At 41.8% G+C, this 120,402-nt stretch overlaps 2 protein-coding genes across 4 annotated transcripts; one reads left to right on the forward strand and one right to left on the reverse strand.

The window, feature by feature from the left end:
• The first annotated feature begins 874 nt into the window (after positions 1-874).
• LOC129177128 (kelch-like protein 10) lies at positions 875-7,147 on the forward strand. The gene is made up of 5 exons (XM_054767917.1): positions 875-1,041; positions 1,136-1,619; positions 3,583-4,194; positions 6,499-6,648; positions 6,739-7,147. The coding sequence occupies exons 1-5, from the start codon at positions 899-901 to the stop codon at positions 7,111-7,113; spliced, it is 1,764 nt and encodes a 587-aa protein (XP_054623892.1). The 5' UTR covers positions 875-898; the 3' UTR covers positions 7,114-7,147.
• A 2,243-nt stretch (positions 7,148-9,390) lies between these two features.
• Positions 9,391-116,591, reverse strand: kirrel1b (kirre like nephrin family adhesion molecule 1b). 3 transcript variants are annotated; one of them, XM_054760560.1, is made up of 15 exons: positions 116,378-116,591; positions 50,980-51,129; positions 42,713-42,862; positions 39,021-39,178; positions 34,385-34,535; positions 34,025-34,130; positions 33,246-33,394; positions 31,688-31,815; positions 31,176-31,302; positions 28,755-28,855; positions 25,560-25,776; positions 23,161-23,265; positions 22,024-22,151; positions 20,977-21,087; positions 9,391-18,187 (listed from the first exon to the last, which is right to left on the reverse strand). In XM_054760560.1, the coding sequence occupies exons 1-15, from the start codon at positions 116,421-116,423 to the stop codon at positions 17,576-17,578; spliced, it is 2,439 nt and encodes an 812-aa protein (XP_054616535.1). In that variant the 5' UTR covers positions 116,424-116,591; the 3' UTR covers positions 9,391-17,575. The 3 variants fall into 3 exon arrangements, with proteins under 3 accessions (XP_054616535.1, XP_054616545.1, XP_054616526.1); XM_054760570.1 differs by having other exon boundaries at positions 20,977-21,051; positions 23,158-23,265; XM_054760551.1 differs by having other exon boundaries at positions 23,158-23,265.
• Between the last annotated feature and the right edge of the window lie 3,811 nt (positions 116,592-120,402).

Raw genomic sequence — 120,402 nt, forward strand, 5'->3', positions numbered from 1 at the left:
GTTTCTTATATCAGTGCTTAAAACCAATTTGACAAACTTGACATCAAAATTTTAATTTGAATACAGGAATGAGAAACTTTGGTAACCAGAGTCACCTTGAGTTTTGAGGCTTTGTCTATTCATTTGGCTTGTGTTCCCATTACAAGACTACTAAAAGATTTGCCTCACAGGTCCCAATATCTCAATTACTTGAATATATGAATGATATGAGGAAACATTCAAATAGCAGCAGTGTCACTAGTTACTGAAGCAAAAACTATAGCAGTGGAGAAAACTTTTAGAAAGTTTCCTGTAAATGAATATATTCTATATAATTATCTACAAACATCTTCCTACATTGAGGATACAGAGTTGGGCGTCTAAGGGATCACTGGTGGATGTCTCTAGAACTCCCCAGTGGCAAGTCCTATTTTTTTGAAAGACCGGATGGTGTGTTCCGACTAAGAACACATCACACTGCTCAGCCTTCCAGGGAAAGCCTATGCCAACACGTTGTGGAATAAAAGGCTTCACCGATTGTAGGTGTTCTGGAAGAATAATGTGGATTCCATCCGGTATGAAATAGTAGACTTGTAGCTCTTCACCCAGGAGTTAGGCTAAGAAACGTACCCCGAGAAGTGGCATTTTCTTTCATTTGTCCGTCCTGCTGGTTCGTGTGGTGCTCCTGAAATGTGCAATATGCGTTTTGGTTTTTGAGTGGAAAGACTGAACAGAGTGATGATTTTTTTCGATTTAAAGTAGGGTTGCTTTGATGATGCCAATGATGTGGTAGCTGATGATGAAGATGGCTTTTGACATAGAATGCTCCTATGATGTAATTTTAGACTCCTGCTCAATGTTCCTCCTGCAGAGGACCGTCAGAAAACAAAAAGTATTGCGAGATGGCAAAAAAATCACGATGAGCTACAATGGAAAATCTTCATACACTGTCTACGATGAACTACATCTTACCAGAAAACTTAGCGATGCAGTCATCAGGGTTGACAGTGTCGAATTTTGTATCCATAAGATCATCCTTTGCAAGTGCAGCCAGTACTTCAGGTCAGTTGAAAAAAACTATGATTAGGGATTTATTCTTTTTTACAAGCACTTTTACAAGCATCATATTCTATCTCTCTTTGTTCCTGATGTTCAGAGCTCTCTTTCTGCGTTGGTCAACCCCAGACCAGACGGTCTACGTCATACAAGGTCTTACCCCTCACTTAATGCAGCTCTTTGTGGAGTTTGCATATGCAGGCTCTGTCTCAGTGACGGAGGACAATGTGAAGGACTTGTTGCTAGCAGCTGACAGGTTTAATGTGATAGGCATTGTTGAAACCTGCTGCACATTTCTAACAAGGCAGCTCTGCCCAGAGAACTGCATCGGCATCTGGCAGTTCACAAAGAACTGTTACACCCCAGAGCTGCAGCTCAAGGCTTATCAATATATCCTTTACCACTTTGAGGAAGTTGCAACCTCTCATGAGCTGCGACAACTCTCTATGCAGGACTTCGGTGACATCCTTGACAGAGATGACCTTATAGTGAAAAAGGAAAACACTGTTTTTGAGGCCATCCTCCACTGGATTGCACACGCGCCAGGGGAGCGTAGCGGAAACTTTGCAGTGCTCCTGGCCAAAGTAAGTCACCATCCCATCAGCTTTGCTCTTCTCAGGTTAACGCCCTGTCACACCTTGACGATTTAGCCAGCTTATGCCAACGTATGAAAAATTTGGCCAATACGCTGGCGTACGTCGAATAAGTTATAGGTAAGTTTTGTATATGTTAACAGCACGCGGAAGCACGCCGGCATACGTCTAAGTCATCAAAAAATTTTGTGCCTGCATAAAACTTCGACGTATGTCAACGTATGATTCATATGTCCTGCATCCGCAGGCAATAAGTTATGCCATCGTTGACACCCGTTCACACACGTTATTTGTAAGTTATGCACAAGTCACGTCAACATACCTTGAGACAAAACTATCTTAGCTTGACCAGTAGAGGGCACTGTGACACTGGGAATGGAACTAACATTTATTTTTTATTTTTTTGCGCTTTGTCTGAGAGAAACAATGCACGTTTTAATCAAGCATTATTGATCACGTCAACATAAAGTGCATAGGAGTATTTACATTCAAAAAGAATGGAGAGATACAGCATGTTACTGTCCAAGTTAGCGTTAGGTTTGATGCACTGTCTTTAGTGGTCAAGTATGGGATCACAGGAGTGCCAAAATTAAAAGGGAATACGTGTGCAAATACAAAGAGAAGCAATAATAAAAAAAATATATACAAATGTAGTCATATTCTTTTTCCATTTTGTCATTGTTTTTTCTGTATTGTCTTTGTTTTTTCCAATTCACATTTGTTTTTCCTGTTTTGTAGTTGTCTTTTCCACTTGCATTTTGTCATTGCATGTAGTAATGACAAAGACAAAAGAATGATTTCTGCATTGTCTTTGTTTTTTCCATTTTGGCGTCGCTTTTCCTGTTTTGTCTTTGGCAGTACTAAATGCAATGACAAAATGCAAGTGGAAAAGACAAATACAAAACAGGAAAAACAACGGCAAATTGTAAAAAACAAAGACAATACAGAAAAAAGAATGACAAAATGGAAAAAGAATATGACTACGTTTGTATTTTTTTTGTTATTGATTCTCATTGTATTTCCACATTTGTATATTTTTGTATTAATTCTCTTTGTATTTTCACACGTATTTCCGTTTAATTTTGGCACTCCTGTGATTCCATAGTCAAGCTGCTAACTTATCTGCTAATGCAAACACGACAGTCTCCATCTCCTCTCAGCCAAAGCTTGCCAAGAAGACAGTACTGTCTCAAGGTATGTTGACCTATTACGACTTGTGTGTAAATTACAAATAACGTGTGTGAACGGGTGGTAACGATCGCATAACTTATTGCCCGTGGATGCGGGACGTATGAATCATACGTTGACATACGTCGAAAAGTTATGTGCATGCACAAAATTTTTGTATGACTTAGACGTACTATGACGTATGCCGGCGTGCTTCCGCGTGCTCTTAACTTATACAAACGTATACAAAACTTACCCATAACTTATTCCACGTACGCCAGCGTATTGGCCAAATTTTTCATACGTTGGCGTAAGCTGGCTAAATCGTCAAGGTGTGAGAGGCATTGGGCGTTGGGCATAAATTGTGAACACCGGCAACACGCTACGCATTCGTTGATATAAGTTGTCTATAAGTTAGAGAAACGTTCTATATAAGTTACTAATACGTCATGTTTACTACGACCTCGTTATGAATACGCTATGTATACGCCCAAAATTGAAAAAAAAACTGTCGGCAGTTCAACGTATGCCATCAAAATGATCATGTCAGGCATGCGCTGCCTAAATCGTCAAGGTGTGACAGGGCCCTTAGTGACAGAATTCGGGTCTGTCAAATTTGGTAACCCTAGTAACCCTGTGATTGGCTCATATTAGCCACCATACTCATCTCTAAGGGACAACCCAGATTCTAATAACATGTAAAACCTACTGCTGACCACAATGCGAGGTAACTACAGTACATCGCCGACACAACTTTGACAAAATATCTTGTCTTGCTGCTGTGTAGGTGCGTCTCGCACTGACAAGTGTAGAATTCATCGCCATCAATGTGTTGACCAACCATCTGGTGCAGAACAGCAGCAAGTGCCTGGACATGGTTGCTTTTGCGACCCGGGTGATGTGTCACATGGCAACAAACTCTGTGTGCGGATACCGCAACCCTGTGGCCCGTCCTCGCCTACCTTCTGCCATCTTACTGGCGATTGGTGGCTTTAGTGGGCCCAATCCAACACACCGCATTGAGGCCTATGACGTGCATGCCAACTGTTGGGACTACCTGGTAGACAGTATGGAGCAGCCCCATGCTTACTTTGGTACCGCCTTTCTCAACGACTCCATCTACTGTGTGGGTGGCTTTGATGGCAGGAAGCATTACAACACTGTCAGCCGCTTTGACGTCAGATCACGCACCTGGCATGAAGTGGCGCCTATGCACTATCGTCGCTGCTCTGTGAGCGTGACTGTGCTAAACGGATCCATCTACGCAATAGGGGGTGTTGACGGACGTGTGAGGTTAAAGACTGCAGAATGCTACACACCTGAGACCAACCAGTGGAGTCTTACTGCCAGCATGCATGAGCAGAGAAGTGATGCAAGCTGCACAGCTCTCAACAACAAGGTGGGTGAGGCTTCGGTAGATGCATTTTTTAATTGTAATCTTCAACAAGCGGCCACCCATCTTGCAGAAATTTTTTTACGTAAACTTCTAAAATATCTTATTCATTTAATAAATGACATGTATTTATTTAAATTTTAAAAGACTGTTTGCAACGGTTACATGGCTGCCTCGAGGGCGCTAACTTTTAAACGTGTTGCAAGCATTATATCACGTCCTACTCCTGCTCCGAGCATGTAGGCTGCACGCATGTGCGGGAGCCTTTGCTAAGCGCCGGCGATGTCATTTTGAGCCAGTTGCAAACATTTCTTTTAATGAAAAGACTAAAAACTAAAGTGCTATTTGCATTTGAAGTAGTAACACGGTGGGCCAGCACAAAACAAGTTTCATGATCAATTCAGCAACAAAATGTTTTTATCCACAAATTCTAAAATTATTCGGAAAAAAAAGTGTGTAAAGGCTTTCAGTACATGTTATATCCGGGGAGATGAATCAGAGCATTTGCACATGGACCTGGAGGAGAAGTGAAACAAAAAGTGAAAAATCAAGCGAGTCCAGTTGCTTTGATTCAACACTCAGTAGATAAGTTTAATAAAAATAGGAGGACCGTTTCATCTGTTGACCACCCCTCTGCCTGGGCCAATAGATTAAATTGGACATTAAAGGAAAACCGCACTTTTTTTGGAATTTCCACAGTCCTTATGTGAGACATGAACACGCATGTCTTTCTCTTTTCTGTGCCTTCTAAAGATATAAAAATGCACGCAATGGAACGTAACTATTCAGGCGCGGATTTAGAGGGGGGTGTGAGGGGTGTACACCCCCCTGTTTTGAGGCACCCACGATTTTTTTTGCCACCATAAAAGCTAAGAAAATGATAAACCATCCTGGATTCCAGTCACCCAGTCCCAGTGAAGGTACATGTTCTGAATTACGGGTGCGTGGTGGACGCAGATGCCAGAATGCAACCAAGACGCATGCTATTCCTGAACCCACTGTCAGGCTGATCATTTACATTGGACATTGAACGTGTGCTGTACATGGCTATTCAGGTGGAGGTGCAAAATAAAGGTTCTGGCATCATGACTACAAGGAAAACTGTTGTCTATTCTCAATGAAAAGGTTACTAGGTTTCTCCTAGTACCGGTAATTTTATAAATAGAATGTTTTGGCTTAAACGATATATTCCAAGGATAATAATAACAACAAACACTTGAAATTAAGGACATAAAATAGGCCTCAGATATCATTAGATTGCAGGAAATGAGGTCTAATTTTAAACATTTTTCGGGGTGAGGGCCCCCAGACCTCCCGTTCCTTTTCCAGCACCTTGGCCTACGACCTCGGCCACACCCCCACTTTTCAAAAAAGCTAGATCCACCCCTGCTATTCCGCCTACAAAGCCTTCTGAAAAAACCTCAGTAGTCTTCATTGTGTATGGAACACAATGTGGGCTTTTTCTTTATGATCGCTTTTGGACAGACGGTACATTAAGCCCATACTCCATGTCCTTCCCCACCTGCTCAAGCTGACCAAGTCGCCCACAAACATGGCATGCAGCTCATGGTGGTGTAGCAAGCGAATAGCACAGACACAAGGTGCGTTCACGGACATCGGGTCATTACACTTTTTTTTTTGTTCCAGTGGGTCACGAGTTGAAAATTACTGATTTAGAGCATATGATGATTATTTGTGCATATTTTCAGACTCCCAAGTTGTACAAAATTGAATGCTTATTGGACGTAAGCATATCTGATGATGTCTACCGTATTTGTGTAATGATGCATGGTGTGTCCTAAGGAGATCAACACCCATATCGAGGTGTGCACAATTATTATGTAACTTCTTTTTCACACACAACATGCGACAAGAAAGACTAACTGAAAATTCAAACATTGGAACAAGTATTTCAAAGTGATTTAGAGCCCAATTAAATTGACAAGATATTGGCAAGTCACAGAACCATGAAAATACTCAACAGGGCAACAAGAAACCTGCTGAGAAGAGAAGAGGCAAATGAAGTGTCAAAGATTAGAGAAGACTCAAAGGTGAACCTGGGATGTCCAGACGGACGAGGTGTCCACTGCTCAGAGACTTGGTCAAGGTTAAGGCTGAAAGACAACAACCCCTCAACAAAACACACTTGTACCATCAAGAATGATCTGCAGACAGATCTTTCAAAGCTCGTATAGACTGATAAGAACATTTATTCTTGACGGGTCAGATGAACTATACAATGTGCCTAATAATTGTGGACACAGTGTGTACCTGTTCGATGTCACCTTTAATGACTCCTTTTGGTTCCAGGTTTACATTTGTGGTGGTTTTAATGGAAACGAGCCCTTGCGAACAGCAGAGTACTACAGCCCAGAGACCAACGAGTGGACCATGATTGTCCCCATGAACAGCTGTCGCAGTGGCATTGGAGTCATCGCGTATGCTAACCGCGTTTATGCAGTATGTGCAATGCTATTATTGTATCGTAGATTTGCCTATGGCTGTTTTTTGAGCTGATCTTTGATGCGTAATTATGCTTGTCTTATGAAGGTTGGAGGCTTTGATGGCGACATACATTTGTGCAGCGCTGAGGCCTATAATCCGCAGACGGACACATGGATTGTATTACCTTCTATGCAATGCCCCAGAAGTAACTTTGGCATTGAAGTCGTTGAGGATCGCGTCTTTGTTGCAGGGGGTTATACTGGTGTCTCGGCAACCAAACTTGTCGAGTACTATGATGCTTCAGCCGATATGTGGTTTCCGGCCTGTGACATGGGGATCTCTCGCGGCGCTTTGAGCTGCTGTGTGATGTCTGGACTACCCAATATAGCCCATTATGTGACGCTCCGCAGTGAGCTACCTTTGCTACACTTGGAAGAAGTTACACTGGAAATGGAGGACGAGTTCTTGAACCTGGACTAATGCCTTCATTCGCCAACTGCAATGAAAAAACTGACACCGCAGAAAGAAGGAAAATAAATAAAGACACAAAATAAAAGGTAAATACAGTATTTGTAATCGTGCTTCTTTTTTCAAAGCACTTCACCAGATAAAACAAAGCAAAACATCCCGATACGATTAAAAAGTTTCATTCTCAGTGTTGAAGGCTGGTCTTGTTGAAATGGAGCAATTAAAAAAAAAGGATTTTTTACCTTCACGCTGCATGGAGCCAGCCATGGCATGTCCAAAACGATAGAGTGAAAAAAAGTTCTTCTCCCATTCTGTGTGGAAGTGGTAAGTTTTTGGCTTCTCACTTTGTCCTTCTTCCCAACTCCATTTGAAACACTTTCTTAAATTTAGAATACGTAAATTGGAGAGGCTAAATAGTGAGCTTGGTAGCTTGCGATGCTATCGGCGGCTGTCTGTTATGTCCCTGTAGTAATCCCGTAACCTGCGAATAATAGGATATTACTGGGAAGTTCTAGTATAATAGGAGTGTAAAGGTGACTCTGGGGTGGTATTTCATGTCTACAGGGCTCTATTCATGTTAAAAGCCATATTTAGAAAAAAAATCAAACAGGTTTTCTATGCTCTATGAAAATATGTCATTTATTAATATCGAATCTTACTTCACGGAAATTCACATATCACATGCAGTCAGTCGGGTCTGGAACCAATTAACCGTGATAAACTAGGGACGACTCTACTTTGTTAGCGTTATATGAAAATATACCATTCTTAAGTACCTATTGTGACAGAGCGACTGCCACTTTTATTGCAAATGTTGATCTGAAATCTGAGGAAATGACAAGCTCGCAGCAGGGTTGTGTGTGTGTGTGTGTGTGGGGGGGGGGAGCTGGCGTAGCGTACTGTGGCACCTCGATGAAGCAGCATAATCCAGGCTTTAATAAAGTGTCAAAAATATATGTTTTTATGGGTGCCTCAATTACTCGCGTTTTTTTGCTATTGCAGGTGGTCTTGAAAGGTGACCCCTAGCGAGGATCTACTGCACGACTCCCCCCCCCCCCCCCCCCCCCCCCCCCCCCCCTTTTTTTGGGCCTCATTCTACATATATTTGTAAATACTTTCTTATTTAATGATTTAGGATTGTATTTTTCGCAACATCTCCGGTTGGGAAGCACAATATAATTCGAATTAAAAGAGAACCCGCTCCTAAATGTCAACGTGGATCAAACCTGAATGACAGATCACACTCTTGCCACAAGAGGGCGACAGCCTCCACGCCAAATCCTAGAACACCCGGCCACAAAGACTGACATCACCAGCAGGGTGGGGGTTGCAATTCAGAGGGTGTGCGAAGGACAAACGTCTTGAATTGCATGACATCATTTTGCACTAATATGATAATATATCTTGGCCAGTGAGCACGGTGTCCAGCATGAGGGGGGCCATAATCCATGGAACGACCGCTCCAAATGTGAAGGATGGAATAAAATGAAAGTGGTGCTGGAGAAGGAAGGGGAGGGCGTCCAATCCATTGGAGCTGTGAAGGTTATTTCAGACATTACTCCTCAGTGAGGAGACCATCACTGACATCATACTAAGTAAAGATGGGACAGCCAGGATCGTTTTCTGTCATTTTTCATCACGACCGCCTTCCTGTTGCGAAAAGGTGAGATGAGGAGAAGAGTGGCGCAAAGGCTAATGATTGTGAACGGAGAAGTGGAATAAAATAATGAAACCACAAAGTACTTTTAAAAAAACTTGGTTGATGGGATGTATCATGATCATTATAGAACCGGGAAGTGAACTCCCATCAGATATGTATAAATTCACAAAGTTAAAAAAAGTGTTTCTTGCTAGTCTCTACCTCTCGCTGATACAATACACACTAATTCAGGAACCTCTTCTGATGGTGACAGTACGGAGCCCCGGAGGGGACATGGAGAGGAAAAAAAATGGGTAAATTTTTTTTTTTCGAGATAACGCAAAACTGTTTTGCAAGGGGCCCTGCGATTGGCTGGCGACCAGTCCAGGGTATACCCCGCCTGTCGCCCGAAGTCAGCTGGGATAGGCTCCAGCATGCCCCCGCGACCCTAATGAGGATGAAGCGGTATAGAAAATGGATGGATGGATGGATGTTTTGCAAGGGAACGCAAAAGAGACTGTGGTAAAGCTGGAAACATATTCACGTATTCAAACTTCCGGGATCAATAACTCCCAAGTGAATGGTTCCAACACAGCAAACCATACCTGTTTCCAACCGTGGCAACACAGACAAACAGCTACAACCCAGTTTTTATCACAACGAGCCATGTTCTGTGCAGTCTGACTTGATTGATCTCTATTGATCTCCGTGAGAAGGCGGCAGCTAGACCGGAGCGCAGGGACCGTCTACAAATGTCTTCTTTTTCTTCTGTATTATGGCGGTTGACATCAATGGGCCTCATTCACGAACATCTTCTTAAAAGTCTTCTTAAGAAGTGTACTTAAGAAGGCGCGGGTTGGAAACTGCGCCACATTCACGACACGTTCTTAAGTAGGGATAATCGTTCTCACCGGTGTTCTTAGGTTGATGAATGCCAGCTGCGATGCACGTGCATGTAAGGCCTAATTTGCATAGGTCACCGCCTATTATTTCCTATATAAGGTCAAAAATGTGCCGTGCGCAACAGGCAGCTGGAGGCGGAGATGGCAACGCGCAAGGGCAAGACTGAGGAGCAGCTGGACAACAAACGAAAGAAAAAGTTAAATTCTACTGAAATAGAGGTGCTTTGACAAGGAGTGAGCGAACACAAGACCACCTTATTTTCACGTGTATCCACCGGTCATCAGGCCATCCAAAAAGAGTCGGCATGGAGCACCATTGCAGGAAACATAAATGCCGTTTCCACGGAGAAACGCACCACCGCAGACGTTAAAAAGAACTGTTTTGACTTAAAATAGACTCAAAAAAAAGATTGGACTGCACCGGAGGGATCTGGAGGAAACGGGAGGTGGGCCATCAATCAGAAACCAAACCATTTTGGAAACTCTAGAAAATATTTACACAATCATGATGGGAAAATAAAATACATAGTTTGTGTGTGACAATTTATTTTTTCTGTGGTTACATTTGATTAGACGCTGCCTAATTAATACAGCAGCCCCGTGCTCTGGCTCAAGACGTGGCTGGGGGCGCATGTCGTTATCTGGGGGTGCTACGTGCGCAATAGACACACCACGTTTCATTGCGATGTTATTCTGATGATCCTGCACACCTGCAACAACAGAGAATCAATTATTTATCCAGTTGACCACATAAAACATATTTGCAATGGAGAATTCCTGGATTAATGAGAGCCTTCACAAAGAATCAGAATCTTTGCCTCTTATTTTTTTGCCATTCCAAAGCATAAATAAACTAAAACCTAATATTAAATACTACAAAACCTACCTTTTCTGGTTTGTAGAGCCGCCTTCCACCTGCAGTGTCCAAACACATCCAGCGTCCCTTGATGGTGCGCTCCACGGAGGAGCGTGTAAGTGTGTGCTTTTGGTTGTACATTTGTTCTTATGCGGTCTGCGTATTATTCAATGGTGTCATGAGCCAAGGTGCCAGGGTGCCTCGATCACCTGTAAAATAAGTTAATGGCCACATAACAACATGCAAAAGGCAAGAAATTAACATTTTACGCACCGATTAACCATCCGTCGCATGCTGCGCCATGACTCAGGCGCATTCCAACGGAGGAATTTCGGAAAATGTAGGAGTAGTGTGTACCTCCAGGGAAACTGGCAACAACATTCACAATCTTGTTGCGAATCTGAGATTATTTGGATATTAATTGAGTGATACCGTTTGCGATTGAGGTAGGGAAATGGATGAATGAATTGGGATTTGAATATATATTTATCCATGCAGTATATTTTAGTTGTTTTGATGATAAATAATTGTTGGGATATTTTATTTGCACTACATTTTTTGGGATCAGGTTGCAAAATCCATCATGAGGGCGATTGCGCATTGAAAGTGCAAGCTTTGCTTGTGCGTAAGAGTCCTCCTGAGCGTTCGTGGAATTTGTTCTTAGATCTAAGAACTGTGAGTTAAGAACACGTTTCGTGAATGCCAAAAATCTTCGTAAGAAGGCTTTAAGAACACATTTGTGCGTAAGAACGTTTCGTAAATGAGGCCCAATGTTGCCAACTCTTCAGTAAGACAAGTATCTAAATACAACAAACTTTTGCGTTCCCTCGCAAAAGCAAAAGTTCGTTCTTCTTTTTTTTTTTTTTTTTTACCCATCATATTTTTTTTCCTCCATGTCCCCTCTGGGGCTCCGTATGACAGAGTCAAAACATTACACTGGTCATTAAAATTTGTCCATAGGTATGAATTTGAGTGTTTATGGTTGTTTGTCTATATGTGCCCTGTGATTGGCTGGTGACCAGTCCAGGGTGTACCCCGCCTCTTGCCCAAAGTCAGCTGGGATAGCTGATACTAATGAACAGAAAATTAATGAATGAAAAAACTTTTTAGCCAAAGAGTAAGTGCAGAAGTGTGTGAACACATTGAAATAAAAAGTGTGTTGCTGTGTTACTCTAAAAAAAAAAAAGGCAAGTCTCATTGTTTGTTGAATGTTCCAAAATGTAAATGCAGACCTTCCCACCATTGAGACGTACCTCTTGTATATGCGCGCAACATAACTTGTGTGGGGGTTCTTTGCATGCCGTGCCCAAAATCAGTCACAGCAAAAACAAAAAAATTCTACTAATCATACATAAAGAATAAGTATGAGGAATAACATGATGGCCCGCATTTCTTTGAAAGAGCAGCACATAATGCTGTAAAGCAGCAATAGACTTTACTGTTTCTCCCCAGGCCGGCCCATAATAACTTGGATTCATAGAGCAACTTTCAAAGGACACACAATGTTCTCATATTTCTATAAATGACATTACATTTTTTTTAAACGTTTTTTTTTTTAATCAATAAAATTGAGAGAAGACTTTTTAATTTTTATTTTATGAAACTTTAATTTTCTGGAATTGTGTGAAAAAATAATAACATACAATTTGAAACAATAACATCGCATCGAATAGTGTTTCTTGCGTGAGCAGAACTTATATAAAAAAAACAGAAAAAGGAAAGGAAAAAACGACATACTCAGACCTAACATGGGCATACTGGAATAGCACACGTGTACATTAAATAGCACTTCAAATTAAATGCGGACCATGGAGGTTATATGTATATATATTTATCGAACTGTTTAAACAAACACTTGCTCAGGCACACACATGCACACACATACGCACGCACAGTGCTATACACGTTAGCCATTGACTTCTTCCAGCTGTCCTACTTTAAACCAAATCTTGACTGCTATCTCACTTTCTCTGCCTTTTATGAAGAACGGAGTTGTGTGTGAACCACAAGCAAAGGGGCAGAGCAAGACCTCCATGGAAAACAACCTGATCAAGTTGAAAAGTTATCAACTGTCTAATGCTAATGTGGTGAGGGGGGTTCATCATCATTGTGATTAGTGGACAGTGGTCAGGTCAAACTTCTTCCACTAAAAGATTTCAAACCAAGCCAAGCACACACACGCGCACATACACACGCACACGCACACCAACTCAGACAGCGTACTGTACATACACGCATAATTAACACTTAACTGGCACTCAACAAAAGTGTGACGTAAGCCACTGGAATCACTGGTGGCCCAGCATGAGAGCATATCCTGCTTGTCATGTGGGTCGGCCCAGTTTGTGGCCAGGTTGTTCCACAAAGTCCATACCAAATAGTCCAAAAACAATTTAACACATATTTGACCTTTTTTCCCCCAAATAATACCACAAAAATGTATTTGACACTTTCCTAGAGAAGGTGGAAGTTGTCATTCCAAAAATATGCACGTTAGGTTCATTGGCAACTCTCCATTGTCCATAGGTGTGAGTGTGAATGGTTGTTTGTCTACATGTGCCCTGCGATTGGATGGCGATCAGTCCAGGGTGTACCCTGCCTCTCGCCCAAAAGTCATCTGGGATAGGCTCCAGCATAGCCCCGCGACCCTGGTGAGGACAAGCGGCATAGAAAAGGGGTGGATGGAGGGTGGAAGTTGTGACAGAATATTCTCCAAATGGCAAAACGTTGTGGGGATCATTTCTACCTTTTTCTACATCTGGATGTTGCTGGATTGGTCGCCTAAATAAGATTTCGTACCACAGACAGTGCATGATATGCTGCTCGCTGCTTTGGAGGACGATTGAAACCATTGCACCTAAAATGTGCACCATTTTATGGACAAATAGATTCGATCACATCATTGACGACATATGTTGATGTAATATGTCACATAGTGCCTTAGGTTTTGATTTGGCCTAATCGGGTAATGGCTAGCTAGGCATAGGGCTGGGCGATATGGACCAAAACTCACATCCCGATATATTTAGGTTGAATATCGATATATGATATATATCCTGATATTTTTTCCACAAAGTGAGTTTAGACAAAATCAATATATGCCAAGTCAAGTTGTTTTATTAAAATAAACACTTAACATGAGGATGTTTTTTTTGAAGTTTTAAAGCTTTCAAGCTTTATGCGAGATGCACATAAAAAAAATTGTATCTAAAAATAATGTCTAAAATAAAGTAGGCCATTTTGTTTTTGAAATAAATATAGAAAAAGTCAAATATAATCTTTTTTTATAATTAAACCTTTAGCTATGCTCAAATACTCAGCTAAGAACAAAAGCACAAAAGAGCAAAATATGAAGGAGTGCCCCGTTTTATTGGAAATTTTAAAATGTCAGTAGGTAAATATTTTTAGAAGACACAAGCATGTTCTTATTTTGTGCCAGGAACACCAACCTGTCAACTGCATCAGGCTTAACAACTGTCTGACTTCCTTGTACATTTGTGGTAGCGCTCGTCGTGCTAAATAATTGCGACTGCGAAGCTCGCTGGACATCGCAAGTTCATTGTTTTCAGCAGGTTTTTAAAGTCTTGACCATACCTTCCGCAATGTGATATGACACCGCTTTGTGTTGTGGCAGTTGTGAGACAGCGCGCAGCTTCACACACACTTCATACTGGAGTTTGGTGGTGAAAAATATTTTTTTATGCTCTGAATTTGAAGTACCTCCAAATTACCGAGCCACGACGGAGTATTAGGGCCACATTCTCACTAATTCTTCCACCGCAGACGCTGCTTCACCCCTCCTCCCTCCGCTTGCATGCACGGAGGGGATATATTACAAATATCTATATATCGCCCAGCCCTAGTTAGGCAGGTTCATAAGCTGGAAGAACCATAAGAAGTGTGGTTTCAGATACATACAGGTGGTCCTCCATTTACGGTGTTCCTTGTTATATCATTTCGTGGTTACGTAAATACTCTCATCAAAAAACGTAATTTTGGTCCGTAAACACCAGACTCACTCGAGAACTAGTTACAGCGCAGTGCGCAGCGGAAGACTACATTATGTGCTCAGTATTGGCCGCACTTGTCTCACTCGCCCGACTTTTGCCACCATCATTAAAGATAACAATGCTATTGTACCGTCTACCCGGACATTGTAAGGATAACGAGGAGGTGGTCGATCAACAATCTCTTGCAGAAACCAAACTGGCTGCTGTCTGCCGAACCACACCAAAACAGCAGCAAATTCAACTGTCCTCTCGGAAATAACAAAACTCTTTAAGACAACATTACACATAACCGCCATGTCTCTGATCCTCTGAAAAGGACAGTAATAATAGTGGTGTTAATACTGAGACGGAAAGGTTGCTCGTGCTTGGCTTTTTTAAAAATGACTCTTTTAAGTATTTCTTTAGTGTTTTATTATTGTATTTTATATGTACTTCATGTGTTCTGTTGTACAGTGTGAGTTCATTTAGGTATAATAACTTACATCACAGTCTAGGAACGGAACTTGGACGTAACCTGAGGACCACCTGGATTGTGTTTTTGTATCATAGCTAGTTGACCGGATTGCAACAAGATCAAAATACGTGAATTTAATCTCACTTGTACCGATGGAGTTTTTCCAAATAATACCTTTTCTCCTGGTGAACATGAAAGATGTGACCAAATGTTCTCCAAACAACAAAATGTTCCGATGGTCCTGATGGGGCTAATTTGCGGACCTGACCACAGCTCGGTTGTTCCTACGATGAACATTCTTTGTACATGTGGATAGTTGTACTTTGATGTTGCTGATTGGTCACAGAAATAGATTCATTAGATGACATGACTGACAACATATGTCGATGTCATTTGAACGCTATCCTGCCTTATGTACAGGTATTTGCTTGGACCACTGCATATGCAATGTCTTATCAGGTATTGGCTATTGGGGGGATCATAAGCTGTAACAATCGTAAGAAGCGTAATTTAGGATGCTGTTGTTGTATGGTACCTAGTTGAAGCTTTCTTGTGCAACATACCAATGGAGGTCAAATTAGCAGCAGTGATTTAAAAGCTGTTTTCACCGTGCAATTGTCAAAGATAAACACCATCAAGTGTAACGAATCACATGACACACAAGCGTTTGTTTTGCTGCAGTGAGGAAGCCAGCATGTCTGTGTTTGCAGGAACAACTGAGCTCAATAGCTTCCTTGATATGTTGAGACTCCACTTGAACACCTTTTCTCATCTGAATGTCGTTTCAAAAAAGCATTCCAGTTACAAAACTGCCTGTCAGCAGTTTCTACGAGGGCTGACGGGGGCAAACGCCCAGCAACGTCCAAACGCTCCCAACACAGGAATGACCCAAAACGAAAAACACACAAACACCATAAAACACAACGGGGAGCTCTGCAAATGAAAAATGCTGCAATGACATAAACGCTGCAAGATAAAAAAAAACAAATGCAACACACACAAACCCACAACACAACTGCATGAAGAGATATGCTGTAAGTTCACGGAACAAAACGAAAGTAAGCTAGGCTACCACAAGGTTTTGTTCCATGAACTTGCAGCTTTTCTCTTTATGCAGTTGTGGGACCACAAGGCTGGCGAAAAGCTTTTACCCACAGGCCATCAGGCTTCTCAACGAAGCACTCACACGCGGCGCACGCAACACACGTACACACTCATAACACTTTATTTATTTATTTATTGGTATTGATGTCTCTTCTGTTGTTGTTGTTTAATTTATTGGTATTAATGTCTCTTATGTTCTTATTCATTTTCTTTTGTTTTCTTTTTTTGGGAGAATGAACAGAACAACAATTTCATTGCATAGCAGAAGTACCTGTTTTACTGTGCTTATGACAATAAAACTCTTGAATCTTGAATTGAATCTTGAATCTTGGGCTTTGTTTGTGTTTTTGGCATTTGTAGCATTTTTCTTTTGCATTTGTTTTTGATCCTGCAACATTTATATGATGGCAGCCTTTTTCATTTGCAGCATTTTCCCGTTGCATTTGTTTTACTGTGCTCGTGGGTTTTTGTTTTTTGATCATTTCTGTGTTTTGAGCGCTTGCCCCTGACGCCCACCGTAGGTTTCGCTTCAAAAGACATTCCCCTTTGCTCTGTATTGTTAATCTTTTTGAAGTAAAACTCTTTAAATCGTCTACAAGCTCTTCCATTTCCAGTGATCGATGATCACGTCATAGCACGCATTAAAAAGTGTGAGTGTCACCCAAAATTCTGAACCTTTGGTCCACAACTCCTTACAAAAATACTATAAAACGTTTTTGAATGCTGTTTTTTTTCATTTGTTTCAGTATAAATATGAAAAAACTATTCTACTGTGCAAGTGAGAGAAACAAACATGTTTTGACACTTGAGGACAGGGGAGGTATTCTTTGTACAAACTGAAAGTCATCAAATAAAAAAGCAAAACCCACCGAACAAGCATTCATCTCCACTTACAAATGGATGATGATGATATAAAATTTGATCGATGGCGCTTGCTACCGCTCTTTTTGGACAAAGTACAAAAGGGTCTTGTGGTCCAGTTGTTACAAAAGAGGACTCGTCTCGCTAATTTGAGTGCACATTCGTCCACTGTCTCTTGGGTCCAAAAGTGCCACAAATGTTTCTAGTCCATGCTGCCTTAACGCTGCATGAAGGTTTGTTTTGTTTGTCACAAGCTGTCCAAATAAAAGCAGAGCATGTGAGTTGCTGAACCTCATCGCACACGAGGACATCACTTTCAAAAGGATCCCACAAGATCGAGCTTTGCGGAGGCAACCTGGGGCTGCTCTTCATCAAGGTGCTCTTCGTCTTCATGATTGTGGCTCTCGCTGCTTTTCTCGGAGCGTCGTCGCCACATGCAGCGCACGGCCTGTGCAAATATGCGTGAGCGCCGCCTCACATGTGTGATTCATATTGCTAACTACAGCATATCGGATGTTTTCAAATACACAGCGCTGGTTGCAATGGAAATAGAAAGCTAAATCTGGGAAGTTGATGTATGGAGATGTGTTTTTTTTCTACTTTTCATGTATTTTTGTGTTTTATGGGTAGTGCTGTCGAATGTGTATTTCAAACATGAGTCTGCATCCGCTGTGTGTGTCTGCTGGAATGATCAGATGGCGGCGATGAGTACGAAAAGCGAGTGGCTGTTCCGTACTTCCCGAGTCCCGCTTCGGGACTTTGCTGTCCCGGCCCAGGCCCCTGCCCGGTCCCTTGTCCTGTCGGATACATCTCATAGGCTGGCCCCTCTTCTATGGGTGGTGCAAAGGCCATGCGGTAGCTGGGATACTGGGAGGGGTATCCGTAGTTGTCATAGGCCAACTGGGTCGTACTGTCCAGCAGCCCGCAGTCTCCTGGGTAGTCTCCGGGTGACTGAAGCACCGAACTGGGAGCAGCTTGCTGGCTCTGCGCCGCCCGGGAGAAAGTGTTGAACTGGGCGTATGTGGCATGAGAGATCCGAGAAGGAGGACGGGGGTCGTAGCAGCCGGCCCTAGAACCTGGAACCGCACTGGGGGGGACTGCACCGCTGGCAGCGACTGGAGGTCCACCAGACACGCCACTGGACGCTCCACTGTTTGGGTTAGAGGAGCGGAACTCACCCTGGTAGTGGACGGTACGAGACTGGGGGCGAGCCTCATCGTGTGTGGTGGCTCTGACGTTATAGTAGCCGTTAGTCGGATCCTGAAACCACAGGGAAGTGTGAGAGAATAAATATTAGCTGCATAATACTGATCCCCCTAGCTGTTGTCAGGGAACTGATGTCAGACTGTTGGTAGATGAGCACTGTTTCCTCTCAACATAATAAAATAGTGAAGTGTAACAGCTGCAAGAAGATGATACAGGGTAACAACAGAACAAAGAATAGCGACAGAATGTAACAGGGTGGCCAAACGTCCTGTTTTCCCAGGTCACGCCCTGTGCTGGTCGTCATGTTTTTTTGTTTTTTTTTTTAGAAAGTGATGAAAATGTTCTGGTGTTCATCAATTTTCACTGGGCCATTAATTGAGCAAAATTATTGGTTACATTCCAGAATTTTAACCTCTGCTTCCTGTGCCGTTTTCTTTTTTTTGAATCATTTGCATACTGGTTTTTGTACATTCTTCCTTTGGACTTTGTGTCTTTGGTTATACAGTACATAGTCTTATGTAATACAGTCTTCCCCTCACTCTATCGTGGTTCACCCTTTGCGGATTCGCTGTTTCGCTGAATTTTTTTTAGTGCTTCTTATTTTTTATTAAAAGCGTATGAATGCTGTTACACGTCAAGCCTGGCCCTTTAAGAAGAATTCCCTTGTGGGAAGTTGAGTGTCTCTCTCTTCCCTCTCTCGTCCGTCTGCACCGCCCATTGTTTTCTCTGTCCTGATTGACTGTAGATCATTGTCAATCAATCTCCTTCATGCCGCCCTTCTGTGTCTCCTGTGTCATCGTGACCTTCTGGGCTTTTAAATGACTCTTCGGCTTGAATGAGGAGGACTGTAACAGGAGGAGTACTGCAGCAATATATTTTAACAAGGATACAAAAACTCTACAGTACAGCGGTCACAGGGGTGAAATATGTGTGAGTGACTTAATAATTTCTTGCGTCCGACCTGTAGGTTGACTATTCAAATTTAAACGAAGGTTTGAACTTTTTTGAGAGTGTTTAAACTAGAGAGAAATGTGAGAAAATGTTATTGCCAGTCTGAGAAAAGTGTGTAAAGTGTAAGGTGAGGGGTTTAACAGCCTTAAAACATAATAATTGTAAAAAAAGTTGGCTACTTTGCGGATTTCACTTTTTGCGGGCTATTTTGGGAACTTATGCCCCATGATAAACGAGGGAGCACTGTAGAACAAGTTTACTTTTAACTGACTCTAAGTTTTTTTGACTCTAAGTTAGTGTACAATGTAATAAAAATTAATGCCAAAACGTTACCCCACAGAATGTAATGACAATGTAGTAACAGAGGACATAACGACAGAATGTAACAGCAGAGCGCCACGGCCGACAACAATGACTGAAGGCAACGGTAAACAGTCACCACTGTAACGACTCGGGATGCTCCAATCGATCGGCCAACGCATTCAATGCCAATCACAAAAAAAAAACAATCACCTGTGGCTCGTACTATTGCAGCCTGTAGAGACCCTTGTGTGAAGTGTAGTGTCCTGGTCTAATGTCTTGGGTAGTGTCCCCCTTGACTTCACACCGCACAGGCATACGGTGACAAACCCCAAACAAATATGTCTACCATGTGGAATTTATATGCTATTTGTGAGACTGATGTAAAGTTGCATCCTGCAACACATGGTATGAAAAATATCTCAGAGGGGCACGTAAAAAAACATAAATTTAATATGGTATTAGAAGAACAAACACTTCCAGAGGGGTCCGAAAACCAGTCAGTATCTGTTGTGACCACCATTTGCCTCAAAAACCGTATACACCGATCCAGTGCATCCATGGGTGACATGTTGGGTGAGTATGCTGGCCATGCCAGTACTGGGATGATTGTGTACAGAGCCTTGCAATATGCTGCAACATGAGGTGATGCTTGTGGATGAATGACAACAATGGGCCTCAGGCTCTCGTCACAGTATATCTGCGCATTCAAAATACCATCAATACAGTAAAATGCACCTGTGTTGTGGATGGAGTGGCCCATGGTGGCAGTGGGGTTATGGAATGGGCAGGTGTGTATGTTATGGACAACAAACACAGGTGCATTTTACTGATGGCATTTTGAAGATAGTGAGCATGTTGCAAGCATGGGATGCTCTGGATCGGTGAATACGGAATTTGAGGCAAATGGTGGTCACAGCAGATCCTGACTGGTTTTCGGACCCGTCCTCCCGACCACCCCCAAAAGAGTTAAATGTACAATTTGTAGTGGAATTTTATTGTGGCCAACCTAAGGCACACCTGTGCAATAATCATGCAATAACCATGCTGTCTCAGCATCTTGATATGCCACACCTGTGAGGTGGCTAGATTATGAATCATTAATGATGAATGGTCACTACACAGATTTAGACACATTTCTGAACAATATTTGATAGCGATAGGCCTTTTGCCTCGTACATACAACGCTTTAGATCTTTGAGTTCAGCTCATGAAAACTGGGAGCAAAAACCAAAGTGTTGCGTTCTTATTTTTGTTGAGTGTATGTATGTAGAAAACCACAGGATGAAACCACGAAACGTAACAACAAAATTAAATGTCAAGCGTTAACGACAATATAGATCAATAATAGTGTAATGACAGACTGTAACAACAGAGTAACAACATGAAATGACATTGGAGCAACAAAATGTAAATGCAGAAATGAACAAATAATATAACAGACAACAAAATCAGTAACAGAATCAATAATCTAATGTCAAAGTGTATCAATCAAGTGTTCAACTAGAGTGTATGGTATGGTTGTGTCGGACCACATACAGTATACGTGGATAAGATGAGGAAAGACAATGTTAAGATAATGAGATGCTCACCTTGAGCTCATACTCCTCACGCGTATCGCTCTCGCTGCGGACATCCTGCTTGAGGTCCATGTCGTCTTTGAAGGGCTGAGTGGAGGGAGAGAGGGAGACAGAGGGCAGAAACTAAACCATCAAACAACAAAACACACAAGACGGAGAGAGGGAGGGTGAGAAAGGAACAGAGGTGGACAGAGAGGAGAGGAGAACAGAGTTTCAGGTTTGTCATGGCAAGAGAGTCCAAGATGAGAAATGACTAGGGGTGTCACGAGACACTCAGTTCATGAGACCAGATGATACACGAGATTGGGTCTACAAGAACGAGACGAGACAAGACGAGTTTCTACTAATTTAATTTCTACTACTACTCTTCTGCACTGTGTGTATGCTACAGGCCCCGCCTTCACCCACCGAGACGAAGAGACTGTATGACTGACAAAAGGGTTCACTCCGTTCATGCCGTTGTTCTATGGAACAAACACGCCAAGGACCTGAAACCAATGAAGAGAGTGAAGCCTCTTCCTGTCTGTTTCGAGTCGTGAGACGAGGAAAACAGACGCGCATGCACATGGCAATTTATTGAAGCCAGCACAATTATGAAGTTCATTTTCATTTATTGTGTGATTAATCATTATTATTATTATTTTCTGAACAAGAAATATTGCCGCGTTTTAATCTCGCAAGATCTTGTGTCACGAGATCTTGCAACACGCCTAGAAACGACTAGTGGCGGCAGAGAGCCTTGTCGCTTTGTTTCTCGGGACATCCTTGACCAAACACTGTGTGTATGTGATGATCTTATCAGGATGCAGCAAAATTCCATTGCATATAATTTTTTTTCAATACCAAAGTCACACTACAGGTTACTGTGTGATTGTCATACATCAGTTTGTGTTGGTTTGGATTTATTTGCACTTACTTTACTGAGTGTGTGTTTGTGTGTGTGTTTGTATGCGTCTTCCCGTGACCTTGTCACCCTTGGTCACAGTAGTCCTGCACTTATCAGGCCACTGACCCGTACGCTTCGTCTCCATCCGCTGACTCAAACGGATGTCTACTTACGGAGTACATGGCTTTGACCATCCGGGTTGCCGTGGATACGTTGGCCGCCTCCTCCTCCAGACTGTGGGTCTCCTTGTTGACTGTCTCGACTTTGATGTCTGGTTTACCGAGGGTGACCCCTCTGCGACCTGGAAGACAAGGGTACAGTCATAAAGGGGTCTGTTTTCGAGGTTTTTAAAAAAAATCCAATCTCAGCCTACATGAGGGCTCATCAACTTGTATAAAATCAACTTTATTGACCATCAAGCAGGCATGTGTTCTCTGTTTATCGTTACTTTATTTACAGTAAATGTCTAAACTAAACCAAGCTAATCGCTGGACACTAATGTTACCGCTTATGTCTTTTCCAAAAGCAATAATGTCTTGTGTTGATTTCTTCTGTCCTTCCTGGACTTCCAGAATTTCATTTAGAAAATTCTGTGAGTGAACATGTCCAAACAAACAAATGCACCAAGCCTGCAAGGATTTAAACTCCCAACCCGAGAAGTCTTGTTTTCTATCTTGCAACACTGCTCACTTTCAAAGGGAACAGTCGATATTTGTCAGCGTCAACAAGGATTTTCCTAAACAAAAGACAAAGTCTCTGGCTGTACCTTAAAACCAGAGACAGCCTATCCAGAGCAGCAAGGACAATTTCTCTTGTGTACCTCCAAATATCGAATTATCAGCACTAAAGCAGAAAATATTCTCATATATGCCGCAAATCCTCCTAGAGGATCCTGTCAGTCACCTTCATTGTCTTTCATTTTTCTTTAGCCACCGTGTTCCGCGCATAGCAGGGCGCATAAATGCTAATTGGATTGCCGTGGGCTGTGTGCATAACGTGGAAATTCATCATTTAAACAACATTCACCTTTAAATGCTCTTTTTTATGGACTTAATGCAATGTATGAGCGGCATATCAATACCATTATTTGAGGAAGGAATCACACAGCATCGTGTAGGGAGAATGAACTGGGTAACGTTCAGTGGGCGTTTTGAGGCATGTTGCCATGTTGTATGAATATTCATTAATCTCATTTGAATAAAATGCTGTGCGGCTGGCATATGTTGTTCCCTTCAAACTGCCGAGCAGCTGAATGACAGATAGGAAGACTGCATGCAGCATGTGTGTTTTTTTGTGTGCGCGCTCACTGCCTTTGCGTTGGCGGTAGAGGAAGAAGGCGAGTGCCAGCAGCAACATGAGCAGCAGGATGGATGAGCCCACCGTACCGCCGGCGATGACTCCCACTGGAACAATATCTGAAACGCACACAAGCAAAGGAGGGGCGGGCATGAGGGGTGGGATCACTGTCAACGCCGTTCAATGGGTAAATCTTGTTGTCTCTGCGCTGTCTCTCGGCCATGTTGTTGGCTCAGACAGGGGATGAGCATACTCAAAATTACGGGGAAAATCCCGGCTTTTGAAGTTGTTTGTGGCGAGTCAGCTGGAAGAATATGAAGTCGGGAGGACTGACAGAGCGTGAAGGCATCATCTTAGCAATGAAACATGACATGCCATGCTGGGAAAATCGACCATCAAGAATGGACTTTGAACAGTTTATCAGGACTCCCTCTGAGGCGGATCCCTTTTCTTGCCTCAGGCAATTTCTTGAGCTCATTGAGATACTTTTGGTACTTTTCACAGCAACAATATTGGTTAACGCCTCTGTTCAATTCAGTGGTCTACAAAAGCAAATAACGTCTGGGTGGGTTTTTTTTAAGTTAATTGTCATGAACAGCTGTGGCTTTGGGCAACCCACTGGTGGAGTTTTTAACTCCACAAGGTGGCAGTAGGTGCTTTTGAAGGTTCATGAGCAGCGCACTTTAAAATGTTGTCAAAGCGATGTTGTGCCTGTTAGTGTTACACTTGCCGCACTGTTTTGTACAATGAGCTTACCAGCGCTATTTATGCCAGCTGAGCAGTTTGCTCCTTACTGCTATTTACAACATTGGCTCTGTTGCTGCTGTGTTGTTGCAATGTACAGTGGAACCTGGGTTTTTGTTATTAATTCATTCCGAAAGGTCAGACAAAACCAAAAGGTACAAAAACCAAGGCAATTTTTCCTATTGGACATAATGTAAATCCAATGAATCGGTCCCAGACACCCAAAAAAAATGTAAAATAAAATTTTTGAGAATAATTGTAGCTTCACATGCAGAAAACAATTCAAAATAATTATAAATGATGAATGGATGGAACTTATTGTTGATGTGGACTTCCCGTACATCCTGGCAAAGTCGAATTCAATAATGTTTGTCACTCGTTGGTTCCATGGTGGGTTATTTAGCAATTGCACTCAATAAAAAAATGCACGGACAGTGAGTCAGCAACGCGTAGGGTGCTTTGTACAGGCACTTGATTTCGTAGAAGGACACAGTACAGGGCAAATGGACTAGTTTGTTACGTGCAATATTGTACAAAACTCGAGACAGTGTACAAAAACTGAGGCACAATTTTGGTGAATTTCCACTAAAAATAAAGGAGCGTACGAAAACTGAGGCGTTTAGTTTTTTAGTTTAGTTTGATTTATTTCAAACATGCATACAATGTTGCTTTGAAATACATCACATATTCACAATTCACTGCTCAACATGTCTAAGAAGGAGCAGGAAGAAACAGAGCTTATTAAATCCTACCCTCTCTCCATATCACAGCAGTTACTCATTCAGTTATAGATTTGTGACCAAACTTGTTAATAAATGACAAAGGCAAAGATTTTCCTTTCCACTTTCTCATACACTCCAAATTGTTAAATGAAAAAAATAACAGTATATAATACAGCTTTACAATTTTAGAATTAACAGCCTCAAATTATGCTTTTAATGAAAGGGACTGTTTGCAACTTGCTCCAAATTACATTTTTTAAAAACAAAAAATATAAGTCGAACACCCACCGGCTAGCATGTGTTACCATTAGGTGTTTAAAAGAACTGATTTATAAAAAAGTGCATATTTTACACAATTAGAAATTTAGTTGCATTCAAATTGTCCTTCAGCCTGAATAAGATGATTGGCGTTTATGGCTGTCACTCACAGCTGTCCTGTACACACACATGCCCGTAGCGCATGCACACACACAAAAGCAGTCCCAGAGAAGCCATCAACAATTTGCAGTCATGCTGTTGTTACGATAGGCTATACAGTAAATTCAATGATAGCTAATGTTAGTAGCTAAACTTTGCCAAATTGCTTGTGTGTGTGCGCGTGTGTTTGTGTGTTATGTGGGGCGTACCTAACATGCTGGGGTGGGATATAATGCCTGCAGTAAGTTAGCGCCACAAGGTACAGTACAGTACAACTGTTGCAAACAGACTAGATAAACGCCCCGGCTATAATTAAAGCATTTATGGTACTTATTTTGTTTTATTATGCAGTGGTTAATTTGTTTTTACACTTGTATGAAAGGCAGCAATGTTGAAATGTGACTTGAAACATTCCCTGTGCAGTTCATAAAGACTTAGATGAATTTGCTTTATTACTGTTTTGAAATGAGAACAACTTTGAAGTCAACCAGCTTGTGTTCCACTTTGGAGATGATTCGCCTCTTCCCTACCTGTCTCCTCCAGCGTGATGATCATGGTGCGGGGGCCAAAGGAGTTCCAGGCGGTGCAGTTGTACGGCGAGTGGAAGTCTGACTCCATGACGTTGTTGATGGTGAGGGTGGAGAGGACGGCCCCGCCCTGCGATGGTGGCTTACTCTGCTCCACCGTGTACCTCTCCATCAGGGTGCCTTTCTCCTTCTCCCATACGTTCTCCTTCCACGCCCACACCTGGAAAAACACGTCACAGTGGGTTTCATGCGCCTTGTCACGACATGAACAATCACTGTGCTTAAAAAACAACAACACTGTAAATAAATTCTTGGCATAAAACAATGTTCTGTCATGATACAAGCTCACTTAAGTCGGAAAGGTCTTTTTACACTTGTGGTTCTTCCTGACTGCGACAGCATTTCCACCGCCTGTGTACCTGCTTCAAACACAACGGCTGCTGCTTCATGTCAAACTTGGCTCGGCGTTTGTGGTGAACAAACGGCGTCGTGACTGTGATTGTGTTTGCTTCATCCGAACAGGATGTTCGCAGCAGTTGACTGCTGATGGAAGTTAAAGTGAGCACTGAGAGGATGAAATTGAATATGAAATTTGTTCTTACAAATGTCTGCAGTGCCACCAACCACTTCAACAACAATTCCATTTCTAAGACACAATTTCATGGTCATTTTACCATCATTTGCAAGTATTGTATTTCACATTTTTATGTTGCTTTAGCACAAATATGTCTGCAATTGGCTGGCGACCAGTCAAGGGTGTATGCCGCCTCTTGCCCAAAGTCAGCTGGGATAGACTCCAGCATACCCCCACGACCCTAATGGGGATAAGTGGCATAGAAAATGGATGGATGGATGGATGGAGGGATGGATAGCACAAATACATTTCCCCTTGAGTTAAGATCATCATCTCATGCTTAAGAACATCTAATTTACAATTACTTCAACACATCTCTCAATATGTCTCTACCTAACTTAACAACAACCATAAACAGCAAGTGAAGGATTCTGCATGAGCATAATAAAGATTCAGTTTCCACTGTGTTTAATTTGGCTGATTTTTTTTAATCTAAATTCCACTCTTTACAGCAACAATCATGGAATCCCCCTTCAGGGGTCAATAATGCAAATTTCCACTGATCTTATCGGAAGCAGTACAACACAAGCAAATATTCGGCAAGAAGACTGCTGGCGTGAGAAGGACAAAAATTAAAACTTCACTATTACACATCCTTATCCTTTGCTTTTACTATTAGAAAAATGGTAACCTGGTACATGTTAAACACAGGAAGTGAAGAAGCTATCAGTAATAGCTTTAGGTAAGTTAAATGAGCTGTGCTTCTTCCTTCTGTTTTTCAGACATGTTGAATTGTGATGTACTTCAGTTAGTGACGTGCAATCAGGAGAGGCAGGTGATGCAGAGCCTCACCAGTCATAATGAAAAATGAAAAAAAACAAGTAACGATAACATAACATAAATATTAATATTTCACCATTGAACTGTATTCTAAAGTTATTTTCTGGCATATGTCAAATCATTTTTAACATTTTCTGAAATACAAATCACTGAATTTGCTCATTTATCCTGAGTTTGTGTTTGTCAGCATGTGGCCTATGTATAATGTTGCAGAAACATTTACTATACACTATGACTTTCTACAGTTCGTGTAATGTCTGCGACGAAGACCGGCCATCCAGTCCGACGAATCCAACCACTTTTCAGCACTCTCACAAATTACCGGTAAGCCTCACACGCAGACATGATTGTTTTGCGCGGTGTGGGGGAAAGTGGGCGGGAGAGGCTCGCTACAAGCTGCAATACCATAAGCCACAGGTGATAGGCTTTTGTGATCGCCGTTGGAAGGCATTTATCGGCATATGTCGACTATATGCTCTTTCACGGAAATTGGCCGATTTTGATCGGTGATCGATCGATCGGAGCACGCCTAGAAAAAAAGCATAAACAAAAAATCAGCTTTTTTTCTTTTTAAACCGTGACTGAGCTAGGAGCAAGAAGAATTTGGAGGTATTAAATATAGATGGTGGTGATATCAAATATACATAGACCCATACATGGGCTGCAAGGGGCTAATGCACCTTTTAACCTCTTGAAAAATAAAAGTGTGTGCAAATGATCCACAACCGTGGTTACTAGGTCTGTCTCATACCATCTGTCTTTTGTAGTTCTTGTGCCACTTGCAGCACTTTTTGGTTCCCGAGAGACATATGTCTATGGGCCACATAAGTCCAGAGAAACCAGCACACACACACACACACACACACAAGCACAAACCTCATAAATTCCTGGAGATTTAAACTCTCGATTTACTTTATGGCGACTTGTGTCTTGTCTCCAAAAGAGAGGCGAGTCCACAATGTGCACAGAGACAGATTTATTAGGAATATCCATTGCGCGCACGTTTGCACACACACGCACACATGCACGCACGCACACACACACTCTCCATATTTTATGAGCCCTTGTGTCTGTGCATTAAGCCACGACTATAATGTCGTATCACATTATACGCTCTGAGCTCTTTGCCAGTGCAGCAGGGGGCTGAAGCCTCCTAAAAGCTCTGATTTCTGTCATGTTGGCACGGCAAAATTGGATAATTGACGCTGAAAGGTACAGAGTCTTGTCCTCCCTCACACTCACACGTGCACGCACACAAACACACACACACACAGTCCTCCTAACTGAAACGTTTTACTGTGTTTTTTTTTTTTCAAATGCACTCATGCAAGTGCACCTTATGAAAAAGGTTTGAAATGAGGCCGTCTCTTTGTATTAAACTGCAGTTCCATCAAGCATCTCACTCGGCCGCAAAAATAAGCGCGCGCCGCACACAATTGTGCAGCGGTGGCACGCGGACAGATATTACATTAAAGCGCTCTGCAGCAGAAACGCTGCTTTGAAGAAAAAGGCTCTCCTTCAAGGAGTAACTGCATCGCTCACACTGCATCGGAGAGGTTTGAGGGCTTGAAAGACTTGAAATATAAAGCGCAATAAAAACATGATGCAAGCAGTCAACTGTGGTCTTTCGTCATCTGCTGCAATCTAACATCTCGATGGGTATCACACACAAAAAAGGATTTCTGGAGGAAAAAAAAAACAAAGCAGCTGTTTTCAGTGAGTCATCTCTCATTGTTGCACTTCGCCAATTTTTCATACCACTCCAAAAGACGGAATAGACTTACAATCTTATCAGGTGGGGGGGTGCTGGCGATGTAGCACTTGATCTCTCCTTTCTCCCCCCTGACGGCATACTGGACTGGGTCACTGGAGATGATGGGGGGGCCTTGCCGGGGCAGATGGTACAGGTCAGGAGAAGACACACAATGACAATGTATATGTAAGTACAGGCGATCCTTGCCCACATTTCGTGTTACGACGTTTCAGGCTATGGTGTTTTGGGTTATGGGTTGTTTTGTTCTTTTTTAGTTTTAGTGAAATGTTCCCTTCAATATGTCTCTCAAGCGTGAGGCAAAAGCTTCTGTAAGAAAAAGAAAGTGAAAGGGAAAGGGAAGTGAAATTAGACATCGTGGGGGTGGGACCCGCTCTGTGCACGTACTGGAAGTGCATGGACTTGCCCTTTCACAAACTTTCCTCTGTACGTCCACAAACTGTTCCCCGTGTTCAGACACTCTGTCCCCCATGTGTGGACATTCGAGGGTGCACACTCGATGTCTACACACCACACAACACTTGCACGCGACACATCACGACACACACATCATCCCGCGCTCTGGCGCACACCGAACGAGGCACTTCCGGAAGTACACATTATGAAGCGCAAACAGGTGACCATGGACTAAACCAAGTTGCCTAGTTTAAACTAATATGTGTTTGTTTACCCATTTTGGATGCCATAGAGGGGCATCATGTTTATTATGTTTATCATGATGGTATTTGTGCATTGATTAATTCCACCTTTGCCTAAAAGAACAGTTATGGTACTATACCCCTGTTAATATTTATTGGTATGCCCGAGGGAGGGGCTGGGGGTATTTACATAAGTTGTTGTTAGGAGTAGGTTGGAAGCTGAAGAGTTGTAACAGTGCTAGTTACATGCTTTTGGCTTTTTTTTGCCTGTAAATATCTTTTGGATTTATCCTTACTCCTTGTTTTGTCCTGTGAATATTTTGCACGATTTTTTCACTGTAAATATTTTGTGCATTTTTTTCCCCTTTTTTGCACTGCTCTTTTTTTTTTACGACTGCGCCATTATTTCGTCCACATTTTTTTTTGAGTGAACCCACGACAGGGTATAATAGAGCAAAAAGTCAAATTGTACACAGAAGAAGCTGAAATGCTGATACTAATAAGAAATGACAACACAAAGCTTTGTCTTTAAATGTACAGTCGTTGCTCGCTACATCGTGGTTCGAACATTGCTCGCTCACTATGTTTTTCAAAAATGTATTTATTAATAAATGATCACTGTTTCGTAGTTGATTATTGCCCATTATTAGTCAAAAAATATTGAAAGACAAGTTCCATTTAGTATTCTGGTCACTAGACGTCAGTATTGTTACACTGATGAGACATGACATTAGATTACATTACCTTCACACTGCATGTAGTAAATTGGAAAGTCTAACTATAGTTAGCTCGGTAGCTTGCTATGCTAGCGGCGCCCGTCTCTTATGTCCCTGCAGTGATCCCATAGCCCGCGCAATGTGGTGTAAACAAAAAATAATAGTGTTAATATGACTATAGGGGTGTTATTTCATGCCTACAGGGCTTGGATAATGTTAAAAACCGTCATAAACAGGTTTTCTATGTCTAATTACAAAAAGATTCACTTTATTAATATTGAATCCTACTTCGCTGAAATTGTTATCACGGTCGGCCTGGAAACAATCAACCGCGATAAACAAGGGACGACTGTATATACTTTTTCTTAGCCTTTGTACGAAATGTAAAAATACATTAAAATATCTTTTAATTTTCAGATAAAAAGTGAGACTTCCTCTACCAATGAGCCTGTCTCTCCCTCCCTTACAACGCCGTTTCCAGTGTGAAAGACAACCACTGGGATAAAAGTAAGAGGTTGTTCTCTTATTTGTTACTTGGGAGATGGAGGTAGCCCACAACAGATGGAAGAGTCGTTGTAGCGCTAGCCTGACGGCCAGGCTAAAGGCTAGATCTGTTCCATTTGTTCTGTCGATCATCCTTCATTATCATTCATTAGTTGTAAATACCTATACATTTTTCAAATTAAAATGCATTTAATAGTGTGTGAGGAATATTTAGGGCTTAAACCTGGATTGTGTTTCTATGTATTTAGCTTGTTAACTTCCTTCGTCGCAAGCGAATAATAGAAATTAAAGAGAGACAGAGAGGGTTATTCGAGCTAAATCTGATCTAAGAATTACAACAGTGTCTTTTATTGCAAATGTTGATCAGAAATTGGAGAAGAATGTCAATGTCAAGCTAGCAGGAGGGTTTGGAAGGGGAGGAGCGAGCTGATGTAGCGCCTTGGCGCACCAGTATAATCCAGGCTTTATTAGAGTGTCAAAAAGACAGGAAGGTGTGTTGGCAGGCAATCAAAGAAATAGGTAAATAGGTAGGTAGGTCTGTAGCCTTGTTAATGCTGTAAATGGATGGTTACTGACCATTGACAGTGAGCATAACCTCGGTCTCTCCCACGCCAATGCGTGGCACAATGGCCTTGCAGACATACTGCCCAGCGTCGGCTTGGCTCACGGACTTCAAGTAGAGCTGGTTGTTGTTGCTCAACACCTGGGCGCAAACACACAAAGCGCAGCGTTTACACTGGAGTTGTAGTGCAGCCGAAGACGGGCAGGAGGGGGGAAAAAAAGCAGGAGAGCGAGAAACGCATATTTAATTCATAAAACATGTTGATTTACTCGGCAGGCTCCATTAGTTTTTCTCCTGGAGCTTTTCTTAAACGTTTAGGCATGAATTAAAGATTTAAGATATGGAGACAGAGTCTTTCTACAAACTGTCTGCTTTACAACTAAGCAAACATTTATGAAGTCTGGGTTTTAGACCTCAATAAAAGGCTTTCTAGAGGATTCGTACGTTTCCAGTGACACAGGTTTCCCCTCCGTGTCGCTCTCTAACTGTATAATTAAAAAGTCTGTCAAAGGTCACAGAAGCTCACCATGTTGGAGCCTTTCTTGGTCCACGTGAGGGTCAGTGGGGGGTTGCCGGACCACTTGCAGTTCAGGGTGACGTCCGAGTTCACGTCAACTGCGATGGGCCGTGGTTCCACCACCAGAATAGGTCCAACTAAGACAAATGCAGAAAAATGATCATGCCTTTCACAGGATGGACATGCTACGTCTGGGGTGTCTCAAGTACGGCCCACGGCAATTTGTGGCTCGGCTGCTTGTTTACATTCTTAAAAGACAATTAAAGGGGGGAGGCAGAATTCCTGGCTGCATCCGTGCTATTGCCTATATGAAATAAAAAAAAGGAACCATAAAATTACCTTAAGACAAAACCATATTTTACTTTTTTTTCAAGAGAACATATCACTGGTGAAACTTACAGTGGATGAGACAACTTCTTTAAGGAGACTTGAAGCAGAACTTGCAGAAGCACGCAGCGGGGCTCCAAGCGAGAGAGCAGTCGGTAACATGGTGTCTTCCAACGCTAAGGAAGGCTGCCCCCTTCCTGATTTTTTTTTTTTTGCATGTTTGTCACACTAAAATGTTTCAGATCATCTAACAAATTTAAATATTAGTCAGTGACATTAATATATGTCAGTGACATAAATATTAGTCAATATTAGTCACTGTATATACATTAACTGTGTAAACAAAACAACACACACACTACTATACAGTATATATTGTATACTACCAGTCAAAGGTTTGGACACACTTTATTGCGTCAAAACCTAAAAAAACATCCAAATGCCGTGGAGGTCTAAGACATGAGGTCCAGATTGAATGACGTGCTGCACACCGCACACACCGCACATAAAATCAATGAATTGCTCCACTTCACAGGCTTAAAATAGCTTTTACCCACAGGCCATCAGGCTTCTCAACAAAACACTCACACACGCCGCACGCAACACACGCATAGCACTTTATTATTTATTTGTTTATTTGCATTAATGTCTCTTATGTTGTTGTTGCTTAATTTATTGGTATTTATGTTTCTTCTGTTCTTATTCATTTTCTTGTGTTTTTTTTTCTTTATTTGTTTTTTGGGAGAATGAACAGAAAAAGAATTTCATTGCATAGCAGAACCACCAGTTTTACTGTGCATATGACAATAAAACTCTTGAATCTTGAATAATCCAGCATTTACTCAATTTGTTGCAAATCTTAAGACATGCAATGGTACATCCAAAGTGCATCAGATAACTCACAGATATGCTGGTGACGTTGGTGACAGGCAGCAATCAACAAAAAGTTTGTCTTCCTAAACTCACCCCCCATGATCCAAACCACAGGTGTGACCAAACGCCAACATAAGCACCACCCACAGACACCAGTGACATCACTATGTGTCTGCACATGCACAAAAGTGTAGAAAAGAAAAATACAAAAAAAATCAATGTATGGCTCCTACTAACCTAACTAAGAAGCATCTTGATATGCCTCATCTGTGAGGTGAATTAATTACTGTATATTGTGCGGCCCCCGGTGAAAACGTTTGGACACCGCTGTTTTATGCTGTTCAGTGTGTTTTGTGTGTGTGCTTACAGTGGACGTCCACTAGGATGCTGACATTGGTGCTCCCCACAGCGTTGAAGACCTGACAGGACACAGGTTCTGTGAAGAAGGAGTGGTCGGCCGTGGTGGCAAACACGCTCTCTCTGGCGCCCTCTAGCAACACGCCACCTTTAGCCCACCTGACGGAGCCACAGCAAACCACAGCTTGTCAGTAAGATGTCTTTTTTTGTGATGAAGCTTCAATTATGACTTTTATTACCAATTATTGCAATATAGATGTAACATTGGCGTCAAAACCTGAGGGGGGGACTGCAAATTTGAGAACTATATTTCTCTTCTTCCACCCTTTATATGAACTATATATTGTGGTGTATGTGACTCCAAATCCTATTACTATACAACAAATCTGCCACTAGGTGACATTTTAATATTCACTCACTGGGCTTAGTGGAGGAGCATCTGGCAGAGCTCCCACAAAGGGACCCTCCAGTGGAAGTCTCAAGTTTTTGCTGCATAGATTCAGCACTCAGTAGCAAATTCTATCACAATGAAGGCTGCTTGGTGCCGATGGGAATACATGAACAAGAAAACATTTGCATTTAAAAAGATTTGCACTCTTGCTAAGTGCGATATGTGCAGCAACACACCACAGTGTCTCTTTGTTAAGATGAAATGAACTGCAAAGGCACGCGCCTACCACTTATAAGCTATACTTTGGAAAACACAACTAAAGCTTGTTTTCTTCACCGGGATGATCACTTTTCATTGAATCTGTAACCTGGAAAAATGAATTTAAGTTTGCTCCTAACCTGTAGCCCATGATAGGTGGGTTTGCAGTGGCCTGGCAGGTGAAGGTGACTCTCTCGCCTTCTAGCACCGAGCGAGGCTCAATGGACAAAGTTACCGTTGGAGGATCTATACAGACAGACACGCATGGCACAAAATCTCCAGATTCTGGCTAGAATAAAATGAATAAAATGCAGTGTATATATAGTCCTTTAGGGCCAGGGTTAGGGGTTGTGGTGGGTTAGGGTAAAGTCATGCATTGACTCAGAAGCAGGAATTCTGACCTCCAAATGACATTTGATTGTATTTTTTTCTAGTTGGAGGTCTGAAATGTCTGACTTTCCACCTTTGTGGACTGCAGGACAATAATAATGCAAACATACGGTGCACGTTGAGCATGACGGTGGCTCGTTTGCCCATGGGGACAGCTGGGTTGCTGGCCACGCAGGTGAAGTTGCTGCTACTGTCTGTGTCCACCGGCGTGATGGGAAGGTAGCTCCTTGTCGTCACCCTTTTCCTGTCGGGCAGCACTTCCTGGTAGGACGCCCAAGTTAGGGAGAGAGAAGGAAGACAAATGAGAGATGAAATGGAGAAGAGTATTCATGTGTGATGAGGACAGTGAAGAAATGGTCAGATGAGTCAAAGCTGGAGTTACGGGCCTGCTTTGCCTGCACTGATTGGAGTGTTTTTGAAGGTGCAACCTTAGGCCTAGGAGAGCTCGCTGACACTGTGACATCTTACATCATTTTTTGTGAGGACGTGTGCGCAGACCAAGACCTTCCACATATACAATAACTACAAACACCTTCTACACCAGGTTTGAAAATAATTCGTTCACACCCCTCAGTCATTTACCTACACCCCTGGCCTCCCCCCCCCCGCCCTCTCTCTCCTCTAATCCCCTGCCTGCACTGAAGATCTGTGAAGAGGATGCGCATCAGTTCTTTCAGAGACAAAACATAAAAAAGGCTCCAGGACCTGATGGTGTGTCCCCCTCCTGCCTGAGAGTCTGCGTTGACCAGCTGAACCCCATGTCACCCAGATCTTCAACCGTTCACTGGAGCTGTGTGAAGTGCCCTCCTGCTTCAAACGCTCCACCATCCTCCCAGTCCCCAAGAAAGCCTCCACCTCAGGATTAAATAACTATACAGTAGACCTGTGGCCCTGGCATCTTTGGTCATGAAATCCTTTGAGCGACTGGTGTTGAGCCACCTGAAGGACATCACAGTCCCACTGCTGGACCCCCTGCAGTTTAGGGAAAACAGGTCAGTGGATGATGTAGTCAAAATGGGACTGCACTACATCCTGCATCACCTCGACTCCCCAGCGACCTATGCGGGGATTCTGTTTGTGGATTTCAGCTCGGCATTCAACACCATCATCCCTGAGGTCCTCCACCAGAAGCTCTCCCAGCTCACGGCGCCAGCCTCCAACTGTCAGTGGATCACCAGCTTCCTGACTGACAGGATTCAGCAGGTGAGGCTACGGGGCATCACTTCCAGCATCCAAACCACCAGCACCCCAAGGGTGTGTTCTCTCTCTACTGCTCTTCTCCCTGTATACTAACAACTGTACCGCAGGGGACTGTTCTGTGAAACTCCTGAAGTTTGCAGACGACACGACAGTCATGATCTCATCTGGGATGGCGAGGAGTCTGCATACAGATGGAAGGTGGACCAGCTGGTCCTCCTGTGTGGTCAGAACCACCTACAGCTGAACTCGCTCAAGACTGTGGAGATGACAGTGGACTTCAGGAGAAATGCCCCTGCAATTCCCCCCTCACAATCCTTAACAGCACAGTTTCTAATGTGGACACCTTCAGGTTTCTAGGAACCGTAATCTCTTGGGACCTGAAGTGGTCCTCCCACATAGACACGGTAGGAAAAAAGGCCCAGCAGAGGTTGTACTTCCTACGACAACTAAGGAAGTTAAATCTGTTCCAGGAGCTGCTGATCCAGTTCTACAATGCAAACATTCAGTCTGTTTTGTGGACTTCCATCACTGTCTGTTTTGGCTCTGCAACCAAACAGGGCAGGAACAGACTACAAAGGACCATCAAACCTGCAGAAAAAAATTGTTAAATTCCCCACAAAAAGGGGTATAATCACTTCATAAAATCATTCAAAATCAACTCATTCTTCATAAAACAAAAAAAATAAAATAAAGAGTGCCGATAAAATACTTTCAGTTGTCAAATGCACAGTTGACCAGAAGTGTTTTCAGCCTGGATTTGAATGTTGCCAAAGTTGAGGATTGTCTCACATCTTCTGGAAGGCTGTTCCAGATTTTGGCAGCATAAAACTGAAATGCAGCCTCACCGTGTTTAGTCCTGACTTTGGGCACCCGCAGGAGACCCCTCCCTGAGCTTCTCAGAGCCCGAGATGGTTTATGTTGCTGTAACATGTCAGAGATGTACTTTTGGCGCAAGACCATGAAAAGACTTGTACACAAGCAGAGCTGTCTATTGTCTGAGCGACAGGAAGCCAGTGCGGAGACCTGAGTATTGGACTCAGGTCAGGTCAGGTCAGGTCAGGTCACACCCGTAGCATTGATGTCCTTCTCCAGGTTTCCTAATCCTGTGCCATTCTGATGCAGATTTCCACCGGCTTCTCCACCCATATCCTCACATCATCCACCCAATTCCTCCTTGGTCTTCCTTGAGCTTGCTGCCCATCCACCCGACCATGCATTACCATGTGCGCTAGTGTGCCTGGCCGTCGAGTGACATGTCCAAACCACTGCAGCTTCCTTCTCTTCATTGTGTCCAGCAGTGGTTCATAATCCCCGATTTTCCTCCTGATCTCTTCCAGCACCGAGGCCAATAAATTCTGAGTAATCGGCGGCAACATCTCATCTCGAAAGTGGCTATCTTCTTCTCCTCCTAGTATTGGACTAATATGCTCATATTTCCTGGTTCTAGTCAGGACTCGAGCAGCAGCATTCTGGATGTAGTGCAGCTGTTTTACTGCTCGTTTAGAGAGCCCGGTGAGTAGCCCGTTAAAGTAGTCCAGCCTGCTGGAGACACAGGCCAGTTCCAGTACCACAAGGAGGACACAAAGGCGTTCCCAGGCCAGCTGTGAGACATAATCCCTCCAGCGTGTCCCAGGTCTGCCCCGGGGCCTTCTCCCAGCTGGACATGCCTGGAACACCACAACAGGGAGGCATCCGGACTAGATGCCGGAGCCACCTCAATTGGCTCCTCTCAATGTGAAGGAGCAGCGGCTCTACTCTGATGATCGACCTCCTTACCCTATCTCTTAAGGTGAGTCCAGCCACTCTACGGAGGAAACTCATTTCAGCCGCTTGTATCTGCATTCTCGTTCTTTCCATGCCCAGAGCTTTGCCACTGGGGAGCGTTTTGACTATCCCAGATACCTCAGCCACGGTGATGGAACTGTCCCTCCATGGAAGATCAGTGGAATTGAGAAGGGCCTCCAAATATTCCTTACGCCATCCGACTATATCCTCAGTCGAGGTCAGCAGGCTTCCGTGTGGACCGGGTACTGCTTCCCCTTTCTGAGGCGTCGGAAGCTTTGCCATGACCTCACCGAACTCCTCTCACACCCGGGTTTTTACCTCGACTACCACCGAAGCCACTTGGCTTGCCGGTACCTGTCAGCTGCTTCAGGAGTCCCACCTCATCCACCTCATCTTCCCTCAGGATGCAAGCACAGCTCTGCCGGAGGTGAGAGTTGAAGACTCAATGAACAGGAGACTCTGCCAGACCTTCCCAGCACACCCTCACTTGGGTCTCCCAAGTCTGTCTGCCATCCTCCCCCGCCATATAATCCAACTCATCACCAGGTGGTGATCAGTTGACAGCTCAGCCTTTCTCTTCACTCGCGTGTCCAGAACATGCAGACACAGGTCTGATACTACAAAGTCGATCATAGACCTGTGGCCTAGGGTGTCCTGATGCCAAGTGCACTTGTGGACATCCTCATGTTCAAACATGGTGTTATGGACAAACCGTGGTTCGCACAGAAGTCCAAGAACATCACGCAGCACGGGTTCAGATTGGGGAGATCGTTCCTCCCAATCACGCCCCTCCAGGTCACACTGTTATTGCCCACATGGGTGTTCAAGTCTCCCAGTAGAACTACAGAGTCACCAGCATCCCTCTGATGGACTCCAAGGCTGAGTATTTTGAACTGCCGTTTGGTGCGTATGCCCCAAACAAAAGGCAAAATGACCTTCTCGTTCACTGGGTATGATTCCAACATGGAGGCACCGAACCGGGGGGCTATTAAGAACACACATCAGCGCACCGCCTCTCCCCTGCAGCAACTCCAGAGTAGAAAATGGTCCAACCCCTCTCAAGGAGAAAAATACAGTATAGCAGTCTATCTGTGCAGCGTGGGAGAATGTTAGCACACGCACACAACTATGGTGCATTCAAAGACTGTTGAACAAAATGGGATGGGTGGCCGCTTTCCGAAACACAATGAAATAAAATAGCATAAACATGCAATAACTGTGGGAACTGTACATTATTTTTAAAATCAAATAACGGCCCATATGTCCAAAATTGTTATGCATTTTACATACATAAAATTCGATGTCGTTATTCACAAATGCATATTTTTTTCTGTATATATTTTTGCTACCTACTTGCCTGTAGAGAGGAGTTTATTACAACCACATATAAAATCCAAAATAATGATAATAACCTGGTTATGTGCGTTAATAATTTTGTGCTATTCAACTGTGTGAAGGTGTGAAGCCTGTATGTGTGGAGACAGCCATGTTCGTTGATACTTTTGACGTGATTGCACATTAAAGCAAACAGAGCTCTGATATAAGAATTGTATTGGTATCGACAGATATTCAAATTCGGGTATCTGCATCGGAATGTAAATGAAAAAATGTAGATCTGGTGCATCACTTGTGCTATATTTTCTTACCTTGCAACCTTGATTTCTTGTTAGACGCCTTGTTTAAAGTGCATTTGATGTTGCGTGACCATAATGGAGTGTGTTGGCTGCAAGCTACATGTGTGCGAGGATGGTTCTGACTCACCGTGGACTGGTGGGCCCCCTCCACTGGCACTCCATTCTTGGTCCACTGGATGTGTGCTGCAGGCTTGGCGCCGCGGGTCACACAGGTCAGGTTGTGTGGTGTTCCAGCCATGAGCAGGAGCTCTGGGGTTCCCTCCACTACCGGGTCTTCGGGGGGGACTGGAGGACGGCCACAGAGTGTTAGTCAACATGGACGCACTTTTATGCACGTGCGCACAAACACACTAGACCAGAAAAAGCCTGTAGATTCATGCATTTGTCTTTTTGTTGTTGTCGGTTAGCACTTTTACACAGCAAGGTCATAATGAAATGATACTATGCTGCTAACAAATATTAAGCCAATCCGAACGTACCCTCTTACAGGCGTCAGTGTTTCAAACACACCTTCAGAGTCAAATTCAAGCACGGTTCAAGTGCTTTGAAGATAGCTTTGAGTAACTACTATACGTTTTAAAATATTTTCGATAGACACTCAATGTTAAAACTTCCAAGTGATGGTACATTGCAATAGACAAATGAACAGAACCTCACTGTCCAATGAAAAGCATGTACAGTCTCTCCAAATGTGGGGTTTGAGGAATGCAAAAGTACAGTTTATAGTTTTTTCTTTGTCAAAACCTTAACCAGGGTCATGCAGCCTCAAAAACACAAAAACATCAACATCATTATTTTAGTCATAATTAAAGTACACATCCAAAAAGTATGACACTTTTCCTTAATGTTGCGATATAGGAATTGTCCCCTCATTCCTAAGATGTGATTAACTGTGTATTTATGTATACAAACATAATTTGCATAACGAAACAATAAAATAAATCTTTTGGTTTTATCTGGAAAAAAGGTTTTGCATAAAAGGAAAATATACATTTGGAGATACATGCATTTCTCTGCACAACTATTTTTTTGTTTGTAATAGCAGCAAAAATAAATGAAATGAAAGCTGCGAGGAGCGTTTAACAGGCCCTCGCACCCCCACGCAACTCAGGTTCATGTGAGTCGGTGCAGGACGCAGGACTCAACGCCAGCATCCATAGTTTGAAAAAAATTGGGGCGCCTCAAGCAGAATTTGAACCCGCATAATATTTATCCTGTAAGGGGGCGCCATCTAAGTCAATGCATACACACAGTCACAGACTGGAGGGTGACCTAACCCACTATAAGAAACTTCGGGACGATCTGACCATGTGAAAGGCAGTTATGAGTTATGTTATAATTTTCAACCAGGAGGGGGCGAGACTGGTGCCAAGGTGGCCATGTGGTTATGTCCTGTCCGATGCCCTAACCCGCCATAAAAAATATTTAGGAAGATCGGTCTATGTACAAGGTAGTTACAGCAGTTATACATTTCCACCAGTTGGTGGCACCATTGGAGTGAAAATCAAAAGGTAGTCATGATCAGACCCCAACCCTTAATCCGCATATCAGTTTTGAAGGAGTTATGATAATGTTAAGTGAAGTTATGACTGATTACTAATGGCGAGGAGCAGTCTTCACCGCCAGGCTCCACCCACTACGTGTAAGGAAACATCATGCTTCATATCATCAATCTGTTTAATGTGCCCCGTATAAATGTGAAAGCGAATCAATAAATTAACTCAGAGGGGGGGGTTTTCTCTCAAGAATGTGTTTTGTTTTCACTTGCTGTCACCACAAGATGGCACTGTTACTAACTGAGGAAGTGACAAATGGGTCTCTTCAAGGTGTCATCTATGTCATACACAACAATTACTGTAGAAGCCTGACCTTGTGGAGTCGAGTTACAGTCTTCCCTCGCTATATCGTGGTTCACCTTTCACGGACTCACTCTTTCATGGAATTTTTTAAAGTGCAAATTTTTGAATTTCAAATTTTTTAACAGCGTATGAACGCACATTTTGTTCTGTGTCCTTGTAGTGTATTAGAGTGATCTGTCGGTGCTCTGTTGCATGTGTCTGTTATTGTATTTACTACTGCTACCAGTAGAGGGTGTTGTATACTCATGTGAGAGTTGAAGCTGTGTCAACAGTCCTGATTGGCTAAGGGAGAACCCACCCATTGTGTTTTGCATTCTGATTGGCTGCAGACCATTGTCACTCAATCTCCTTCGTGCAGGACTGCCTGTTTCCTGTTGATCATACATGCTGAATGAAGGCAGAAGTTACACAGTTTTCGGGCGCCTGGAATACTATAAATTCATGTCAGGTTCATGGAGGACGAAGAGGAGGAATATGTTTCCACAAGGATACAAAAACTCTACAGCCTAACGGTGCCAGGACAAACCACGAAAGTGAAATATGCGTGACTCACTTAATTTCTTCTTAAAATTCAAACGTAATTTGAACTTTGATAGTGTTAAAAAAAGAGAGAAATGTCTGAGAAAAGTGTATAAAGCGTATGGTGAGGGGTTTTACAGCCTTAAAACATATAATAATTGTACAAAAATAAAGTTAGCTACTTCACGGATTTCACTTATTTTGGGAACCTATCCCCCATGATAAACGAGGGAACACTGTATTTCAGTTTTGTGTTGCTTGGCGAGTCTCCAAGGCTCCGCCCACATTCTATGGCATGCGTTAAATTGGTTCGTACAGGTGCGTCTTAATAAATTACAAAATCATGGAAAAGAGTGAAAAATTTCAAAAATGTGTTTCTTCATAATTTGGATGATTATAAAACCTAAAATTTGGTATCTCAGAACCGTGAGCATGGCTTTTCAGCTTAGTCCACAAGTCCCGCCTAGTATCTGAGCGCACACTGAATTAGATAATGGCGCCGACGAGCTTGCGTTTGTCAGCATGTCGCCAATAATACAATGTTGCAGAAACATTTATTATACAGGTACACCATGACTTTCTACAGCCTGTGCAATGTCTTTAATGTAAGTGTGACGTCATTATTCTTACTATCGGACAATAAAATGCACAGAAATATCCTACGGGAGGCACCTGCACTACCGATGCATCCTGAAGGTATCATGCGTGCGTGAGCTGGAAGGTGCTTGTCATTTGTACAGAGAAAAAGCCAATTTTTTTTTACTTTATTGAAATACACAAACAAGTCAAATGCAAGATATTGTTATGCTCTGCTGAATGAATGCATGAATATGACTGCCAAGATGGAGGATTATATACCTAACTCACCAAGAGCTGATCAGACTTTTACAGCAAATCAGAACTTTTCCTGGAGGATAAAGATAAAAGCTAAAATGTTTTTCAGTTAATAAAAAATAAATAAATAAATGGGACTAAGGAGTATCTGAAAACAATTTGAAACCTTTTTAAACCAAAGTGAATTAGTCTTTCTATTTTTTTGGCCATCCTCTGAGCAACCTGTATTAACATTAAAAAAATCATGGAGTCAGTGCCTCACCGGGCACGAACCTCACTGCACGTCACTGGTTATAATATTGTAAAGTACTGGCACTAAAGGTCTCCTAAGTATTTCAATGGTCTCTCAGTTGCATTTGAATTGCTGAAATAAATTCACTTTTGCACAACATTCAGATTTACAGAGATGTGCCAGTATTTTAGTTCCCTGTTCTACAAGTCAATTATTAAATGAAGTAATTCATCCGCAATTTAGTTAATTCACATCTTGTTAGTTCACATAATTAACATCTTGAAAATAATTTCAAGCACCTGTGTGAAGCAAAAACAAAAGCGTGTGTGCGTACATTTGCATTTGGGACAAACAATCTGGGTGTGATCTACTTACTGAGAACATTCAGTTTGGCCCTTCTGGAGCGCAGTGCAGCCTCAGTGGCTTGACACTCGTACAGTGAATCGTCGGACAGCTCAGCGTTGGAGATCTCCAAGTTGTACTGGCCCGTGTCCACAGCCCGGAGCACCCGGTACCTGGGCCAGGCTGCACGAGGTAAGAGGGGATTGGGGGGGGTGACACAATGAAGAGTTACACCACACCTGATGATTAATGTGCTTGGAGTTGGTGTTTCAGGGGGACTCGTGTTGGAAAAGAAACAAAAATAGTTCAGTGCTTCAATGAAATGATAAAAAAAAATGCCAAAAAAGACACCTGGAAGTATTGCAGTGATGAGTCATCACACTAACACACACAAGACTTCTGTTTATTTTTACACACTCAATGAGTTGGATGATAAAAAAAACATTTGTAATAATTCTGTAACGTGAGACAAGGAAGGCCCAACAGTATGAAAAAGTGTTTGCCCCTTCCCGATTTCTTATTTTTTTTGCATGTTTGTCACACTTAAATGTTTCAGATCATCAAATTTAAATATTAGTAAAAAAAATCCAAACCTACATGGCCCTGTGTGAAAAAGTGATTGCCCCCTAAACCTAATAATTGGTTGGGTCACCCTTAAAAGCAACAACTGCTCTCAAGCGTTTGCGATAACTTGCAATGAGTCTCTTACAGCGCTGTGGAGGAATTTTGGCCCACTCATCTTTGCAAAATTGTTGTAATTCAGCCACACTGGAGTGTTTTTGAGCATGAACTGCCTTTTTAAGGTCATGCCACAGCATCTCAATAGGATTTAGGTCAGGACTTTGACTAGGCCACTTCAAAGTCCTCATTTTGTTTTTCTTCAGCCATTCAGAAGTGGACTTGCTGGTGTGTTTTGGATCATTGTTCTGCTGCAGAACACAGGTTTGTTTGAGCTTGGCTGGACATTCTCCTTCAGGATTTTTTGGTAGACAGCAGAATTCATGGCTCAATTTATCACAGCAGGTCTTCCAGATCCTGAAGCAGCAAAACAGCCCCAGAACATCACACTACCACCACCATATTTTACTGTTGGTATGATGTTCTTTTTCTGAAATGCGTGCACGTGCATCGCAGTTGGCATTCATCAACCTAAGAACACCGGTGCGAACGATTATCCCTACTTAAGAACGTGTCGTGAATGTGGCGCAGTTTCCAACCCGCGCCTTCTTAAGTACACTTCTTAAGAAGACTTTTAAGAAGATGTTCGTGAATGAGGCCCATTGACCTTAACTTGAGGCAAGTGAGGCTTGCAGTTCTTTGGATCTTGTTGTGGAGTCTTTTGTGACCTCTTGGATGAGTCATCGCTGCACTCCAGGGGTAATTTTGGTTGGCCACTCCTGGGAAGGTTCACCACTGTTCCATGTTTTCGCCATTTGTGGATAATGGCTCTCACTATGGTTCGCTGGAGTCCCAAAACTTTAGAAATGGCTTTAGAACCTTCTCCAGACTGATAGTTCTCAGCATCTATAAGTTATGTTTTAACGGGGGGGGGGGGCAATCACTTTTTCACACATGACCATATAGGTTTGGATTTTTTTCTTCCTTCATAATAAAAAGTTTCATTCAAAAACTGCATTTTGTGATCAGTTGTGTTGTCATTGACTAATATTTAAATTTGTTTGATGATCTGTAATATTTAAGTGTGACAAACATGCAGAAAAATAAGAAATCAGGAAGGAGGCATACACTTTTTCACACCACTGTATGTCTGCATTGACATGTGATGAACACTTGCAAACATGCTTCCTCTCACTTATGAGCGACAAAGACGTAATTAAGAGTCACTGCCCACTGGGGGCGCTCACTGTCGCACCCTAGCATGCATGAGATCATGGATGCAGACGGCAAACGCAGGCAGGCAGGTGGTTGCAGCAGCAACGACAACGAGGTAGTGGGGGTTGAGGGTAAAGAGGGGGCTAGTTGGAGAAAAGTATTAGTGGAGATTACATCATCCACTCCAGCGGCTCGCAGCATAGCAACCGGAGAGGTGACAACACCCCGTGGATACAGAGAATGGCAGAATGAACAATAAAAGGCCAACCGCAAGTGGAGAACATGAGAGGAATGTTGTTTTGTTACCAGGAGCAGACGTACAGTATGTATACATACTGCACATGTGGCTGTGAAGGTTGCACAGTTGATTAATTTCCTTATTTTGACACATGATTGCGCTACGCCGGAGACAGCGTAATTTCAACACATGTAGGTTGCTCAGCCAGCATTAATAGCACTGATGAGTTTATTGTAAAAAACAGTACGGCAAGTAACATGCATGACTTTCATACCAACACAGCAACATTTGAAAGCGCATGCGGAGGTAGATAAAGTTGCTGGATGCTGGTTACACACGGTACATGAAAATGCAGCTACTGCCATCTTGTAGAGTTGATTTTTAAAAATACAACAGAATGTAGCTTCAGCCACAATTGTCCATGCCAATGCTTTTTGACCCGGTGCTAATGAAAGACCCTGTTGGTTAAGTGTGGAATTTTGGTGTGTACTTTGTAATACAAATAATGTGATCGTTTTTAGTATCAGCATCAATTGAACTGCTTTCCACACTCAGACAAAAGGCAAATAAGAGTACAAAGGAGCAGAAGAAGAAGAAGAAGAGGCAACACTTTGTCATGGCCAGACACGAGGACGGACTGCACGCTGCATGTAAAGATGAAAAATAGAAAGATGGATGGATAGAGGAAAGGGCGGGAAAAAGAGGACAACGTGTTGATCAAAAGCAGACGCTCTCTTCGCTGGCAGAGAGAAGACTGCAAGGACAAAGACGGCGGAGGAGGAGGAGGCTCAGGCAGACACATAAAGCCAGTGATGACGGAGGCTGCATTTGGAAACATGGAGGTGTTTGTGTGTGTGTGTGTGTGCATGCGTGTGTGCGTGCACGTGTGTGTGTGACAGAAAGGCATGCTGACCTTTACTGAACTTGTGAATCAAATTGAGATGAACATGGAATTCACATCACATGTCAGATTTGCTCTTGTCTGAACTGACAGAATAGTGTGTGAGTGTGTATGAATGTATAGCAAGTTTATGCTTTATATGTATATTTAGAACTGAAATTACCAGAGTACATATCATCTATGGACACTGACACACTCACAGCACGTGTATTTGATTTTCATTAGATTCTGCAGCAGTGCCTAATAAAGTGGCTGGTAAAGTGGCTGGTGAATGTACATCCATCTATCTATCTATCTATCTATCTATCTATCTATCTATCTATCTATCTATCTATCTATCTATCTATCTATCTATCTATCTATCTATCTATCTATCTATCTATCTATCTATCTATCTATCCATCTATCCATCCATCCATCCATCCATCCATCCAACCTTATTAGTGTCACAAATGTGTATGCCTTCTACCTTATCATTAATTTGCTTCATGTTTGTTTGCTTATTATTAAGATAAATAAACATTCCTGCTGTTATCAATCGTTTCTCAATATTGTTTATGATTTCCTCAGTTAATTCAAAAACTGCTGATGAGGCTGATACATTTTTCTGGAAGCAATATTGGCTGGGACATAATATTGAATCTTGTCAAAAATGAATCAAGGCGTGCCAAAAGTATTTTTTCTCAAGTATTTTGAAAAAATGGGTCAGTAATAAAATGGGTCAGTAATTATTATAACTTGCCTTATCTCCACCTTTAAAAATAGGTATTACTTTTGCTGTTTTAGACCATCTGGGAATATACCCTGTTGTAATAACTTATTGCATATGTCTACAAATGGTCTTATTAAGTAAGGCATCATCTGTTTAATAAAATCCATATTGAATCCATCTTTATTAAGTGACTTTTTATTTTGTAAAGTACGGGTTTTATCACACTTGCAAAGTTGGGGCCTTTTTTTGTGAAGAAATCAATGAACCCTTTCAGAGTATTTTGTTAGGTTAGTAAATTTAGAGGACTGTTTCCATTTTTACACGGATTCTTAATCAATTTGTTTATGATATTCCAAGTTCCTTTGTTATCCTTTTGCATTTTTTAGGAATTGTTCATAATAAAGTTTCTCGCTATTCCTGAGTATTGAAGTCAATTTATTTTTGTACACTTTATATCTGATTTTGTCAATGATGATTTCAGTTTTAAGAAATGTCCTATGCATGGTGTTTTTCTTTCTTCATGCTTTTTTTTTTTAGCCATTTGTAAAGCAAGATTTTGTCTCATTTTTCATTTGTACTTTGATCTTTATTTTTATCTCGGGGCATGACTGATCCACATTTTGCAGAAAAATGTTCATAAACTCATTCTAAGGTTGATTTGGGTTAACTATCTCATACACTGATTTCCAAAATTCATTTGTCAGCTTGGCTTTAAGTTTGGAAGACGGGCACCGATGCGATGTTGTTTGTCAAATATGTTCGTAAATATGTTGTCGATTAACGTTTCCGTCGTGCAGGTTATTCTAGTTGGTTTGGAATGAGAGGAATAAGGCCAAAGAGGAACATCAAATCCAAAAATTGTTGTGAATGTTGATGCGAATTGTACTTGAGCACATCAATGTTAAAGTCTCCACAAACGTACATTTTTCTGTTTCTAAGTGGACCTAATAGTTCTAATAATTCATTGAATTTCTTATGCATTAATTTCCTATAAATGGATGAGATTGAACCTGGCTTTGTTGTTGACATTCGATCTAAACAGCTACACTTTTTACAAGATTTTCAAACGGAGTGGGGGGTTAAAATTTTTTAATTAAAACAGTAATTGCTCAAAAATAAAACATATATCGTTATTATTATATTTCCAGGTTGCTTTTGAAAAAACGATTCTATATCTCAATAAGCCTCACCTGGTTAAATAAAGGTTTAATACAAAAAATAAAATTAAAAAATGTATTACATCGCAGACCAAGAGTCTCAAACATGTTATTTCACAACTAAACTGTGAAATACAAAGAAGGGAATTGTGAGCTAGGACCATTTGCGGCATTTGTCCATATAACTCCACAAAAAATGGTCAGAGCACTTGCCTGGTGTGAATCACAATATGGGGGGAACTATAGCGCTTGGTGGAGGTCTGCGCACTCTGTGTACCGCCACTTTACTCTACTTCCCCCGCGATCCGACCTTGGATAAGCGGTAAAAGATGGATGGACGGATGGATGGAGTTATGATACATTTGTTTCATATTTATGATTTTTCTTGACTGACTAAAGCCTCTGAGTGATGCGCGCAGGGTCCTTTTTGCACATCCAAATATCCTTTTTCCTCCCAGCCACAAAGGGCTACGTTTTCACAAACGCTCCGAGGCCGATTCCATCACGCAGAATTAATAAACATGACACATTTTGTCCGCAGGAGACGCTAAAGTGATTACAATGCCGCCATTATGTCGAAGCACTTGACATTTAATAACTTTTTATTGAGATTCTCACGGCGACCGCAGATGCTGCTCGAGCTTCCAACAATAAAAGCCTGAGAGATCACTTCCATTCTTCAAGTATCACGCCAACATTAATCGCCGGGAAAGAAGCTGCAGTCGTAAAACCAGAACGGCACTCGGTAGAGTGCCGACCTCCACTACGGCCTCAAAATAAAGCCAGACAGCAGTAGATTAGGCTGGTGTAATAAGCTACATGAGACGAATACCATAGGAAACAGACAAGTCGTGCGAGATGTTTGAGCTGAAATTTAATCTGCAGTTACTAAAAAATATTTTAAAAATACTGTAAATTGCAATGGCAAATTGTTGCTGTATCTGTTCCACTCCAGTACTGCAGGTGGCAGTAATGTACATTCCAAACTGGTTACTTAGTGTAAAAAAAATTAAGAAAAGAAGGTTTATTCTGCTAATAGACACACATAAGATTAAAAATTAAAGGTGCATCTGACCAAAATCAAGACTTTCTTTAGCAGACCCAGTGGCTCATTGTAGCACCATTGCAGTAATACTGGGTGTGTCTTCTTATGAATGCAAATGTAAAATGTGCATCTGCTTTTGTCAGCTGTGTTGAGGATTTTCTCTAATTCGGTGTCAGATTGCTTGTGCAGCTTTTAACTTTCTCTGTGCTGGTGCAGTGCTGCGCTCCTTGAACGGTAAAAACAACGGTGTTTTTATATGGAAAAAATTACCAGGAAAACGACAGCATCCTGTTTTCCTATCTGATGTGCCGTTAAATTTCCAATTTACCTTCCAACGTCAGTACTATAAATTGCACTGAAAACACAAATTTGTCAAATTTGTCAAACGTATCACTGAAATGAATGTGCAGCTTGCTAGCAGGCGCAGGTGAATAGATCAATAGAGTAAATACCATTACATTTTCAGGGTTTCACACCTGTTGCTAGGTAGAGTTCATAGGGCTCAATCATAACTGTCCATTTGGAAAAATTAGGGAAATGAGTCCAATAAAATGTGTGTCGTTGAATGAGCCCTGCTTACAATTTCACTGATTGTATTAGTCCAGAGTTAATATCATGTTCTTATACGGATGAACCTGCTGTAAACCAGCATTGTTTAATTGTATTTTTATTTGTGAATTTATTAAGGAGAACATGTTATTTCAAAATGTTATTTTTATGATTTTTTTAATGATTATTTTGTTATATCAAAATGTAATGAAACCCTGCACACCACCCTATACCCGGTGCTTCTCAAATAGTGGGGCGGGTGCCCCTGGAAGGGGCACGGTGAACTATCGGGGGGCGTGAGAGGCAGGAAGGACTTTCAATATTAGTGCAGACCTGCCAATATGTTTGAATTTGTCATACTGACCATGCAATTTGAATATGCTTGTATGCTTCACTGCTCTCCTTTTTGTTGCATTTTGTTTGTTTCAGTTTCAAGTTCAGTCTGTACAGTACAGATAAACAGATAGATATTATCAGTTTCTCAAATATTTCAAATCGGCGGGTGCTAAAATATTTCTGCCTCCCAGTGGGGTGAAATACAAAGAAGGGAATTGTGAGCTAGGACCATTTGCGGCATTTGTCCATATAACTCCACAAAAAATGGTCAGAGCACTTGCCTGGTGTGAATCACAATATGGGGGGAACTATAGCGCTTGGTGGAGGTCTGCACACTCTGTGTACCGCCACTTTACTCTACTTCCCCCGCGACCCGACCTTGGATAAGCGGTAAAAGATGGATGGACGGATGGATGGAGTTATGATACATTTGTTTCATATTTATGATTTTTCTTGACTGACTAAAGCCTCTGAGTGGGCATGACAGAAAATAATTAAAAACCACTGCCCTACGTGACACTTAAATTGCAAAGAAAACAGGACCAAATCTCACATAAATAAAAAGTTTGACTGTACAAACAATAAATGAACACAAGAGGCTCATTTTTAAGTTAAATAAAACTGCACCGGTTTCTCTGACCAAAAATAATATTAAATAATAACAATTTAATAAGCATCTCTTTAACAGAAAAGCTGCAACAGTACTGTATATTGTTTACCTTTGAGTAAGATCTCTGCAGCAGAAGCACTCCACAACTCTCCCGTCAGCGAAAGGTGTTTTGTTTTGCTCCAATATCCATACATTCCTTAGTAAAGATGCATTTGCATGTTGCTGATCTGTAAATGAATGTCTTATGACTCTCGTAGATATTTCATACTGGACTCTACAGTTTCAGAGCACATGAGACACAGCAGTTTGGCACTGGATTCTGGGAGAATGAACATATATTGGTCCGTCCTTTCACTTTTAAATGTTCGGTTTTCTCGATCAACTCAAGCATTTTGAGTGATGTCACTGCATTTGCTGTCACTGTAATAACTGAAGTAATTAAGCCCGGAAACTGCGGCTGCGATCCGCAAGCATGATTATATGTTATTTTATTTCCCATTCACTTTAATTGGTCACAGGTCCGTAAAGGGTCCAGATCCGGACAGAGGTCCGCCATTTTGTGATGTTTGATCTCATGGCATCTCAGGAAAAGAAGCATAATGTGTTCATTCATCATGACCTGACATACTAGTTTGAGGGAAGAGCTGCTGCCTATATCAATATTGTTTCATATCAGTATCGGAAATGAAGCCAGTCTCGAGCATCTCTAGGAAATATGGCATATGCCTTTATGCCGACAGTAACAGGAAATCAGACAGGCAAAGAAAATGACTAAAAAAAAAAAACATTATAAGCACGAGACATGTATAGGCACAGTATTTTACTGCTCTGTATTTAATATGAAGTTCAAAGCACAGTGCCGTGTGTCTGTGGGGCACTGACCCTTTCAGCTATAATATTTTTTTCCTTCACCACTCACCTCTGAGGCCCTCCCCCACGCCGAGCGCCAGGCCATCTTTGGTCCACTGGACGATGCCGCTGTAGTTGAAGACCACACAGGACAGCACGACGCGTTCTCCAAGCACCACCGACTGGTCCGCGGGCTCCTGGGAGAAGCGGACGCACCACGCTGCAACAGAGCGACAGTGACAGATGATAATTTCAAGTCAATTTAATGTGCTGCATTTGCTCATTTGCGTGTAGCGCTTCCATATGGCGACCACAGTCTTTGCATGTGTTTTACAGTGTGTGTGTTGCTTTTATTGTCATTTTATAGCGCTGTGAGTGAAATTGTCTCTAATGGGGCAATAAAGTTTTGAATTGATGCATGTATAGACACTGTACACCACGCTGAGTCTCTTCTTCTTAGAAGTTTCAAAGTTGATTTTTCTAACAGTAATATGTCTCTCTAAAGCCTGTTTGTGAGCACCAAAGGTGAGAATAATATGGTTGCTAAGAAGTGCAAAACAAAAAGAAAAACAAGTTAAAGCCGCGAGCAGTGTTGAACGGGCCTTTGCACCGCCACACAACTCGGGGTTCATGTGAGTCGGCGGGTACGCGGACGCAAAATCAATGCCAGTATCCAGAGGTTGAAAGAAATCTAGGCGTCTCAAACAGAATTTTAACATGCATAATATTTATCCAGTTGGGGGGGCCATCTGAGTCGATGTATGCACACAGTCACGGGTTGGAGGGTGACCTAACCCACTATAAAAAAACTTCTGACCGTGTGACTTAAGATAGTAATTTTTGACCAGGAGGGGGTGATACTGATGCCAAGTTGAAACAATTTCGGGACGATCAGATGATGTAGAAGGTAGTTAGAGCAGTTATACATTTGGGTATCACTTGGGTATCACACTTGGGTATCATGCCATGCACGAAGATACTGATACTGAAAGCCCACAGCCTCTGACACACCCCCTGATAAGCATGCCCCAGTTTTTGAGAAACACTGTCATATGAGAGCTAAAATCTGCCTCGACGCCTTCAAAAGCAACATGTGGGCTCTGTCATGTCAAATAATGCAGCTGAAACTGTAAATCCTTTAACCAATCAGACTCACAGAGGTTTGTTACAAAGGCCAAACAATATTGTTGGTCATGTTGTGTAATAAAAAAGTAAATTAGGCAATACTTTGGTTGCATTATATTTAATGCCTATTTTAGCTATTTTAACCAATAACCAATTCCACAAATTCATGTTTGTAACAAAAGCTTATTATTATTTAAAAAAAACAAACAAACAAAAAAAACAATCGATAACAGATCGGATCGGATTGGCAAAACTATTTAAAAAACTTAATCGGATCGGAAGCCAAAAAATGTGGATGTACAATGTCTTGTCAATGGGTGCTTGCTTTGGGTACAAACCTGTACCCTTTTGGACCTGGAAAAGGCACAAACATTTTACATTAAAGTACAGTAATAAGTCCTATAGGGGGCCCATTAGTCTTTGTTGCACCTTTTAAGACACAGATATGGACACCTGCTGGATCTCAAAACATATAATACACCGTGTTACATCCCGTAGTGGGTGTGGTTGTGTGTCTTTTAACAAGGCTGCACTCATTTACATTTTTGTCATCTGTTTGGTATTTCTTCCCCTTTGCGACGACTCTTCAAGGTCTCCCCCTAGATCTCGCTCTCACTTGAGTGTGTTTCAGTAGAATGTGTGTGTGCGTGTGTGCACACATCACGCAGTACAAAGGATTCTGCTTACATGCTCGCATTTCCCCCCAGCAAAATAAGCCTTTTGGCTAGTGCAGCACCACTACAGTGCAAAGATGACAAGTGCAGCACACACACACACACAGTGTCAGGTGAGGATGCATTGCACAGTTTGCACCCGTTTGCATCATCAGGTAATGTTGTTTCATATTCTGAAAGGAAGTCTTGCACACTAATTAAGGCAGAGCAGACGCTTTGAATGCAGATACACACACGCGCACGCACACACTAAAGGGAATTCTATACAAACAGGAGCTTTAGCACACACACACACACACAAAGTGTGTGCTGTGAGCAATTCACATCACAAAGTGACTCAAAAAGTAATTCCACGCAGACACACAACACAAAGTTGGTGTTTGTCTTCCTGCAGGCTCTTCTGTTCTTGGATCACTCTTAAAACAATCCCATTAGCTAATGAAGGCAGGAAACAACTAATGAGGCGGGCGCCCACCCCTCCCACCCACCGCCAGCGTCACGTCCCGGCGGACTGAGGCAGTGAGGTGCAAACAGCAGGGAGTTGGCTGTACCAACGGGAGGATTGCGTCCGCTGTCGGTGAGGGGATGTATGACTTTGATATTTTATCACCTTGGCTGTTGTGTCCAGTCAAGACAAGTGGTCAAGGACTAGTCTAGGACAATTGGACTTTGACAGTAGAGGTGTTGACGGACAGATACAGCGGCAAGATCCATCAAGATCCATTTTGCATGTTCTTTCCTGGAGCCTTTTAACCACTAGGAATGGTTTGTGATGACGAATTGTTAGTGATTAACTGTAAGTGAAAAATTCAAGGAATTGCTTGTAGAAGATTGTGCTTGCATTGGAGCAATGGAGGCCTAATGGATGGCAATTGCATAGCATCAACCAGCAGGGGGAATAATTTCCTTGAACCTAACTAAATGTTTACCCAAGAACAATAAATTATTGTTTCTTTGTGTTTTTATGTTGTCATGTTCTGCATTACAGCTTAGACTTTTGGTTTGGTTTTTCTAAGTTTCTGCCATTATTTCCGGTTCTGTGCTTTTATTTTGTTATGTCCGTTTCCTGTTTGAACTGACTGCTTCATCTTTATTCAAGTTTGAGGGAGCTGGGGAGCGCACCTGTTGATAATTTTTAAATATTGCTGTCTATTTCAGCTGGGGCTACAGGTAGTCGCCGGTTCATTTGTTTTCCTAGGACCATGGTTCATATGTCTCAACATTATCATCAGTCTTATAAAATAAATATTTTTGCAATGGGGGTGGTGTTTGGTGGTGGACTAAACACCTGACTGCCTTCTTTTATTTTGCAGGCCTGACTTAACCGGCTACAGGATGCATTATGTCAACGTTACCCAAATATTGCTGTGTGGACAGGAAGCTGTGCCACACTCGGGCAGAATGGGAGAGGATTTTTTTTTTTTCATGAAAGTTAAAATACGTGAAAATTACAGGAAAGAAGGGCAGAGTACAGTTATACACACAGTTGAAAATAGGTGTGTTGACAGGTATGCTATGGTAACCTGTGTGTTTGATGCATTCCGTTGCATTTTCGTTAGCTGTTTTCCTGTCTCCTGATATTATTCTTTTTTTCTTGTGTGTTCCTGTTATCACCGCTCATGGTGAGTTTTTGTGTGCGTTAGCTGTACCTCTTAGCCTTCTTTGTTATTTTGGTACTTTTCCTTTATTTGTGCTGTGTTGCCTATGTGAGCTTAACTTTCATTAATTAATGTTTAGATTGTAACAACAGCACCAACAGTTTTTAAAAGTTTTCATTTTTCATTAAAAAACACTCTGTTGTCTTGCCTTTTACTTTAGAAGGGTCTTGTGTAAACCTAATATAGCCTACATGGGCTCAAAGCGAAACAAAGTTAGTGTGTCAACATGTCTGCATCCTCGCTATTTTGCATTCTCAATGTTAAACTTGATTAAATTCTTAAAATCCTCCTCCTACTGCTCCTGCTTTACTTGTGGAACTGACAGCGATGAAGCGTGAGCCTTTGGAGGAGATGACGTTCAGAGTAGACATTATGCTATACTGTGGCACCTCGGTTTTCGTCGGATTCGGTTTTGACAAAAATTACTGCCAAAAAAATGTCACGTTTTTCAGACACTGGCTCGGTTATCGTATTGCTAAACAGTATGTAAAACAACAGAAAAAACTAGTCAGTTTGCCCCCATACCATTCCCCAGAATTGATTGCCGTGTTCCTGCTTTTGTCCGTGCATCTTATCCTTTATCTCAACCTTTGACATGCTTAGTATCAGACCACTGGGTCACACATAGAGACATACGACAGGATGGCCTCCCCCCGCGCGAGGGGGGGCAAAGCTTGGTAAAAGGACATCTGACCAGAAGTGCCTCGAACTTGCTCCTGCACTCGTGTAGAAGACTTTCCGGTACATTAAACTGAGCTATCGTTTCCGATACTTATTTGGAAGCACTAAAGATAACCAATCAAAAGCGACGAAAACTTTCAGCCGAAACAAAGAATCTCACGTGTTGGCACGTAATACACTAAATACTACTAAGTTACACCACGGTTACACCACAACTCTTTTGTCACGCTGTGTGTTGTAGCTTGCGTGACATTTTGTTTTTAATTAGTTCCGGTTTCAAGCTTTTATTTTCTAGTTCCTCATGTTTTGCCTGTGTTGTTTTCTGCCACCTTCATCTCATTTTGTGTTTGATTATTAAATCTAGCGTGTGGCGTTTGTCTGGCGTTGGAGCAGTGTTTCCTGTTTGCGTTTGTTTCTGCTCATTTTTGGATCCTTGTCGCTTCACGGCACCCATCCATAATTAATATATAAGTTTTACCTGCATTTGGGGTCGCACCTCAACACCACCAAGACATCTCGTGACATCTGATGCGACATCTCTGTTTTTTTATTGAGTACAGCTGCAAAATAACCCACCATGGGCCCATAACAAGTTGCGAGGGCCAGCACTTTGATCAGGCAGATGAGAAACACTATTCAATTGAAAAAAGAAATCGTAGCAAAACACAGGGGTGGTGGCCGTGTGGATCTCCCTTCCCCTCCTTCCTGGCCGCTCGTCGCCGTCTTTGTCAACAAGAGTCTTCAATAAAAGTAAAAGTGATGTTAAATGTTGATTTATCCATTTCATTCGTCATTTCTATGTATTTCGCATTGTTTTATGTTAAATTATAATTATTCTCTATAAAATGCTTAATATTTTTGGATGTCTAGAACTGATTAATTGGATTTGCATAAATTCTTCTGGAATAAATTTATTTGGGTTTCGTATGATTCAGTTTTCGATTGACCTTTTGGAAGGGATTAATAAGGAAAACCGTACCACTGAATATATTTTTACTGCCAATTTGCTAATTAATCTTCCATGAATCTACCGTATATGTAACACCTAACCAACTACGACACCTACGACATTAATTAAAGCAGAAATACAACACAACACTGATTAAACTCAATAAAACATTCAAAATATTCATTAACACACCACCAAGGTTGGACACAACGTCATTTTTTTATGCTAAATTAGCTAAGATATTACAACTGCAGCACACTAGCTGCACAATTTGTGTGCTGTATGGGTGTGTGTGTGTGTGTGCACGCACGTGTGTGCGTGTGCGCGGCCTGTCAGCCTGCAGCAGAGACTCAGATTGTGGACGAGAGAGTCGTACTGACAGAGAACAGAGATGTAATTAACCCTGCGGGATACACCACCACCCTCATCCTCCGCCTCCCCCCAACACATTCCCACACACAGACACACACAAACAAACACTGCTCAGCATTCTGCATTTTCAAATTCCCTGGTGATTTCCCCTCCCAAGTGCTTACTCTGATTTCCAGCATCCTTCTTCCCTGGTCTATGCTTTCCTTCTGTCTATGAAGATGTACAATTTGTTCTAAATAAGGAGTTAGGCCTTGGAGGAGGTCTGTGCCCTTTGGAAGAACTTTCTAGCTTGTTGCTTTTTTAGTAAGCAGAAATTTATTTTCCTTAAAGCTTTGTGAAGGGGTCATATCAGATGCCATTACAAGCACCCTAATCATGTGGCGGTCACATGACTACCTGCAGAAGCGTGCATGATACCATTGCGAGCCTCATCAGAAGCCGACAAGAAGCCTCTTTCAGCGAGGAAAATGAAAAGAAAGGCTTGTAACCCTAAACTGGAGTCTTCAACACCCTGGAGCCTTCATCCTTGTGACCCCCCCTCGCTTGTAAACGACCATGCTGACCCTCTCTGTGCATTCATTCATGGCCCTGCTCTGCCCTGCAGGCTAGCGCTCGCTCCCATTCTTCCCGAGCATCGTCGGTGTTTTTACGCTGCGTTTGCTTGCCATTTCTGCAAAGGCAGCAAAAGTGCAACGTGTGATTGACCGAGAGGGCTGTGGAAATGTGTTAGCAAGTGTGCTGGAGGACATGACTAGCAGTATCCCAAGTCACCTTAGGACGCTTACAAGTTAGCGTGTTGTATTGCTCAAGAGTTAAGTGACAAAACCTCCTTTTTAGTCCATATTTGTAAAATTTTTTGAGCTAAAAAGAAAATCCGACAAGGATATCATCCAGGATTTCTGGCCATCTGTTTAGTAGATGTTTCGTGTTGTGACGTCATTTCACATGTCAATCATTGAAGGTATCAACAGCAACAATTAATAAAAATAGATGACTGATTTAGTGGAAAAAGTGCAAATACAGGTGGTCCTCCAATTCCTTGCACTTCCAATTCCAGTTCCTTGACTATGATGCAAGTCGGCTCTTCCACCTAAATTGTACCTGAATTAACTCTTCGTCACTCACACTGTACACTGAACACAGGACATAAAATACAGTAATAAAACACTAAGTACAAGAATTAATTGAAACAGTAATAAAAAAATAAAAGCCAAAGCACTAGCAACCTTTCCATCTCTTTAATAAGACCACTACACGTCTTGGTTATTACTTTTGCTTTCAGAGAATCAGCGAGCTGGCCGTTATGTGCACTTTATGTGTAGTTTTGTGATTTCTGATCGTCTGTGAACGTGACATGTGTCCTGATGGTGCATGTGGGTGCATGCAGAAAGGACAGTTGAGTTTGCTGATGTTGTTTTGCCGTGGTTCGGCCGACAATAGCCTGTTTTGATTTTGCAATCAAGAGATTGTTGATCGCCCACGTCGTGGTCATCCCTTCCGTCAGGGTAAACGTTACAATACCATCTTTATCCTTAACGATGGTCGCGAGAGTCAAACGCTGCCGAGATTGAGCACAGAGTGCATTCTACCGCGGCACACCGCACTATAATTTATGGGAGCGCGTACATAACCACGAAACAACAAAACACAGGACGCTGTAAACCGAGGACCACCTTTAGTTAAATGGAGCACGGACCGAATTGGAATTGCTTTATTTCTTATTATTATTACTGCACTGAATAAATGTTTTGAGGGCTTGAACATACTCAAAAACTAACCAAATTTTGCAAGCATGTGTATCTTTAGAGGACCCGGGACTCCATGTGGAGTCATAAAACAGGACCACATACCATCAGTACAATTGATCAACACAAACTCACTCACAACATGAGTGCTCTAAGACAGGGTTGCCCACACTTTTCAGCCTGCAAGCTACTTTTAAAATATCCCAAAGATCTACCTCCTACTATAAACGTAGAGAATATACTGTATATATTTAGTAGTCTTACGTCTGTCATGATAATCAATAAATCAATTAAACGCACGATAAATAAAAACAAACTCGATAATTTTTCCGGCCTCGATAAATTGACATGCGGATGAGTGTTTGCTGGTGCTAGAGAATGTCCACACAGAGTGCTGCAAGTGAGTGTCGTGAGGAATAACAAGCAAGCAGACGCAAATGAAAAGGGTACCAGCGATTGAGAATATTCACAAGTGTACCAGCGACAGTACAACAGTTACTTCGAGGGCCATGACGCACAGACATCAGTGATTTGAAGCTGTAGCCATGTGAAAATATCCTGCAAACATACTGAATAAACAGAGGAAACAGCGTTGAATACTTTTTTCGTGACTGTTGTGTATCCAACACGATCTGATGTCAATTTCAGCCCATTTTCGCATTGTCATTATGTGACATGAAAGTTTCTGACAAAGACAATTAAATAACGGTGCAACTTACATTTCAGTTGCTGTGATTCCCAAAGTATTACATCTCACTGTGCACCAAACGCATTTGCTGCATCCAAAACATGTACTTTGACCAAAATCTGGCAAAACGTCACACCTCATTAAACTTAAACAGCGTATTCCATACAATGCCCCTAAAAGTGAAGCAATACATGTATATGCAAATGAGCTGACATCTGCATTGACACACAATGTGAACTTCAGGGTATTTGCGGGTTTTTTATGTTTTTTGTCAATATTCAGACAATAATGGAAATGACACTGATTGAAAATCAAAAATAGTGTGTTCACTGTGATTTTTATTTAATTGTAATTTTTGCCAAAAGAGACAGAGTCCATTTTAACTTCATTGGGGTGTTTTTGTCTTTTTTGTTGATTTTATCATGTTGTTTATTTGTTTGTTTAATCTATTTTATTTAAAAGCTCTTGACATTCCAATTACAATGTTACAATATGTTTATTTAAATGTTAAATACTTTTTAAATGCTATTTTATTGCTTTTGATACAGTGTCTTCACATTATTATGCCATATATTATCACTACATTAATGAAATGGCCTCACAATAATGCTGACAAAAATATTGTTTAGCTGCAATAATGACAAGTACAATTATCCATTCCTGTGTATGTGATGAAGAAGGCTGCGACACTCACATCTTCACCCGCTGTGGAACACATACATAAACAAGATGGCTGTGACGCTTGTGCAGCGGATGAAGATGAGAGCGTTGCAAGTAACATCAAGTGATTTAAGAGGTCTGATTTTTCAGAGGACGCATTTTTACAATGCCAATGTATTACTCTTTTGAATGCATATTGTTTTGAGAAGGCAAACTCTTTACTTTACAACACTGAAATCCGACCAGAACTGGACTCACGGGACCAAGTGGGGGGTAAGTCAGTGTTGATGCACTACACTGCTGATGGGGATGTCATACAATTTCATGTAAAAAAAAATCCAAACTATCCTTTTACAAAGCACATGGAGGGCATTTTGATTCGCAGGTGCCATTATTATGGGATTTCCAGGGCTCGCACCCAAACCATATTGCCAACAATAATGAACCCCTTAGACAAGTTACGACAGGCCATCAGTACATCCATCCATCCATTTTCTATGCCGCTTCTCCTCATTAGGGTCGTGGGGTTATGCTGGAGCCTATCCCAGCTGACTTTGGGCGACCGGCGGGGTACACCCTGGACTGGTCGCCAGCCAATCACAGGGCACATATAGACAACCAACCATTCACACTTACATTCATACCTATGGACAATTTAGAGTCTCCAATTAACCTAACATGCATGTTTTTGGAATATGGGAGGAAACCAGAGTGCCCGAAGAAAACCCACGCACGCACAGGAAGAACATGCAAACTCCACACAGAAATGCCCAAGGGAGAACCAAACCAGGTCTTCCCGATCTCCAGACTGTGACTGTGTGGCCAACATACTAACCACTAGACCACCGCCCCCATCAGCACATATTAAAGTTAAATGTTCGAATTTAAATTGCAACCAGTTGCACAATAGTGGGATCATATCAGCAACCCTTCACCATACAATAAAACTCTCTCTACGCTAATTTGCATCTTTTTCTCTACATACACATTCACACACACAAAACACAGTTGGTCTTTATGTCGGGCCAGAACACAGCAAGGAGTGAGCTCTTTCCCTCATGTCAATGAGGTGCCGACTCTAACACGCCGTCGAGGAAAAGAAAGAAAGAAAAAGGTGAGTCTAGTTCAGTCATCAGTCCGTCAGAACACTTGCAAGTGCAAATGACCATTTTTATACAGTGCATCCCAGCACAGTCGCCATTCAGCTTGTGCCAGCCCGTAAATTCACAAGGTTTTTAAAAATAAAACATATTTCATTGTTATTATTATATTATATTCATTACATCGCAGACCAAAAGTCTCAAACATGTTATTTCACTACTAAAATTTTAAATGAAAAGAAAGGAATTGTGAGATAAGACCATTTTTGGCATTTGTGTTGATAACTCCACAAAAAATGGTCAGAGCACTTGGAAATGTGTACATCACAATATGGGGGGAATTATGGCGCTTGTGAGAGGTCTGTGCTCTCTGCGTGCTTTTATTTTTGTGTGTGTGTGTGGGGGGGGCCCGTCAGTGTGTTGTGCACTCATTGGCAGCAGAGGGCACGCGCATCACACGTATCTGTAGCCTCGACGCAGCCCACACGCAGCCAAAGTTCCTCCTACACTAAAAGTGCTACTTCGTGTCTGCGTTCTCCCGAATCGGCACTGAGGCTGTACTGACCACGTACGGCTCCCCAGATTTTTCTCCAACACTGCCACAGCTTCAAAAATTAAAAAAAATCTATTCATTGATCATCATCAGCGGTTTGTCAAAAATAGACATTTTCATGGGCATCTCAATTACTTACATTTCCCCAACATTTGCTGGCAACTCTGAAACGGAAACCCTGCGAAAAGCGAAGATCTACTGTACTACGCTGTGTTTGTACTTGGCAGACTTAGGCCGTGTCCACACGGTAACACTCCTGACATTTTTTTTTATTAGGCGGTTTGAAAAAAATGTGCGTCCACACTGTCCTGGATTAGTAAGTAGGTGCATTCAGACGGTAATTAATCACTGAGGGAAAACGATGTAATACACAAGGCACAACTACGCATGCCGCTGTGAACGGAACCAAGTCACACACCGTACTACAGAAGAAGAAAGAACGCATGCGAATAAGTCTGTTTTCCAAGGCAGTGTGTCATGACACTCGAAATATTCAGATATTATGTTGGCTTGTTGTCAAAGCTGACTTCTGGTCACGTGACAGCGACAGGTCGCTGATGTCATCGTTTTAAAAAATACGGAAACAACAAGCCAGAGTTTTAATATTTTCCCACTTTGGAAGCCGATTTTAAAAAATACCGTTTCAGGGCACCCTGACTGCCGTTTCTGTGTGGACGAGAGGCTGAAACTATAAAATACTTTGCCATTTTGACCTGAAAACGTTTCCATGTGGGTAGCCTCTGAATGACAAGTCAGCCACAAATATTTTGGTGGTCTCTAAAGGAAGGCTCAACATTAGCCACACAATACAATGCAATACAAGAGCTGTACACATACTTGTATAATATACAATAGCTTTGACCCTGTCATAGTGCTAAATGAATTACAAGTACAATACTGTTAAATATAATACCTCTTTTTGAATGTTTGATACATCGCTTGTAAAAGATCTCATTAGTGTGGCACACACAAGAAACGTCCAAAAACACAACATCTTGCAGCCTTTCTGACAGCGTTCCAACACAACGAGTGAAGATGATGTATTATTATGCTTCCTAACACAAAGGCACTGTTGGGCCGCTGCCAGCACTCAGTGTCTGATTCGAAAAGTGAGCTTTGTGAATCACCTTTCTTCATCTCGCAGACGGATGACTGAAGCTGGTGACTCATGACTGGATCTCCGCTGGTGTTGGAGGCTTATCGCGAAGGAAGACTACATTTAATTATGATGTCACGTTTAAATACAACCTTTTGTTTTCTGACAGTCCAACAAAATGCAAAATGCTTGATGGGGACTCAGATGGGGACACAGTTGTCTCTCGTTTATCACGATTAATTGGTTCCAGACCAGACTGTGATCAGTGAATTTCCGCAAAGTGGGATTCAATATTAATAAATGGAATATTTTCAGAGTTAGCCACACAGTCAGGAGATCAGGAAGATCTGGGTTTGAATCTTTATTTGGGCATTTCTGTGTGGAGTTTGCATGTTCTCCCTGTGTGTGCGTGGGTTTTCTCCGAGTACTCCAGTTTCCTCCCACATTCCAAAAATATGCATGTTTGGTTATTGGAGACTCTAAAATGCCCATAGGTATGAATGTGAGTGTGAATGCTTCTTTGTCTATATGTGCCCTGGGATTGACAGTCCAGGGTGTACCCCGCCTCTTGCCCAAAGTCAGCTGGGATAGGCTTCAGCATACCCCTGCGACTCTAATGAGAAAATGGATTGGTGGATTTTCGTAGTTAGAGTATATAAAACCTGTTTATTACCTTCTAAATACGATTTTTGCTATTATTAGAGCCCTGTAGACATGAAATAACACCCCTATAGTCACCTTTTCACTTCTATTACCTAACCTTACCTTACCTTAGACATGATAAGCGATAATAAGACAAAATAACTCACACATTGCAGAGGGAAAGTTCCTTGTTGTTGTAGTTCCTCAAACATCATGTGAGTCAATCGCATGGTATTAAAAAAAAGATTGATGTTAGTCTCTCATCTATCCTCCAATGCGCAACTCTTATGCGCAACGGGATCTCTGCAGGGACACAAGAGACAGCCGCTGCTCTAAGCATAGCAAGCGACCGGGCTAACTAGCCTCCAATTTATTTATTGTAAATATAAGAAAGCGTTTGAAACTGAGTGGGGAAGACGGGCAAAGTCAGAACCAAAAGAACATACCACTTGCACATGGAATTGGCTGACTCCATGCGAAGCAACTTAAGGTGCTGTGGCTCATCATATACTGACTCATACTATACTGGCCTAGTGACAAGTGTAATATACTACATATGACTCGTCTTTCAATATTTTCTGACTAATAATAGGCCGTGGTTAACCATGAAACAGTGATCATTCATTAATTAATTATTTTTTGAAAACTGAGATAGCTTGAGGGAGCAATGTTCGAACCGCAATGCAGCAAGGGATGAATGGATCATGGTTTTTTTTGAGTGGCTCTGATATGAAGTGCTTTTTGCATCCTGTAAAATGATTTGCAATGAAAGTCATTGCTGATGTGTTGCTTGCAAAATACACACTCAAAGTACAGGGATTTTGGAAATCCAATAAGAATTGTTACCTTTCGTGTTAGCTTCCGTTTATTAGCATGGGAAATTTGCTTCGAACACACACCAGCTGCAAAGCAAGAAGCTAGGCTATAGTTATGTGGCCAAATGACTCGTGTGAATTAAACGTTAAGTTGATTATGGATTGATATCTAAAAGTCATGTGGTGTCCAATCACCGCGGTTGTTATCGCTGACACATAGTTCAGTGAGTGCAAGGTTTTATTTGTTTTTAATTTATTTTATTTTATTCATTATTTAGTTTTTTGTTTTTATTTGAGTGCAATGTTTTAATTGTAGTGACAATTCTCAATTAAGCATTTTTTACTGTTATTTGATAGATTCTGATTGATGTTTGATTCGGTAGTTTAGTCAAAAGTCAAATTAGAGAATGTGCCTTCTCGCTACTGGTCATGATTCTCAGCGGTTCCTTAAATTCTGAGGGTTTTTTAAGCCAGAGAGAGAGAGAGGACCCTATTGATTTTGAGTGATGTCATTCAGAATCGGTTAAATCTGCACACCTGAACCAGTCCTAATTTTCAACCAATCAATCCTTTTGAGAATGTCGCAAAGTGTTTTTCATTGTTCCAGCAAGAATCCTATTGATTTTGAGGTAAATTAGATTTAAGATCTTTGGTGTCATGGAGTTCAAAGGTCAAAGCACAGCATGATCCTTACTGGCCTTTCAGCCAGTCACAATTCAATCTTCATTACAACAACACTATTGATTTTCAAAGATATCTGACACAAGACGCCTGAAGTAGCTGGGGTCAAAGGTTGTCGTGTCAGCGCTTATCAAGCACGCAAGCTAGCTTGGCGGCCTGACGTGCTGATGTAGCTGACTTGACAGTTAGTAAATGTCATAGAAGCATCGCACTGATGAGACGCACACACACACGCAAACACGCACACATGCGTGCTCACACACTCTTTGTTGTTGTTTGTTGATTTCCCAGCGTCGTCCTCGCCGCCCGCCACTGCTTTCATTTCACTTCCAGCAGAGCGAAGGAGCAGCGTGACGCCAATCGCTGAGGAGACGCTGAGCAAACGAGAGCACTTACTGCAAATCACACACACAGAAAAACTCACACACTCGCTAAAGCTCAACTAGGGGCCTTTACTACACACACACACGCGCACACACACACACGCACACACACTACAAACTGCTTGCATGAATCAAGAGTCCACTTAACATAATAAACACACACGCATTACGTCTAATATGTTAAACATTGTAAGTTGACTGTTCATTTGTTAAACAGTACAAGCCAAACAGAATCTATTATGTGTATAAAATCCCAACTACATCCCTATAATTGAAGATGAACTATTTGATTCATGCACTGTTAAAATAAGAACTTTGTCCCAAATGGTAGGGGTTGAATTCTGAAAAATGTCTGGGATTGAATGACTAGTAACAACATAGTAATAACAATGACTATGTTTACATGCAGTCAATATTCAGGTTAAGGTCAATATTCCGGTTTCTGAAACATTCAGAATAACCCGTTTACATGCGTGACGTGAAAAAAAAAAAAACTTGCACAGACAATGTTTCGACGCACGGTAAACGTCATGACTAAATGCGCATCATTTCCGCTTCTTCTTCCAGTATCCAAAAATAATAACAACACCGGCAAGGCGGATAATGAATGCCTTTGTTTGCTTTTTGGTGCTGGTACTGATCCACCACCATTACTTGACACTATTCTGTCTCACTTTCTTCATTAAAGGAAGGCGAGAATGTGAAGAAATAGGAAAAGGAACCGGCGCTGTGCCATCCATATCCAAGCTATATCCCCAGAGCCCCCTGGACACTCTTGAAGATGCGTTCCTACAAACCCTGCTTCACAGAACTGCTTGGTCACGTTCTGATAGATTCCGCTATCAATAAAATCAATAAAAGACATAATATTCCTGTTTTTCACCCCACTAACGAGGTGGCTTGTGTCCCCCTCGCTCCAAAAGGGTGGGCTTTTGCGTGCCGTCATGTTTACAAGTAGTTTCTGCCAAAGACACAAGATTCCTTTCCAATAGAACATTTGCGCAAAACACAAATTAATGTTCCTTTTGATCGGGATATCCCGATAGGCGTATACATGACCCGATTTTCGAGAAAAGGAGAAAAGGAGTAACCCAGGGGTAATATCCGGGTTTTAAAAAAATGGAATATGAGCATATTCCGTTTTTTCAAAAGGATTATTGGTGTTTACATGGCCGTGCTACACCGGGTTATTGCTAATATTCCATTTATGATCGGGTTATTTGACTGCATGTAAACGTACTTAATGTTGCTGTAGCTGGGTTGATATGCCCGTCACCATATGTAAATGGGGTGTTGCTGGCAGTTTTTGGAGTTTTTTTCAGAAGGCTTTATAGGCGGAATAGTTGCATCCCATTACATATGTAGCTGTGTCTTTTTAGCTTTTAGTTTTATATCTTTCGAACGCACAGAAAAGAGAAAGGCGTGTGTTGAAGTCTCACATAAGGATTATGGATGCCGGGCAAATTTTTTTTAAAAGTGCAGTTTTCCTTTAATTTTCACAGGAGGCTAACTAGTTAGCTTGTTAGTAGCTTGCTATATGCCAGGGGTGTTCAATTAAAATTAAGTAATTATGCAATTTATGCAAGGTCCGAACTTTATTTTGCTTTAAATTATGTCAAACAGACAAGCTCATATGAATATCAAATGTAATAAAACCCTGCACATCATCCTACAACCAGTGCTTCTCAAATAGTGGGGCAGGTCCCCCTGCGGGAGCACAGTGACCTGTTGGGGGGGCATGAGAGGCAGGAAGGACTTACAATATTAGTGCAGACCTGCCAACATGTATGAATTTATCGTACTTAGCGTGCAATTTGAATATGCTTGTATGCTTCACTGCTCTCTATTTTGTTGGTTTCAGTTTCAAGTTCAGTCTGTACAGTACAGATTAATAAATAGATATTGTAAGTTTGTCAATCGTATTTCAAATTGAGGGGTGCAAAAATATTTGTCCCCCAGTGGGGACATGACAGAAAATACTTGAGAACCGCTGCTCTACAACACACTTATTTTGGCACATAAAATTGCATTAAAAAAAAAAAACACAAGAGGCTTGTTTTTAAGTTAAATCAAACTGCACCGGTTTCTCAGAAAAAAAATAAATTAAAAAAATAGCAATTTAATAAGCGTCTCTTTAACAGAAAAGCTGCAAATGTACATTGATTACTTTTTCAGTAAGATCTCTGCAAGGAAGCACTCCACAACTCTCCCGTTATCTAACCATGTTTTGTTTTGCTCCAATATCCATACATTCCTTAGTGAAGACTCATTTGCACGTTGCTGTGCTGTAAATTAATGTGCTATGACTCGTAGATTTTTCATACTGGGCTCTACAGGTTCAGAGCATATGAGATTTAGCGGCTTGGCTCTGGATTCTGGAAGAATGAACATATATTGGTCCGTCCTTTCACTTTTAAATGTTCGGTTTTCTCAAACAACTGTTACTTTTGATCAAGCCATGGTTCTCGTTCGAAGATTAGAAAATGGATAGATGAAAATGGATGGACGGATAGATGGTTGGTTCTCATTTGCTGGGAAAGTAAACAAATGATTTTACTGGCTCATTTTGAGTGACATCACTGCATTTGCTGTCACCGCAATAACTGAAGTAATTACACCCGCAAACGGCCGCTGCGATCGGTCTGCAAGCATGTTTATTTGTTATTATATTTCCCATTCACTTGAATTGTTCATGGGTCCGTAAAGGGCCATCACTGGGTCCGGATCCATTTGGTGATGGTTGCTGTATGCTATGAGTGGCGGCCGTCTCTTATGTTCCTGCAGTGATCCGGCAGCCCGCACAATGTGGTCAAAACAAAGAATAATAGGAGTGTAACGGTGACTATAGAGGTGTTATTTCATGTCTACAGGGCTCTAATAATGGTAAAAACCATATTTACGAAGTCATGAAAAGGTTTTCTATGCTCTAACTACAAAAACATTCCGTTTATTACCATTGAATCCTACTTTGCGGAAATTCACTTACGATACGATAAACGACGGACGACTGTATATCCAAGTTGGATATAGTAATGGCTGCACTTCCTTTTGGAGATACTGTTTAAACATACAGACACACACACACTCTCACACACACACAGAAGCATTTTGTAGTATAGAATGGCGTCGTAATGAAGTTCAGCAGGGTGTAATCATCACAGTGCCGCAACCCGACCTGATTACATACTTTCAAACAAGGGGCTTGTGTATGGTTGAAATCTTTCCTATTCACATGCATACGCTCACACATACGCGCACGCACACGCACACACACACACACACACACAGAGCGTACAACCCCTCCCATGTTATCTGCCTCTCCTTGCAGCAGTCTCTCTAATTGACTTCTGCTACTTCTTACATTTCATCTCTTATTTCAGTTTTATTTCCCCCCATTTTTTCTTTCTTTTTTGTTTTTTACAACCCCCACCCCCTCCTCTCCAGACTTCAATTATTCATCCTTCTCTCTTTCCCTCTGATTTCTTTCCATCTGGTCGCGGTGATGTTTAATTCACCTCTTCATTCGGAGGACGGGGGAGGCTGTGGCTGCTGCACGCTCTTAATTGGCTTTTAAGAGCCGTAAGTGAGCGCACGTGTATGCGCGGGCATGCACAAACACACACGTGAACGCACACCAACCCCAGCCCCTTATCGTTACAGCACACTGTACATGCCTGATAGCATTAGGATCACCCAATGAGCATAAACTATGTGACAAGAGGAGGGTCCTCACTTCTTTAAAGGACATGTTTTGTGTGCAGTCTTGGTTTGGTGGAGTTTAAACATGTTTACTTTTTACAGTGTTGAGTCTCACTAAACAGATTTCATCCAGCGCAAACTTTAATTTGCTGTGTGTGCAATTTCCTGAAATCAACCATCCATTTTCTTTCCTCACTGAGGTCACGGGTCAGCTGGAACATATCCCAGCTGACTTTGGGTGCAAGAGAAGCCAGTCACAGGCAGTCTTCGTGTCACAACGGTTCATCATGTTACCACCAGTGGCGGAGCCAGAAATGTTTCATTGGGGTGGTCAAGGTGAGACCATTACTCACATATAGGGGTGGCATTAAGTTGATACCTGAAATGTCTACATGGCCAGTGGGGTGACTGGAGAGTGACCAGGGGTGGCCACGGCCACGGTCCAACCTCTTTCTGCTTTAGATACATAAGCTACGCCCAACGTAACATGCACACACAAACTAATTCTGTTTGTCGTCAGTTAATGATAGCAATTTTGCTAAGTTTAGCTACTATCTTTAGCCATCACTTAATGTAGGGGTTGCCAACCCGCAGATTCTGAGCTACTAGTCGATCTTTGCCGGTCGATCGCAAGAACATTTTGAAAAAAATTTACAATCAGATCAGTGCCCTTACCTCCCGGAGAGCGACCAACAGGCATGCATTTTGTCCACTGAACACACATGTACACCTCGCCACTATCCAGGCAGCAACCCGCGAGCCCCAGCAAGGAGCCCAGTCCCCAAAACCCGGCTGGAGGTACATTAGTACAGCAACTCACCCATCCGCGCAGGTAAAAAGCTCAAGCGAGAGAGAAAGGGAGTGACAGAGCGCTCCAGTAATGTGCTTGTGGGCACAACAGTAATTATTGCAAGTTAATAGGGCTCAAAGTCTGCCTTTGCTACCTCAAAGTCAAGGCACAAATATAACTCCATAGACGTGCACCTCCAAAAAAATCTTTGAGCCGCGATGACGCTGCTCGTTAAAGGCTGACTGTTGTAGCGCATCGACCAGCCCCTCTCTCCTCAATCTGCATCGCTCGTCCACTACACTGAGCCAACAAGCCAAATAGTTGTGGTTTATATATGTATATATGTATAATTTTTCTCGGCATGTATATATCTCACTTGTTTGGGGGGTAGATCTTGTGCAGGTTCACAGACAGCCGCGACCAGGGATCTTGGTCTCAAAAAGGTTTTGAATTTAAATATTTAATGTATAGCTCATTATAACAACAATATGACTGCAAATTGTTGATCTGTAAATTGCTGATCTGCTTTTGTTTGTGTACTCACTGTGGATATCTACATGAATACAGGACAGCGTCGATTGACTGATCATCTTATTCTAGATAGCACAACATTAAACCTGTTTGTCCAGGACAAGCTCTGCTTAGCTTCAACTGAGCTCTTTCACTGCAGTCAGAAGTGAGACAGATTGTGAGACTGAATAAAATTTACAGTCCAATTAAATCAACGAGTCCCTAAGCCGGGTGCAACTGCAGCATTGGATGCAATGCCTTGCATATTTGTCCTGTGAATGAAATAGTGACATGCTAAAGTTCTGAACTTGATGTTTGGATCTTGGACAAGTCTGCATGTTCTGATTTTGATGTATTGCCTGTAGCCATTAAATAAAGATGGAATATAGACTACATGTTTAGGGCTACAAGGTAATGCAGATAAATGGTCCTTTAAAGTGGAAAAGCAGAGTTGATTCGTTAGAGTGGAACGTGTGCTTACAGTATGTGTGTGTGTGTGTGTGTGTGTGTGTGTGTGTGTGCGTGTGTGTGTGTGTGTGTGTGTGTGTGCACGCTGAGCATTCCCAGACAATGCTGCAGCCACATCATTAACCACATCCACTGACTCCGACCTGGATGGAAGCAGATTAGTCATTATCCAAATAATGACCTCGCTCAGCTGCCGCCGTTTCCTCTTCAATAAGAATCGGCAATGTGAGCTCCACCGAGGCAGACAAGATGAGATTCTCGCAAGTGGAAAACAAGCTTGCAGCAACTGAGAGTACAAGTTCAGAAAACTTAGACGCCAACTCAGAGAAGAAGGAGAATGCTTTTAAGCTTTGTGGTGGCTGGAGTGAAACAATGAAAGGTTGCTGTGGTTTGATCAGATTGTTCAGGAAGTGAAACACAGTCTCCCTGTAAACAATTGGAAACTATGCAAGTATGCATCAATCCATTTGTTTTTTTCCATGTTAGTATTAATTTACAGTCCCCACTGTAGGAATGTAAGCAACAAACACAAGTACGTCACAAGAGCACAGACCTCTGCCACGGCCAAACAAGTCTGATTTGTACCAATGCCAAATAGCACAACTTCATTGGCTTTATTTACACTAAATGCTTCATGTGACACATATACAGGGTATGGGTCATGACAGCCCAAAGAGCACAAACACATGGGCTCTAGGGGTGTAATGGTACATGTAATCGTAATCTAATTTTTCGGTACGGAGCATGCAAAATGGTACGGAGGCGTTAATGCTTCAATGCGGGGCCAAAAAACTTGAAACGAGTAAAAAAATACTTGACCTTCCCGGTGAACTACGTAGAAGGACAAAGACGAGTGGATAACATGAATGCTGTATGCCGCCATTGTTCAGTAGAGATGGGGAGCATTAATTTTCAATGGGAATCGTGTCACAGAAAATATAGAATTATAGAAAATGCGGGAATTTGTTTGGAATGTATAAGTACATTGTGCCTGTGGATAAATTGAACTACAAAAATTCCTGTGGAAATTTTGAATGGGCCTGCTACCTATTGCGAACCTCTGGCCTGGTGTTTGAGATTGACTTGGTGGCTTTTGGGCTTTGCTTTTGAAACCACTTTTTACCTGGGCAGTATGCCAGCAAAATGGAAATGGTAACAATGCAAACAGACAGCATGCTAGCAACCTGTGTGGATAAATCTCTTGCTTCAATAGATGGCTGCTTAAGTGCTATCAATCTCCTTTGTGCCGTCCTGCCATGTCTCCTGTGTCATCGCTAGCTTGCTTGCTTCCTAGCTTGTAAATGAATCTTAGGTTTGTCTGCAGCAATATGTCTTAACAAGAATACAAAAACACTACAGTACAGCGGAACGGCGCCAGGATGAGAAGGCACGGTCACAGGAGTGAAATATGCGTGAGTGACTTAATAATTTCTAATCATTTTGTGTTGATTATTAAGGTTGATCATTAAAATTCAAATGAAGGTTTGATGATGAACTTTTTTGAGTGTTTAAGCAAGAAAGAAATGTGAGAAAATGTTCTTACCTGTGTGAGAAAAGTGTATAAAGTGAATGGTGTGGGGTTTTACAGCCTTAAAACGTATACAATAATTATAAAAAAATGAAGTTGGCTTTGCGGATTTCACTTATTGCGGGCTATTTTGGGAACCTAGCAACCGCAATAAACGAGGGAACAGTGTAATACGCTCTCTAAAATCTCTCTAGAATGTTCTCCTTGACGAACCTTGACAGCGTGGCACTAAAGGTAGTGTTATATTGTTTTACAAAGTCACAGCTTTCCATGGTGTAAAAAAAAAAATGCAGTTTCTTTTCGAGTTTTGTTTCCTTCTGAGCGGACTGAGTGAGAGAGTGCGGCAGAGTGCTGCTGTGTGTGTGTGTGAGGGGGAGGGGCCGGGTACAGGCAGCAGGCAGCACAAGAGAGACACACTGGGAGGGGGTGACTGAATTGCGGCAGAGCAAAATAAAAGTTAAGATATCGGCTACATATTCACCGACATTGATTAAACTGTGATATGTCATAATCGTCGGGGTCTAGTGCTAATAATGCTAAAAGGTAGCATGCTAACAGCTAGTATGCTAACATGGCTATATTGGGATAATATGAGAACTTAAAATAGTTTCTTAAGAGCTAAATCTTGTGATATGTAAAATGCTGCAGGTAGCGCTTCGCAAAGTAGGTACTATGTATGTGTAACTGATGTGTTAGTTCAGTTAATTTAATTTCACCAGTAATTCATTTCTCATGTAATGTATGTATGTATTTATTTGCATTTAATTTTATTGTGTGAACTGTGACATTGCTGTGATGTCATTTCCTGTCATTCTGACATGCTCCCCTTCAGTTGCCTTCTGGACTGCTGAGGAGAGGTATGTTAGTCGCTGGCAACAATGTTTTAATGTGTGAATATGAATATAAGAGACATTCCATGCCAGTATGTGCTCTCTGTATTATGCACAACATTTAAATATAACTCAGGAAAATTACTGCTGTTAATTAAGCTAGTTTGAGGAGTTTGTTTTTCATGTGGTTTTCTTTTTTTCAAGAGACATGAAATGTATTACTGAAGTTGCTGTACATTTTATATGTTGTGGACAGAGAATAAACGCCCCTTCTGGTTGGCAAGAGAACTGCAGCTGTCCCCTTGTCAATCACAAACACCAAAGAACACAACGCAGGGTCTATTTTTAGCCAGTGTCAACACAGACCAGCTACATATGTAAAGTCCTAACTTCAACATGTTTGAATTGTGAGAGAACCCCAACAAAACCTCACTGCTAACAATGCTAAAAGGTAGCATGCCAGAATGCTAGAATCAATATATTGTCATAATATGGGAACAACTTGCTTTATTAAATGGGCGCTAAATTGCAAAATTTTAATGTGAGAGGGGTAACACTTTACGGTCACACTTTACAATAAGGTAGACAAAAATACAGTAGTTACTGAGGAACTAATGAAGAACTAATGAGGAACTAATGACTAAGGCACACAAATTTAGACCAGTTACTGAGGAACTAATGAGTAGACCAGTTACTGAGGAACTAAGGCACATACTGTACATTTAGAGTAGTTACTGAGGAACTAATAAAGAACTAAACAGTAACTCTAACGCTAACCACTACTCATTACTTATTAGTTCTTCTTTAGTTCCTCAGTAACTACTCTAAATTTATGTGCCCTAGTTCCTCATTAACTACTCTACTCATTAGTTCCTCATTAGTTCTTCATTAGTTCCTCAGTAACTAGTCTAAATGTATGTGTCTTAGTCATTAATTACTCATTAGTTCTTCATTAGTTCCTCAGTAACTACTGTATTTTTGTCTACCTTAGTGTAAAGTGACCGTGAGAGGCAAAATATCAAAAAACGACAAAAACGACTTCACTGAGCAAAGTTAACTTTTACGCTGTCGTACAACAAAAGGTGCGTTCGAAGAATCACTGATGTCTAATTGAATCTGTGACAAGTATATTCCTTGATTTCTATCAGAAGAACAAAAGCACTTACATCAACTTGCAGAAATCACTTCTTGAAAGTCTGTGTGTGGAGAATCAATCTATTTGCTTCAACGTGGCTGATGGAGCTGCGCCTGATTTGCATGTTATCCCCCACCACCCAAACGTCTCACATATCACAAATTCTCTTTCAATTCCCTCTGCTTCCCACAGTGAAGGTTTGACATTTCCTAGCAGTCTTAATGCACAGCTATAATGGAGGTGCATGGAGAGCCGCGATGCAAGCTGCCAAAGCTGTGCGTTGGAAGGGCTGCTGTCTCTTTTTCCCACAACTTTGTAGCCCAGAAACATTCAACATTCATCCTGTTTTCCTCTGATGCTGGCACAAGATACCTCAGCTACGGCCCACTTTGAAGATTTGATCTTTTTACTGCAAAAGAATGTCAAATAGATGAAAAAAAGCCTTTCAGGGTGGCATGTTTTATTTAAACACTGTCAGGTAATGTATGTTTTAACTGTGTAAAGCGGGGTTCTCGAGATAGGAAATGTCAGTTTCCTGCTTAATTGCTCATTTGAAAGCAATGCGTAGTGCTGATATTCAAATGCAATAATTCCTGTTGTCAATCACTGTTTAAAACACTTCACTGGTGTCAAGTTCACGTTTATTAAAAGGTAACAATGGTGTTTTTTTGTTATCTTGCATTCATTAACACTAACATTCACTATGCACAGAGTTCCTTTCTGTGAAGCCTTAAAGCTTTTGATGCAGTTTCGAGTGAATATTGATGACTTTCTGTGTACTTTGCTAACATCAACGGCTTGTACTGTTTCTTGAAATTGCTCATTTTGGACTTTGTTTGAGTTCCTTACTCAATCCGTTCCATCATGTGATTCCACATACTGAAATGCTGCGGGTTTTCAGCGTTGTTCTCGTTAGTTTTCCTATGAGATCATATTTCTCCTCTCCTGTAGAAAAGTATTGTATGACATTTTTGGGTAACAGGTTATTGTTTTCTTTATGCATAATTATAGCTGCTTTTCAGCAAAATTTACTAAATCGGCAAATTTTAATATTTGTGATTTTAGAAATAAAATATTTCTATGTTCTCTATACGTGGCATTATGGATTATCCTAAATTATCTTTTTTGCAGTACATTTAGCAAGTGAAGATTGCTTTTATAGTTATTACCCCACGTCTCCACATAATAAGTTAGATATGAAGTGATTTTTGGTCAAGGACAAATTTTGCTCTAGTCAATATTGAGGTATTTCTCGCCACCTTATGTTGTATATTTTTAATGTGAGATTTCCAGCTCATTTTTTCATCTATTACGATCCCCAGAAATGTATTTTCGTTCACCCTTTCAATGTCCACACCGTCAATTTGTATTAGCACATGTGTATCATTTCTGCTATTACCAAAGAACATTATTTTAGTTTTCCTTAGGTTCAGGGATAATCTATTTTTTATCAAACCATCTTTTTAGTACAGTCATTTCATCTGTGATGTTTTTAGTTAGCTCTTTTGTGCTTTCTCCGGAACAAAAGGCAGGAGTATTGTCTGCAAATAGTACTAACTTTAAGTCTTTCGTCACATTACAGATATCATTAATCTACAAGTTGAACACTTTTGGTCCCATGATTGACCCCTGGGGTACTCGGCATGTAATATTTAAACTTGCAGATGTGTATTCTCCTAGCTTCACATATTGCTTCCAGGTAGCTAAGTAGCATTTGACCCAATTCAAAACTAACCCTCCGATTCCGTACCTTTATTACGATGTTGTGATTAATTGTATCAAAAGATTTTGTTAGATCCATGAATACACAGCAAAGGCTGTGGGCGGGTCATTCTTCCGCATTTGCATGGTATTATCAAATGCAATGACACAATGCATTGACAAAACGCAAGTGGAAAAGACAAATACAAAACAGGAAAAACAACGGCAAATTGGAAAAAACTAAGACAATACAGAAAAAACAAAAACAATATAGTAAAAAATATGACTACATTTGTATATTTTTGTATTATTGATTCTCTTTGTTTTTCCGCACGTATTCCCTTTTAATTTTGGCACCCCTGTGATTCCATATTTATGCGGATAATTGACAATTTATGAAGGTTGTTGTTGTATTGTTCCTCAGTGTAGTAACAGCAGTCACTTCTGATATGAGAATAAAAAATTGAGTTGTTTGTGGTCTGTGAAACAAAATGATTCCAATTGTAGATCTTCCTGTGGCATGGTGATGACGTTGTCAAATGATGCGTGTAACCCTTCCCTCTGCATTCACTCTTGTTTTGAGTTGTTTTCCTTTTTCATGTTGTCGTGTTGATATGATCTTTGGTATTTATTTATTTAGTATTTGTCTTTCACAACAAGCACTCTGGCCTCTGGGCCTCCATTTAACTTGTTGAAAATTGTGCATTTGGCACTCCAAGTATCTTGGATCTTTCCCTGCTTCCTCAGATCACGTGCTTTCTTGCCGATTACAGCTTTGCTTTTTTAGATGCTCATTCACACAGACGTTTGTACCTTTCAGCTTCTTTACCTGTTTCAGCAGTGTGGTTTTGAATTTCCTGTTGGTGAACTTGACGATGATGACGGGTGAGGTGCTGTTCCTGCCATACAATGGGATGCAATGTCGAAGGTTTGGATGTCGACTCCTTTGATTACAGAAAAGTAGCAACTTGGTGATCTGTAGAAGCGACATCAAATTCATCCTTATTCCCGACTGCCATGGCACAAGACCTGGGTTTAATCCGAAGTCCGGTCACGATCACATCATTCATTCGTGTATTCTGGTCCATGTCATCAATAGTGTTCTTGTTCAATGATTTTCTCTTTTTCTTCATTATCTTGCTTGAGAGTGGAACTCAATGCAGCATTACTATACTGGAGTACCATGCTCTCCACTCTCCCACTTTGAACTACATCTCTCAAGTTTTGAACCTCCTGTTTCATGGATCTGATGTTTTGTTTCAGGTCAACTAGCCTCTGTAATTTCAGTAGTCCTTGTTACTTTTTCATCATATCCTTTAATTCTTGTTCCTTTTTCATCATATCCTTTAATTCTTGTTGCTTTTTCATCATATCCTTTACTTGCGTTGACAACTGCATCACTCTCCTGAAGTGATTCTGCGTGAATGGACAGCTGGAGCTTCAGACTGTTTCAGTGCTCTCCGGCCGGCCTCGGCCGGTATAAATGCCACACCTTCTTTCATCCTGGGTGACTCCATTTCTATAATCAACTCCGGGGTACTTCGACCTGAGCTGCTTGAGCCGACATCAGATCCTCTTCTCTTCTCTCTTTGGCATTGTTGCTTTTGCTAAGCAACACCGTGTGTCGGTTAGCCTGTTAGCTTGCCTTACAACTGCCTTCCGTGTTTAATATTCGTTGTTACACCGAGTTTGTGTCTCTCACCAGTCCGCGTTGAAGTCAGAGATATCTCTTCTGTTTTGTGATCAAGAAGACTATTTTAAGCATCTGGCTTCGTAAACAGCTGCTGTTCAAAGCCGTGGCTAGCCAGTTAGCTTGCCTTGTAACAGCTGTTGCCGCTTATTGATAGTTTGTTTTGGTGAGTTCGATCCTCTTGCTAGTCCGAATTGAAGGTAGAGATGTCAGCACACTCTTCTAGAGTTGTGAGCACAAAGTGTGGTCAGGAACACTCAAAAAAAGTTGAAACATGAACTAACACCTCCATAGCAGTCATTACACTCGCATTACCCAATATAGCAGCGGTCCCCAACCTTTTTTGATCCACACACTGGCTCGTGTTCCCACAAATCTCCAGCAGAACTGGGGCTAGGGGTGTCCACATGTGTATAAAACTAAGACAGTAACAACATCAAATTAAAATAGTATAGTAATAGTATAACATAGTATCAGCATTTGAGACCAAATATGAGGTGAAAAAAAACGGTAAAAATACAGTATAGTCTATCTGTGCAGCATGGGAGAAAGTTACCACACGCACAGTGGTGCGTTCAAGGACCATCGAACAAAGTGGGACAGGTCACTGCTCGCAACAAACAATATATACATGCAAAAACTATGGGATTTGTAACTGTATATTATTCTTAAATCAAATAATGATCTGTATATAGACTCACACATGTTAGCATTGGCAGAGTTCCTTGCTGTTAGTTTTTTACTTCCATTTTTTTCCAGGACTTCCAGTGGTGGCTATCATCTCATCCATGTAAAATTACTGACAACTAGTGACCAGTGTAGAATCCTCCATATCAACATGTCTTTCAATGTTTTCTGATTGCCTTCTATTTGTATCCTAGTTCATTTAGCCATTTTTATGTTTGAAAATGCTTCATTTAGGCAAAATAATAAGTAAATTTTCTTAAATATGCATTTTTGACTCATAATAGACTGTACTAAACCATGAAATGGCAATTATTTATTAATTGATATACTTCAAAAAACCGTGGTAGAGCGAAATTCGAAGTGTGATGTGGCGAGGGATGAGTGTATTGTCATTTTTTTCTTGCTTAATTAGAAATATGAGTTAACATATTCGTATGATCATAAGTTACATAGATCTTGTGACGTATCACTGATACTTTTCTTCCAATATCCTGGGACTGATACAGAAATAAAGCAAACGTTCAACTAGTCATGTAAAACCACAGAAAAGTGCAGCCTCAGATTAAAATTGACTCTCTAAAAGATCCCTTAAATGCCTAAAAGAATCTATTTAGCATTTTCTAGCGGTAAGCTCTTTAGTCTCTAAATGTTTGCCCTTAACTGATCAAATATTCCCTTTTGTGTGGCTGGAAGGGCCTTAGTAACCATTTAAAGGAGCCACGCTAGTCTCTTCAAATGGGAATAATCAGTGTATTATGAGCCAGCAGCTACTGTTATAGGTCAAGAAATGGTTTGATATGGTTCAAAATACTTCATTGAAATGATTGTCCACACATTTTGACTTTCTCTTGTCCGTCTTTTACTCTTACTCTCTTACTAACACCAGCACTAGTCATGCTGTCATTTCACTGAAGTGTAACCATGGTAACTGATGTGGTGTCATGACAAAGGCAACAACCTGGCGCAGGTTTTACCAAGTGGTCTGGTTCAGTTCAACTCACTGTGGCACTGGTAGGCAGGACGCCAAATGCAAATAGTGCAACAACAGCAGCAAAACACAATGGAGGGCACACGTTTTGTTTGAGTACTTTTGTCCTCTTCCTGTTTCATTCTCTGTCCACTCGAGGTGTAACGGTATGCCATAATCCTGATTTGGTACATACCTTGGTTTTAAGGTCATGGTTTGGTTAATTTGGGGTACAGTGAGACAATAAAATGCAAAACATGAAACTGCTTAGCTTTTGTATAAGCAGCTTTAATGATGTTTTAAATTAGACTTAACAAAAACATCAAACTGCTAGCAAGTGATTCTCCAGTAAGTGTATCTCCAAAACAATTCAAATAACCTTCCATATTGGCTTAAGCAGTAATAGTTCCAGTTTGTAGCCCTGTTCCTCTTCTCTATTGAACAATGGTGCTACACTGCTTTCATTTTACCCACTTGTCTTTGTCCATTTAAGCCACCAACGCCAAGGTCAAAACCCACAACAATATCCTGCACAAACCCAGTGAGCTCCCATCATACCAAACTGATGGATACAGCCCTGCCGGATCATCATGGGATGCATAAAGTCATAAAGTCCTGTGCCGCTATGCCCTAGTTGGCATTGCCCCCCCGCACATATTAGAAGATCCATCATCGATCAAGATGATCACACCAGGCACCCTGCTGCACCTCTACCCAGACCAAAATCCAGGGCCACTTCCTGAAGACAGTCCCACCTCTCCAGACATCCAAGGAAATAGCAAGGACCAATATCTGGGAAGATAGTTCAGACTCAACACTCGAGCCTATGAATGGATGGAGAGAGGAATCACACCGACCGAATGCCAATCTGAAAGACCCTCATGTAGATGTAGAGCCAGAAAGGTGTAAATCACTGATGGAAAAAATGGAACTACCACACAGAATACAAATGCAGCTCTGGAGCAGTACAGACCATGTTCCATCTAATGGAATGTGATGACAGCTCCCAGTGCAGCTCTCAAGACTTGGCCCAACCAACCCAGAAGAAGATGAAGACCATGAAGGCATCGTGTTCCCAAACTTTAATGAATAGGGATTTTAAGCTCTGGCTTCTCCAGGACTTCAGCCAGTACTCACACTAGAAAAAGGCTGGGCTGTAATATATTTGTTTACCAAGTGGACGCGTGAGACTTCCTGTCCCTCACTTTTGATGTGTACCATGTACCATGTAGTCAATATGCCTCTGTATCGGACCAAAAAATCAGATTTCGAATACAGGCGGTTCTCGTATGAGTTCCATTCCTAGACTGTGATGCAAGTCCGGTTTTGGTGTAAGTGAGATCTTACACCTAAATTATACCGAATTATATTATAATTAATTATATCAAAAGAATTTCTTACACTGTACACAGAACACATGATGAACGTATAAAATACAGTAATAAAACACTAAATACAAGAATGAAATGAAACAGCAATAAAAAAAAGCACTAGCAACCTTTCAGTGTCAATAATAACAATAAGACCACTACACTGCTCATTTATCACTGTCGCTTTCAGAAGGTCAGGGACCTGGCAGTTATGTGTCGTGTTAAATAGTTGTGTAATTTTTTTCAACTGGGATTTTTTGAAGCTGTGGTGGTGGGCTGCATGGGACTGCAGCCGTTGTATCGTGGCGCTGCTGCATCTGCAATTGTTTTAAAATGACAAATATCAACGTTTTATGACTGATTTATTTATTAACTTATTTATTTAACTTTTTTTCAACAACTAGCAGAACATGAACCGAGAACATCGCAAAACTGTTAATTTAATGGCAAAGTTGCTGAGAGCACTTAAAGTGAGTTAAAAATGTCAAGCCTCCTTATGTTATCTGACCTATTTAGTACAATAGTACTATGTGATTAGTACAAAAGTACAACATTTTGTACTATTTGACACAAAAATAAATTTATTTTGATGCCTATTTTAGAGTAATACAAACACATGGGAAATGAATTGTTCAATAATATATTTAGTTCAAAATAACACAATTAACAAAATAACAATTTAAATGTTTTCTTACAAAACCACGAAACAAGGTAGCATGGAACGCCGTAAACCGAGGACCACCTGTACATGTACTGTTGCACCCCGACTGTCATCATCGGACCGCATTGTGTCTTGCTCCACACTTTAGGTACGATACCAATTTTTTTGTAAAAGGGGACAAAAATCTACCCATGACAACTTTTTATGACAATATTTGCATGTACGCCAGGCTGCAGTGCATTGTGGTAGTTGGAGTCCTGCTAAACTTTTCTTTTCATGTCTGAAATGAGAGCAGCTTCTCCGCTGGGAGGAAAAGAAGAGAAATATCTCTGAAAAGTTCCAAATTCTCTGTGCTGCCAATGATTATCAGACACAAAGAGTCTAAGTGGGTTTGTCGGCTGCCGGGGCTCGCTGGAGGCGACATGGCTAATCCGTGCAAAATGTTTTGGGTCATTACGGCACCAGTCGCCATCGACGGGCTACTTTTTTTTAAAAAGGGGAGTAGCTGAGGACACATAGCCAGGGACCGTTGCTAGATTCCTGCAGCCTGTCTGTCTTTTTTTTGCCTCTCTGCTGTCCATTTCGATTTGTTTCCGGCTGTGGTTGGCTGCACCCCCACCCATGCACCCCCCACAAACACACCGCCGCTCATCCTTTTTCAGTCTGTAGGCATGTCTGTTGGTCTCTGCCAATCACTTACTGCTGCTGCTGTGTGTGTGTGTGTGTGTGTGTGTGTGTGTGTGTGTGTGTGTGTGTGTGTGTGCGCACGGGTGTGCGTGTGTGCACGTGAGAGTCTTCTAAACTTCATTCCCCCGGTAGCCTTTCAACTCCTGGTACCCCACCTCCCCTCTCCAGCTGTCACTGACTATTTCAATCCGTGTGTTTATCTGTTTATCTACACTCATTTTGCATCTTTGAGGTTGTCTTTCTGCGCCTCGCTTGCATGCCGGCCTGCCCGCCTCCTTCTCTGGTCTCCGGAGGGGACACGGAAGTGGGCCGTGGGGTGGGGGTGGGGGGCGAATGAGCAGATCAAACTTCAATCTGAGATCTCGCTGCTTCCCCCCCCCCCCCCCGCTCTAGCCTTGACACACACACACACACACACACACACACACACACACACACGTACACACCCTTGTGAACTAATTGGCTTGTTTACAGTGAAATATTTAAAGTGAGAGATGAATTATATAAAGAGACATCGATTGTATATTTGCACCATGAATAAAACATCAACGTCCTGACGCTTGTGTCCTCCAGCTCTCGCTCCAGTAAAGCTGTACTGGCAAGAACAAAAAAACAACAAGAGCGATGGAGGGAAATGAAAGAATAAAGGCAGTGGATGTATTTTTAAAAAGTCTTTTCCTCTTTCTCTCCGTCAGCCGTCACCTTGCCTTCCACCCATCCGGGCCACGGTGTCTCCGTCTGTTCGCACTTTCACACATTTTCACACTCCACTTCGCCCCTTCCCTTCATTTCTCACATGTCTTTTTTTCAGCTCCACTCAGTGGATGCGACCGTTGACTCTGAGGCTGCTCTAAAGCTAAAATACTATTTTAGACAACAACATGCACGCGACGGACTTAAAATATACTTAACTCAGCAAGTAAACAATAGGAGCGCTGCTAGTGTACAAGAAGACATACTGTACATTACTAAATTTTCAACATAAATGGTTCAAATGGATCAAAAAGTTAGATTAAACATGAGAACAAGCTTTGCTCAAAGCATGTTGTTGAAATAGGGTAGAAATAATTCTATCAATCGAGATTCATATTCTGTCCGCTGTTTTTCTACCACCTGTTGGCTATTCTCGCTGATGCAGGGCTAAGGATTTCACTCCAGAAATATACAGGCGGCCCTCGTGTTATGATGCCTGGTGTTACGATATTTTGTGGTTATGACGCACCAGAAATTATTAATACTGAATCAAGGAAGAACTATAAGTGGTCCCTGATTAATGACGTTCTGTGTTACATTTCGTGGTTAAAAACACGCTCCCATGAATTAATTATAACCTTAATTTTGGTGTGTAAACATTAGACTAGCTCAAGAACTAGCAAGAATGTAGTGTCACTGCAGCTACACTGAGGAAGAATAACATTGCTTATTAGTAGGGAGTGTCCCGATCTGATATTGATATAGGATATCCGTCCGATATCAGCCAAAAAAAAAACCAATATGGGATTATATCGGTCTGCATCTAAAATCTCCGATATTGGCACTCTGATACAAGTAGTCAGTTCCAGGCTTGCTGTCTTCTATCCAGCAGCAGTACTTGTATTCAGCATGCAGAACCGAGGTCATCACAACACACGTCTTTCTATTTTCTGTGTGTTCTAAAGATATAAAAACAGATCAAAAGAGAGAGCTCATTACTGCACGTAATGGGACACACTTACTGTATGCCGCCTACAAAGACTGCTATTAAAACACCTCCAAAAACCTCCAACGAGGTTTTATGGTTTTATATACATGCTCTGACCATGTAGTCACAGGTACATTCATGATAACATGTAATACTTACAGTATTTTGTCATATTTTGGTCTTTTTAAGCATTACCGAAACATCCTTCCTCGGCGCATTGATTTCACATAACATAGAAATGAACGCTACACCTATCATCAAACATTCTGCCTGTATAGCTATCACACCACATTATATACATTCAAAGTATTACTCCCCTCTCAATGCGTTGCAGTATGCGTTTTACAATCTTAAACTTGTTTCGTAAAGTACGCTGTGCATTTCACAGGACAGCTGTATACGGCTCGTGCGTCAGTCACTGCCAGTGTTTTTTTTTTCCGTCTGCTTGCTTATATTTTGACTGGTCATATAAAGTCATTTGGAAAACCTTGCTTGTAGTACTGAACGTGGTGCTTTTGAGGAAAATACAGTGAACAACGCTGACAGATTATTTCCCTCTTTGCCATTAGTGGGTTTGCATGAATCACCAACTTCACACAGATCATTAAAAAAAATAAATAATAAAGTCTTAAAGATCACTTACACACATACACAGTACATACAATACATAGCTGAATAATAAACAATACATATAGCAACTTCTTATCAATCCATGTCAATTTCAGATTTAAAATGATGTATTGATTTAAGACCCGCCTATTTCTGGTTAAACCACGCCCACTTCCGGTTTATGCCCAGCCCAATCCGAGTACAGAGACGGATACAGATCATTTAGATAGGTGAACAGATACAGATACAGATAGTCGTGTACTCACTCATCCCTAATGGCCATTACGGCGATCGCGAAGGTGGTGTGGGTCGATGTGTCACTTTGTAGAATATCATATGACATCATTCACTTGACATTAACTCATTGACTGCCAGCCATGTTCAGAGCAGAGAGCTCCATACTGCCATAGTGTTTGGGCATTTTTGCTTTCAAGACCCAAAGAATATTGAGTTTTAGGACTAAATAAACATTGAAACTATCTAAAGAAACTTTAGACTCTCTTCTTTCATCACAAAAAAAAGTTTGTTTCTAGCCTTTTTGGGTCTTTAGATATTGGCGGTAGAACATAGGGTAGTTTCAACAAAAACACCTGATTTTGACCAAAAAACAGAGAAAAAAAGCTTTTTCTGCAGAGAAGTAAATTCAAGCAGAGTGACGGTGGGGTCTGCTGGATGTGGGGATGAATCCCTGCTGCTGACCGATCCAGACAGCAGCCACTCGTCAGAAGAAACAGAGTCGGGTTCTGAGTCACCTGACTCTGAACTGCGTCAGGATTTAAATTGATACAATTCGATGCAGTGTACAAACGATACGATACGAATCGATACGATTCCACGGTTAATGTCTGTTGTGAAAGTGTCATTCTTACAGTATTTTCCAAATGTGTAAAAGAGCACATCATACCCCCTAGCATGCTGGAAGGCACTGGCAAAAATGAAATCAACAGAATAACATGTCAAATGTACTAATGTAGACACATACGAAAAAAAGACTTGCTGAATGGACATCTTTTTGTTTGATGGGCTCAATATTTTACAATCTATATTGTATATCTAGATTTTTATACCTGTTACATTTGGAACATTTAAATTTTACCATGTCTTAATGCTGCTAGAAATGGAAGTGGAGCCACCAAATTAAGTTTTGTTGTACATTGTGTGTAACGAGAATAAACATCAATTTATCTATCTACCTATATAAAATATAACAATGTAAAAACAGAAGTCTTGACCGTCTGTCCAATCAGTAGTATAAAATAAATAAACATTTTAAAGCCCCTTAAATAATGACACATCTCTTCAAAAGTGGCATAAATGTGTCAAAGCACAGATACAGTGCCGGCCAAAAGCTTCCTTTCATTTCACTTCATTCAATGCATTTTCTTTATTTTCATGACTAGATTCTCACTGAAGGCATCAAAACTATGAATGAACACGTGGAATTTTGAACGTCACAAAAAATGTCAAATAACTCTAAATATGTCTTATATTATAGATTCCTGAAAGTAGCTCAAAGTAGCTTTTTTGATAGCGCTGCAAACCCTTGGTGTTCTCTCAATGAGCTTCATGAGGTAATCACCTGAAATGGTTTTCACTTCACAGGTGTGCCTTGTCAGGGTTACTTAGTGGAATTTATTGTCTAATTCATGGGTTTGGGACCATGGGGTTGTGTTATGTGTGTCTAAACTTCTGGCCTGTACTGTAAGATATGTAACCAATAGTTCTATTGGTCACATGGGTGCAATAAAAATGCTGTTCTAGCTTGGAACAGTAAACAATCCCATACTTTTTTTTCCTTGCTTTTGACTGGAAAGGACGTACATGGCAAGAGCTCTGATGTCAATGCTGGAAGTTTGAACTATTTTGGTGCTTTCCTGACTACACTTCACGAACACAAGATCAGAACAGCTTGTTGACACCCTCAACTTTAACATGGATGGGCGAGAAGTACAAATTTCTTAGCTACAAGTGCAGCTGTTAGCAAGTCAAGCTAACTGGCTAACTGCTGAAGTTCAAAACAGTTGCCTAGCAACAATGCCAAACACAAAGCAAAATGATACCACCCCTGGAAATCCGGTCTGGCTGTTGGATGAGGAGGATGACGCCTCGAATGAAAAACCAGTTCCAGAATTCGACGATATTCTCGGGAGCAAAAATGTGATGTTATTACATGCCTTGAAGAAGGAGATGAGTGCGCTACTAGAGAAAACTACAGCAAAAACAAAAATGAGATTTGAAGTGAGATTTGAAATATCCGGTAGCAAATATGGAAACTTTAAGGAGGAAAATACTGTGGAGCTCCTCGTCACGGATCTCCGACCAGAACTGGACTCATGGGACCAGTTGGGGTAAGTCACTGTTGGTGTCCAATTTGTCCAATTATAATCGTGTCAACGTTTTACTTTAAAATGTCAGCAAAAGCATTTTTAAAATTGTATTAAGAAACTTGTGATAGCCAGAGGCAGACATCAAAAGGGCCATATATGGCTCGTGAGTCATAGGTTCCCAACCCCCGGTCTACATGAATGAGCACCTGAGAAAACACAATGCTGACATCGCCAAGAAAGCACGAGACTAGAGGAAGCAGAGAAAGATACAAAGCACTTGGCGCACCAACGGCAAAATCTACATCAAGTTATATGGAGGACCAGGAAAAGCCGAGGACCTGGAAGTGGATCACGAAAGCAACAGGAAAAAGGAAGAATATTTTGTTGTTTTGTTTTTAGTTAAAAAAATAAATATTTATAAATAAATATATAATATATAATACGTCATCTCACAGAAGTACAGATGACGTCTCAAGAAGCCTTTCCCTCAATATATAATAATAATACAAATTATTATTATATTATTATATTATATAATTATATTATTTATTATTTATATTATTATTATTATTATTTATATTATTATTATTATTGATTGTATGGAAGAATAATGTAAGTAATGAATTAGTGCATGGTGTATACAGGAAGTGAACATATGTATAAGCTATTGATGTGATACGGAGAGGGGGTAGAATTAAATAAGCTCTGCTTCTTCCTGCTCCTTTTCGGACGTGGAATTGTGAATTGTAAGATGAAGCATTCAATTTAAACTGCCTAACCTCACCTGCATGTTTTTGGAATGTGGGAGGAAACCGGAGTACTCGAAGAAAACCCACGCACGCACAGGGAGAACATGCAAACTCCACAAAGAGATGCCCAGTGGAGATTCGAACCCAGGTCTTCCCGATCTCCTGACTGTGTGGCCACCATGCTAACGACTAGGCCACCGTGCGACCATGTTAGGTTATGTTAGGTAATTGGCGACTCTAAATTGTCCATAAGTATGAATGTGAGTGTGAATGGTTGTTTGTCTATATGTGCCCTGCGACTGGCTGGCGCAGAGTGTACGCCGCCTCTCGCCCGAAGTCAGCTGGGATGGGCTCCAGCATACCCTGCGATGCTAATGAGGATGGATAATGAATGGATGGATAGAATGTAAACTGCATGCATGTTCGAAATAAATTAAACCATAACCACACTCAAAATGTCATAACAATAGTAAGCGTGCAACATTTCAGACTGAGCATAGTGTTTAATAGAGATAATGCATTTTTGCAGAGTACGAGCATGAAACGAGCACAGCTCGTCATTATCCGTAATCGTGATGAGATAAAGTTCTCACGTCACTCTCAACATCCACGCCTCATGTGATTATCTATTGGAACATTTCCATCAAGTCCTGTGTTTTTACAAACATAAAGGAGCAACTGACTCTGTGGGGTGCTTCGCTGTGCCACTGTCTGTCGTCATAACAGAGAGAAGTGGCTTGCAATGATGCATATGCGTACAAAAAAAAAAGTATTTATACGCTAAAACAATTTGATGTTATTAATTAAATAAATTACAGCCCTGCTGAGTTTAAACCCCACCCATTCCGAGTACAGATGAAAGGATGATTCATGAGATGTATTCCATTGTAACCTTCAATGTTCAAATAAATTAAACCAAACCAAACCAAACCAAACAGATATATTTAATTTAGATGGGTGAACAGATACAGATACAGATAGTGGTGTACTCGCTCATCCCTAGTGTTTAACACTACAGGTAGGTAACAAAGTTGCAATATTTCAAAGTAGACAAGTTATAAAGCATCAAAGTTACCATACTCATCTCTGTTGGTCTGATTGGTCGAGATTTGCGCCCGTCTTTTAAAATCCAAAGAAGTTCCAAACTTTCTGTTTTTTTGGTGATGTGTTGTAAATCTTTTGCGGTAATTAGCTAGGTGGGCCGCACGGTGGCTGAGGGGTTAGCATCTTCCTTCCACATTCCAAAAACATGCATGTTAGGTTAATCGGAGACTCTAAATTGATAGGCCCCAGCATATAATGGATGATGTGCTAGCTAATTAGGTGGCATGCCTGCTACTATTTTCATCCATTCTTATCTTCAGTCAATGGCAAGCTGTGGAGCATGCATGACAATCCTTTCGCTGGCAGTCCAGGCTATCGCAGTGTTTAAAAGGCACTCTGTTAACCGATCACTTCTCTCGTGATACCCGGTGCATGTCTCCACAATCGATTAAAGATTTATGGCAGATTCTTGATCAATACAGGAGGCTGCTACCGGCGCAGCCGAATCGTTTGCTTGTCAAACCGGATATTTGGTCGCATCAATTTATTGTTCACAACCCTACTAACTATTTCTATTTTCTATGTTTATAGTAGGAGGTCGATCTATGGGACATGGTCATTTTAAAAGTAAACCGCAGGTTGAAAAATTGTTAGCACCCCTGTGCTATTAGATAGATGTATAGCCTGTTATTTACATGTTGACCACAATTAGTTTTAAATAAAATATCAAATAAAATTTCAAATAACAATATCAAATATCATAAAAATGTTTCACTACGCTTTATCTTGAAAAACATGCACCAGAATCACCTGTCTGCTCTGTTGGCACTTGACAAAGAAGGAGAGGAAGAAAAGACAGAGAGAAAGGTATTTAAAGTTAATGAATGCATTTCCTGTTAAAGCCTATGAAAATGACCGTAATCTTGACATTATTACAGACAGTAAATTTAAATATTCAAGCAGCGGCACGACACAGCGGCGGCTATCCGCCTCCCATGCAGCCCACCAACCACAGCTTCAAAAAATCCTAAGGGAAACCCTACTATCACAGTACTGAAAATGAACATCATGAAAAGGTTAGAGAAGGATAAAGATTATTGAATGCTAATGAATGTTCCAGGGTGGAGGAGGTTGTCTTTCCAGACTTGCCTGGGGCAATATTTTAAGAAAGTAGAAAGGCCTGCAAGACAACAGCAGGGCCAGCGTGGAAGAACATATTGCTACGCGTCACTGCACTGAGAAAGGACGTCACTTTTGTTCTTTTTAGCTATTTTTTTCCCCCTTGTTATGTCTCCGAAGCGTGAGGCAGACTACTGATTGCAATGTGTCAAAGAAAAAGAAAGTGAAAGTGAATTGAAATTACGCATCGTAAAATGCTGATAAAGTGGAAAAACGCTGACTAACATTGGCCACATACTTGGTTCAAGCAGCTCAAACGCCATGACCATCATGAAGGACAAAGACGGTACCGTTCAACATGTGTAAGGATCTGCTCCTATGAAATGGACAGTGATAACTAAGCAGCGTCGTGGTCTCCTCTCAATAAGCCTGTCTCTCCCTTCCTTTTTCTGTACAGTGTGCGTGACGTAGGTGTTAATTTATATAAATATAAGTTCCAACTTACACAAACTCGGCCTACATCACCTTGTACTTGGGACGCCAAACTCGTCATGTAATGTCATGATGTCCCTGGTCTATGCCGTCTGTGAGTTTCTTGTCATATTTATTTCTCAAAGTCAAAGCTAAAGCACTATTGATCTAGAATGTTACCAAAGGTTGCAACACACACTGTCTCCTGCCACCCTTATTAGTTTAAAAGTGTCATTATATAACTCTTTGTACACTTCAGCCACAACTGTAAAGTGTGGTCCAACATCAGACAACATATATAAGTGATTTTGCAACATCTGCCTTCCAGGACTGGTAGAAGCTTCAGCTAGGCTTGTTGCCAGGTGTCCTTCAGTGGTGTCTATCTTAATTAACCTGAGCATTAAACTTAAAAACTGAGCCAAACAAATGGTGTACTTAATTGGATTCAATTCTGGAGGAAACATACTTGGCAACTCCATCACCTTCACCTTCAGCTTTTTCAGCAAAGTACTCATCTTGGAGGTGTATTTTGGCTCTTTATCATGTTGGAAAACTGCCATGCATCCCAGTTTCCCAAGGGAGGAGGTCATGTTCCGCTTCACAATGTCACAGTACATATATATTACAGTACAATACATATATGTTAATCTTTCCCACAACGAACCGCAGCTTCGCACCAGCGCCGGCAGCACTCGTACAGTTCCGGACCGTGACCTTGCCACCACCATGCTTGACTGCAAGCCAAACACTATTACATTGATACTCACTTGTGTTATCAGCCATTGAGACAATACCGGTTGTGTGTGGATAGTAAATCTACCGTAATTTTCGGTGAATAAGCCGCTACTTTTTTCTTAAACTTTGAACCCTGCGGCTTATACAGCGGTGCGGCTAATTTATGACCATGTTCTAATATTGTGACATCTCCTTTACTTCAGACCTACTGCTAAGCGTTTAAATGTTATGCCACTCGCAAGTCAATGAGGAAATGGTAGCTCTTTCTTTGGCAGGAGCCAATCAAGAGCTATAAGGGAACTCACGACGAGCTTGTCGACCCATACCCATTGATAAGCTCGTTGTGGGTTTTCTCACTCATGATTGGCTCCTGTCAGATAAAGAGCTACCTGGTCCTCACAAATTCGTGCGCACCACAATATGCCATTTTATGATGTGGACATGTGCGGCTTATCCCGTGTGGCTTATATACTGTATGTACAAATCTGTTTTTTTCTCTAAATTTAGTGGGTGCGGCTTAAACACCGATGCGTCTTTTACACCAGAAATTACGGTATACTGCTACAAAAGCTGTACATTGACTACTCTAAAATAGGACTGTTGAGACAATATTTCTTCTTAGCCGACGACACACATACAAAGAACTGAAATCTGATTGGATGGAAGCTCAAACCAAAACAGACAATACAGGAAGTACCGCATCCAACCATAATCGATAGGAGAGAGAAAAGACCTTTGGGAACAATCACAGCGGTGCAGCAGTCAGTTAAAACACATAAAGACAGATTATTTTCATTCCCACTCTAACTACTCATCTCTCCGTCTGTTTTCCTCACCTCCCACTCTCTTTCTCTCCCTGCCTTTCTCCCTCGTTTCTCTGAAACAGTTTTAATTAGCTGCTAGCCTGAGGTCAACCTCTGCTCCTCTGCATGAGCACACAGACACACGCACACGCACACACACACACACACACACACACACACACACATTATGTGTTTAGGACTGTTTTCTCTATTTCATTCTACCAGCAGCAGACAAATGTGCCAATGCCTGGCTAAACATACTCACAGTGGATGTATTCACTTTGTACCGCAGTGCACGTACTGCAGTATTGTGTGCTTGCCTATAGGTGAAAGTGGGAGCACGCCAGGAGACTGTGTGCATCAAGCCCATATAAATCTAAAATGCCTGCACGTGTGCGTGGACTGCAGCCCCTGGAGGTTGCGGTGACATGCGACATTAAGAGTGACACAGAAAAAGAAGCATCTCACACACAAACACACACACACACACACACATATCCATCCTTCCTTCAAAATAAAAAAAAAAAATCCTCCGATTTGATGAATTTTTCAGTTAACTCTAAAACTCTTCAATGAGAGAAATTGTGTTTTTGTGCTGCAAGGAGACGACACAAACCTCAGTGGAGTTTCTAGCGGAGGACTCGCCTTTTTAACCACAACTCTTTACTCCCTGATGACGAAATCTATCTACCAATAGTGATGTTAAAAAATCAAGACATCCTAAGTCAATGACATTAATGGCGACCCCCTATGGGTTGTGGTCAAAATGCTTTATAAGACAAGCATACATGTACTACACATGTCCTCAAACTTTTAGCATCATTAGTAGGGCTGTCAAATGATTACAATTTTTAATTACATTAATCACGGTTTTCCAATTATAAACATTATTTATAATTTCCAATTATTTAATCATGATTAATCATCATGTCACACAGTGTCTGAAATATGCCAATTTTTACTGTATTTTATTGAAAGAAAGATAAATGACAGGGCAGGATTATATACAATTGTATGTATTAACAGCGCCGACATTTAAATCAAGTTAAGAGATGGCACACATGTCTGAAAATCTATTTCGCTAACACTGGTTTCTTTAATAGCAGAACATTTGAATCACACTTTAACCGTGATATTATTTGGAGGAGTTGCGTTCAAAAACACCACATCATTTAAGTTGAATTCATGTTTTGAGTGAATTTTCTGGGATTTCCTAGCATGCTTAAATGCAGCAAATTGTACTTCCGCTGTAGTGGCTGCCCTGGTGCATTCAGATGCCCATCTAGCTTCGTAATTGGGAGCTACATTTAATCACATGTTAACTTTAAGGAACAAAAGCGAATGGGCACTACTAAAACAGTCTTTTGTACAATTTTAAATTTTTTTAAAAATATATTGTCATTGTCATTTTACGTGTAAGTGTGATTTAAACAAGTATAGCAGCAAAAAAAATTAAATGCAGCCCGGTAAGTGGTGCTCTTTGAGCTACTAAAATAGGCTGGCTGGTGACACATGTGGTCCTTCGGTGCCACCTGATGCACACAGGCACCGTGTTGGTGACGTCTGATTTACACATGCTTAATAAAGACGTTGTTGTGATGTTCAGAGTGTCAGTGAGTGCATCTCGTGGTCTGTTTAGTCACAATGAGGAAGTGTCGTTGCAATGACGAATGGACTAGAGATGTGTTTGTTTAGAGTTGGAGCTACATACTGTATAAGGTAGTGATGAGTAGATGAGACCTCGTGAAGCGTTGCGGCACATTACCCAAACTATATCAATACTGTGTCGCTGTATTGCTCAATACTGACACCTGCTGGATGTTACAGAGTGCGCATCGCTGCCGTGACACATCAGACACATCGATTCCATCAACAGTCTCTAATTGTGTAGGGGTACATGCTGCCCTTGCAAGATAGAAGGTGCACGTTCGATCCCAACCATTGAGACTGTCTTTATTAAAGGGGACCGATTATGCTTTTCCTCTTTTCTGACCTATAAATGTTGTTACAGTGTTGTATTCTGGTGTTAAACAATGCCAACGCATCAGATAATGAGGTTTGCGCATTTGGAAGTGAGCCCTGAAAGCAGTTTTGGACGGCTCCGCACGCTGTGTTTTACAGACTTTTTTTTAACACTGAGTTCCGTTGACGTCAATGCAACCCGGACTTCCTTAAATCGGCATGCCCAGCACCCCCACTCTGCTTCACTCTGTTCACAATGTAAGCACGTCAAGCAATGGTGCAAAAGTGGTTGGAGTTGCTGATTCACCAAGAGACAAATATGCTCAACTATCAACGGCATTTCATACGAGACTGTTTTGTGAACATGGGCCTATACAAAGCTGGACTATCCGCCAAACTGTTGCCGAAGTTCGACGCCTTTCCAACGTTACTTGGTCGTGTTGAAGAGTCAGAAGAGTAAGCTGTAAGTAACAATTTGTCAGTGTCCTAACTGTGTTTATTTTGTGTAAGTAATCGGGCAAAAGGGATTCATCAGCTGTCCGGAAGTCCTCGGGAGCGCTTGGGAGTGTGACCAATCACAGCGGAGTGGGCTCGGTGGGAGGCGTACCTGGAGGAGGGCCGGGGCTGGAGTAAATTACACAGACCGTTCGGGCGAGAGTAGGGCTGGGCGATATATAAATATTTTCAAAATATTGATATTTACTTTAAGCACAAAATTAAAACCAACCACATCATTGATATCGATTTAGACTGAATTTGTGCTGTATCTCCCTCATCCCTGTATTCAGGAGGAGGGAGGAGGGGCGGAGCAGAAGCCCGGCGGCTCCAGTCGAAGCGACAGCAAGGTACAATGTGGAGGTACTTCGAATTCAGAGCATAAAAAAATATTTTTCACCACCTTGAAACTTGGCACAAACCTCAATACGAGGAACGTGTGAAGCTGCACGCTCCTGTTGCGTTCCTCATGAAAGGAAAAGCAAAGTGGTGTGCTATTATAAAGAGGTGTCCCATCACATTGCTAACATATGGTCCTTGGTCCTTCCAACAGTGGAAAAAATGCCTTTAAAAACCTGCTGAAAAGGATGGACTCGCAATGTCCAGCGAGCTTCGCAGTCACAATTATTTAGCACCACGAGCTGCACCACAAATGTACAAGGAAGTTAGACAGACACCCCTCTGTGGAGTTTGCATGTTCTCCCCGTGCGTGCGTGGGTTTTCTCCAGGTACTCCGGTTTCCTCCCACATTCCAAAAACATGCATGTTAGGTTAATTGGCGACTCTAAATTGTCCATAGGTATGAATGTGTGAGTGAACGGTTGTTTGTCTAAATGTGCCCTCCGATTGTCTGGCGACCAGTCCAGGGTGTACCCCGCCTCTCGCCCAAAGTCAGCTGGAATAGGCTGAAGCATACCCGCGACCCTCGTGAGGATAAGCGGCATAGAAGATGGATGAGTTAGACAGACAGTTGCTAAGCCTGATGCAGTTGACAGTTCCTGGCACAAAATAAGGACATGCTTGTGTCTTCTAAAAATGTTAACCTAAAAAATACTACTCTTCATTTTAAAGTATGTTTGAGTTGCTGACATATTAAAATTTCCTCTTAAAATGGGCACTCCTTCATATCTAGTTGTTTTGTTATTAGCTGAGGATTAGAGCATAGCTAAAGGTTTGTTATAAAAAAGATTATATTTCTCTTTTTCTGCATTTATTTCAAAAGGAGAATAGCCCTCTTTATTTTATAGGCTATTTTTAGATGAGATTTTTTATGCGCATCTTGCATGAACCTTTAAAAGTTCAAAAAAGGTATTAAGTATTTATTTTAATAAAACAACTTGACACGCATATATGGCTTTGATTTTGTCTAAACTCGCTTTTCTTAAAAAATATTGAGATATATATCGTATATCGATATTCAACCTAAATATACCGGGATATGAGTTTTGGTCCATATCGCCCAGCCCTAGGCGGGTGGCAGGAAACACTGCAGAAAGAGGTGCAGGATCTAGAAGGCTTTCTGTGCGGGTTATCGTGTGAAGCTGCTCTATGAGAGTCAAGAACTCTATACAAACGCCTGAAAATTTGTATAATAAGTCCCATTTAAAAAAAAAAAACACGTTTGTAATGGAGGATTGGTCGGGCCCAGTCTGAACCATAATGTTCGGAGCCAAAATGTTGTGTCAGTCTACTACTGACTGCTGACAATATAGTTGAGACACTCAAATTCAGTGACTATACACCAGGGGTCGCCAACGTTTTTTCTTGTGAGAGCTACTTTTAGAAAATGAAAATGGCCACGAGCTACTCATTTTTGTAGAAATGATTTTCATACCTTATTTCAACCCAAACAAAACAAATATGCTTGTTTTACCAAAACATTCACAAAATGCTGGTATCCACAACTCACATTTTATGTTTCAGAATACTTTTCTTTCTAGTGTTCTTTCATTATTAACTGAAAGCCTGAATGAAAAGCAGGCTTGCGGGTCCCTCATGTGGTCGTGGGGGGCTACTTGGTGCCCGCGGGCACTGTGTTGGTGACCCCTGCTATACACAATAATATTTAAATTATTTGTATTATTTGATTATGTTAATCCAAGTTTAAAATAGCTTTAATATCTTTCAATTATATAATAAATAATGGCAATGCGTGTCATAACTCGGAAATCAAAATGAAAGTGTTGTGAATGTGATGCGCCTATCGTCTTTAAGGCAGGGAAGAGTTTTTTATATACTTGTAAGTTTTCATTCAAGAAAAAGTCAAACCAAAACCAAATCAAGTATTAAATTAATTTAGTAACAACTACCTCTGAGGAAGTAGTAAAATGTTTATATACTGTATCAATGAGGATTGATGAGGTGCTTTTCTTTGGTAGGGCAATTCTGTAAAACAAATACAACATTTAACCTGCGGAAAATAAGACAAATATTTTCAAGTAAGAGTCACTGAAATGTAGATGAATTCTGTCAGCTCAAGAGGAGATGAACTGTTTCAGAGGGACGGGATGAAATAAGGAATTTTAAAAAATTAAACCAAATGGCTTATTTGCCTATATAAAATCACTAAATGGTCCCACACGGTGAAAATCTTTATTTTCTTTAAGTCTACAGTACGTGTTACACTGAATTCAATGGAAGAATTGTGCTTCAAAAGATTTGTTGTTATTTCACCCCGATGACGGAAGTCAGACTCGCTTCCTTATAAACGCACTTTGGCGCCTCACATACAGGCGAAACAGCAACTGTTTCGGCCACGTGACTTTTTCTTAAAGCGATACGCGCATCGACATGAGATTCCTCTCTTTGAGCTCGACACATGCGCTGACGCGTCGATGTTCCCGAACCCATCACTAATATATGGTGTTGGAATTGCCCTGTTGTTGATGTGTTCAGGTAAGAATTACGTTGTAAAAGAGTGTCAGACTCGGTGTGACTCTATGGGGAGCTTCACTTTGCCGCCGTCTGTCGTCATAAAAGAGAGACGTGGCTTGCCATGATGCATATGCATTAATTACGCAAAAAAATGTAATGTAACTAATGAAATAAATTAGTTACCGCCATTAACGTGCTATTTTTGACAGCTGACAGTGGCATACAATGATGGCATAGGGATGCTGCGTAAGGTGCCCCGCTGGACGAGTGCCACTCAAATTTTTGTTCAGGCTACTGTACCAACCTATGCTGCTGTCTTACAGAACCTCATGTACAGATACATGTGTAGGTTAACATGCTCTGTAAGTTGCTCTGTTAGTCCCACTTGCAAAGAAGATTTCTTTGACGGTGGCCATGTTTTTCAACCAATCTTGCTCAAATTTTACACACGTGCTTATCAGTCCGCTGACTTTGTGTACCAGATTTGGTGTTGATTCGGCCAAACATCCGTAAGTTACAGTGAGCATTTTGGAGAGCAGCGCGTTGAGCTGTGTGAGAAATTTCAAGTCAAACTTTGGGGTTTGATCACATCGTATTTGTCAGCACCTGCAACCCGGTAGAGCTGCATGCTTTAACTAATGTGCACCCAGTTGTGTGCATCGGTTCAGGAGTAGAAGAGTTAGATTATACAATCAAAAACATATCAATCAATCTATCTATCTATCAGTGGCACAGTTGCTTCAACAGCTACACAGAGTTTCATGTAAAATGGTTGAATATTTTCTATGTAATCCTTTTAACCAACTAACCAAAAGACTGTCATCAAAGCAATGGTGCATGCCATGTACCCATCCATCCACCAACTGACTATAATGATGCGTTCATTACTGTGGCAAAATGGAACACTGTCAGGACTAGCTACAGTAAAAGGAATGGGCATGGTCTTGTTTTTGCCCAAAGAACCCATGACTAGCATGAGTAGTTAACAAGTTAGCATGGTGACTAATTGGAGGTGCATGCTGCCCAGGCAATGAGGCTAAGGTCTATTGTGTCGCTCTCATTCCAAACAGCGTTGACTTCCTTTCGGGATCATAAGACGAGGCATCATTGTGAGCGGCATGATGTCAGGAGGGACATGGGGCTCGATGGATGAAAGAGTGAGGGTGGGGGTGTGTGGAGAGTTAATTTAGGTCGACAAACAAACAGGAGGCCGTCGGCATTGTAAGCGCTCCCTTGTTGAACATTAAGTCACTCCTCAAAGGTCACTGTGACAGTCAGGCCGGCGACAAATATATCGGATGCCCCCCACCCCACGCAAGACCTGACGCCCACCCTCCCCCACTTCTGTTTCTTGTCATTTCCTGTCCCCCCACTCCTCCTTTTAATGGAATGCATGGCATTTCCTCCCTGTTCTCCTCTTCACTCCATTCTTCATCATACCTCCTCTTCTTTCTGTAATGAAATGTAAACTTTGACATTTTGTCAACTTCTTGTCCGGGGGCGGCGGCTTTTAGCGCGGCGAGGCCGACGAGTCACTTGGGCAAAGCCCGACCCCTCGCCGCCTTTTTTGCTCCCTCCTCTTTGCTCATTTCATTCAACTCGCTGATAATCTGCTTTCACCTCCATTGTTTGCAGCCGCTGTGCCCCCATTCCACATTCTCACTCCTTATTCATTATCATCATTCCTGCTGAAGTTCATTGATAAGGTCGAACCAACTGGCAGCCCCCACCAACCCGACCCCTGTCCCTGGGGCTTCATATTCCAGCCTCCACAGCTTGAATCAATGGCATTTTCACTGCTAATTCTGCAGCTCTGCATCAGTACCCAAAGACTCCTCCATCACTTCAACACACCCCTCCTTGCGTGCTATGAATATTCAAATGTGGTTTATAATGCTGTTTTTTTCCCAAGTGCATTGACACACATGAGCGGGGGGGTTGACTCACTCCGAAATGAGATTTTTCACCATTTTTGTACAATATTTAAGTGAGGCTTTACTGTGGGGGTGTAAAACATCTTAGCTTTGTGTTACATGTGACAAAGCAAAATATATATATACTGTATATATGTGTGTGTGTGTTATAATACAGTGTTTCCCACAGGACTGCAATCTATTTGTGGTGTCCAATTTGCATAATTGGCGCATGTGCATGTAATTTTTATGGGTGTGCGTGGGAGACAAAATGTGAGCAAAAGCAAAGCAAAACAAATGTTTACAAATCCAAATGAACTTTCTTCTATTCTTGTAATGTTTTTTGTAATGTCACGAGCAACACAGAGCCTGCTTTTAAATTGGGTGGGGGTGCAGGGGTACAGAATGCATGGTGTGAAATATGCCAATGTTTACTGTATTTTATGAAAAGAAAGATAAATGACAGGGCATGAAATGTATGTATTAACATCTCCAAATGAACTGAAAATTTAAATCAAGCTGAAAGATACCACACGTTTGAAAATCGACTTGCCAAACACTAGTGTAGTAGTACAGTATATCCATCCATCCATCCTCTATGCTCATTATCCTCACTATCCTCACTAGGATCGTGGGTATGCTGACTTCCCAGTCGCAGCTGACTTCAGCCAATCGCAGGGCACATATAGACAAACAACCATTCACACTCACATTCATACCTATGGACAATTCTCCAATCCACGTCTCCAATTAACCTAACATGCATGTTTTTGGAATGTGGGAGGAAACCGGAGTACCCGGGTAGAACATGCAAACTCCACACAGACGGAGATTCCAACCCACATCTTCCCGATCTCCTGACTGTGTGGCCAACATGCTACCCACTAGGCCACCGTGCGGCCCTGCAGTAGTCTAGTAAAAGAATATTTGAATCACACTTTAACCATGTTATATTATCCGAATTTTTTTTTCACGTAATAATGGAATAAATTAGTTACCAATGTTACTGTGCTATTTTTCACAGCCCTAATTTTTTAACATTTTTAACGCCGACCAGCTCCATTCCCAGGTGGTCCCATTATAATGTGTTTCTGACCAAGGGTCGAACAGGTAGCGCCAAATCTATTTGTGGCGGGCCGGCCACCAAGGTTAAATTAAAAAAATGAGCTGCGGGCTATAAATAAAACTTTGGACACCCCCGTTTTACTGTCTTTTACTACAAAGTGTCAGCTGGGAGTGATGGCATAAAATGAAATCACGTTAGATTTTTTAGGAGTTGTTTGTCTTCAGGTTTCGCTTTAAAAGACAAAGGGGAATGCTCTTCATTTCCCTCCCCCCCACCCCCACCTCCTTCTTTCAATTCCTCCATTCATCCCTCGCTACACATGGCACATCCAAAAGTTGGGTCACCATAGCAACAACTGCCATTTGTGAAAATTACCTACATCCCTCCCTGTTAAAAAAACAAAGTGTGTTTCCGCTGACATGGGGTGGCGGCGTGCGAGCAAATAAACCCCGTGGAAGATGTGAGGGGAATGAACAAGAGACAAGAGGATGGATTAGAAGCACAAAGACAAACACGGCGAGACGGGAAAAGACAGACACAAAGATAGGGCTGGCGAGGGCGGACAAAGAGAGGCAAACAGGTAGCGGGCAGGGAAGAGACGTGTGTCGCCATGGTAACACTGACAGAAGCCAGTTAAGGCAGAAAGAGAGGTGCTGCTGCTGCTGCTGGGGCGGGGGGGGGGGGTAGGAAGCTGGCCGTCTCCATGGCAACCGAGGAATCCTGAACCAAGGGAACACACAAGGGGAAAAAAAGCGGTCTTTCCTCGCATCCTAGCACCTCTTTGTATGCGTGTGTGGTGTTTATGGCGCATAGGACGTTTCTGTGATAGTGTGACTCGTCCCAGTCTTATCACACGTGTCAGACCAGGCCCGTTTCCAGCGCGGCGGCTGAGCCAATTTGAGCAAAGACAATCACATTCAATCGCGATAAGGCCTCGGTGGAAATCATGTCGCTTATCAGGCACTCCTAATTACTCCTCGGTAAACATGCCAGCATAGTTCGTCGCCGCGGAGCGCCACAGTGGCAACGTTGTGAGAGCAACACGGCCCCCGAGGCGGAATGGGATGAAATTAGTCAACTTGTCTGACCCCCCCCAATGTGTTGAATCGCAATTAGCGAATCAACAAACCCACAGCGAGACCTAGCTAATGCTTTAGAGGAGGTAATGGCTAGCTAACGACACGGGAGCTTAAAATGATCAAAATAGCAACTTTCCTTGTCTCCATTCTGGGTTACAGTATTGAGGTGAGAAACACTATTGAATTCAAGAAACATCTCATGTGAAAACAGGAAGGTGGTGGTGGTTGAGCTCGATGCCACATCGTTTCTCTGTGGACAGTCGTCAGGAATCACATCTTCAGTGACGGTAAAAGTAACCTTAAATGTTCATTGTTTCATTCATTATTTATATGTATTTTGAGAAATTTCTAGTTGTTTTCTGCATGTAAAACTAGAATTGAACTGATTAATTGCATTTACATGAATTCTTATGGGAAAAATGTATTCGGTCCATTTCAGTTAGAGTCAGACTTTCTGGAACGAATTAAGAACACTAACACCTAACCACACGGACACCACTTCCTGTTTTGCCATGATTTATTTCCTGAATTCAATGTTTCTCACCTGAATAATCCAAATAGAATCCAAATAGAGCAACAGAAAGTTTCGAGTGGCAGCATTTTGATAAACACGGTGAAAAACACTATTGAATTAAATTGATTTCAAGAAATAACTCATGACAAAACAGGAAGATGGTGTCTATGCTATGTCTTGCTGCTACATCGTGTCTTTAGGAACACTCAAATCAAGAATCACATGTTCAGTGAAGGTAAAAGTAACCTTAAATGTTCAGTTATCCCTTTCATTCGTCATTTAAATGCATTTAGAATTGTTTTATACGGGATACATAGTTGATTTCTGGTTCTGGTTGCCATGTTAACAAGCTAGCTTGTTTATTAGAAGCTAACGACGTTTTGTGATAAAAATACATTAAGAACACAGTTGGACTCACGCAATACATTAATAACATGACAAGGCACGCAACATAAAATGTGTATAAACTGGGGCAAAATTTTGGCATCAATTTTCTACGTTAACTGAAACGACGCTAACCGGGGCAGATGCTAACCGGGTTTCCATTGTAATACAAAACAATGAATTTGAGCTACGTCTAGTCTAAGATGCCAAGAAGCACAATGAAATACTTTTAGATACGTTACTATGTCTTAGCTTAACTAGCTACTGTACAAAGCGCAGACGTTGATCATATTGCTCCTTAGCACAGGTACATGATGGCAAATCCTACCTTTCGTTGGCATATTTACCACCATGTCGGCTCATTAATGCACACTCAAGACATAATTACTATATTTCCAGCAGCATAATTGCAGCGTGCGGCAGATGGCTGTCGGCTAACTGGCTCACAGTTATGCCTAATAGCTATTTGCTATCGATGTAAAACAGGCAAACGCTTGGCTGGCCAGCAGCTATAGCTTAAAATAGACAGCTGTCCTGTGTGGGCTCAGCCCGAGTTTGGATGGCGGCCGCGCGCGCCTCATTATCCGCAGCAGCCAGTCGGCCGCGCACGCATCGGCCGTAAAAGCAAGTCCAGGAAGAAAAGTGATTTCCCATTTTATGTCTGACTGCGCCGCCGTTCGATGCAAAGAGAAAGAAAAAAAAAGGTTAATTTATGCAGGAGGAACTAGCCCGCGTTATGGCGGATTATAATGACCGTTCCTTCTGGAAAATAATTAGCCTAGCGAGGTGGAGTGCAGCAAGCAGAAATGATTAATGAGTGCGTGTCACATAACCGTGCTTCAGAAAGACTGTTTACAAGGCAGGAAGATCCACCAGAGACGTTTTTGTCTGCGTTTTTATCTTGCGACTCACCCAGGGAAGGAGAGAGAGAGGGATATTCCTGCTCAAACAAGAAAACTAATTACAGGGGATTAAGTGTGTGTACGGGGAATAGTGAGGAAAATCTCTCCCAAAACCTTTTGTTCCCAAACATTCATTCCTCTCTGCAGCTGCAAAGTGTGCTACATCGCACCAAAGACGGCTTTTAAGAAACCAGGCAGGAAGCGTTAATGACTTGCACTGAGCAGGGTTTCTGCTACATGTAATTGATCGTGGCGCACCGCCACGGCAAAATAAAACCGTTTTGTTTTTTTTTAAACAATGTTAAAGTAATATATTGTATAAATGGATATATATATATGCTATATACAGTGGTGTGAAAAAGTGTTTGCCCCCTTCCTGATTTCTTATTTTTTTGTATGTTTGTCACACTTATACGTTTCAGATCAAACACTTCACACTTCACACCACTGTAGATACACATGTACATTATGATTTGTACACGTTGACCACAATTACTTTGAAAACAATTTAAAATATTATAAAAATGTGACTACTGCACTTTATTTTAATAAACATGCACTGGATTCTCCTCTCTGCCTCGTTGGCACTTGCGTGTGTGTGTGTGACCCGTCTCGTGTTGATGTTCACTTTGTTTCTTATTATTGTGAGAATAAAAAATAGTGTGTAAAATGTGGAGTCAATTGACAACAGCTTGGAACAGGCTAAGCTTATCTATGCCAGCGTATGTGATGACTCACGTTTCAATCTCATTCGACTTTCTCGCATCTTTGTTTACACATTTTGCCTCGCTCTCACTTCCTCTCTGGCAGCAGCTAGCTTGACTTAGACTTAGACAGACTTTATTGATCCCCAAGGGAAATTGCTTGGTGACAGTTGCTCAATTGAAGAAAAAAAGACAAACACTATTAAATAAATTGCAATGCAATATGAATAAAATATAATGAAATAAAAATAATATAAGAGAAATCAAAAGAACAAAAGAGTATAAGGTAAACAAGATTAGCATATTTACAAATAGTATGTAGAAATATGGTAAATGCAAGTAAATTTACACTTTATACAAAGCGCAATAATGTTGTGAATTATCTTTTATAGGCAGGTGAGGTACAGTATTGTAGAGTTGTATGGCGTGTGGAATAAATGAAGTCCTGTAGCGCTTACTGTGGGAACAGAACTGGAGGAGTCTGTTGGAGAAAGCTAGCTCGTTTTTGTCCCACGGGTGAGCTACAAGTGGCTATCACATTCATCGGGTACGTGCTAACTTACTTTTTAAAGTGTCACTTATCTTGCTCTCTTGTTATCATTGTAATACTTATGCATTGTCTTCAAAACACTAGTTGTGTGTCTAAGTTGTTCAACATAAACCCGTAGTGTGTCCAGCTTTAAGATAGTGACGCTATCACAGGGATTGCAAACAGACAGCGTGCATGCTAGCAGTAGCTCGCCAGCTGATGTTGAGTAGTTCACCAAAGAATAAAAGTGCTGCTGTCTTCCAACATTTGCCGTTTACCAACCACAAAAGCCCATCCAAATCAGGGTTGTTTTTGATTCTAGCGCCCAGTACTCTGGTGTCTCACTTAACAATGTCCTCCTTACTGGTCCCGATCTAAATAATACACTCATAGGAGTTCTTCTCCGCTTTCGGACAGAGAGCATAGCTGTCATGGCAGACAAACAGCAAATGTTCCATTGTTTGTATGGTGCGTGAGGTCCACCGTAACTTCCTCTGTTTTCTGTAGCATAGGGACAATGATGTAAACAAGGAAGTTATTGACTATCGCATGAAAGTCCATGTATTTGGAAACTCACCGTCTCCTGCTGTTGCTGTTTACAGACTGCACAAGGCCATCACAGCAGGTGCAAAAGATTATAGAGCAGGTACAGTAACATTTTTGGAGAGGAACTTTTATGTGGATGATGGCTTGATCTCGACGGTTGAGACTATAGACTTGCTCCAAAGAACACAGGCTTCACTTGCCGAATACAACATGTGCCTGCATACATTTGCTTCTAACTCACAGGCAATTATGCAGGCCTTTCGCCCCTAAGATTGCGCACCGCTTGTTAAAGACTTAGATCTAGGTGGTGTAGAAACACAATCACAGCAAAGTCTTGACCTCATTTGGGAAGTAAAGACAGACACATTCACCTACTCAGTAGCCACCGCGAACACTGCGCAGTGTACTGTCTTCCATTAATAGTGTCTTTGATTCATTGGGCCTATTAGCACCTGTCACAATCCGAGTGTAGCTCGTCCTGTTTCGCACCGCCCGCACCGGGGCTCGAGAACAGGACCTTCGTAATGGGAGGCGAGAGTGCTGACCACACAGCCAAAAGCCCAGCCTGTCGACCGCGTGTTCAGCACAGCTCTTAAGGCAGAGGGAGTGAGGTTTACCAACGTACACTTGCACAGCCTCACAGGCTGGCATCCGTTACACGAGGAAGAGCTCTACTCAGAGAGCTCACTTCAGAAGGTTCAGATTGGGACACACCTCTTACAGAGGAAAAACAAAGCAAATGGGAAACATGGAAAGATTCCCTTCAGAACTTAAAAGAAGTACATGTTCTTAGAACCTCCACATCTACCACCACAAGTAAAGCAACGCACAAAGAACTTTGTCTATTTTCAGATGCTTCAACCAAGGCAATAGGAGCTGTGGCCTACCTTAGTGTGGTTCAAACAGATGGCAAAGTACAGACTGGATTCATAATGGACAAGGCAAAGCTTGCTCCCCTGCCAGAACCTACAATGCCAAGATTTGAATTGTGCAAAGCCATCTTGGCAGTAAAAATGGCTGATCTCATTCAGGATCAGCTGGACTTACGTTTTGATGCAGTGCGCTTTTATACAGACAGACCAGTACTGGTACTGGTACTGACAAAGTAGTACTGGGCTACATCTGTAACGAGTCAAAGATATTCCACACATACAGTATGTCCACAATAGAGTACAGCGCATCCGCCAGTCCACAACCCAGCAGACCATGCATCAAGGTCAGCAGCTCAACTCCAAAAGTACACATGGCTCACTGGACCATCCTTCATCCAACATCCTTCTGCAGCGACAACACAAGTAAGTGGAATGTTTCACTTGATTGAACCAGACAAAGACTCCGAAATTAGGCCACAAGTCAAACCTTGCGCCACTTACCTCCAAGTACTCGGCAGTAAACGCTTTGAGCACTTTTCCACCTACAAGTCCTTATTCAGCGCAATAGCAAATCTCATCCACATTGCAAAATCCTTCAATGGCACTAACCCCAACAGTAAATGCAAAGGCTGGCACAAATGCCACCTGCTTCGTACACCAGAGGTGATGGGTCAGACAAAAAATGTCATCCTCAAAAAGACACAATGGGCCCACTTTGACAGAGAACTTTCTGCCCTTAATGCCAGCAAGCTTATCCCAAGACAGAGCCCCCTGCAAAAGCTCAGTCCAATCTTACCAACTGGTCTCATTTCTGTTGGAGGTTGACTCAGACACTCAGAGATTGAGAACTTTGAAGAAAGCCCAGTAATTCTCATGTGTCCCCTCTGCTTTACTCGTAACCACCTCGAGCTAGGAAAGCACCAAGGTCGTCACCTGACATAAGGAGCAATCAGAGATGCAGGGCTTTGGCTTTAGGTGGCAAACGACTAGTCAACTCAGTAATCCACAAACGTATTACATGCTGCAAACTACGTTGAAAACAAAGAACAACAAAGTGTGGTGGATCTACCACCCGAACGCCTCAGAGCACGTCCACCTGTCACTTACGTCGGTCTCGATCTCTTCAGGCCTTGGACTATAACAACAAGGCGTACCGGTGCGGACAAGCTGAAAATAAGTTGTGGGCCATCATGTTTACCTGCATGAGCGCGAGAGTTGTACATGTCAAGGTAACTGAATCTCGAGACACGTCCAGCTGCATAAACACCTTTCACCGCTTCTTTGCACTAGGAGACCCTGCCAAACAGCTGCTCTCTGATCGTGGCACCAATTTCGTTGGCACTTCAAAGGAACTAGGAATGGACAGGTACCTAAAAGACCAAGGTTGCAGCTGGGAATTCAATCCGACACACACCTCTCACATGGGAGGATCTTGGGAGATCCTACACTCTACGCTGCTACAAAATAAAGTACAACTGACTCACAAAGTGTTGTGCACACTCATGGCCGAAATTACAGCCATCATAATCATCAGAGCCCCTATCCCCCTAATCACACAAAAGTCTTGCTCTCTACTCCCACCCGGAGGCTTCCTGGACCTTTCTACCAAGCAGTGGAGATGGGTCCCGGCTCTTGCCAATCGGTTCTGGACACACTGGAGGCTAGAGTATTTGCCCACACTACAGAAATGGACTGTATCCCACAGACACAGGTTGGTGACCTAGTTCTGCTTAAAGACAAGCAGGTCACACGTAACAGTTGGCCCATGGCGAGGGGCACTGCCACATTCCCAGGCAAAGACCACCAAGTAAGGAAGACGTGGAGGCATCGGATAAAGGCTCTGTAAAGACATTTATGCTGCTAGTTACTGAAGTTATTCTTCTCATGCAAAAGGACTGAATGTATAATGTTTGTTAATTATAGTGGCCTCATTGAGGCCAGGCGGAGAGTGTGCTCTCCTTATGTCATTTTTCTCAATAAATAAGTTCATGGGTCTAAATAAGTAATCCTAAAAATATTTCTATGTTGTTAAAAGTGATTAGAAGTTGTTTAGATTAATAATTCATGGTTCAATAGTATTGCTAAAATGTACTTCCCGTTCCCGATGACGTACTTCCGGTTTTTGCCAGTGAAAAAGATTGCTTGCAAGAGACTGTATGAGACTGAGTTAGATGCCATCCACGTTGAATTATCACACACGAATGCCATAAGTTTAATTACATTATAGTTTATTTAGATGGATTTGGATATCAATGCTTTCTTTGCCAAAATGTTATTGAATAAGCTTGAAGTAGTTTGTGTTGAGATGGAGTTTATTTTCTGTCATTACAATTTTCACCACATATCCATGAAGACAATTAAACACTGCATTTGAACTCCAAGGTCTTCATTTGTGGTTTAGCTCGGTGTCTCCAACATCTTTGTTGAAAACACTACAGTATTTTATAAATGTTCTATTCAAACATAAGGCCTGTATTGAATGACAAATGAGCACACTAAGTGGAGATTTGTAAATGCTTTGAAAATAAAGTGCAATTTAAATGTTGCTAGTCGCATAAAACACAAATAGATCTCCTCTCCTTTCTTTTTGTCAAAGTAGCTTTAATAGTGCTGCAAGTTGGCTTCACCTACGCTATTTGGTTAATTGTGTTATTTTGAACTAAAAATATATATTATGACACAATTCATTTTCCATGCATTTGTATTACAGCGTTCCCTCGCTCTATCGCGGTTCACCTTTCGCAGATTCGCTGTTTCGCAGAATTGTTTTAGTGCTACTTTTTTTTAAAATGACAACGTATGAATGCTGTTACAGGCCGAGACTGGCCCTTTAAGAAGAATTGTATTGTGGGAAATTGAGTGTCTATCTCTTCCCTCTCTCTGAGTCCTGATTGGCTGTAGACCATTGTCAATTAATCTCCTTTGTGCCGTCCTGCCATGTCTCCTGTGTCATCGCTAGCTTGCTTGCTTGCTACCTAAATGAATCTTAGGTACCTCTGCAGCAATATGTCTTAACAAGAATACAAAAACACTACAGTACAGCGGAACGGCACCAGGATGAAAAGGCACAGTCACAGGAGTGAAATATGCGTGAGTGACTTAATACTTCCTTGTGTTGATCATTAAGGTTGATCTTTAAAATTCAAACTAAGGCTTGAACTTTTTTGAGAGTGTTTAAACAAGAGAGAAATGTCAGAAAATGTTATTGCCTGTCTGAGAAAAGTGCATTAAGTGTTTTACAGCCTTAAAACAGCCTTAAAACATATACACGATAAACGAGGGAACACCGTAATTTAAAACGAGCATCAATTTAAATGTAGGTTTGCGTCAAATAGTGCAAAATTTTGTACTTTTGCACTAGTCACAACGTACTACTTGACTAAAAAGGTCGGGTAACAAAAGGAGGCTGCTGCCTGCTCTGTATTTTTACTTTACTGTGAACACGCCAATTAACACCACTGTTCAGTCGCCATAAGTCGCCGGGTGCTTGTCTACAAAAGCAAGTAACCATGATGGCTGTAGGCAAACTCTTGATGTTTTTTTTTTATCAACCCTGCAAGATGCCAGTAGCTGCATTTGAAGTATCATGCGTGGTCAGTATCAAGCTCTGCATGGGCTTTAAAATGTTGCTGTGTTGGTGTGAAAGTCAAACATGTTCCACTTGACGTACTGTTGTTCACAATGAACCCATCAGCATTATTAATGTTGACTCCTCAATGCTACTACAACATTGGTTCATGTGTTGTGCAATATACTTGTTATTAAATGACAATGTGGTCAAAAAGAGATATATTATCATTTCTGTGCCTCATTTTGGTGCTGAATAAAAGCAGACTCAGCCACCTGCGACAAGTAATTGAAGGTGGTATTGTGCAAGTAACGTCTTGGAAGTAATATAGCATCCTGACAGATGCAAGCAGTTCACAATGCCCGCCTGACAAAGGACTTCTTCCAGAGGAATAACCCCACTCTTTTGGACCATCCTGCATGCTCCCCTGATCTAAATCCAGTTGAGAACATTTGGGGATGGATGGCAAGAGAAGTTTACACAAATGGACATCAGTTCCAGACAGTGGATGCCCTCCATGAAGCCATCTTCACCACCTGGAGCAACGTTCCCACTAGCCTCCTGGAAACACTGGCATCAAGCATGCCCAAACCAATTTTCGAGGCGAATAACAAGAATGGCACAACTACTCATTACTACTCAGTACTTTTTTGGAAATTCTATTCTATTTTGGGGGGGCTCCGGGGGGGTTTTGAGCTATGGTCTTAAACTTTTGATCAGCTGATGAACAGCCAGTTTAGGTTTAATGCTTTTTTGCAATAAATTGCATACTCAAAGAATTTTTGAATTTTGAAGCTCTACTTAGAACCTCCTTAAGATCCAACAGTGCAAAATGTAAATTGTAAAATGTATGACAGTTAGGACTGTCACTTAAAACACTTAAAACATCGCCTGTACAGTTCATAAAGGCTTTAAAATGGCGTCAGTTTGACCCTGGAATGGACGAATCCCCTTCACATTACAGTATTTCCTATGGGTTTACAGGTTCAGCTATAATTTTGATGACAAGAGTTCTGAAAGAAGGGCCGTTATGGAGTCATGAGTCCTATCAAAGTCCACAAGCTCGTTAAGGCTGACGTTTAATCGATTCATGGCTTATTTGTCTTTCACGCTGATGACTTAACGGGAGTCCTGCAGGCGACTGACAACATGCGACAGGCAATGACATGTTCTGACTAAGAAACTAATTACATTTTCAATTAACTCTCGCCCATTTAATTAATTTTAACTGCAGTCAAAAAGTACGTCTCTGATAGCCTTCCTACAAATTTCCTTCAAGTCGTCTTCCGTTGCTACGGTAACGCTGTCTCCCGCTCTCTCCCTGTGGTACACCCCCACTTTCCCCTCTCCTCCAGCGGCTGGTTGCATGGTTGCTATGGAAACAGAGTTATTTAAAAGAAGAGGAAAGAAATTATCTTTTTTTTCCCCACAACACAGACGCTCGCCTTCTGCTTCCTCCATCACATGCACACACACCATGAACCCTGCAAGGTGGATTACACACCAAAAAACCTTAAGGGGTTCAAGGTTAGCGTTTAACAAATTTAACACAATCACAAATGTGTGACACCAAAAACTACCTGGACCCCCCCAACCCGCCTTTCTCTGCCACCCCTGGGGGCCGCCCCTGTATCAGGCGTCACCAAGGGGAGATAGTGTCACCAATCCACCATACTCTTCGTTCCCAGAACCCCCTTCACCTCGCTTCATCGGGTGTTGACAAGCCAAGCTGTCCCCTCCTGATAGTCATCAACGTCATGTTAAAACGCACTAACATCCGCAAACACAGGGTGGGCGGTGATGAATCCCGGTCCTCATCATATCTAATCGCGTCATCCATCGCCATTTAGAACCACCAAAAGGAAGTGAAGGGAGGTGGGCGACAAGATTTCTTCAAAAAAAGGGGGAATGGGGGGGGTAGAAAAAAAACGATGTCGTGACGGAATGAAATGGTTGGCTTCCACAAGTTCAATTACAGATAAGGGAAATAAGGCCTCCGTGGGACTGACTGCAAGGTGCTAAATGTTGAGTTCCAGTGAACGATAGCGGCCGTGCGGGGTGTGGAAAATGAAGATTAGGAGTGTTACATGTTGCCTTTCTGCAAGACGGCTGATGAAATGTTACAAAGTTTGTTCGTTAGCCGCGACTGTCTTCCATGGTAAGACGACTTCAAATGCAATGACACGCTCGCGTGTACGCCACTTAATTCAATTGGTCCAGAGATAACGGTTATGCTTTTTGAGGATAAATGCTTTAAATATAACATCGCACGCTACGCATTACCAAACAGATCAAAGCAAAAAACTTGATTGTCTTCAACTTGCCACATTATTCTCGTCGTGTTCTTCTACATACAGTGGATCCCTGCTTTTTGCAGGAGTTCCCTTCCATGCCTACCAGTGTCGTGTCTATTTTTAACACACAGCTCACTCCTCCCCTCCAAAACCTCCTGCTAGCTTGGCTTTGTTGTTCCCTGATTTCGGATCAATATTTGCATTGAAAGTGACTATTCTAATTATTAGATTAGATTCAGCTCCAGAACCCTGCCCTTCTCTCTTCAATTGCCATTGTTCACTAGCAACGGAAGCTAACAAGCTAAATGCTAAATATGCCTCACACACTTATTCAACACACTTTCAATAATGAACTGTATAGGTACGCACCACTAATAAATGATAGTGATGATGATAGAACAGATGAATGGGAGTCAAGGAGCTAGCGTGTCTCACAGCAACTATGGTGTGTTCGAGGACCGCCAAACAAATGCGAAAAAACATTATCAGTGAAGCAAAGACATAAACATGGACTTTTTCAATGGTGGTACATACTGTATATGCTCTACAAGTTACTTGTATTATCATGTATTCCTAAAGTGTTACCAGCTTTTACGTTTGTGCGGCGTCGCAATTTCGGAAACACAGGTGTGAGTCAACGACTGAAAGCTGATGAGACTCCAGAGTTGAGAGTTGATCCAGCCCGCGTCCACACAACATGACTGAGAGTCAAGCACGCTAGCCAGGAAGTTCCCAACCCACTGACCAGTGCGGCGCTTGAGGCATCAGGGAGTGAGGTTTACTTAACATTGTGGCACTGAGCTGTCATGAAGTACAACGAGAACGCAATGCAAGTGAAGGAAGCCATCGTTAGGCTGAACAAATAACAAAACAACAGTCGAGAACGTTCTAGAAAAGGTGCGTATCGTTGTCAAAGTCGACTATTAGAGAGATGCTTTCACTGCAGCCTGCTTCACTTGCTGCTTGTTCGTGGCTTCCCTTTTGCCTTCAGTGTGTGCAAAACATGCTATTCATTTGAGCTTAAGACTTGGACAATATTCAATGTCTTTGCCTTCAAAAAGTCCTGAGTTGCTTTCCCAGAGGTTTCGGGGTCATTATCCATCGAAAATGCGAAGCTCCATCAGTTTTGCAGCACTTAGCTGTGCATTTACATTCACGTTTTCATGGTAGATTCTGGTCAGCAACGTTTCACCAATCTTTTCTACAGTATTCTAAACTTCTGTTTGACTTCTGGCTTGAGTCACAGGGAAAAGCAATTCAGGACTTTTTGAAGGAAACAAAATTGCATAGTTTCCCTTGGACGTGTCAGTAGCCTGATGGCAGCCTGTGAAGGCAGTGCAAACAAATGAAGGAGGCAGTGAAGGCATCACCTGGAAGGAAACTCACATTAATGAACTGAATGCAAAAACGCCACAATAAGAGTTGTGAGACAAACATATGTATGCGTATCATAACAGACTGCATCGACGGAACAAAACAAAAAAAATGGAGCACTTGCTTCCTTGCGGACACGCCACTGTTTCTGGCGCTGCATTACAAGTGCTAAACACACACACACACACACACACACACACACACTCACTATGCAGGGCAGAAACAAAAAGGGGAAAAAGCTGCTGATAGTGATCTCGTAAAGGATCCGATTGATTTAACAACTCCTCATTGTAATTCCTCAAGTTGTGTCTGAATGGATTTTTACGTGGGCGGTCCGTTCAGTGGCTCTGGCTCACCTCAGCGAGCACGAGGCGCTCAGACGGCAAGCAAATACTTTAAAGCAAGAGAGAGAGAAAGATGATACTGCTTTCTCTCTCTCTGCCGGCCTGTTTGTTGACATGAATCTTCACAAGCACTTTGATGCGCTTTGTGTACTCCATGGGTTTGTGATGGGGAGATCCTTTGAGGCTCTCCTCGCATCCTTAAGTCAACTTCTAAAAAAGAGAAGGGTGATTCCGGCCTTTTATCGCCTCCGGTTAAAGACAGAGGAGGAACATATTATTCCCTCTGGCGGTGCTGAGGACCACTGCATGGCAGCCACAATAGGAGGTGATGATGAAAGTCACTAAATCACAACATAAATCTCCGACTTCTTCACTCTGAGAGGCTCCTAAGATACCAAATTCCTGAGATAAAGACAAACATGTATTTTTTTGTGTTTATTGGGACATCCATCTCGTGGACAAGGCCAGCGGTCAGCTCATGTTTGCCTCCAGGCTGCAAACAACAGGTGGTTGCCATGACAACATGAGAACTAACCAAAGTGATGTAGCTGCTTGCATCCTCTGGTGTCACACGCTATGACATACCAGAGGATTTCTGCAGCAAAGAATCACGGCGACCACAAACTTTTCTGAAGCTCATGTTGGAAAAAATACGTTTCCACTAGTTTGGGTGCCAAGAACAGTGGTAGCGTACCTCTTGGGGCGGAGCTAGTGTTGATTGGTGGCCAAAGAATAGTCATTTCCACAATGGGACGTTCTGGAAATGACGTTCAATCAACAACATGCACTGTGTCTTCCGCCACCCCTTTAGGTACCCTTCAAATGAGCTTGGTACCTTAACACAAGGAGGTCTAAAAGGGTACAGATCAGATATTTTAACACTGGAAATGCAATCCAATACTCACAGAACATAACAGAGTCCAGCTAAGCCTTCTTCATACTTAGCGGTAATTTTGAGTGGCGCCCACACTCATTCTTGACCCAATTATAAGACGGCATTTCGAAATCCTAAAAACACGGGTTGGTAGTCTTGTATTTGGTGGTTTAGAGCTTTATACATCGATACCAGGTGGCGCCTGAAGACACCGCTCCCCAAAAGCGAGTCAGAGCCTTTCTTCCTGTCACACACATACACACAAAAGTGACTCGAGGACAAAGATAAACGTTGGGAAAAAGAAGTGTCTCAAAGGTTGTTAGCAAGAAGGAAACTGATGACGCCAATCAATGAAATCATTAAATGACTGCTGAATGTCCATCAGCTGAGAAATAGGACATCCACCAATTATTTCATTTTTGAAAAAGATTACAGTCGGCCCTTCTTTGTAGCACTTAATTGGTTCCAGACCCAACTGTGATAAATGAATTTCCGCGACATAGGATTCAATGTTATAAATGGAATATCTTCGTACTGTAGTTAGAGCACAGAAAACCAGTTTATGACTTTCTCAATATGGTTTTTTGTTACCCCCAGTGTGCAGAGACGAGGTGATGGAGTGCACAAATAAAGGTTCTTAATAGTGTAAAACAGGAGCAAACAAAAAGGCAACAGAGAAAAGGCTCTGTGAGAGAAAGTGCAGGTAGTCCAGGTAAGTAGATAGTTCAAGTGACAGCACTAATTAGGAGACGAGAAACATGAGTCGCAATGGCAATGAACCAGCGCCGCACATAAGACGGCGCTGGCCTTTTAACTGCCGCAAATGACAATTGACCTCAGCTGTCCGGCCACCAGGCGTGAAGCGGCTGTCTCCGCCACCACGCAGGAAGTACAGCTCGCCAAAATAAAAGCACAGGACAGGAAGAACTCGCTCCTGTCCTACGAAACATAACAGTTTTTAACATTAGAGCCCTGTAGACATGAAATAACACCCCTATAGCCACCTTTTCACTCCAATTATTCATTGTTTACAACACATTGCACAACTTTTAAGGTGCAGGGAATCGAGACGGCGGCTAGTGAGCAAGCTAGCGAGCTAATGAGTTAGCCTCGAATTAATTTCTTCTAAACGTAAGAAGCCTAAATTTTACTACTTCCACACGAAATGGGAAGACAACTTTTTTCACTCTATCAAGTCTGACATGCCATGGCTGACTTCATGCAGTGTTAAGGTAGAAGATAAGGTAATGTCTCAGTGTTTTGTGTCATTGCCACCGCCTAGTGATCACTACAATACTACTACAATACTACATATCACTTGTATTTTAATATGTTTTGAAATAGAAGTTTATTAATGAATTCATTTCTGAAAAAGGAGGTGCGAAGGAGCGATAATCGAACCATGACATTGTGAGGGACGACTGTACTGTCTTGACCCAATAACAAGACAGCATTTTGTCCTGAGGCTGAAAAAGACAGGTCGTCTTATATTTGGGCTCTTGACATCGAGAGGAGTTCAAGTATCTCGGGGTGTTGTCGATGAGTGAAGGAAGGTTGCCGTGTGAGAGTGACGGGCGGATCGGCGCCGCGTCTACAGTAATGTGGTCGCTGTACCTGAGTGTCGTGGTGAAGAGAGAGCTGGCAAAGCTCTCAATTTACGGGGCGATCTATGTTCGTACCCTCACCTACGGTCATGAGCTTTCGTTAAGTGACTTAAACAATGACATCGCACATACAAGCGGGCGAAATGTGTTTCCTACTTAGGGTGGCTGCATCTAAGAGATCGGGTGCGAAGCTTGGTCATCCAGGGGGAGCTCAAAGTAGAGCCGCTGCTCCTTCAAATTGAGAGCAGCCAGTTGAGTTGAGTTTTGTTATTTCACTGATATTCAAAACATGATTTTTTTTAGTAAGAAAAAGAAAAATCGGCTTATATTCGTGTCAATGTGGTACAGTATTGTTGTATGTCTTTCGGACAATATGACATGATAACGTAGAAGGCCTCAGAGGCCGGTTTTGGCCAGTTCTGTCCCTCTGGAACGTTGTCAAACTGGCTAAAATCTTGTTTGAATCTCCGTCTTGACTAAAAACTCAGGTCTTGGTTTGAAACACATGTGTGCTATCAGGTCCATTATTACCCTGTTCTTGGGCTGTCTTATATTTGGAACAGTTTTTCATTGTCCAGCACCTTTGTAGATCTTAGGCTGTGGTCGCACTTGGATTTCTATCCTCTCATCCTCTGGACCAAAGTAAAATAAAAAAGTGCATGAGGGCTGATTGCATTTTTATGATGGGATTAAAGGACATGTCCTCTCCAGGCCGTGTCGTCCTGCTTTATTTAGTAATTCTGATGATTCACCAGACGAACGTCACCATCACCAGAGTTGGTTTGAGCACAGCTGAACTCTGATCTTCCTTCTTGATCTTTGTTTCTTCTGTTAAACACGTCCCTCACTAACATTGCATCTATCTTCCTACTTTGGCCTCAAACTCACTGTGTGAAGACGTCAACAACAAAGACAACGCCGCCGTCTCCGAGCTGTCGCTGCATATCACCGTCTGCGGACCGCCACACCGTTAGCTGGCGGCGCCGCGGACCCAGGTGGTCAGCCAGGTACACAGACACACACACACACACACACACACACACACATACACAATTAAAGTGCATCACGCCACCTCCATTAATCACATCTGTCGGCTGCCTTCCTCAGTGCGTGTGCTCACACACGCGCACACACAAAGACTCTCACATTCATTGCACATCCATTTGCAGAGGTGGCAAGAGCACACCACTCTACCTGCATGCTAATGGATGTGTGTGTCTGCGTGTGCATGTGTGTGTTCTCTCATCAAATGAATCCAGTGTGACTCCAGTTAAAGCAAACGAGGCTGTGCGCGTGCACAACCAGCCATTCGCGCGCGAAGGTCACGCGCAACCCAAAACCACATCACGCACAGCACCTCCATGCTTCTCCAGCGCCACGTGCACGCGCACTTCCCAAAGACAAAAGAAAACAAGAAGAAAATAAACTTTGTAGATGTGTACGTGTGTGTGTGTGTGCGCGCGCGCGTGTGTGTGTGTTGAGCTCACCTGGCCTCAAAGTGAGGACCAAAGTTAGGATCCACAAAGGTGGCATGGTTCAGCCGAGCGCGTGCACGTTGGCACCATTAACTCCTGCAGGAATTTTCCCAGAAGACTCATGAGAGGGCAAAGAAGATTAATTTACTGTTTTTGTTGCTGAGGAAATACAATCATCATCTTTCTTCCTTTCCTCCTTCCTTCTTCTTCTTGCTGGTCTCCTCTCTGCTCGCATTGGAAGTGCACACTATTCTGCTCGCTCTGCACCCCCCACCCTCCACAAGCGAGCCCCCTCCCACATCCCTTACACTCGTGCGATCATCATCCTCGCCCCCCTCCCTCAACCCTCTCGTCTCCTCTCCAAATCTCTGTTTTGTACTGCATTATAGCGAGGAGCTCCCTCTGGCAGCCACTCACAGTACTGCGCTTTAAAGAGCGTTCGAATTCTCCATCAACAGTCGACGAATAATAAGAATCAACGATGCCACTGCTACTACTTCCAAGAATAATAAAGAATGCTTCTGTATTAATAGAATAAATCATTACGGTGTGTTGTGCAGCATAAAGCACAGCAAAAGTAGTACCAATTTTCAAAACTGTGTTCCACAGCGGAAGAAGATGCGAGCATCTTCATCACATACTGTACACATGAAAAATATAACGCCAAGCGTTTTGTGAGGTCTGATTTTTCTGAGGAGGCATTTTTGTGCAAACGTATTACTCTTTTGAACTAAGCGGAACTACGTTCCTCGCCACGGATCTCCGACCAGAACTGGACTCACGGGACCGATTGGGGGGGGTAAGTCACTGTTGCTGTAGTACACTGCTGATGGGGATGTCTTAAAATTTCATGACAAAAAATCCTAACTATTCTTTTAACTGAGGCGAGTGAGGCCTGCAGTTCTTTGGATGTTGTTGTGGGGCCTTTTGTGACCTCTTGGATGAGTCATCTCTGCGCTCTTGGGGTCATTTTGGTTGGCCGGCCTCTCCTGGGAAGGTTCACCACTGTTCCATGTATTTGCCATACGTGGATAATGGCTCTCACTGTGGTTGGCTGGAGTCCCAAAGCTTTAAAAATGGCTTTATAACCTTTTCCAGACTGATAGATCTCAATTAATCTCAGTTCAGTTGTGTTTTAACGGGGGGGGGGGTAATATTAAAATTTGTTTGATGATCTGAAACATTTAAATGTGACAAACATGCAAAAAAACGAAATCAGGAAGGGGGCAAACACTAGGGATGAGTGAGTACACCACTATCTGTATCTCTATCTCTTCACTCATCTAAATGATCTGTATCGTAGCTGTACTTGGTGTGGGCGGGGTATGAACAGGAAGTGGGCGTGGTTTAACCGGAAATAGGTGGGGCTTAAATTGGTAATTTATTTTAAATCTGAAATTGACATGGATTGATCAGAAGTTGCTATATTTATTGTTTATTATTTAGCTTTATGTGTACTGTGTAGCCGCACCGTGGCCGAGTGGTTAGCACACAGTCAGGAGATCGGGAAGATCTGAGTTTGAATCTCTGCTTGGGCATCTCTGTATGGAGTTTGCGTGTTCTCCCCGTGCGTGGGTTTTCCTCCCACATTCCAAAAACATGCATGTTAGGTTAATTGGCAACTCTAAATTGTCCATAGGTATGAATGTGAGTGTGAATGGTTGTTTGTCTATATGTGCCCTGTGATTGGCTGGCCACCAGTCCAGGGTGTATCCCGCCTGTCGCCCAAAGTCAGCTGGGATAGGCTCCAACATACGCCCGCCACCCTAATGAGGATAAGCGGCATAGAAAATGGATGGATAGATGGATGGATGGATGGTGTACTGTGTATGTGTGTAAGTGATCTGTAAGACTTATTATTTATATTATTTATTATTTAATAATTTTTGTATGATATGTGTGAAGTTGGTGATTCATGCAAACATCCAGTGATGGCAAACAGGGAAATAATCTGTCAGCCTTGTTCATTGTATTTTTCTCAAAAGTACCACGTTCAGTACTACGAGCAAAGTTTTCCAACTGACTTTTATCACCAGCCAAATTAGAGGCAAGCAGACGGGGGGAAAAAACAGGCAGTGAGCGACGCAACACAAGCTGTTTAGAGCTCTGTCTTGTCAAATGCATCGCATGCGTTACAAAACAAGTTTACCAAGTAACTTTAGACACAAACCGTAATTGAAGCAAGCTGAGGAAAACCTAAAAGAACGCGTCTGAAGTGGAGGCAGTGACCAACACGACACGAGGCGTTTTCAACTCTGTTTTGGCAAATGCACCGCGTACATAACGAAATAAGTCTACCAACTAACTTTAAATATCGTTCAAACCGAATTAGAGCGAAATAGAGAACGTGAGCTGGACAAGAGCCAAGCAAGCAGAGAGTCACTGTCTGTATTGTGTCTGTGTGTGGAAGAGTGAGAGACATGGCTCCTCTCTCTGGCTGGCTGTAGTGAGTCTGTCTAGGGAGGGCCGGTCGCCGCGTGTGACTGCCCAATCACAGAGCGTGAAGAGTGAATACACAAGCAGCTACCCAATGAGGATTTTCCGTCATCGCAATTACGGTGTTCATGCGCTCAAAATGTTCATTCTGTTTAAAACCAAAATATTCCCACGCTGGAGCTATCGGCTGTACCTTCATTCATACTGTATTAGTGTATGCTGTCTCACAAAGCTAACTGCTAACCCTCTGTATCGACTCACTAGTAGCCCCGCCTCCACAAAGAGGCTGAATGAGATGTTGGCTCACTCTCTCCTTTCACTCCAATGTAGAACCAATGCGCACGGACAGACAGAGTGAACCCTCTTGTCAACCAGCCTGTGTGGCACAGCGACATGAGCAGATGAAACACACACGCATGCACATGTCAATTTATCGAGGGTGATTATCGGGACAGGCCTACGTACTACAGTTCTTCTCAACAAGAGAGAAGAAATATGACCTTAGGGAAAAATTGTACTTAAATGCGCAAACAACACTAAGAACCTTCAGCATATCAGTATGTGGACTCAAATTATGGAAAGGATTGAGTAAAGAACTGAAACGATGCACTAAAATGAACCATTTCAAGAAACAATACAAGCAGTTGATGTTTACAAAGTACAAGGAAGAAGAATCCTGAACCACTGTGTACATACAAGTGCTTACCCATTCTTCATTTCTTAGGACTACTTGAAGTATTACATTGCCTGGACTCACTCATCATCAAACTATGTTTCTGTCAACTATGAATTTTTTCATCACTTTGTATGATATATTTATTTGTATATTTATATATATGTATTGATTCACAAACCTGAACTCCTGTTGTAATACATTGTTATACTGCCTTATCATTTTCTTATGTTATTTTATAATTGGTAAATGGTACATGTTGAATACAGGAGGTGAACAAATGTATTAGCAAAAGTGGTAGGATTAAATAAACTTTGTTTCATTATCATGGTGATCACTATCATAATTCATCATTTCATGACTGCTATTGTGTGCGACTGTTTCAATGCAGTATTGTCATTGTGATCACTGTCATAGGTCATCATTTCATGACTGCTATTATGTCTGATTGTCATTGACAGCTTTGTCATTGTGGTTGTTGATATTGATTTGTCCTTTATCCTTGTTCGTCTTTATAGTTGTCACGGACATTTATTTGCTGATGTCGTTCGGTATGTTTCTGTTGTTCTGTCACAATTGTTGTTGTTGCTGCTGTTGTCCTTGTCTCTTGTCTCTCTTTTTTTTGTTTTTGTCCCCTCTCGCCCCCCCCCCCCCCCCCCCCCCCCCCCCCCGTTTCCTTTTCTCTTCTTCTCTGTCCCCTCCTGCTCCGGTCCGGGCGCTCCAAATTTGCTTTATAACAAGCATCAAGGTCGAATAAATTTTGTATGACAGGGGAAGTGTATATCACACTTCTCTCTGGCAGAGTAAATCTGTTGAGCACTTGACGGCATTTAGGTATACAATTCTATCTGCTTTAAAGGCTGGACAGGACAGGGGGAAAAAAAAAAAAAAAAAAAAAAAAAAAAATAAACTTTGTTTCTTCCTACTT

This window comes from Dunckerocampus dactyliophorus, chromosome 2 (assembly GCF_027744805.1).
Source record: "Dunckerocampus dactyliophorus isolate RoL2022-P2 chromosome 2, RoL_Ddac_1.1, whole genome shotgun sequence".
NCBI classification, from domain to species: domain Eukaryota; kingdom Metazoa; phylum Chordata; class Actinopteri; order Syngnathiformes; family Syngnathidae; genus Dunckerocampus; species Dunckerocampus dactyliophorus.

Bases quoted from the DNA above. Each gene is read 5' to 3' on its own strand.
- LOC129177128 (XM_054767917.1), top strand. From the start codon at position 899: ATGAGCTACAATGGAAAATCTTCATACACTGTCTACGATGAACTACAT. The intron at 4,195-6,498 runs GTGGGTGAGGCT...TTTTGGTTCCAG, and splicing joins GCACAGCTCTCAACAACAAG to GTTTACATTTGTGGTGGTTT. The intron at 6,649-6,738 runs GTATGTGCAATG...TGTCTTATGAAG, and splicing joins ATGCTAACCGCGTTTATGCA to GTTGGAGGCTTTGATGGCGA.
- kirrel1b (XM_054760551.1), bottom strand. From the start codon at position 116,423: ATGCCACCTTTGTGGATCCTAACTTTGGTCCTCACTTTGAGGCCAG. The intron at 51,130-116,377 runs GTGAGCTCAACA...GCTCTGTTGCAG, and splicing joins GGTCCTCACTTTGAGGCCAG to CGTGGTGCGTCCGCTTCTCC. The intron at 21,088-22,023 runs GTAAGTAGACAT...TTGATGGTTTAG, and splicing joins TGGTCAAAGCCATGTACTCC to TTTCTGCCCTCTGTCTCCCT.